The sequence below is a fragment of the Hemiscyllium ocellatum genome, chromosome 15 (assembly GCF_020745735.1).
Source record: "Hemiscyllium ocellatum isolate sHemOce1 chromosome 15, sHemOce1.pat.X.cur, whole genome shotgun sequence".
In the NCBI taxonomy this organism is placed as follows: Eukaryota; Metazoa; Chordata; class Chondrichthyes; order Orectolobiformes; family Hemiscylliidae; genus Hemiscyllium; species Hemiscyllium ocellatum.
In genome coordinates, this window is record NC_083415.1 from 46,539,813 (window position 1) to 46,683,991 (window position 144,179).

Sequence of the window (144,179 nt, forward strand, 5' to 3'; positions counted from 1 at the left end):
CAGTGGGCACAGCACATTCTGAACAGGGAGGGTGATTAGGAAGAAGTGGTGGTCCGTATTGGTACCAACACCATAGGCAGAAAGAGAGATGAGGTACTGCAAAGGGAATTTAGTGAGTTATGTAGGAAGTTGAAAAGTAGGACATCTTAGGTTATAATCTTGCAATTACTCCCTGTGCCATGTGCTAGTGAGGCCAGATATAGGAAGATGTTTGAATGTCTGGTTAAAGAGCTGGTGAAAGAGGGAGGGATTCAGATGCCTGGGTCATTGAGATCTTTTCCAGGGAAAGCGGGGCCTGTACAAGAAGGATGGGTTCCACCTAAACTGAAAGGGCACCAGTATCCTTGTAGGGAGCTTTGCTAGTGCCAGTCAGGAGAGCAGTTCGGGAATGCAGGGCTGGCAGTTCAACTTTCCAGAGTTTAGATGTTTCATGTGTGACAGAGAGAGATATAAAAAGGATGGTTGTGCTGCAATACCAATGAAGGAGAATGTCACACCTATACTAAGAGAGGACATCTTGGAGGGGTCATCCAGTGAAGCAATTTGGGTAGAAGTTAGGAGTAAGAAAGGTACAACCACTATGGTGGAGTTATACTATAGGCCTCTCAATAGCCAGGGCAAATAGAAGAACAGGTATGGAAGCAGATCATAGAAAGATGTAAAAGCAACAGGGTTGTTGTAGTAGGTGATTTAAATTCTACAATATTCACTGGAACTCCCTTAGTGCCAGAGCATGGATGGATTAGAATTTGTTCGGTGCATCCAAGTGAGATTCTTGAAACAATACATAGATAGTCCAGCAAGGGAAAGTCTGGCCAGATAATTGATGTTTCATTGGGGGAGCAGTTTGAGAACAGTAATTACAATTCTGTAAGCTTTAAGATAGTCATGGAAAAGTATAAGACTTCGGGTGAAAGTACTAAACTGGGGGAAGTCTAATTATACAGTATTGGGTAGAAACTGGAAAAATTGGACTGAGGGTAGCATTTGACAGTAAATCCAAATCAGACATGTGGGAGTCTCTTGAAAGCCAGTTGACCAGAATTCAGGACCAGCATGTTCCTGTGAGGTTAAAAGATGAAGTTGGCAAAAGATGTTGTAAATTTAATTGAAAAGCAAGCATGTGTAAGGTTTACAAAAGAGAAATCAAACAAAGCCCTTGAGGAAAATGAATGAAGCAGAAAAGAACTTAAGTAAGAAATTAGGAGGACTAGAAGGGGCCATGAAATGCCCTTGGCAAATGTGATTGAGGAGAATCCCAAGGAATTTTATGTGTATATTAGGAGCAGGAGCCTAATTAGGGAAAGGGTGGGACCACTTGAGGACAAAGGAGGGAACTTGTGTATGGAGCCTGAGGAAGTGAATGACATCCTTAATAAGTACTTCGCATCAGTATTTACCAAGGAGAAAGACATGGATGATGCTTAGTTTAGAGAGATGTATTTTGATACTCTGGGGCATGTTGCTATTAAGAAGGTGTAGGTATTTGGAAAAACATTAAGGGCTGAATGGGATCTAACCCAGGTTACTGAAGGAGGCAGGGAGGAGATTGGTGGGCTCTTGACAGAGATTTTTATATCCTCTTTAGCCACAGGCAAGGTCACAGGAGACTGAAGAATAACCAATGCTTTCCTTTTCTTTAAAGTTGAATTGAATTAGCTTTATTGTCAGGTGCATGCGAATAAGTGCAGTGAAAAGTTTGCATGTTGTCACTTACGGCGCCATCTTAGGTACAAGGTACCCAGGTTAAGATACTTAATTATTTGGCATAAATAGATTAAAAATAAAATGTTCAACATTAGAAAGGAAAAATAAAATAATACCTCAAGTTATGATTTTTCCACCTCAGTCTGTGCTTGCACCTAACCCCAAGACCGTACCGGCTAAGTCTCCAGATCATGCCTGGCTTCAAAATTCGAGGCCTCGCCTTCTTGTGATGGCCTCCAGTCTGGTGAGTCCCAGACAGAAAGGCAATAGGGATAATCAGGAAATTATAAGCTGGTGAGCCTTATATCCGTGGTTGGGAAATAATTGGAGGAGATTCTTAGGGACAGGGAGGAAACCCACACAAATTCCACATAGACAATGACCCAAGGCTGGAATCAAACCCGGGTCCCTGGCGCTGTGAGGCAGCAGTGCTAACCACTGAGCCACCGTGCCACCTCAAAAAAATTATTGTAGCAGCTCAGGAGGTCTGGCAGATTCTGATTAGATTAGATTTCCTACAGTGTAGAACAGGCCCTTCGGCTGAACAAGTCCACACTTACCCTCCGAAGAGTAACCCATCCAGACCCATTTCCCTCTGCCTAGTGCACCTAACACAGACCTGAGAGAGGTATATAAAATGATGACAGGCATGGATAAGATGGATAGTTGGAGTCTCTCGCCCAAGGTGGAAATGCCGTGTACGAGGGGCATAAGTTTAAAGTGAAAGAGGTAACGTTTAAAGGAGATGTGAGAGAAAAGCTAGGTGCCTGGATTGCACTGTCAGGGAAGGTGTCAGAAGCCGAAACTTAGCAGAAGTTAGCAAGGGTTAAGAAGCATCTAGACAGACAAAACAGCCAGATAATAGAGGGATACAGACCATCTGGAAGCAGATAGGATTAGTTTAGAATAGCATCATGGTTGGCATTGATTTGGTGGGCTGAAGGGCCTGTTCCCTGTGCTGTACTGTTCTATGTTATATGATCATTGCTCATACAGCAAGATCTGTTTTTATTTTTGAATAATTGATAGAGATGTAAAGTTTATTCTTAATCTAAAATATTCTCTATACTGTTGGAAAGTAAATGCACCAATCATGATTCTGTCTTTCCTACAGCAGTGAAATGTGTAATTTCTTTTCTGAAGTACCCAATAAAGATTCAAGCATCTACTACTCTCGAGAAATCTATCCATATTCAGATGGTGAATGGTCTTCTGTTGAGAGGTATGGTTACTGAAGTTTGTCTTTATAGTTTATCTTTATTGTAATAATGTTAAGAAACTTACGGAACAAAATGTATTGTTTTAGCTATTCTTACGATCGAATTTCATCACCAAAAAGTGACTCAGAATTGGTTGTAAAATCACATGAAGGATCCTTTATGGGAACAGAATCTCGGATGCAGTGGACTTGGGGAGGTTTTCCACAGGTACAGTATCAACTGATAACTTTATCAAATATTTGCATTACTTCAGTTTGTGCAGTTAGTAATTTTTTTCTGAAGCTGTACAAACAAAAATTCAGCCAGTGTTCCCTGTTAAATCTTGCTATTTTTCATCATTCCTGATGAAGGGCTCCGCCCCAAAAACGTCAATTCCCCTGCTCCTCGGTTGCTGTCTGACTGCTATGCTTTTCTAGCAACACACTCTCAACTCTCATCTCCAGCATCTGCAGACATCACTTTCTCCTCATGAAAATGATACAGATTGAAGACTATAAATGAGCAACACAAATGAATTGTGTTTTTTTAACTGTTCATTATTTTGGGTAGCAATGCAAGTATGTTATTTAGCAGTGAACCAGGTTGCACAGTACCTTCAGGCGAACCACCAATGTGATGAAGTGAGAATATTGAACCCTGAACAAGGAACCTGAATTCCGATTAATCTCTTCATTTTATGAAGACTACTTAGAACAAATTTTTGAAACTAAGCCTCAGAAATTTTGGAGAACATCTCCAGGACACCCGCACCAATTAATCCTACCGCCCCATGGCTGAACATTTCACTCCCCCTCCCACTCTGCCAAGGACATGCAAGTCCTGGGCCTCATCCATCGCCATTCCCTCACCACACGATGGCTGGAGGAAGAACGCCTTTTCTTCCACCTCTGGACCCTTCAACCCCAGGGCATCAAAGTGGACTTCACCAGTTTCCTCATTTCCCCCCCACCCCCCCCCCCCCCTGCCAAGTTCCAACCTTCCATCTCAGCCCTGCCCTCATGACCTGTCCCATCTGTCACTCTTCCTTCCCACTTATCCACTCCACCCCCCTCTCTGACTTATCATCTTTATCACCACCTCCGTTGCACCCTTAGCTACCTTCTCCCCAGCCCCACCTCCCCTCCCATTTATCTCTCCACCCCCAGGGTTCCCAGCTTCATTCTTGATGAAGGGCTCTGTCCCAAAACGTCAATTCCCCTGCTGTTCGGATGTTGCCTGACTGCTGTGCTTTTCTAGCAACACGCTCTCAACTCTGATCTCCAGCATTTGCAGCCCTCACTTTCTCCTCATAAAAATGATGCAGATTGAAGATTATAAATAGCAATACAGACGAATTGTGTTTTTTTTTAACTGTTCACTTTTGTTAAGTATTTGAGTTTGTGAGCAAAAATATTTTCAAATCTTGTTTGATGAAGTAACTGCATCCTTAGTTTTAGGTTCCAAAGTGTCTTAATGTGATTATTTATAGCACAATTGCAATAAAAGGTAGTCAAAGAAAACTCTTATTTTTATTGATTATATACCACATTGAAAATATTCTCTACTAAATCTTTACAATATTTGTAAAGCATTTTTCTTGCACAAGTGTTAAAAGCTGTTAACTTGTATTTCACTGCATTTATGATGAACTATGTTCCAATCATAACCTAATGACTGCATAAAGAAATGGCATTCCTCTTGTAGGTCAGTAAAATGGAGAAGAGTGAGCAGCCAAGAATAGCCACCATTACACCTTCTGAACATACACATTTCCGAGTCATCACGGACAGTAGTGCAGCAGATGGAACTGCTTGTGATTCCTCTGAAATCGACAATATCATAACTGTTTTCAAGCCTCAGCCTCGAACCCAAAGAAGTCCTGCATTGCATGAAACATCCATGGTGCAGACAGTACTACCCAAAACAGAGACAGCATTCCTAGAAGACACTTCTTGGACAATGGAACAAACAGACATTGTGACAGAGACTTTAGTGTCAAATGTTGCAGGCCAAACATTGCTGTCAGAAACTACTGAAACATGTACATCAGAATCTCAAGGCATTGAGGTCTTTCAGCCAACTCCTCGTCAAGAACCTGAAAGCCCACATGCTTTAGAAAGTAGTAATAATCCAGCCCAACAGACATTATGCCTCGATACCAATGTAAAACCAGAAGAAGTAGATAAAAAGAAAGGTAAAAATAATTGTAACATTTTTTTCTGTGGCTTTTTCAAAAAGTTAGCTTTTCTAGAAATGCATTTTTTTGCCAGTTCACTGAACAGTAATAATACAAAAAAAATATAATCCATATTTATTTTCAGAAATATATTACACTTAGAGCTATTTTATCTTTAGTTATGATATTGATATTTTGTAAAGTACCACCGTAAATGAAAATCAAAAGATTTTTGTTTGGCTGAAATCTATGGAAGTTCAAGACTGGTGTGGGGGTATCTGCAGGGTCTTCAAGATAAAGGAAAGTCTCAAGAGAATTAAAAAATCGCTGAAAAACCAAAGTAGGACATAATTGGAGGGTTACTAAACGCTTGCTTAAAGACTCTGTGGAAAGAGTGCCAGTGAAGTTTAGGTAGTGAATTCTAGAATGTAAAGCCAGGTTTGAGAGGATTCTGAAATGGCTGGAATCAAGGGAACATAAAGTTTTAAGATCTTTTGAAAATTGGGTTTCTAATCTTGTAGTCAAAAAAATCTGTTTGATTTCAGCTTTAAACTATTTTGAGTCAAATTGGAAAGATGCCTTTCTTGTAAGCCTGATAATAAATATTGGAATTTAATTGTTGGTGAGATATTGGGGAGGTTTTTGTGCTGTTGGCTGGGTGTTAAACAAATTTGGCAGGGAGATGGGACGCAGAGCAGATGGAACGTGGGATACGAGAATCAGATATAGAAGGAATGTTCGGACAGTCCAGTCGATAGAGAAGACAGTGTCAGGATAAGGCCCTTGGGAGATCTAGAAAGCTAAATTGCATCAATTTTAATGCAAGGAGCTTTACTGGTAAGGCAGATGAACTTAGAGCATTGATCAGCTTGTAAGAATGTGATACTGTTACAATTACTAAGTCATGGTCAAAGGAAAGACAGAACTGTCAGCTGAACATTCCAGGATATAGAAGTTTCTGCGATGGGGGAGGGAATGTGAGAGAGATAAAGGCATTGCATCATTAATCAAGGAAACTATCACTGCAGTAATGAGTGATATGTCCTAGAAGGGTTTTCATTTGAGTAGAACTTTGAAATGTAAAAAAGAGGGGTGATTACCTTGCTGGGATTATAATATAGGCCTCCTAACAGCTAGAGGAGCAGATTTAGAAGCAAACTGCAGAGAGGTGTGAGAAGACGCTGGGTTAGAGTTAGATTAGATTAGATTAGATTTCCTACAGTGTGGTTACAGGCCCTTCGTCCCAACAAGTCCACACCGACCCTCTGAAGAGTCCCCCCCCCCCCCCCCCCCCCCACCCCTCCCCGCCCCCCGACTAATTCACCTAACACTATGGGCAATTTAGCATAGCTTTGAAATGTGGGAGGAAACCGGTGCACCCGTAGGAAACCCACACAGACACTGGGAGAATGTGCAAACTCCACATAGACAGTCGCCCAAGGCTGGAATTGAACCTGGGACCCTGTGCTGTAAGGCAGCAGTGCTTACCACTGAGCCACCGTGCTGCTATTGGGGGCTTCAGCTTTGCTTACATTAACTGGGACTGCCTTTGGTGTAAAAGGATTAGACAGGATGGATTTTTTCAAGTATGTACACGGTCCTTCTTGAGTAGGGACAGTGCTGGACCTAATCCTAGGGAATGAAGCCAGTCAAGCAGTTAAAGATCAATGGGTGAACATTTTGAGAATTGTGACCACAACTTTGTAAGTTTCAAAGTCCTTATGGAAAGGGATAAGAATAGTGCAAACGTTAAGTGTCTAAATTGAGGAAAATGTATTTCAATATTATTAGTCAGGATTTGGCAAACATAGACTGGGTGCAGCTATGTGCAGGTGAGTCTACCTTTAGCAAGTGGGAATCTTTTAGTTAGTGAGTGATTGCCATTACCAGCGACTTGTTGCTTATTCTTTATTACGGTTGAGAAGGTTGTAGTAATCAGCCCTTTAGAATTGCTTCAGTTTATTTGGTGCAGGTTCGAGCACAGTCCTGTTATGTAGAAAGTTCCAGGGGTTTGATGCAGTGGCAGTTAAGAAAAGGTGACAATTGCGAGCTTGGATGGTGTGGGCTTGAAGGTGAACTTCTGTTACTGTCCTCTCCAGACAGATTGAAATGTGCATTTTAAGAATTTTTTTTTGTCCTATTAATTAGAAGTGTGTTTTCCAAATAGTTTCTGCCAATATTGGATTAATTATTGGCATTGTAGTGTAGCTTGATAGGTTGTCTTCACTCATTTTACTTTTGGACTTGTAGTGACCAGACTTGATTATTTATTCAAAAAGATTTTCAAGTTAAGCTGTTGCAGAGTGAGAAATTGGGAAAGATGGCAAACTATTATTGTTGGTAAATAGTGAAATAAAGTACATAGTGCATTATGCCCTGATTTATTTTAATGAGAGGCATAGAAAGTAGGAGAAGCATAAAAGTTTGACGTTGCTTTCACTCTGTATATCTTCACCCCTGTATGTGCCATCTCAAAGGCATATTCTTCTGTCCTTTTGTTTTAGGCATTTCTTTTAAATTCTGTAGTCAACTAGTGACCCAAAACCAAGGGTGGATATTGGAGACACTTGCGTAATTGTTACCACCAATGTGCTTCTCAGCCTTTCTGTTGACTCCATTCTCTGCCTTTGTCTCTAGTTTACCTCCCCATGCCCCACCCTTGCATATCTCACTACACAAATGCTTCTAAGATCCCAGCAGACCCTATTAATTTTCCTGGCCTCAGACAAAAAAAATGTGGAAGGAATGCTGCAGCAAGCAGATTTGATTTTCACCAGAAGCTTCATTTTGTTTTTGTTTGGAGTCTTGTTTGTTGACTTATCATTTTCTTTCCTGAATTCTACCTTTAGTGGCAACTCAGTTTCTGGAAATTGGTAGCAGATATGGATTGAAGTCTTGGGCATTATGTTTACAGTTGAGATAGTGGCTTCAACTGGCACCCTGTCAATCACAAACAAGTGAAGTAATGAGGTATCGTAAACCAGGATCCTAAAAGAGTAAAATGTTGAAGCTATACCTGCACTCAAATTGTTCAGAGCTCTTGGTTGGAATGAAAGAAGTATACTGACTCTCAAATGCAAAGAAGTATTTGGTAGATCCTTTTCCATATGACTTTAAAACTGGGATTTTGGGCAAAGTAATGCATTATCGAATTGATGTAATCTATTCATCCACGATTAAATTAATACTTGAAGGTTTACTTATGTATATGTAAGCAGATAAACAGACAGTCATTATATTTCAAACTTCTGTGTGATATTATACAATTTCAGTACAAATGCCTTATTCTAAATAACATGCATCACTTTTTCAAGCTAATATGTGGTAGATACTGGATTGTAATCATTATATTTGACTTCTAACCTTGTATGTTTATATATTTTTTTAGATGGCAAATGTAAATATGTACGTTTGTGCATTTTTTTGTGTTCTGGGATAGGTGGACCTAAAAGAAGCCAACATCTGGGTCCCTGTGATATTTATTTAGATGACCTACAAAAGTTGGATCCTAATATTGCAGCTCTGTATTTCCCAAAGAGGTAGGTGATTAAATGTATTGTTAAGACATTTTGTGAAAAGTTGGTTGATAGATTTGACTGACATCCCACCTTGTGTTTTCTGTTCTGGGATAGAAAGTAAAATTATAGATAGTCTACAAAATTGTGTGAAAGAACCAGGCTAAACAGTATAGATTTAATACCATAAAAAAATCGTTGGAACAACTCAGCAAGTCTGGTAGATTCTGATTTGATTAGATTTTCTACAGTGTGGAAACAGGTCCTTTGGCCCAACCAGTCCACACCGACCCTCTGAAGAGTAACCCACCCAGACCCATTTCTCTCTGACTAGTGCACCTAACACTATGGGCAATTTAGCATGGCCAATTCACCTGACCTGCACATCTTTGGTCTGTAGAAAGAAACCGGAACATCCAGAGGAAACTCATGCAGACACGGGGAGAATGTGCAAACTCCACACAGTCAGTCATCCGAGGCTGAAATCAAGCCTGGGATCCTGGTGCTGTGAGGCAGCACTGCTAACCACTGAGCCACCGTTCTATCAAACTCTGATGAAAGGAATGGATTAGTGGTGCTGGAAGAGCACAGCAGTTCAGGCAGCATCCAAGGAGCAGCGAAGTCGACGTTTCAGGCAAAAGCCCTTCATCAGGAATAAAGGCAGAGAGCCTGAAGGGTTTCTGCCTTTATTCCTGATGAAGGGCTTTTGCCTGAAACGTCGATTTCGCTGCTCCTTGGATGCTGCCTGAACTGCTGTGCTCTTCCAGCACCACTAATTCAGAATCTGGTTTCCAGCATCTGCAGTCATTGTTTTTACCTCTGAGGAGAGGAAGCAGAGTTAACTGTTTGGGTGCAGTTACTGAACTTCAGAACTGATTGTAGCCATGTAAAGATTGGCAAATATGTTGAAGATGGGATGGGGGAGTAGGGAGGATTAAATGATAGGTGGAGATAGAGCCCAGAGAGAAGTCGACAGTTGTGCTGACAAAGGAATGAGTAAAGGTCAGCCAGGGAGAATCAATAGCTGCTAATGGAGCCTATTAGTAACTCATAATGGGTTGTTTGTGGTAGTAGCCCGTGTGATAAGGTGCTTTTTTTCCCCTAAAATTATTGAACTCTATGTAGAGTCCTGAAGGCTGCAGGATCCCCAAATGGAAAATGAAATGCTATTTTTTCAATTTATGCTGAACTTTGCTGGAGCACTGCAGCAATCCCAAGACAGATGTTGGCAAGGAACAGGGTGGTGTGTTAAAGTGGCAGGCAACAGTAAGTTCAGGGTCATTTTCACAGACAGAGCGGAGGTGGTTTACAAAGTGATCACCCAATTTGTGTTTTGTCTCTCTAGCTGAGCAGCCCCTGGAATATGGTAGTCTAGATGGAGTGGTGTGTTGGTAAATTGCTGCTTCACTTGGAATGTGTTTCCAGAGCCTTGCATATTGAGGAAGGAGGCAATAAACAGACAGATGTTGCACCTGCTGCAATTGCAAAGGAAGGTAGGGGATGTAGGGTGGTGTTGGGAATGGAGAAAGAGTAGACCAAGGTGCCCTGTAGGGAACAGTCCCTACGGAAGAGGCTGACAAGGGATATGTCTGTGTTGGCATCTTGCTGGTGGTGGTGGAAATGGTAGCTAATGATCATTTGTATGTGGATACTGGTGGGGTGATAAGTGAGGAGCAGGGGGACTCTAATGCTTTTTTGGGAGGGGAGAGAATAGGTAAGAGCTGAAGTGTGGGACTTGGATCGGACCCGGCTAGGGGCCTGTCAACCATGATGGTGAGGGATCCTCAGTTGAGGAAGAAAGTAGACATTTCCAAGGTCCCTTGCAGAAGCTGCCATCATTGGAACAGATGTGACAGAGTAACCGAGAAGATGGAATAGAGAATTACCGGAAGCAGGCTATGAGTATGTCTAGTCAAGGTAACTGTGGGATTCAGTAGTGTTGAAGTGGATATTGGTGGCCAGCCTATCCTCAGAAATGGAAACAGAAGGGAAAAGAGGAGTCAGAGATGAACCAGTTGAAGGTGGGAGCATGGTGGACATTGGAATTGAAATTGATTCCTGATGAGAGAGAAAAGCAGACCTGATGTCCTCTGTACTGGAGAAAGAGTTATGAGTGGGGGCCTGAGTAGGACTGGAACAAGAAATGTTCCATGTACCCCACAGCGAGACTGATATAACTCAGGCCTGTGTGACTCCCATGGCCGCACCTTTGACTTGAAGAAAGGGAGTTAATGTTTCACGTGATAGGTGGGGTGTTATTCACATGCACTTTGTCTTTTTGGAAAGGTAGTCAAGAATATGCTATTAGTACTTAGCAGTAAAAAATACACATCATTTGTAACATGGTGGCTGTCTTCTGGATTTTTAAAATGTTAAAACCATTAGTGCATGATGTATGAAATCAAATTGCCATATTCCCAAATATTGTCATGATAAAGGTCCGATTCCAGCCTTGGGGGACTGTCTGTGTGGAGTTTGCACATTCTCCCTGTGTCTGTGTGAGTTTCCTCCAGTGCTCCAGTTTCCTCCCACAGTCCAAAGATGTGCAGGTCAGGTGAATTGGCCATGCTAAATTGCCCATAGTGTTACGTGCATCATTCAGAGGGAAATGGATCTGGGTGGATTACGCTTCGGAGGGTCGGTGTGGACTTGCTGGGCCAATGGGCCTGTTTCTACACTGTAGGGAATCTAATCTAATATATCTTATAGTTGAGCTTGCTGATGGATGTGTAATTTCTCCTATCATCAAAGTTACGTTTTAGAACATAGAACATAGAAGGATACAGCGCAGTACAGGCCCTTCGGCCCTCGATGTTGCGCCGACCGAATCCTACCTAACCTATACTAGCCCAATAACTTCCAAATGCCTATCCAATGCCCGCTTAAATGACCATAAAGAAGGAGAGTTCACCACTGATACGGGCAGGGCATTCCATGAACTCACAACCCGCTGTGTGAAGAATCTACCCCTAACATCTGTCCTATACCTACCACCCCTTAATTTAAAGCTATGTCCCCTAGTAACACCTGCCTCCATTAGCGGTAAAAGGTTCTTAGTATCTACCCTATCTAAACCCCTAATCATCTTATACACTTCTATCAGATCTCCCCTAAACCTTCTCTTCTCCAATGAGAACAGCCCCAAGTGCCTCAGCCTTTCCTCATAAGATTTTCCTACCATTCCAGGCAACATCCTGGTAAACCTCCTCTGCACTCGTTCTAAAGCTTCCACATCCTTCCTATAGTATGGCGACCAAAACTGCACACAATACTCCAGATGAGGCCACACCAGAGTCTTATACAGTTGCAACATGACCTCAGGACTCCGGAACTCAATTCCTCTGCCAATAAAGCCCAGTACACCATATGCCTTCCTCACAGCACTATTTACCTGGGTGGCAACTTTCAGAGATCTGTGTACATGGACACCAAGATCCCTCTGCTCATCCACACTACCAAGTAGCCTACCATTAGCCCAGTAATCCATCATCTTGTTATTCCTACCAAAGTGAACGACTTCGCACTTAGCTACATTGAATTCCATTTGCCACATTTCCGCCCAGCTCTGCAACTTATCTATATCCCGCTGTAACCTACCACTTCCTTCCTCACTATCCACAACTCCACCGACTTTTGTGTCATCCGCAAACTTGCTTACCCAGCTTTCAAGTCCTTCCTCTAGATCATTTATAAAGATAACAAAAAGCAATGGTCCCAAAACAGATCCTTGTGGTACACCGCTAGTAACTGCACTCCAAGATGAACATAATCCATCAACTACTACCCTCTGTCTCCTTCCAGCCAGCCAATTCCTAATCCAAACCTCTAATGTATCCTCAATGCCATACCTCCGAAGTTTTAGCATTAGCCTACCATGGGGAACCTTATCGAACGCTTTACTAAAATCCATATACACAACATCTACTGCTTTACCCTCATCCACTTCCTTAGTCACCTTCTCGAAGAACTCAATAAGGTTTGTGAGGCACGACCTGCCCTTCACAAAACCATGCTGGCTATCCCTGATCACGTTATTCCTACCCAGATGTTCATAAATCTTATCCCTTACCATTCTCTCTAAGACTTTGCCCACCACTGAAGTCAGACTCACTGGCCTATAGTTGCTAGGGCTATCCCTACTCCCTTTCTTGAACAATGGGACCACATTCGCTATCCTCCAGTCCTCTGGTACTATTCCTGTTGACAACGACGACATAAAAATCCAGGCCAATGGCTCTGCTATCTCCTCCCTAGCTTCCCATAGGATCCTGGGGTAAATGCCATCAGGCCCAGGAGACTTATCTATATTCATCCTTTCCAATATTCCCAAAACCTCTTCCCTGCATATTTCCAGGGCATCCATTCTAATTATTTGTGATTCCATATTCACATCAGCAACAGTGTCCTGTTCCTGAGTGAATACTGATGAAAAGTACTGATTTAATGTCTCTCCAATCTCCTCCGCCTCCACACACAACTTCCCACTACTATCCTTGACTGGACCGATACCTACCCTAGTCATCCTTTTATTCTTGACGTACCTATAGAAAGCCTTTGGGTTTTCCCTAATCCTACCAGCTAAAGACTTTTCATGTCCCCTTCTCGCTTCTCTTAGCTCCCTCTTTAGCTCCTTCCTGGCTACCTTATAACTCTCAATCGCCCCTACTGAACCTTCACGCCTCATCTTTACATATGCCGCCTTCTTCCCTTTCACAAGGGACTCCAATTCCTTACTAAACCACGGCTGCCTCACAAGGCCCTTTACACCATGCCTGACTGGTACATACCTATCGAGGACACGCAGTAGCTGCTCCTTGAACACTCCCCACATCTCATTAGTGTTCTTCTCTTGAAGCCTGTTTTTCCAATCCACACATCCTAAGTCATGCCTCACTGCATCATAATTTCCCTGCCCCCAGCTATAGCTCTTGCCCTGCGGCACACGATTATCCCTCTCCATCACTAAAGTAAAAGTCACCGAGTTGTGGTCACTGTCCCCGAAGTGCTCACCTACCTCCAAGTCTAACACCTGGCCTGGTTCATTACCTAGAACCAAATCCAATATAGCCTCCCCTCTTGTTGGCCTGTCGACATATTGTGTCAGGAAACCCTCCTGCACACATTGTACAAACACCGACCCATCTAATGAACTCGAGCTATATCTCTCCCAGTCAATATCTGGGAAGTTAAAGTCTCCCATAACAACCACCCTGCTACCTTCACTCTTTTCCTGAATCATCCTCGCAATATTATCCTCTACTTCTCTAGGACTATTAGGAGGCCTGTAGAAAACACCTAACAGGGTGACCTCACCTTTCCTATTTCTAACCTCAGCCCAAACTACCTCAGATGGCAAGTCCTCTTCCATTGTCCATTCCACTGCTGTGATAATTTTAATAATTTTGTCTACTGGATTTAACTGTTGCTTTTTCCTTTTCAGTGAACAGGATTCAAGTTCTAAGCAGTTGAGCGAATTTGGTACACATTCAGAATCACAATCTCCACAATCAGTAGGAAGTGCAGGTGCAGATAGTGGCACGGAATATCTGTCTGATTCAGCTAGTGAGCTCCCAGATGTACATCTCTCTCTGTGTGGTGGCCTCAGTGATAACAATGAGATTTCTCAAGGTAAAGTCTTAAGATGGCTATTTTTTGTCATCTTTATTGGAGAATTCTAATATTTTGAATTATGTTCAACATGTTAACTGTTCCACTTCGCTGCTGTTCAATCAAAAACTTCTTTCATTTCTATTTTAAACATGATGTGCTGTGTCTTCTGCATATCAGTGTTCTCTTTCTTGTGTTTAACCAACCCATGTGAAAATTCTTCCAAGCCTACTTAAATCTTTTGATTTATTTATTAAAATGCCTACACATGTTTTTAAATACAGATGCAAATGTGTTTTGCACTGGCACAATCCTCTTCATTTGCAACTCACACAAGTCTTCAAAACTGCCATGTGTGAAATCTTTTAACTGACAAGTTTAGACCAGCAGTGAGAACTACATCAGTGCGAACTACATCAGTGCTTCATTAGTATCGATGATTTGGTGCATGTTTATTGTTAGGGAACAAACTGTAAAGATTTTGCCATGGACGGTACGGAGGAACCTTGATTATCCGGTATTCAATTATCCAGCAAGATTGCATGGTCCCAAAGCTTGGCTAAACAATGTTTTCAGGGATTCAATTATCCGAAATTCAATTAACTGAATGAAATACTCCTTGCCCGTGCCCTTCGGATAATCGAGGTTCCTCTGTATTGACTTGAGTTCTTTCATATTATTCATCACTATAGTTTATTTAAGAAAACTAAATGGAGTATGCACTCCGTGTTGTCAGTCTACAAACTAATTTAATAAATCTGTAATTAAACGCTGGTTTTAATAATGCTTACCATGAAATTACCATATTGTCCTTAAAAACCCATCTGGTTCACTCAAATCCGTTAGGTGATTGTTAGGAGCAAGTGAGGTGGGTCCCCGTGTTGCAACCATCCTGGTTGTCTGCAGCAAAAGTTTAATTTTTTAAATTAACTCATGCCTGTTCCGTTTTCCAATTAAAATGTAGTCAACTAATTTTTACTGTTGCAGTATGAGACAATCACAAAATTTTCTTGAGTTTAGGAAGAGCAAATTTATAATCTGCTAACCCTGAGAAAAATAATAAAAATGTGACACTTGTTCATATACAAAGTTAAAAGGGAATAGTGTCCAGTCCAAATGAGAGATAAATGAACATTATAGTTTAAAGTCCTTTGGGTGTCTTTGAATCTGAGATCATGGTTGGTTAGTTGGATTTTTATACTGTCAGCAGTAGCAAACCGGTCAGTGTTTTCATTGGTGTTTCTTTTTCTGAGAGATAGAGAGAATCTTTTAGCTTTTTTCAGTTCTGCTGAATGACATATAAGACATAGCCATTCAGCCTATCTATTCTACTCCTCCATTCAGTGAGATGAAGGCTGATGTAATAATGCTCAACTCCACTTAATCAAAAATCCATTCTTGTCTGCTTCTGCCATAGAGAAAGCCCATTGAAAAAGCAACTTGTATGTATATTCCGACTGCAGGTGATATTTTGTCTTCAACATGTGAGGATTCTCATGGTTGTGAAAATTGGATAGGTGATGAGGACACTTTCACTGTTCCCAGGGATGATTTCTGATGAGATTTATTACCCTTGGGGAAAAATGTAGACTTTAGTGCAGGATGTCTTTTATTTAACACATGTTGGTTTTCATGGAAATTCTTTGAACTGTGTGGTCAGGTAGTGTCTACAGTCATTTTTTAGTTAGTGGTTTTGGTTTCTTTTTCAAAACTTCCAACCCATCAAAATCCAAGGTATTAAATCGGATGATGGGTTTCAAAGTCAGTAATTTATACCTAATGAATGTGACAGCTGTATTCCTGATGAAGGGCTTTTGCCCGAAACGTCGATTTTACTGCTCCTCGGATGCTGCCTGAACTGCTGTGCTTTTCCAGCACCACTAATCCAAATTTAGAACAGCTCTTGTAGCCTAAATCTGGACATCTATAATGCACTGTGGGCTATCAGCAACAGTAACAGAACTCTATTCAATCACAGTGTGTAATCTTACAGTCCAGCACAACCCTCACTTGGCCATCACCATCAAGCCTAGGAATCGAGTGTATATGTGAAGCAGCAGCAGCAAACTGAGGTGCCGACATAGTGAAACTGTATTATAGCTACATGCATGCTGAACAACATAGTGCATGTTAATCAGAGATAATTTATCATACTACCAACACATTAGGTCAAAACTCTGCAGTTCTCTGGTGGACAACCAAGCAACTAAACATTCTCATCTTCCAAGTTGGGGGAGCCTACTACATCAGTTCAGATGACAAAACAGAAGCATTTGCATTCATATTTAACTTCTTGAAATGTTCACTTTCCTCACTCTGGGCAAACAATATCAATGCCCTCCACAACTTGCCCAATACTTCTTTGATAGCACTTCTCAAATTTGTAACTGAGCACTTTCCAAATCCGTGACCTCTTCTATCAAGGAGGAGAACAGTAGATGGATGGAAACATCAACACCTTCAAGTTCCCCCCTCCTGACTTGGAGCTCTTTTGATCATTTTGACATGAGAGAATTGAAGGTTTTGTTATCAATATTATTATAAAAATATGTTTGTATCAAAATTACTATTTGTGTGGATTGAAACACAGGATACGTTTAAACATTTGTATAGCTTTTTAATTTATGAAGTGAAGATGTCAGAAATTAATTACATTGTCTGCAAGTAGCTTACCAGGGCAAGTGAAAGTATTCCATCATACGAATTTCAGGGAGACAATTAGATGTGACCTGTTTATTCAGGTGTGTGCAGATCAAGCCATCACTGGAATAATTTGGAAATGGAACCTTGGCTGCGATGAGTGATCCAGTTAATTTGATTACGGCACACAGTGGATCTGGAATGAGGGTTTCTCAGCGTGCTTTGTTGCCATTTTCGTAAATGAATAGCGAGCTAACCTTTTGTTTAAAAAAAATGTTGCTTTTTTTGAGTCAGACACACTATCAATGGCTAGGAGGAAACTTGTGGATCTCTCTCTACCTTCAACAGCCAGGTACTCTCTCTGTATCTAACAAGCCAAACAATGAAGGCAGTGTCTTCAACTTAAAACATAGAATTGGTGCCTTCAGAGGAAGGCCAAGATCATGTGCCCAGATTTTAAATTATCTTTACGTAGGGTCAGCAAAAACAAGTCACTGAGGTTTGAAACCATCCAACGCATCAACTTAGAAGATTTGTATTGGATTGCTTTTTTTATGGAAACTCTTAAAACAATTTAAATTACCCTCCATGTAGCCTACTACTTTGTGGAACAGAGTCTTTTGGGAGCATTTGTGAGCCAATTGAAGCTCTTCCTTTTAAATCTAACAGCTGTTAAGGGCAATAAACACTTTTTTTAGAACTTAAAATAAAACCTGCCTCTGTGTCATTTACAGTTACAAGACCTGAGTTAAAAATCTTAAGATGATAAGCAATTTATTTAAAATACATGACATTGCCAGCTGCGAAGTGGAAAAAGGCATTTCACCATTTCCCACCTAGAGACATAGAGATGTACCGCACGGAAACAGGCCCTCCGATCCAACTTGTCCATGCTGACCAGATATTCAGAAACAATCCAGTCCCATTTGTTAACAATTGGCTCATATCCCTCTAAACCCTTTCTATTCATATATCCATCCACCCATATATCATTTTACATGTTGTAATTGTACCGGCCCCCACCACTTCCTTTGGCAGCTCATCCCATACACACACCACCCTCTCTTTGAAAAAGTTGCCCCTTAGGTCCCGGTTAAATCTTTTCCCTCTCACCTTAAACCTATGCCCTCTAGTTCTGGACTCCCCCACCTCTGGGGAAAATAGCTTGTCTATTTACCCACTTGACTGTAACAATAGGTCGACCATCAGGAGAACAATGTTAAACGAAACATCACCAAAATAATAAATCACAATGATTTATTTTTCTTTTGCTGAAACTACATTGAGTGATTTTGTTACATGTTTATATATTTGCTGATCAGTTGAAGTTCTGTTTGTTCAATGTGAAATTTTTTGCATGTGTGGTAAAGTCGTTCTCAGCTGAGACTCTTAAAATGCTTGTTTATTGTTCATGCTACAGGGAAATTTGAGCAACACATGGTCACGTACCAGGATCTCGTTGAAAATCCTGGAATTATTGATGATCCAAATTTGGTTATTGGAATTAATAAAAAGTAAGTTCATAAGCTTGTAGCAATATATGCTATTATACAGGGTACTGAGTGCTTAAGTACTTTTCATTCTACATCTTTGTCTTCTCAAAGTTTGTAAATTGGTTAAAATAGTTAAACTTATTAATGCAAATGCATTGTGTCTGTCCTAATTTTAATATAGGTTTAAACAAAAAATTCTTTGTAAAGTCTGCAAATCAGAAAGAAACCAAACAATGCTTAAATAAAAATCACAACATTCACAAGTTCTAAAACATAGCGGACAAAGTTAACAAACACAGCAAATCAGTAAGCGGTTGGGAACAGAGAAGGATTACATTCAAACCTGCTTTTGTTCTTTGCAGATGTATTTCTTGATTGTTGTCTTTTTTATAAAAGTACTGCTATTGGGATCATTTGCAGATCTACTTTTTGATTTTTTTTTTTGTTTTTCCCTTATTTTGTTCTGATTTAAGTTTCTTGAATAGTTTTTTTTAGTATTGTGGCTTTTCAGTTTTAGTTAGTTCCGCTTATTTAATTGTATCACTTTATGTGCATGTTGGGCTAATTCTGGGCGACAGTAAATGGAAGGCAGCAACTTCATCCATCCTTATGAATCTGAACAGATGAGATCAAGTGCTTGTTACTTAATTTTATTTTCACAGTTGCCCTCACAAAAAGTCACGAATTCATGGAACAACTATTTAATAATATAAAGAATTCAAAGTAGTCAACTGAGTTTCCTGTTGGAGTTATTGTTATGCCCACAGCACATGTTCTGTATTCCAACTCTTGATGAGAGAGAGCGAGAGAGAGACCTGGTACTGACAAAAAAAACTGCATTAATTGTGAAATGTGTGAACTAGCAGATAGGATCCTCATTCAGTATGGAACAGAGAAGCTGTGTTTGGCAGGAAGGAAAAACATTCTTTATAATGGTCCTTACAAAATTAAAATATATTTAAGTGGTACATAATCCAAGTTAATTTTGAAGTAGAAAAAATGCAAAATTCATAGATAAAATGAACCATTATTTCAAATTGAATGATATCTTGCAAATTATTTTTAAATGTTGATTTCTTTGCACTGGTGTGAAAACCCTGGATATTTTGTTTTTCATAGATATTATAACTGGGCAGTCGCTGCACCCATGATTCTCTGCATTCAAGTTTTTCAGAAGAATTTACCTAAGGTAGTTATTGTACAATTGATGAGATGTATTGATTTACCAAAGGGTTAGAACATACAAAATGATTTAGACAAGATTTTAGGAAATAGGAGCAGGAGTTGGCCATTCTGTCCCTTAAACCTGCCCCATCATACTATAAGATCATGGCTGATGTGCTCCAAGCCTCAATTCCTCTTTTGTATTGGTTCCTTGTAGCTGTTAACTCATTAATCTCTTAAAAATCTGTTGACCTCTTTTAATACTTTCAGTAATCTAGCCTATGCCACACTTTGTGTGGGGAATTCCAGCCATTCAGCACTCTCTGAGAGCAGAAATTCCTCTGATTCTCAGCGTTAAATGAGTGTGCTCTTATTCTGTAACTGTCTGTACTTTGAAATTATCTCACTAGTGGAAATATCTTCTCAATGTCTACCCTGTCAAGCCTCCTCAAAATCTTGTATTTTTCAATTTCTTATTCTTCTGAATTCTGATGAATGAAAATCTAACTTGCTTAGCTGTTCTCAATAAGTCAGCCGCTTTATCCTAGAAATCAACCAAGTGAATCTTTGTTGAACTGCCTCCAATGTCAATATATCCTTACTTAAATATGGAGATTGAAACTATACACTATATTTCAGGTGTGATTTCATCGACACCCTGTACAGTTGCATCAAGACTTCCTGTCTATAAACTTCAACCTTTAACAATAAAGACAAAAGTAGCATTTGCTGGTGTGCGTGCTAACTTTTAGTGTTTCATGCACAAGAGCATCCATATTTTGCTGTTTTGCAGTATCACACCACTTAAATAATAGACTGCCTTTTGATTCTTTCTATGAAAATGCATGGCCTCTCCCTTTCCAACATTATACTCCAATTGCCAAATTTTTGCCCTTTGTCCTAATCTATCAATATTCCCTTGCGGGTTTCATATGTCCTCACCTGACATGCCCTTCTAGCTATTTTCGTGCCATCAGCAAATATGGATCCATTACATGTGCTCCATCTTCCAAGTAATTAATATAAATCATGAACTAATTGAGGCCTTCGTGCTAATCAATGTGACCCTCCTCTAGTCACATCTTTTGAACCTGAAAATGCCCCATTAATTCCGACTCTGTTTTCTGTGTGCTAACCAATCCTCCATTCGTGCTAATACATGATCCCTGATACCATGACCTCCTACTGTTATGTGTTACAGTTGGTAAATATTTGGCAGGGACAATGTCAATTTAAGAATCAAGTCACTTGACCATTGGTGAGTCATTCGTCATGTTCGTTGGCTTGCTTAGACTTGTCTTCTGCTTGTTCAGAGTGCACATTTATGGAATAAAACTTCCCTGTTACATTGCAATAATTGATGAGTTTGTGCATTCTTTAATCCTGTTCTGGAGCCAAGTAATGCTTAATCTACAATACCTATCTCATGCAAAAGCCTTTATGTAGTGCCTTATTGAATGCTGTCTGGAAATCTCAATGCTGTCTACCAGTTCCCCTTCATTATTGTGCTTGTAATACCTTTGATGATCTCTAGCAAACTGGTCAAGGATTATTTCTGTTTCACAAAACTATGTTGATTTTGTTTGATTGCATTAAGAAATATCTTGCTATTTCTTCCTTAAAATAAACTCCGTTGTTTTCCCAATGACAGATGTTGGGCTAATTGACGTATACTTTCCTGCTTTCTGTCTCCTACCCTTCTTGAGCAGGAACATCACATTAACTGCTTTCCAATCTGCTGGAACTCTCCAGAATCCAGTGAGTTCTGTAAAGCTTCCACCAATGCCTCAACTATTTATGTAGCCTCTTCCTTTAAAACCCTTGAATGCAGCCCTGGCGACTTATCTGTCTTCGATCCCATTAGTTTTTCAAATACTTTGTCCTCTGTAATAGCGAGTGTTACAAGTTCTTTTCTCCCATTAGACTTGCTTATCTAATCTTTGGGATGTTTATCGCATCCTCTACTGTGAACACCGATACTACGTATTCGTTTAAATTATCTGCCATTTCATTATTTCCCCGTTATCAGTTCTCCAGTTTCATCCTGTAAGGGCCCCACACTCATTTTAGCTCCTATTTGTTTATGTTTGTAGAAGCTGTTGCTGTTTGTTAATCAATTTTCTCCCTATTTATTAGCTCTTACAGTCATTCACTGCTGGTGCTTAAACAAATTCACAATCTTCTGGTCTACTACTACTTTTCACTGTGTTTTTGCTTTCGTTTGTGATTGGATATTTTCCTTGATCACTTTTGTTAACCATGGATGGTTCATCTTTCTCATTGAGTCCTCCTTTTGACTGGAAGTGTGCTAGGCATTATGAAATATGTGCTTAAGTATCTGCTACTGACCTCCTCCTTAGTCTATCTTCTCATGATGTGGAGGTGCCAGTGTTAGACTGGGAGGACAGGATCAAAAGTCACACAACGCCAGGTTATGGTCCAACAGGTTTATTTGAAATCACAAACTTTCAGAGTGATGCCCCTTCGTCATTTCACCTGACGAAGGACAGCGCTCCAAAAACTTGTGATTTCCAATAAATTTGTTTGACTATAACTTGTTGTCATGTGACTTTTGACTCTCTTTTCCCAGTTCACTTTAGACAACACTTACTTCACGCCATTGTAGTTATCCTTATTTAAGGTGATGATATTGGTTTGAGACCTGAATTGCTTGCCCTCTAACTAAATATAAAATTCTGCCATGTTGTGATTGCTGCCTCCCAGAAGATCCTTAACTGTGAGATCTATTAATCCTGTCTCGTTACGAATTACTAGATCTTCAGCTTATTCCCCGTAAGTTTTGCAATGTACTGCTCTGTGAAATAATCCCTGATGCATATTCTATGTCACCTTTGTCCATCTGATTTATCTAGAGTCATTATTCAGGTTAATATCATCCATACCAGTTGTAGTATCCTACTTGGACAATCCAATTATTTGCTGATTTATACTTTGTCCAACAGTAAGGCAACTCCCATGAGTGACTTCTTTCCCTTGCTATTCCTTATTTTCAACAAACTGATTCTACATCACAATCTATTCTACCTACATCATTACTCTCTACTGCACTGACGCTGTCCTTTATTAATAGTGTTACCTCATCTCCTTTTGCTTTTGCTGATTTTACTGGAATGTTAAATTGCCTTGAATATTGATTCTTAGTCTTTGTTATCCTGCTACTACGTCTCTGTTATAGCTGTCAAGTCATATTCACTTATTTCTATATTCATACTTATTTCAAAACTGCCACCCAGTAAAATAATTATTTCTTGCCCTTCTAGTCCTGAGACAGCACCAAATGTAAAATAGATTTCGTCTGGCTCTCAAAGAACTAACAGCTCTTCTGTCTTTTCTTTCTATAACTATCTGCAGTGACAACAGCAGCTACTGGTTATGGATCAAGTAGCTATGCTGATTTTGTTTGTTCCTGTCTCGATTTTCTTTATGTTGGCTGAGACGAGCTATTTCGGCATAATCTGAGACCAATCCTGGGTTTTATTCAACTCAGTATAACTCAGCAGTGGAACACTTCTTTCGTCTTTCACAGAATGTGGGCGTCACTGGCAAGGCCAGCATTTATTGCCCATTCCTAATTCCCTTCAGTGGTTTGCTAGGTAGTTTGAGGGCACTTCAAAGTCAACCACCTTGCTCTGGGCTTGGAGTCACAAGTATTCTGGAGTCAAAGTCCTTCCCTGAAAGGCATTCGTGAGCCAATGGCCTCCAAAGGTCAGTGATAGTTCAACAGTCACCAATACTGAGATCAGCTTTTTATTCTCGACTTATTAATTGAATTCAAATTCCACCAGTTGTTATGAAGGGCTTTTGCCCGAAACGTCGATTTTCCTGCTCCTCTGCTGCCTGACGTGCTGTGCTTTTCCAGCACCACTCTAATCTAGACTCTGGTTTCCAGCATCTGCAGTCCTTGTTTTTACCTACTGGAATCACTCAGCCAATCAGGGAGTATCTATGGCAAAAATAAATTGGCATTTCGGGTTGAACTGGTCATCCAGTATTTTTAAAACAATTTTTAAACCAGCAGTGCTGTTTGGTATTGTGTTTGCTCACTTCATAAACTATTGAGTATTTCTATAATGTGACTTCAGATACAGTTCTCAAGCCAACTTATATGATGTGCTTCACTTTTCCCTGAGAAGTTTTAAGTAAATTGTATACAAGTGGATATAATAAACATTGTAGATTTCAGATTTAAATTTAAAATGCGAATAGTCATTACTGTAGTACAATAAAACCCTGATGTTGTCCTAATTTTATGATACATGTTTCTGGGGAGAAGAAGTATCCAAGCTTAATGTGGCTTGACTTTGAAGATGCATAACCACCTTCTTGCAAGTTGATCTTAAATCATTGTTCCTATTCATCTTAGGCTACTGTAGATAAGTTGGTAAAGGAAAAGATGCCAAAGAAGACTGGTGGCTGGTGGTTCTCCTGGCGCAGAAAGAACTCTACAGTAAAGGAGGTATGCTTTCTTCTTTCTGGGTCTTTGTTTTATCACTTCTTTAAAAAATAATAATGAAGCAACAACAAACCAGCCTGAAGTAACATTTAATGATTAGGGTAGTAGTATTCTGTGGGTATTTGTTTGTAGTCATATCATAGTTATGTCTGATTTATACTTACTCTGAAATCATGCAGTTCCTGTGGGCAACTAATAATGACAACTGGATGCTAGATTTCAGTTCATTAGAGAATGAATCTCTCCACAACGATTGTAAATGAACTATAAGAAAGATATGCATAATAAAGAGATCTTTCCTATGAAATGTTGTATATGATGTGGGATTGCATCTTATAAGATAAATTCATGTTAAAGACTAAATTTTAGCAGACATGGCCTTTGTAGTGGTTTTGATGTTGCCGTCTTAGCTTTGGGCTTGTACAGAGTCTTGATACCGTGTCTTTGTTTTTAGCCAGAATCCAGTATCAAAAAAGGTCAAGGACAGAATGAAAGAAGTGAAAATAAACAAGCTAGCTTACTTGAAGGTTGCAGGTAATATTCAAACATTAACCATATTTTTTTTACATCTATTCCAAAAGCTCTGTTAAAATAAGCTTCTTACCTAACTCTTACTGAATCATTTGTTTCTAAGTGCCAATGATTACACACTATATGTGGAGTAGAAATCAATATCTAAATGTTACTGGTTAGTTATGTTATCAGGAAAATGAAAACATCTTGTGTTGAAATGTAACACCAGCAATTAAAACAAACTTATTCTGTGGTCTGTGGTCTATTCCTAATGAAAAAAACCATGCTGAGTTTATCTGTTCCATTACTTATCTTGATCGCGCTTCCATCATGGGCTTCAGCTTTAACCTTATGTCAGTGGAAGGATGACTGTTAATGTTCATTTTAAGACAATAGATGAATTTGAGAGAAATAGAGTACCCATGATGCTGCTGTACTTGTCCTTGCTGTTAAAGAACATTGGACTGAGGTGCTATTCAGATACGTTGTGATACTCTGTATATTGTACATGCTATAGCCACAATGAGCCTGTGGTGAAAGATGTGGATATTGTGCTCTGATTTGAGTGGTAATCTTAAGTGTTCTTGAATTTCTTGATCATTAATGCAGCTACATCTATGCAGGTGATGTATTGAGTATTGTAGGTGGTGAAAAAGCCTTGAGGAGTCAGGAGATGAACCACAATTTGCAGACATATTGCACAAGAGGACTAACAGTTGGAAACCAGTTTATGTCAGTAAATAAATTACATCCCAAAATTGCACCAGGTATCTGGGTAGGTTAAACGCTAATGATTATGAGCAGTCAATTCGAAGCATGAAGCCGAGTCAAAATGGAAATGATTTGTAGCCATATTTTGATTGCGAAATCTTTGTTCTTTTGGGACATCTGAAAGGACCAGGGATCTATCTTGGGTTCTTGGATTTTTGGTATGTTTATTCTTGCTCTTGACGAGGAATTGGATGTCCTATAACCAAGTTTGCAGGTTACCAAACCTTAGCTTGCAATCTTTGAGTTCAGGTGCTTGAACTAGTTGGTATTTAAAGACAGAAAAGGATTTCATAGACTAGATAGAAACTTGTTCCTCTAATGGGGAAGCCCAGAACAATAAATTCTAAACTTAAAATTAAATAGAGGCTGTTTAAAATTCAAGCCATAACAGCTTTTATTTTTTTGAATATTTTTATTGCTTTATCATTGATCTATGAACAGATCTAAGGAAGAGTTGACTTCTAGTGATGATGACTTCAATACCATCAAGGACCGTCCAAAGCCAGGTTCTAAATGTCGAGATTCACCTTGTCAGAGCAATACAGCTACCTACAAAAAGTCCCTGAGGCTGTCCTCAGAAAAACTGGTAAGTAAATAGTTCTTCAAAATCTGTTTCAACTGTGTTATAACTTGAAACTGAAATAGGTTATGGATCAGTTTCCATATTTAATACTTATTCATAACCTCGGATGTCACAGATTTGGGTGTCAGAGAATTTATATGATACCTTTCCTGATTTCAGGACATCACAAAATACTTCACAGCCAAATAAATAGTTTTCACGTGTTGTCAATGATGTAATTGAAGCAGCATCCAGTCTTATGCAACAATGAGATAAGTATCCAGGAAAAAAATGTCTAATGTTATAGGTTGAGAGTTAAATGCTCACAAACCCTTGGGAGATATCTTCTGTTCTCTAAAATTGGAACAAGGAATCTTGATTCAACTTTGATAATATACTCAAATTCTGGAATAATTCCTTGTAGGTTGTTTCATTGGTGTAGTTGGGGAGAATTCAAAATAACTTGGCAGGAATGTGGAAACCAAAAGACAATATCAAGGATACTGGGTGAGATTGATCATCCTAGGACAGGTGATTAAAAAGTTAATAAGTGGGGTCAGAGTAAAGGGGAATGTAATAAATTTTAATCAGTATTAGTGTGCATTGAAGTGAATGCACAGAGTATGGAAAAAAGGATTAGTGAATTTCAGGAATAAATTGCCATTTGGATATGCTCTTGTGGCTTCTACAGATACCTGGCTCAAAGAAGGGCTGGACTGAGTGTGAATATTCCTGAACATGGTTTGGATACATTCTGTTGAAAGAGAAAGGTGGGACAAGCAAATCCAGAGCTCACTGGATGATGAAGGAGACAGAATTTAAGATAAGCAAGAAAAGGTGTGCTTGTGAGTATTGTCACGTAGAAAATACAACTGAGAAACAGTTTGAACACAGAAGATTCAGAAGGCAGGCGAGAAAGCAAATGAGAAGCCGAGAGTCATTTTGTAAAGAGACTGGCAGCTAACTTAAAACAAATCCCAAAGTCATAGAGTCATAGAGATGTACAGCATGGAAACAAATCCTTCAGTCCATGCCGACCAGATATCCCAACCCGATCTAGTCCCACCTGCCAGCACCCGGTCCATATCCCTCCAAACCCTTCCTATTCATATACCCATCCAAATGCCTCTTAAACATTGCAATTGTACCAGCATCCACCACTTCCTCTGGCAGCTCATTCCATACACGTATCACCCTCTGCGTGAAAAAGTTGCCCCTTAGGTGTCTTTTATATCTTTCCCCTCTCACCCTAAACCCATGCCCTCTCGTTCTGGACTCCCCGACCCCAGGGTAAAGACTTTGCCTATTTACCCTATCCATCCCCTCATAATTTTGTAAACCTCTATAAGGTCACCCCTCAGCCTCCGACGCTCCACGGAAAACAGCCCCAACCTGTTCAGCCTCTCCCTATAGCTCAAATCCTCCAACCCTGGCAACATCCATGTAAATCTTTTCTGAACCCTTTCAAGTTTCACAACATCTTTCCGATAGGAAGGAGACCAGAATTGCACGCAATATTCCAACAGTGGCTTAACCAATGTCCTGTACAGCCGAAACATGACTTCCCGACTCCTGTACTCAATACTCTGAAAGCATTCCAAACGCCTTCTTCACTATTCTATCTACCTGCGACTCCACTTTCAAGGAACTATGAATCTGCACTCCATGGTCTCTTTGTTCAGCAACACTCCCTTGGACCTTACCATTAGGTGTATAAGTCCTGCTAAGATTTGCTTTCCCAAAATGTAGCACCTCTCATTTATCTGAATTAAACTCCATTTGCCATTTCTCAGCCCATTTGCCCATCTGATTGCAACAGGTCAAGGTCCTGTTGTAATCTGAGGTAACCCTCTTTGCTGACCACTACACCTTCAATTTTGGTGTCATCTGCAAACTTACTAACTATACCTCTTATGCTCACATCCAAATCATTTATGTAAATGACAAAATGTAGAGGACCCAGCACGGATCCTTGTGGCACACTTCTGGTCACAGGCCTCCAGTCTGAAAAACAACCCTCCACCACCACCCTTTGCCTTCTACCTTTGAGCCAGTTCTGTATCCAAATAGCTAGTTCTCCCTGTATTCCATGAGATCTAACCTTGCTAATCAGTCTCCCATGGGGAACCTTGTCGAACACCTTACTGAAGTCCATATAAATCACATCTTTGTTACTTCTTCAAAAAACTCAATCAACTTTGTGAGACATGATTTCCCACGCACATTAGTCAAGTTGACTATCCCTAATCAGTTCTTGCCGTTCCAATTACACGTACATCCTTTCCGTCAGGATTCCCTCCAACAGCTTGCCCTCCACTGAGGTCAGGCTCATTGGTGTATAGTTCCCTGGCTTGTCCTTACCACCCTTCTTAAACAGTGGCACCACGTTTACCTACCCCCAGTCTTCCGGCACCTCACCTGTGACTATTAATGATACAAATATCTCAGCAAGAGGCCCAGCAATCACTTCTCTAGCTTCCCAGAGAGTTCTTGGGTACACCTGATCAGGCCCTGGAGATTTATCCACCTTTACCCATTTCAAGACATCCAGCACTTCCTCCTCTGTAACCTGGACATTTTGCATGATGTCACCATCTATTTCCCTCCAGTCTATATCTTCCATATCCTTTTCCACAGTAAATACTGATGCAAAATACTCATTTAGTATCTCCCCCATTTTCTGTGGCTCCACACAAAGGCCGCCTTACTGATCTTTGAGGGGCCCTATTCTCTCCCTAGTTACCTGTTTATCCTTAATGTATTTGTAAAAACCCTTTCTCCTTAATTCTGTTTGCCAAAGCTATCTCATGTCCCCTTTTTGCCCTCCTGATTTCCCTCTTAAGTATACTCCAAATGCCTTTATATTCTTCTAAGGATTCACTCGATCTATCCTGTCTATATCTTACATATGCTTCCTTCTTTTTCTTAACCAAACGCTCAATTTCTTTACTTATCCAGCATTCCCTGTACCTACCAGCCTTTCCTTTCACCCTGACAGGAATATACTTTTTCTGGATTCTCGTTATCTAATTTCTGAAGGCTTCCCATTTTCCAGCTGTCCCTTTGCCTGCGAATGTCTGCCTCCAATCAGCTTTCGAAAATTCTTGCCTAATACCGTCAAAATTGGCCTTTTTCCAATTTAAAATTTCAACTTTTAGATCTGGTCTATCCTTTTCCATCACTATTTTAAAACTAATAGAATTATGGTCACTGTGGTAATAGGAAAATGGTCATAAAAAGAAAAGTCTGCACAATTTGGGATCAGAAAGGAGATTTCCCATGGAGGGAGAAGACCATAGCTGAGATGTTAAATTATTACTTTGCATCCATCTTTGTCATGGACGATGCTGCTGCACAGGCTATGGAAAAAGCTGTTATGGACTAGGCCAGATCACTCATAACATTCTTAAACAGGTAGCCCGGACCATAACTTTGCTATTTGTTTTGGTAAGTGTACAGTGAAAATTACCTGGAGTAAGTTTGCTAGGTTGACTGCCAGGTTCTAATACAGACAAAAATTATTCAAAAAATTATTGAATGAAACACAAAGAACAGAAAGTCGAATACCCACAGAACTCGGACTATCCCAAACTAGACTTAATAATGCTGTTCCGAATATAAACAAGAGTCCCAATAAGCAAACCCCTTAAACATAGAGCAAAAAATGAAGTTGAAGTTAGAAGGGCAGAAGGAGAGACAGTGTCTAGCAGCCCATTTCCACACAGCTCCACTGCTGCACTGACTCAAACAAGATTTCAGTTTTCAGGATTGACCACTCCCATTTCATAATACAGGTCACTTCTGAACATAAAAGCTTTGACCTAAAGTCTCATCTGCTTACGTGTAAGCAAAAGGCATTTTAACCCCTTTTATCTCTGTACCAAACCAGTCAATTTGGAGCCTGAGTAGTTTACGACCCCTCTGAAAAAAAAACAAGCACACAGTATCCTTGAGAAAAGGAACAGCTTTTAGAAAAAAGGACCAGCTTTGTAACAAAGCAAAATTAATATAGTCAGTACAATTGATAAGGAAGAGGAAACCTTTCTACTTAAATTTGGTCATACACCAAGACCAAGTGAGATGCACCCAATGATGGATTTGAGAGGAAATGCATCCAAGGAATATGAGGAATGTGAAAGTAGAAACTGCAGAGGCATTGCTGTAACACTTCAGGCTTTCTTAGACTCATGAATGGAGGCAGAGGACTGGGGAATTGCAAGAGTTACATCCTTGTTCAAATAAGGTGCTGCAAGGCAGTCAGCTTAACTTCACTTGAGGAAAGGGAAACTTCTAGAAAGAATATTTCAAGACAAAATTAATAGCTACATGAACAAGTGCGGGTTAACTAAGGAAATCTAACATAGATATTTGAGAGGAAAACTCATTTATCTGGCGTGCTTGAGTTTTCTGAAGAGATAAGAGTATTGATGAAGACAATGCTGTTAATGTGCTGTCCATGGACTTCCAAAAGACATTTGATACAGTGCTGAACAACAGACTTGAGGACAAAGCTACGGCTTATGGAATGAAAAGGAGAGCAGCAGTGAAAAATTGACCGAGTGACAGGAAACATAGAGTAGTGGCTCACGGATGTTCTTTGGGCTGGAAGAAGATTTGTATTGGAGATTCCAGGGATTGGTGTTGGGATCTTTGTTTTTCCTTAAATGTTAATGACCAAAACCACTGTTGTACAGGGTAAAATTTGTGTATGACATGAAGCTTAGACACATTGCAAACTCAATGTTATGGTAGCATAGAACATGAAAATGATATTGACAAGTTGATAGAGTGGATGCTTGACAGAAGTTCAATGCAGAGAGAAGTGAGGTGATTTATTTTTTGGTGGGAGGAAGGAGAAGCAATGCAAATTAAAGGCACAACTCCAAAGAAGGTCTAGGAGCAGAGAGTTCTGAGTATATATGTAAGCATTAAGTGTTGAGATAAATTGAGAAAGTAGTTTTAAAATATACATGTCTTTTGCTTTATTAAAGCTGGTGTAGAGTTCATGAGCAGGGATGTTATGTTGCGCTTCTGTAAGACACTAGTTTGGCCTCAGCGGGGGTTTTGCTTCTGGATCCAGGCAGTACACCTTGGGAAGGATGTTAAGGCATTGCAGATGATGCAGAAGAGAATGGTTTCAGGAATGAGGGATTTCAGTTATGAACATAGATTCAGAATTTATAACTTTTTTTTGGAGAAGGGAAGAATGAGAGGAGATCTCATAGAGGTATTCAAGATCATGAGGAGTCTGGATAGGGTAGTTAGAAACTGTTCACACTTGGGAAAGGACTAAGAACAAAGTAACAGATTTTAGAGTATTAAGCGTAAAGCGTAAAGATGATGCTTTTTCTTGCCGAGAATGGTTAAGGTCTGGACTGCCTCAAACAGTTGGAGAGGCAGGTTCAGTCAAGACATTTAGAAGGGAATTATAATTGCCTTTGAAAAGAAAATGTGCAGAGCAATGGAGAGAAAGCAGGAGAGTGGCATTAAGTGAAATGCTCATTTAGAAAGCTGGTGCTGACATGATGGGCTGAATTGCCTCCTTGTGCTGCAATAATTTTGTGATGATGGTTTGCTTGGGTGTTGGATTTTATATCGAGAATATGGTGGGGTTACCAATTAAAACTTATGTTGTATAGTAAATCAAGGACCATGTCAATATGCTGTTAAACATTAAGTGATTGTCATTATGGAGTTTGCACATTCTCCCCGACTCTGTCTCAGAATAATATTTATTGTCCATCCCTAACTGTCTTCAAGAAAGTGGTGGTGAGCTGCTTTTTTGAACTCCTGTGATTCATGTGGTATAGGTAGTATTGTAAGGAAGGCTGTTCCCAGCCAGTGAAGGAATAAATGTATAATTTCATGTGCCATTGGAAAAAGTGAGGTTGTCACAGAGTTGAACCTGTATGGGCAGCTTTCTCTCTCGGTAGCAGTGATGCTAGTGCTTCACTCCTGACTTCAAAGTCCTACTTGGAGTGAACCAACAGTATTTAATTTTAGCGTTGAATTATTCTCCATATATTTGTTTGCCTCCTTTTTAGAAAAGTTTAAATCTGAAGGATGGCCCAAATAATGCAGTGTTCAGTGTGACAACTCAATATCAGGGAACCTGTCGATGTGAAGGAACCATTTACCTCTGGAACTGGGATGATAAAGTTATTATATCTGACATTGATGGCACAATTACAAAGTAAGTTTGTCTGTACCCCAATTATTTTTTTTCTGAAATCTCTTTTATACTAAAAGAATGCAGAACTTAATTGGAGGCCAGGGCTAAAAAAGACTAATGTCTTTTTTTCTTCACTTTTCATGGTAATGTGAATTAAATTTGCCCCTTTCTGTACTGAGAAAAATGTTCCTGAACAGTATTCAGAGATTTGCAAAATATAATGATCACTTGCTTGTAGCAATGGAGAAGTATAGTGATACGTACATAACTGTACATTTTGGTTTATTGTACACTTATGAATCCTGATTCTTTTGTCTCCTACTGCATGGTCAACGCTGGTTTAAAACGTGTAAAGTAAATGCATAGATTTTCATAGCTATAAACTGACTGTGCACTCATCTAAACATATGGATTCTTGTTCTGTCAGCCCAGTGTCTCATGAAGAAAAAGAAAACGTATCTCCGATACTTCGTACTAAATCATGAGCATATGTGGGATGTTGATATTTCTAATTATATGAAAATAAAGGAGAGAGTTAAAAGAGACAAAGACGAAGTGATATTTTGAAAATCTCTAATACTGAGGTCTGAAGGGATGAAAATTTTCGAGTACCTTTTCATTGCCAAGAATGTTGTTTAACAGAACTCAAGACAATATGGTTAAAGGTGTGTTAATAAGGTGATTAAAAATCCAATCGGTTGCTTGAAGTTAGAAATAAGAGGCATAGAATATCAAAACCATTAGATCATCTTAGAATTTTATAAACCGTTGGTTATGCCTGAGCTGAAGAACTATGGGCAATGACCTACACTTAAGATGTAAAAGGCTTAGAAAAGGGGCCCTAAAGCCTGCTGTCAGAGCTAAGGGACTTCAGTTATGAAGAGAGATTGAAGAGATTGCGAATGGCCTCCTTGGATCAGATAGCTTAGGTAACCCAGTAAAGCTTTAATCAGATAATCAGAGGTTTTGATAGATTAAGTAGGGAACATATAAAATCTCCTGGCTAGTGAGTCAATAACTGGAGTTCACAGATTCAAAATCCTTAGAAAAAGATTTAAAGGAGAGTAGAGGGGAAATTCCTCGAGACTGCTTGTATTCAGGATCTGCTAAAAGGTGGTGGAAGCTAATTCTGTACTTCCTTTAAAAAGGAGATAGGCAGGAAGTTATAATGTGAACAGAAGGTGAAGGTTTTGGAACAAGTAGGACTGTTGTCTCAAAGAACCAGCAAATGAACTACTAATCAAATGGCTCCTTTGTTTGTGACTCTATGGAAGTCATTCGTTAGCTTTGGACATAACAGTAAAATACACAATTTTCCTTTAAACAGTAGTTCGGAGTGATACTGCTGCTGGACATTCTATTATGGAATAGAAATTAATCTAGGATGATGTCAGGTCAATTGCCAGTTTTATACAGTGCCTGATAGAACTGAATTTCAAACACTGTGTATAATGGGCAGCTGATCCAATATCAACAGTTACTGAACAGCCCAAGGCATTTTTTGTCCCATATTTTTTCAACTCAAGTATAAATTAACTCTAAATTCCCAATTGTCCACTTTGGAGAACATTCCGCCTTGGGCCTTATCAACATGTATACTTGTATTTTGAGCCACATGTTTTGAATTTGGATGCTATTGAGCCATTCTTTAGTGAACTATGGACTTTGTATGTTTAATACCAATTATTATTTGTGTATTTCCAGATCTGATGCTTTAGGGCATATTTTGCCACAGCTGGGAAAAGATTGGACCCACCAGGGCATTGCAAAACTCTACCATAAGATACATCAGTATGTACTTTCATTTGTTTTAAATTATAAAAAGGTGCTTCTTGTTGACCCATTTTGTTTTGTCTCATTGAACAGCAGTTCTTCTTGAAGTATAGCTTCATAGATATTGTTGGTTCACCTGTGTTTTGAGCTTTCAAATGCATGTTGTATTCACCAGGACTGCCTATTTGCACATCTACAACATTTCCCATTACCTTTGCCATGGCTGTTTGCTGCTCAAACACTCGTATATTCCTTTCTTTTTGTTTAAATTTCAACTATTTCAAGAATTTCCTGATTGGTCTGTAATTTTCCATCCTTTATGACTTTGAATGAATCCAAATATCTTTGATTTCTATTCTGACTTTCACTAAATCCCATTATTCTGGTGTTTACTGACCTGCAGGTAAAAAATGAGGTCTGCAGATGCTGGAGATCACAGCTGAAAATGTGTTGCTGGTTAAAGCACAGCAGGTTAGGCAGCATCCAAGGAACAGGAAATTCGACGTTTCGGGCATAAGCCCTTCATCAGGAATGAGGAGAGTGTGCCAGGCAGGCTAAGATAAAAGGTAGGGAGGAGGGACTTGGGGGAGGGGCGATGGAGATGTGATAGGTGGAAGGAGGTCAAGGTGAGGGTGATAGGCCGGAGTGGGGTGGGGGCGGAGAGGCCAGGAAGAAGATTGCAGGTTAGGAGGGCGGTGCTGAGTTGAGGGAACCGACTGAGACAAGGTGGGGGGAGGGGAAATGAGGAAACTGGAGAAATCTGAGTTCATTCCTTGTGGTTGGAGGGTTCCCAGGTGGAAGATGAGGCGCTCCTCCTCCAGCCGTCGTGTTATGTTCTGCCGGTGGAGGAGTCCAAGGACCTGCATGTCCTCGGTGGAGTGGGAGGGAGAGTTAAAGTGTTGAGCCACGGGGTGGTTGGATTGGTTGGTCCGGGCGTCCTAGAGGTGTTCTCTGAAGCGTTCTGCAAGTAAGCGGCCCGTCTCCCCAATATAGAGGAGGCCACATCGGGTGCAGCGGATGCAGTAGATGATGTGTGTGGAGGTACAGGTGAACTTGTGGCGGATATGGAAGGATCCCTTGGGGCCTTGGAGGGAAGTGAGGGAGGAGGTGTGGGCGCAAGTTTTACATTTCCTGCGGTTGCAGGGGAAGGTGCCGGGAGTGGAGGTTGGGTTGGTGGGGGGTGTGGACCTGATGAGGGAGTCACGAAGGGAGTGGTCTTTGCGGAACGCTGATAGGGGAGGGGAGTGAAATATATCCCTGGTGGTGGGGTCCGTTTGGAGGTGGCGGAAATGACGGCGGATGATACGTTGTATACGGAGGTTGGTGGGGTGGTAGGTGAGAACCAGTGGGGTTCTGTCTTGGTGGCGATTGGAGGAGCGGGGCTCAAGGGCGGAGGAGCGGGAAGTGGAGGAGATGCGGTGGAGGGCATCGTCGATCACGTCTGGGGGGAATCTGCGGTCCTTGAAGAAGGAGGCCATCTGGGCTGTGCGGTGTTAGAACTGGTCCTCCTGGGAGCAGATGCGGCGGAGACGAAGGAATTGGGAATATGGGATGGAGTTTTTACAGGGGGCAGGGTGGGAGGTGGTGTAGTCCAGGTAGCTGTGGGAGTCAGTCGGTTTATAGTAGATGTCTGTGTTGAGTCGGTCGCCCGAGATAGAAATGGAAAGGTCTAGGAAGGGGAGGGAGGAGTCTGAGACAGTCCAGGTGAATTTGAGGTCGGGATGGAAGGTGTTAGTAAAGTTGATGAACTGTTCAACCTCCTTGTGGGAGCACGAGGCAGTGCCGATACAGTCATCGATGTAGCGGAGGAAAAGGTGGGGGGTGGTGCCAGTGTAATTGCGGAAGATGGACTGTTCCACATATCCTACGAAGAGACAGGCATAGCTGGGGCCCAAGCGGGTGCCCATGGCAACTCCTTTAGTTTGGAGGAAGTGGGAGGATTGAAAAGAGAAGTTATTCAGGGTGAGGACCAGTTCAGTCAGTCGAAGGAGTGTGTCAGTGGAAGGGTACTAGTTGGTGCGGTGGGAAAGGAAGAAGCGGAGGGCTTTGAGTCCTTCGTGATGGGGGATGGAGGTGTACAGGGACTGGATGTCCATCGTGAAAATAAGGCGTTGGGGACCGGGGAAGCGAAAATCCTGGAGGAGGTGGAGGGCGTGGGTGGTGTCCCGAACGTAGGTGGGGAGTTCTTGGACTAAAGGGGACAGAACCGTGTCGAAGTACGCGGAGATGAGTTCGGTGGGGCAGGAGCAGGCTGAGACAATGGGTCGGCCGGGGCAGTCAGGTTTGTGGATTTTGGGCAGGAGGTAGAAACGGGCGGTGCGGGGTTGTGGGACTATGAGGTTGGAGGTGGTGGATGGGAGATCCCCTGAGGTGATGAGGTTATGGATGGTCTGGGAGATGATGGTTTGGTGGTGGGAGGTGGGGTCGTGGTCAAGGGGGCGATAAGAGGAGGCATCCGCGAGCTGGCGTTTGGCCTCAACGGTATAAAGGTCGGTGCGCCAAACTACTACCGCGCCTCCCTTGTCTGCCGATTTGATGGTGAGGTTGGGGTTGGAGCGGAGGGAGTGGAGGGCTGCACGTTCTGAGGGTGAGAGGTTGGAGTGGGTGAGAGGGGTGGACAGGTTGAGTCGGTTAATGTCGCGGCGGCAGTTGGCTATAAATAGATCGAGGGCAGGTAAGAGGCCAGCACGGGGTGTCCAGGTGGATGGGGTGTGTTGGAGGTGGGAGAAGGGGTCGTCAGAGAGTGGGCGGGAGTCTTGGTTGTGAAAGTAGGCACGGAGGCGAAGGCGGTGGAAGAATTGTTCAATATCTCACCGCGTGTTGAACTCATTGATCCAAGGGTGTAGGGGAATGAAGGTGAGGCCTCTGCTGAGGACTGATCTTTCATCCTCAGAGAGGGGGAGGTCTGGAGGGATGGTGAAGATCCGGCATGGCTGGGAGCTAGGACCTGGTGTGGGACTGGAGCTGGGGGTGGGCATCCAGGTTAAAATCAAGGCTTCCAGGTTAAAATCCTCATCTTTATTTTTGCATCTCTCTCTCTCTCTCTCTCTGAACTCCTCTAGCTCTACAACCTCTGAGATATCTGTTTTTCCTATTCTGGTTTAATGAGCATTTACTGTTTTCTTGGTTGCACGATGGTTGAATTATTTTCTTAGTTGCATCACTTGTGCTGTTAACCACCTTGCTCCTAAGCTCTGCAATTCCCTCTTCTACTTTAGGTCACTCCTAAAAATGTGCCTCTTTTCTCAAGCTTTTGGTCGTATGAGTTGGGGCGGCACGGTGGCTCAGTGGTTAACACTGTTTCCTCACAGCACCAGGGGCACTGGTTTGATTCCAGCCTCAGGCGACTGTGGGATGTTTTCACATTCTCCCTGTGTCTGTGTGGGGTTCCTCCCAAAGTTCAAAGATGTGCAGGTTAGGTGGATTGGCCATGGAACATGCAGGATTGCAGGCATAGCTTGGGGCAGTGGGTTGCTGTTTGGAAGGGTGGTATACACTGGATGGGCTAAATGGTCTGCCTCCACACTGTAGAGATTCTATGATTTCTGTATGTCTAATTTTTCCTTATCCTTGACTTGTCTTTTTTTCAACAAAATAGTGACTTGTCCAACCCTTTCCGACCCAATTTGGTTGTCTTCAGTTTGAAGTTGTGGGTATCAGGGATCGTTTTCAAAAGTTGAATATGCAGATTTGTTTTAGCAACTTCTATTATTTTTAAAATGTATTATTTTGGAGGCTGTCTATTATTTCATCTTGAGACTGGAGAGAGGGCGAAGTAGTGTATTCCTCACCAGGCAAGTCTTCTGAGACAGCAGCCAGAACAATAAACGAGCTGGTATCAGTGTAAAAACATTATTTTCAAGTTGTGTAATTTGAATCATAAAGGGTACAATTTAATTAGGAACTCATCAGTGCACAGGGACAAAATTTGTTGTAAACTCAGACTTTGGCTTAAAAATTGTTGGATTGTTAATTGTGCAGATGTTAATTTAATTCATTGATAATGTGCTGACATTTAAATACAGAGGAACCTTGATTATCCGAACGAGATGGGTGGGCACCATTTTGTTCGGATAATCGATTATTCGATTCAATGCCTCTCTCTGGGGCTCTGAGTTTTCTGAAGTTTCCTTTTTCCTCGCTGTGCCTGCCTTGCTCCCACTCTCTGTCTGAGTTTGTTTCTGAGCAGACACACACTTGTTCAGCACTGCTGAAACTCCACCCCACCCTGCCCCAATCAGTTCAATGAGATTGACAAAGCGAGCACTTATAGAGTCATAGAGATGTACAGCATGGAAGCAGACCCTTTGGTCCAACCCATCCATGCTGATCAGATATCCCAACCCAATTCCCTGTTCAGGAGACTAGGCAGCAGCACACGGCTTGCGAGCCTCCATCCTCACCCCGTCCAACACCATCCCCTCAACCCCAACCCTGACCCCCCAATCCCACCTCAAACTGGCACCCCCCAACCCATCCAACCCTGCCCCCGTTTGACCCCCCCATCCCGCCTCCCATCTGGGTCCCCCCCAACCCCATACACGCCCCCAACACTCCTCCTAACTCATCCGCTCCCTACCGTCCCCCCAACCCTGCCCCGTCCGGCCCCTCCCAACCGCGCCCCCATTGTCCGGCCCACTACCTGTCTGCACAGGACAATGTTGGAGAGATTATCTGGGGAAGCGAGGTACAGGGTGCACCCCTGTGTAGAACTCCAGGGAAAGTGTGGGTTGAGAGAGAGTGAGGGGGCCAGAGGTCAGTCATTTCAAGACGATGCCTGGGCTCCCATCTATACCCAGGACTGCATTTCAGTAAGCCGAGTTCGTTTTTAATCACTGTTAACAAAAGGCGCGATCAATATTTGGATAATTGATATCCTGATAATCGATGTTCCTCTGTATAGCTGTATTTTCTAAGTTAGTTGACCGTGAGCTTCAAGAAATTTTGTTTGCCGTGTATATTTTTAGATTCACCACCAGGTGGTGTGAAATATTTTACATGATCATATTACAATTTTGTTTTTCTATAGTTTCAACTATTTTCTATAGAGGTTTAAGAATAATTTGAGTACAGGATGTCTTATTCTGAAAGTATTTTGATTTCTTGTCTAAAAATAAAGCAGCAACAAAATGGCTTGCTTTGTAAGCTAAAAGACTCTATTTTCAGCCAATCAGTAGGAAATTTTCAGGTCGTTCTGTTGTAACGCGCATTTTGACAACACGAATTTGCTATAATGCGATTGATGACTTGATGGTTGTTTGGCTAATGCGAACATTCTGCTGAATGGGCATAGTGATTTTCCCTTCGTGATCATCTTCATCGCAATTTTCTGTAGTGATTCTCTATAGTGTAAGCTTGCAGAGGAACTTAACTGTCATGTTGTAGCACAATGACCTATAGTTTGGAGTTTTTACAAATGTATTTAAGTAACATCAGTAAATGATCAAGCAACAGTAAATCAACAGTTGTGATTGGACATGGATGTTAATTCTGTTTCTATATCTATTTATAAATATGCATCATCTGGCAAATAGATGTTTAAAAAAAAAGAAACTGAAAAGATGGGAAATCTGAATTCAAACTGCCCAATTTAAATTAACCAGAAAGCTGTGTTCACTTCACTTTGGGATAGTTTCTCATTTAAACTTCTTTGTTGCATTACAGTGTGACAATGTGTGTAATTATCTTTTGTTTTCATGAGATATGGGCGTCCCTGGGAAAGCTAGCATCTATTCCTAGTTGCCCTCGAAGAGATGGTGATGTGCTGCTTTCTTGAATCACTGTAGGTATGAGTTGTAGGATTACCTGCCAACAGAGCGGTTAGAGATGGAATTTCAGGATTTTGACCTTGTGGCATTGAAATGACAGTAAGTATGTTGTATGGCCTGAAGAGGTGCTTGGATATGGTAGTATTCCCATCTTCCACTCATGCTCCTCTTCTCACTAGTAGAGGTCACACATCTATAAGGTCCTGTTGATGGAGTCTTGGTGGGTTACTGCATTGCTTTTTGTAGATAATAATCAGTGGTCATTGTGCACCAATGATGGAAGGAGAAAATATTTAAGATGGTGAATGAGATGTCAATCCAGCTTTATATTAAGTGTTTTTTTTCTGTTTATTTTAATATTACAATGTCTATTAATATGTATTTTAATATTATGATGACTGTTACCATGAGTATCTGGTGAGGTTGAAATAGCTTAATGATAATTTTAATAGTTAATACTTGATTTTGAAATGATCAAGCTTGAACAATAGTTGGGTTCTGAGTGACTTGTATCCCACGGTTGTGGGTATGTTCGCCGAGCTGGCAAGTTGATTTATAGACGTTTCGTTCCCTGTCTAGGTGACATTTTCAGTGCTTTGGAGTCTCCTGTGAAGCGCTGCTGTATTGTGTCTTCTGGAATTTATTTGGTTTCATTTCTTCTGCTTCTGGTTGCAGGTTCCAATTGTTCGCTGTATTGGCTATTATATTGAGTCCAGGTCAATGTACTTGTTGATAGTCTGTGGATGAGTGCCATGCTTCTAGGAATTCTCTGGCTGTCTTCTGTTTAGCTTGTCCTATGATCGTTGTGTTGTCCCAGTTGAATTTGTGGTCCCTGTCATCTGTGTATATGGCTACTAGGGACAGTTGACTTGTGTACCATCTGTACCTGTCAAGGTCATGCTGAAATTTAGGCAGAACAGCAACTATAATAGACATTTTTTTTGTAAATCTACTGTAGCCAACTTAGTGATTTAGGTATTAGTGGTACCCTGTTACCATTTGTCTTTTTTTGCTCTGGTCCTTTCAGGGAAAGATCATGTTGAGCATCATCTCTCTTTTTAGCCCATGGATGAACTTTTATCTCTAAATTTCTTGTGCTCATGGAAGACTAAGATTTCTGCCATTTGATGTGCAGAAGTGATTTGCAATTATATAAAATCTTTCTTGTCCTCAAGATATTCCAATGTGCTTTAAAGGCAAATAAATATTGAATTGTGGTCACTGTTATAAGGAGCATGGCATTAATTTGCACAAAAGTAAACTGTCTCAGTGGCAATCTAATAATAACCTAATTGTCTGTATTGTTAGATCTTGTTTTGAGAAATAATATTGGCCAAGATTAACTCCCCCGTTATTCTTTGAGGATTTGATCTTTTCCATCTAAAATAGAGTAGATGGGCCTTTGATGTCTCATGAAAAGTTGGTATCTCCAATGCGATGTCGCTGTCTCCTTACTGTACTAGAGAGTAAAGATTAGATTTTTGTCTTTATGTTTCAGGAGTAGGATTTTAACCTATAATCTTTTAACTCAGTGAGCCACGGCTGACTTTGAGCAAGTTATAAGTGGACCGTAGTGAACCGTGCCTTTCTGCAAGTTGAAAGCTTATGACTTGTGATATTCAGCTATTTTAATGAAAAAGAATTGAGAGAAGTAAATTAAATTAGTATAAGCTGAAAACATTGAAGCACTGAACAATGCCAAGTTATGTTGTGTGTTGATTCTAAATATCATCTTTTTCGTCTTTTTATAATCTGAGAAATTATTTTCAAAATTGTTATGAAGTTTTGTCTCAAATAGTTTTGCTCATGTTGGGGACTGAGACAGACTTAAAAGCAATGTCAACATTGCTCAACTTTAGGTCAGACCAGCAAATTTGTAATACTGGATAAGTTATTATCATTTTTCTGTTGTGAGTTTCACCTAAGAAAATAATTCCCAAGCTAAGTTTCCTTCTGATAGAGAGAACTTTGATTCCATCACTCAAGATGGAGCTGACCTTCATTTCTAAGTGCAAAGGGTATGTGCTTTTGGGAATTCAGTTCATTCTTGAAATTTAATGAAATATGTATTGAATAGGGTAAGGCAGAAACAGGCTGTTATATCAGTCAAGCATGCAAAGATGTGTTTCATTGTAAACCTAGTCAAATTCCTTTCTTGTTAACATTACTACCAAATAGAAACTGCAGTGGGCTGTTTCTTAAAAAAAAACAGCAAGCATTTGTTATCAAATTACTTTCCTCCTACAATTCTCTCTGTCTTTTTAAGGTAACTTGAGTTAGTTGTTTGACAGTAGTATTGCATAGAACTCTCATTGTCAAAAACGTGAAGTTCTTTTTGAAACTGATGTTTTCTTTATATTAATTAATGTCCATATCTTGCAGCTGAATATACAAGCACTAGGCAAGGGAAATAAATTGTAGTAATTTTTACTTGACACAAGTGAAGAATACTATTTTCATTAATTATTTTATTTGACGTTTTGTACAGGAATGGATACAAATTTCTATACTGCTCAGCCCGTGCCATTGGAATGGCAGATATAACCAGGGGATACTTACACTGGGTTAATGATAGAGGTACTGTGCTTCCCAGAGGACCACTCCTGCTAGCTCCGAGTAGTTTGATTTCAGCATTACACAGGTAGTGATTATTTTCAGTATTTATATATTTTTATCAGTAATGAAGTTGCCATCATAAATTTATCATTTAAATTTAATTGTACTTCAATCATCATTTAAAGGTATAGTCACATTTAAGGTGGATAATTTCTCCATTTGATTAGATTCCCTACAGTGTGGAAGCAAGCCCTTCTGCCTAACAAGTCCACACCGACCCTGCTAAGAATAACCCACCTAGGCCCATTCCCATACCCTGTATTTACCCATGACTAATGCACCTAACGTTATGGGCAATTTACCTAACCTGCGCATCTTTGGACTGTGGAAGGAAACTGGAGCACCGGGAGGAACCCATGCAGACACTGGGAGAACGTGCAAACTCCATACAGACAGTCACCCGAGGCTGGAATTGAACTCAGGTCCCTGGCACTATGAGGCAGCTGTGCTAACCATTGAGCCACCGTGCCGCTCTTGTTTGCACTCTGTGAAAAAACATAAGTTTTTGCTTACGGTTACAAGAGACTTTACAACAGCAAAATTGCCTATAAGACCATAAGACATAGGAGTGGAAGTAAGGCCATTCGGCCCATCGAGTCCACTCCGCCATTCAATCATGGCTGATGGGCATTTCAACTCCACTTACCCGCATTCTCCCCGTAGCCCTTAATTCCTCGAGACAACAAGAATCTATCAATCTCTGCCTTGAAGACATCTAGCGTCCCGGCCTCCACTGCATTCTGTGCAATGAATTCCACAGGCCCACCACTCTCTGGCTGAAGAAGTGTCTCTGCATTTCTGTTCTGAATTGACCCACTCTAATTTTAAGGCTATGTCCACGGGTCCTAGTCTCCTCGCCTAACGGAAACAATTTCCTAGCGTCCAACCTTTCCAAGCCATGTATTATCGTGTACGTCTCTATTAAGTCTCCCCTTAATCTTCTAAACTCCAATGAATACAATCCCAAGATCCTCAGCCGTTCCTCAAATGTTAGACCAACCATTCCAGGGATCATCCGTGTGAATCTCCGCTGGACACATTCCAGTGCCAGTATGTCCTTCCTGAGGTGTGGGGACCAAAACTGGACACAGTATTCCAAATGGGCCTAACCGGAGCTTTATAAAGTCTCAGTAGCACAACGGTGCTTTTATATTCCAACCCTCTTGAGATAAGTGACAACATTGCATTCGCTTTCTTAATCACGGACTCAACCTGCATGATTACCTTTAGAGAATCTTCGACTAGCACTCCCAGATTCCTTTGTACTTTGGCTTTACGAATTTTCTCACCGTTTAGAAAGTAGTCTATGCTTTTATTCTTTTTGCCAAAGTGCAAGACCTAGCATTTGCTCGCGTTGAATTCCATCAGCCATTTCATGGACCACTCTCCCAAACTGTCTAGATCCTTCTGTAGCCTCCCCACTTCCTCAGTACTACCTGCCTGTCCACCTAACTTCGTATGATCTGCAAACTTCGCTAGAATGCCCCCAGTCCCTTCATCCAGATCATTAATATATAATGCGAACAGCTGTGGCCCCAACACTGAACCCTGCGGGACACCGCTCGTCACCGGCTGCCATTCCGAAAAAGAACCTTTTATCCCAACTCTCTGCCTTCTGTCAGACAGCCAATCCTCAATCCATCCCAGTAGCTCACCTCGAACACCATGGGCCCTCTCCTTGCTCAGCAGCCTGTTTGAGAATTCTGGATTACTTGATGGGCTGTGGTATGGAGTCACTGAAATTTTCGAAAGCATAGTTAATAACATATAACATATTCATGTCAAATATCAAGTATATGGAACTATTGCAATTTAAGTGACTTTGCTATTCATCTTTTTATAAATTGCAGATTGTATTGCTGAAAGGTTAAAAAAAGAAATAAAAACTTTGCTACCTTTTAAGTAAAAATGACCAACATCCTGTTGTACTCAGGCGAGGTACCATTCAAGAACATTGTTAGCCAGTGAAGTCTGTACGGGAAAATTAGCTAAGCCTTCATTGAGTCACTAGGAGTGTTTGCTGGTGGTCTATAATTGACATCAATTAATCCAAATAGAAAAATCAGTTTTAATAATATCACACTTTTGAGAATGCATGCTATCCATGACTCTATCAAATAATGGGGAAAATCTTGATGAATTTGAATGACTCTCTGTTTACAATGTTTTTAAATACTAAACAATAATGTATTACATGACTCCAGATCATCTCACATATATTGTAATTATATCTTAATTTTTTAGAATTATGAATTCTGAGAGGTCCAAAAACAGTAGATAGGCTGCTTATTTGCAAATGCATCTGATTGGAAAAGAGAGGCTGGGGGAATGCACTATATCCCTTTATAGGCTTACTGCTCCACTGACTAACATTAAATATTTTAGCCAGTTGCTAATGTAGTGAATTAGATATTATCTATATTGGGTTAAAACAAAAAGATCAATCAACTAGGTTTCTTTAATAAATGACAATATTATTGACCTATCAGTAAATCAAGACTTCACTTCAGAAAGATGTGAAGTGAATTAAGAGAGTTTTAAATATGAAAATCTAATTATCTACCTGCTGTAAAATTTTCCTTACTCCTGATCCTACTCAAAACAGGTAGGATGTCCTGCTCATTTGACATGCATCAATCTTAGCACAGCATATTAAAGAGTGTTTCTTATTTGATGAATTTCCTTTTGAATAATGCCTTTGAAGATGCAGTATTGATGGATCATTTTGATTATCAGAGTATGTATTTTATTGCGTTTATTAAGAGTAATAAACATTTTTGGTAGTAATATATTTTGATATAATGCCAAAGATTTGTTTCTTCTGTTTTCAGGGAAGTTATTGAGAAGAAACCAGAAGTGTTCAAAATTCATTGCTTGAATGACATCAGGAATCTATTTAATCCACATAGGTGTCCATTTTATGCTGCATTTGGAAACAGGAGTAATGTAAGTGAAGTGTCTTTTAACGTAAGAGAGGAATGTGCAAGCACACAATCTTGCAACTAAGTACTATTTTAATCCTATTTCTACCATTTTCTAAGCTCAACTGCCTCTTATATGTACCGTTCAGCAGAGTAAAACTTCTGGAGGCAGGCAGGGCAGGTGTTATCCTTGTGGATTTCTCAGAGGACATTGGTGTCCTTTGATCAGCCAACAGAAAATCTTTCAGCCATTGGAAGTGGACTGTGTTGGTTGTACCATTTCTTCAGGGTGGAATGTTCATACCGTGCTTGCAAAAAATTGATAAACCATCACAATTGAAGCCAGCAAATCCCATGTGTCAGGCAAGTCTGGGGCTTGGATTTGCATGATTTTAACAGTGAAATCAGCACTGTTTTTGCTAACTTGCCTGGCCAGTATGATCCAGTGGCTGATTTATGAAAGCTTGTCTTCGTGAATGAAGCTTTATTCATAAGCTTAAGTCATTTCTTACTGTTTGCTAATTTCAATTCAATTGCAGGATGCTTATGCATACAAACAAGTCAGTGTCCAAGAAAGCAGAATTTTCATAGTAAATCCCAAAGGAGAATTAATTCAGGAACAAACCAAGAGCAACAAGTCATCGTGAGTAGCCAGTAACACTAATCAGAATACAATCAATTTATTAGCAGTATATTTGGATATTTTTAAAATAATTTTTTTGATAATCATTGTAGACATTTAAAAGTAAATAATGACTGCAGTAGAATGCACATCTGGCATTACACCTGAATGAGTGAGACTGTTGATTACCCTTCAGGAAAATTGTGTTTCTGATCCCTAATCTGATCCCTAATTCTCAGGCTTTTCGTGACTGATGGGCACAACAGTTCCTTTCCTTTATTCCCTCCGCCCACGCATCAATGAATGTAATACATGCCGTGATGTCGAACACTTCTTCCTCCACCTCTGCCTCCGAGCTTACTTTTACAATCAGGACTCCTGCCCACCTTCCAAGGACCCCTTCACCCGCCTCCAACACACTCCATCCACCTGGACAGCCCTTGCTGGCCTATTACCCGCCCTCGATCTCTTCATTTCCAACTGCCGCCGAGTCATTAACCACCTCAACCTGTCTACTCACCTCTCCCCCACTTCAACATCTCACCCTCACAACGCGCAGTCCTCTACTCCCTCTGCTGTAATCCCAACCTCACCATCAAGCCAGCGGATAAAGGGGGTGCAGTGGTAGTTTGGCGCACTGACCTCTACACCGCTGAAGCCAGACTCCAACTCGAAGACACCTCCTACCGTCCCTTCGACCATGACCCCATCCCCCCATCACAAAATCATTATCTCCCAGACCATACAGAACTTCATCTCCTCAGGACATCTCCCACCCAGAGCTTCCAATCTCATTGTCTGGGAACCCCGCACTGTCCGGTTCTATCTCCTTCCCAAGATCCACAAGCCTGACCACCCTGGCCGACCCATTGTCTCAGCATGCTCCTGCCCCACCAAACTCCTCTCTACCTACCTCGATACTGTCCTATCCTCCCTAGTCCAGGAACTCCCCACATATGTTCGAGACACCACCCACACCCTCCACTGCCTCCAAGACTTCCATTTCCCCAGCCCCCGAAGCCTCATTTTCACCATGGATATCTAATCCCTCTACACCTCCATCTGCCATGACCAGGGCCTCCAAGCCCTCCGTTTCTTCCTCTCCCGATGTCCCCAACAGTACCCTTCCACTGACACTCTCATTCGTTTGGCTGAACTGGTCCTCACCCTTAACAATTTTTCCTTCGAATCCTCCCACTTCCTCCAGACCAAAGTGGCCATGGGCACCCGTATGGGCCCAGCTATGCCTGTCTCTTTGTTGGCTACATAGAACAGTCCATCTTTCATAGTTACACCGGCACCACTCCCCACCTCTTCCTCTGCTACATTGATGACTGCATTGGCGCCACCTTGTGCTCCCGCGAGGAGGTTGAGCAATTCATCAACTTCACCAACACATTCCACCTCGACCTTAAATTCACCTGGACCATCTCTGACACCTCCCTCCCCCCCCCTCTCCATCTCCATTAATGAGGACCGACTTGACACTGGCATTTTTTACAAACCCACCGACTCCCACAGCTATCTGGATTACACCTCTTCCCACCCTACCTCCTGCAAAAATGACATCCCGTATTCCCAATTCCTCCACCTCCGCCGTATCTGCTCCCAGGAGGACCAGTTCCACCACAGAACACACCAGATGGCCTCCTTCTTTAGAGACCGCAATTTCCCTTCCCATGTGGTTAAAGATGCCCTCCAATGCATCTCATCCACATCCCGCACCTCTGCCCTCCAACCGTAACAAGGACAGAACCCCCCCAGTGCTCACCTTCCACCTTACCAACTTTCGCATAAACCGCATCGTCCGCTGACATTTCCGCCACCTCCAAACAGACCCCACTTCCAGAGATATATTTCCCTCCCCACCCTTTTCTACTTTCTGCAAAGACTGTTCCCTCCGTGATCACCTGCTCAGGTCCATGCCCCCAACAACCCACCCTCCCATCTGGCACCTTCCCCTGCCACCGCAGGAATTACAAAACCTGCGCCCACACCTCTTCCCTCACCTCCATCCAAGGTCCCAAAGCAGCCTTCCACATCCATCAATGTTTTACCTGCACATCCACCAATGTCATTTATCCGTTGCTCCCGATGCGGTCTCCTCTAGATTGGGGAGACTGGACGTCTCCTCGCAGAGTGCTTTATGGAACATCTCGGGAGCCCCCGCACCAATCAACCCCACCGCCCTGTGGCTCAACATTTCAACTCCCCCTCCCACTCATCTGAGGATATGCAGGTCCTGGGTCACCTCCTCCACCGCTCCCTCACCACCCAACACCTAGAGGAAGAATGCCTCATCTTCCGCCTCAGAACACTTTAACCCCAGGGCATCAATGTGGACTTCACCAGTTTCCTCATTTCCCCTCCCCCCACCTTACTCCAGTTCCAGCATTCCAGCTCAGCACCATCCCCATGACCCTGTCCTACCTGTCTATCTTCCTTTCCACCTATCCACTCCACCCTCCTCTCTGACCTGTCAACTTCATCCCCACCCCCATTCACCCATTGTACTCAATGCTACTTTCTCCCCTCCCCCACTCCCTCTCATTTATCTCTCCACCCTGCCTCTATTCCTGATGAAGAGCTGTTGCCTAAAATGTCGATTTTCCCTGCTCCTTGGATGCTGCCTAACCTGCTATGTTTTTCCAGCACCACTGTAATCCAGACTCTGGTTTCCAGCATCTGCAGTCCTCATTTTTACCACAACAGTTCCTCTATCAGTTGCACCCCTAAAAGGAGAAATGTGTAGTTTTTTTTCTCTCTGTTATGGAACTGATACAAATCAATTAAGAGTGTAGAAGTGCTGATGAACTCTACTGGTGCAAAATTTGTTTGTTTGGATTTCTTCTCCCAATCTTCGGGTCAGCACGGTGGCTCAGTGGTTAGCACTGCTGCCTCACAGCGCCAGCGACCCAGCTTCGATTCCAGCCTGAGGCGACTGTCTGTGGGGAGTTTGCAGTTCTCCCTGTGTCAGCGTGGGTTTCCTCCAGGTGCTCTGTTTTCCTCCCACAATCCAAAGATGTGCAGGTCGGGTGAATTGGCCATACGAAATTGCCCATAATCTTAGGTGCATTAGTTAGGGGAATGGTTCTGGGGAATTTTGGGAAAATTATGATTTTTGTATTGTGTAGATTTTCTCGAATTTTGAAGAATTAACATAAAAACAAAATTATTGGATTAGCCCCCTCCAGTCTGTTCTGCTATTCATTTCAATTCAGTTCGGTTATAATCAATCAATACCACAGCCTAATTAATCCACCTTTATTCTACACCTATTGCAAGTTTTACCCAATAGAAAGATATTGATCTCGGTCTTGAAAATCTGAAAAGCAGCTTTTCCACTTGCCTCATGTGGAAGAAGTGAAATGTTTTCTTGCTTCAGGAATGAGTTTAAGATTATACTGCCCTCTTGGTTCGCCAGTAGAAGACATTCTTTATCCATTTCTGTCTTATTAAATCTGTTTTTTATTTGAAGTATGTCGAGAAAGTCATGCCTACCTGCTAAATTCAGGTACCAGTGATGAATGAGTATGTGAATGATGTGCTTAGTAGTACTGATGATGCTAGTTTAATGCTACAAAGTGCTTTTGTAAACCACATATTGCAGAGCTATTTGTAATCTAATGTGAAAATTACAGTGGTGTGTTCCTAATTCTGGGTGTCCTCCATGGTTGCGATGAATGTGTAATTATGGAAAGTAACTCGAATAAATTGTTCAAATGTCATTGCCAAAATGACATCCATTACTTCAACCTTTTGACTTGATACAACTATTTATGATGAACGTTTGTCAGCTCAGTTGGCTGGATGGCTGGTTTGCAATGCAGAGTAAAACTGATAGCATGGGTTCAATTCCTGCTTTGGCTGAGGTTACCAAGAAGTTCCTGCCTTTTCACCCTCTTCACTTGCCTGAGGCATGATGACCCTCAGGTTAAACCACCACTGGTTGTCTCTCTCTAATGATTTGTCCCTTTTATTCACTTTTACATGTGCTCTTTGAGGTGATCTGGTGGCATAGTGGTAAAGTCATTGGACTTGTAATCCAGAAAACCATTGCTAACGTTTTGAGGGCATGAGTTTGAATCCAGATGAAATGATAATATTTGAATTCAGTTTAAATAAAAAGTCTGGACTTAAAAACTAAACCTAATGGCAGTCATTCGACTGTTACTGATTGTCACAAAAAAAAGTCTGGTTCTTTGCCTTTTCGAGAAGGAAATGTCTTGCACTTACCCAGTCAGGCCTAACTGTGACTTTAAATTGCCCTCTGAAATTATCCCAGCAAGCCATTTGATTCAAGGAGCAGCTAGCATGCTCACATCATGTAGATGAGTAGAAAAGAAATGTTTCATGTGTCTTAAGGGTGATATTGTCATCTATTTTGTATGCCAATGAAATATGGTTTAGAAGAATGTTTTGCAGCTATTTCTCAAAATTTTTGTTTTTCCTTCAGGTATCCAAGGTTGGGTGAGTTAGTGGAACATGTATTTCCACTAATAGCACAAGAAAGAAGCTCAGCTTTTATTTACCCTGAATACAGCCATTTTGCATTTTGGCGGGAACCACTTTGTGAACTTGATTCAGATGAGCTCAATGAACTTAAAATCACTAAAGAGTAATAAGTCATTGCAAGAACTATAAACTATCAGCAACGTTGAGGCACGTCAGTGCCTTCAATTCTAATGTGATCTGCAACTTCTGATTTTTCGCAACTTCTGATTTTTATTCCAATGAAGTGGAAAATCTGTAATTTATTTAATTAAGTAGCAATTATTATCTGAGTAAAATCAAGTAATGTTTCAATAGGTACCACTTGTGACAAGTCTTACATTACTCTTTCCCCATCAAGCTGCAATTATGCAGTTTTGAATTGTGCACTGAAAATTTGAAATGCAAATGAAGGTGTATTTCAGACTACAAATCCCTTGAAAAGCCATTGTGCTTATGGCACAGCACTTTCATCTCTGTGGGTCAATTCCCATATTTTCTTGTATTCCTGTGACGATGCAGATGACAATCTATTTTCTATTTTCTGCTCCTGATCAAAACTAGATATTTGTTGTAATCCCAACACACAATATTGTTTCTGGCATTACTGCAGTGGCTGCCCTAATAAAGTGGAGACTTATTGTGATGCTTGGATATCTGACAAAGCTGGTCTACATGTAGCATCAAGCAAGTTGCTTTATATAGTTGGAAAGGCTGACATAGCAATCAAGCACTGAGAAGCTGGGGAGGTATTTTGATTGTTTGGGTTGGACTGAGCCAAAGCCTGGAAAAGGGGTGAGGTAGCCTGTTTAATCAGAGGTCTTATCAGAGCGTGGTAACAGGACTAAAGATGATAGAGACCAGGCCATGGAAAAGAAGAGAAACATGGAGTGAGGTAGTTAGACACTTAAACACCAGGCACTTAGATGTAAGACAGGTGAAAATGAAAATGCGTACAAGCATTGTGATGCCTGACTGCTGACTAGAACTAATTCTATGGTGCAGAAGTTTAGAAGAAGGTAAAGAAGAAAATCTACAGCAGGGGGAGCCTGCTGATTAGTTGGTTCCTCTTTGCATGCTGTTCTAAAAGGAATAGAGTAGTTGTGGAGTTTTAAATGAAAAACATAATTGCACATGGTAAAATCCCTTCTTCACTCCTTTAAACACTGTGGAGGTAAAGCAAAATATGAAATATTTCATGTAAATTGCATGGAGTAGAGGGACTTTGAAACTCTTGCCCTTGTGCTGTACAATTTTAGATGTGGCATAAACAAAGATCTCTGTTCAATTTGATGTTCTTCCTTGATTCAACATTTATAAGATTCAAATTCAATCAGCTGTTTTTTTTTCTTTCGTTGGTTTAATGTTTGCTGTTATAAATAAACTACTGCATTGACCTGTCTGGAGTTGTTTCAGCAGGGAACAACTTGCATAATAAATTTGACCCAAGTGCATTTATTATAACATTTATACTGGATGTAACAGTGAAATTACGTGCAAGCAAATCAGTAGTACAATTTAGCAGAATAAGTTGTAAGAGCTGTTTAAGGAAGAAATTTTCAATATTTTAGCTGAACTTTTTTAATGATCTTACTAATCCATAGGTTGTATGGTATAAGTTTGATTATACTGCAATGCCAGTCCAAGAGCTTGTTTGACAGAAATGCTATTAAATTGTATAAGGCATGGTACTGAGCACAGAATTGCAAAACAAAAACTTGTGAACTTAAATTCTTCAACTAACTAACCTCAGTTGCAGCTTTGTACGAACTATGAGATGAAGTGACATGAAAGGCAATTTCATTTTTAAGACAAGAAAAAGTCCTGTTTCTCCTGCTCAAACAGTGTTGGCTTAGTTTGCAGCTAGTGAGTGTGCAGCCAGATAACTATTCTTCATCTCCTTATGAGGGCTAGGTTTATAATATTGAGACGTCTCCCTGGGGGAGGGGGTAGAGAGAAGAGGGGAATGCAGAAAAATCTTAGAGCTGTGCAATTGTATTATGGAACAGTTATTATATGGTAGATGTTTGAATTTTTCTGTTATTCCACTTTCTCTAGATTTGAAATACTATGGGTTGCATTTTAATCTAAATGTAGGAGTTATGCTGTTCCTATTCAGCAAGTACTGATTGGACGTTAATAGACCATTTGAAATGTATGTTCTTTCTGTGAAAGATCAGACATTTGTAAAACATTTTTAGCTCATTTATGTATTTTAACTGTGCTGCACGTATTCCCTGTATGAACTAAGTTTTGTAACTTATCTAAGTTATGTGATAATTTACTTAAATGATATATTACATAGCAGATATTCACCTGATGTAATACAACTGCTCTGGATCAGGGCAAAGCACAGTACAGCACAGAAAGCAAATGCTTGCAAGCAATAGTTTGCTTAATTTGCCTGGAAAATATTTGACGATTTAAACAGTAATTCAAAATAATTTATTAAACTAACAATTCTATATGAGCTTTTTAATGCAGTTATGAATGTTGAACAAAATAGACCCAACTTTAAATAATAAGCATCCTACATGCTCAATATTGGTATTTATGATCCAAATGAAGTTTGTTGTTGTATGGTATGTTAAAGTAAGAAGTATACAGTTCTGGAAAATCACTCCATAATCAACCAGTAATATGGTGAAGTAAATGTAACTGAACTTCCAACTTAGATTTGCTACATTGAAGTTATTATAATCTATATAATTATTAAAGTGAATACGTTTCCAAATTTGATTTGCTACATTGAAGTTACTATAATTCATATAATTATTAAAGTGAATATGTTTCAAATATTGCTGTTGAAAATTTCTTGATATACATAGCATAATTAATGAACTTAATGAGTGGTACTGACGTGATTTGTTGTTTTTTATAGTAAGATGTCAGTGTTTGCATCTCATTCTAACAATATGAGTTAACATTACAAATTTTAATTATGTTTGCTAAATATTCTGCACTCAGCATTTTACTATCAGAGTAAAGATCAAATTCATGTGAAGGTTCACATTAAAACTGGGCCAAATCCAGAGCAAAAATCTATTCAATGTCTCTTGAAATTTCTTAATGTCTTCCTTAGGAATAATGAATGCATCAAATTCCAATGAAATATAACAAAACTGAGCTTAAAAGGAATTCAGGATAACCAAAAATTCAATTAATTTTTTTTGTACATATCTTTCCTTCATTTGAGACATTCTTAGATGCAATTTGTCTGTTGTGATCTGTTGCAAAGCAAATCCATCTCATGCATAACTCTGACCATATATTTGATTGGTTTGCATCCAATAGTTTTAATTCTATTTGCGGATGAAATGACAGACTCATCTTTGTGCTTTTAGTTTAACTTTTCTGATTAGTGATCTCCCAGTTATTCCCTGATTTCTTCAATTGTAGATATCAACATTTTTTTTATTTTTATGGTGATTTTGATCACTTTGGGTTTAATTTATAGCTTTACCTCATAGCTGAGTGTTGCTTCCTTTGTAGATTGGCAACTCCCCAAGTATTTTTGACTCTGGGTAGTTGAAACCAGTCAGTGAATATCTGGCATGTAAAGCAACTGGATATTTGAACTGTGAGGCTGACAGTTCAGTGTTTTTCAGATGTTGTGGTGTAAGTCAATGGAAAGGAAATCTGCTGGCAACAAGATATATACAACAGGCCAGAACTTAACCTGTTCTGTTTGGACATGTGCCAGGTATGTTAATACTAGATTACTGTTTTGGCACAGCATGTAACAGAAAAACAGTGTGTCCATGAATGCCCTAGGCAAGAACAATATACACTTTTACAGTGGACCTTTCAGTACTAGTCAGCAGATGCGATTGTACATTTGATAGCCATCTTTTAATACAAGGAGCTGGATGTATTTTGTTGCCACCTTTTGAGAAAAGGAAATGGAATTGGTTTTTTGGTATTGGTTTTGCTTGCTAGACTCAGTACTGTCCCGCATTATTGTTCAAAGGAGCCGTTCTTTTCTAACTAGATAATGTTTCAAAATTCATTCCTGACCCCGCTCAAGTTTAGTTATAGGGTTAGTGTTGCATATTTTCTGTTACTACTACAACAAATTACTTTGCAGCAATGTAATATGTGGAACTGCCCCATTAGCATTGGAGTTATCATCTTTAGTTAAATGCAGAAACACAAAAGCTGCACCTGAAAGAATACCACTTATTTTCATAATCTAATAACAAAAGACTTCTAACTTTGTTTTTAATCCATTATTCTTCCATCATCTACATTTACATTTTCCCCTAATACCGTTATTCCAAATGTTAGAATTATGAGGTTTATAAAATTATGCTTTGGACTGTCATTAAACTTCAGTTAAAACAAAAGAATATAAATTCTGCCTGGCAACAAGCCTGACTTTAGTCAAGGGTTGAGAGTATAGTGCTGGAAAAGCACAGCAGCTCAGGCAGCATCCAAGGAGGAGGGGAGTCAACGTTTCGGGCAAAAGCCCTTCATCAACTCTCCTGCTCCTCAGATGTTGCCTGACCTGTTGTGCTTTTCCAGCACCACACCACCGACTCTAATCTCCAGCATCTGCAGTCCTCACTTTCACCTGACTTTGTCAAGGGACTGACTGAACAAGGTGCAAAGCTACGAACAATAGGCAAGGGCAGCTGTGCTTGTCGACTCAAAGCTTTCCTGCAGAATTGAGTAAAGAACAGCATTTGGGATGGTCAGCAGAGTTATTGCACGCTCTTCAGAAGGTACCAAAGGCAGTTGCGAGCGGCAGATGATTCAAGTTGAAGAGATGTCTTTTGTAGTCATCCTAGGAATCTGGGAGATCAGTGCTGGTTTTGTCATGGGGAAGAAGAAATATTAGATCAGGCTTTTCTGCAAACTGATGGAAACACCTGAAGACGATCACTCGAAGATACTACTCAGTGAAACAGGGAAACATGAACTCATTAGAATGTGGAAGTGACTGCATTCTTGCTGTAAGGACTGCAAATCTGTAGAGGGTGTGTATTGAGTGTAAAAAGGAACTTTCCTCTGAATTTTAAAGTTCAAGTTACCTAATAAAAGAAACTAGCATGTAGTCAATAATGCTTTTAGTAAATTGTTACAATAAAACTAACAATTAAAAATGTAAATCTTACCAAGTCATCTTTTTCAGCCATTAATTGGACATTTGAATTGCTTTGCAATGGTGAGCAATGTTAAAAATTTACACCCTTGAGAAGCACACAGCCTTTTAAGATTAAAATCAATCATATGAATCATGATGAAGCTGTGACCTTATGTATTGCACTGACATGTTATCATCTACAAAACTAGCAAGTGCACTCATGCATGCAGGAAATTTAAATGCTAAAATAATTTGATTCCATTAGAACATATACATGTATAATTTCAAACCATATGTTTATTGCAAACATTAAATTAAACAGTAGAAAATGTGTATTTAATTTACAGAAAATAGCACCATTACTTGCTTGTTCACAAAGTTTAGTTCCATATGTTCAAAGATGTACACTAATATACAAAACAAAAAGATTTCAAGTTCATACATTGAACAGTTCTTCAATATCAGCTACAAAATAAGAATTGCAATGTAATGCTAGTATTTATTACTAAAAATGATAAACAACTATACTTTTGTCATTTTAATGCATTTTGCAACAAAATGTTTTAAATTACTACAAATATAACAAGTTTTGATGCTTTATCTTGGACAAGTGATCAAAGATTCGTCTATTCAAAATTTGCGTTTGGAAGTATTTCTTGTACAAAGCTAATTTCAATTAAATACACTCATCCAAAACCACGCTTGACCTTTCACAACTATTCATTTAAATGACATCTTCTGTATTGATTTAAATTTTTAATCTCTGGCACAATGCTGTGATTGAATTTTATAGATCCACTAGAATGTTCAAATCTTGGACTTGGCAACTTGTAAAAGATAATGTAAAGACTATACATATTTATCAAATGTTCAGTATTATTTCATTGTTGAAGTCAACTAAACCAGAGGACAAAGGTTAGTAAACTAAGTTTGTAATTCTTGTGCACACAAATGTACAAATGCACATACACCCATACACACAATGTCATGGTCTCATTTCTGAATTTGATGAATGTACTGAACCTAGGTAATGCTTTTCATTTCTGTACATTTTCTGTCTGAATCATTGTATATTTAGGATGAAAAATACAATGATAAAGACAAGATTTCATGCATTGTTTTATGAGAAAATGAATGTCATAGGTTATGTAATATTGGCCAACATTTATGAAGGTCAGTTAACAGATTTTCAAAAGAAAAATTAATTTAAAGTTTACATTTACAAAATAACACTGGCATCTATATGGATGTTTTATGCTACCTGAGTCAATACTTTTGCTATTGTGCATAAAAAGCACTCTGGTTTTATTAGCTAATGTAATGGCTATCTGGCTAATGGTAGCTTACATCCTGATAAACAGACTAATAAGCAGTGATGGTGCTAGTGCAGTACAGATCATCTAATTAATGCTCAATATTTGAGCACGAAGTGTTGAGTGATTCCCCAACCCCTCCAGTGCTCATCTTACATCAGATTGCACTTGATGTTATTCATTATGGTGCATTTTATTATTTAATGAGGCACTTGCTTCGAGAGAAGAGAAAAAAATCACGAGGTTTAAATGGGTACTGTCTGGAGCATTTCTTTGAAGATGCTACATAAAACCCTTAACCTGTTAACCCTTTGAGCACAGACTTTAAGCTTTCAAAATACAAGTGGATTTTTGCTTTAACTATATAAAGTTGTATATTTCTGAAAATGTATTACAAAATAGAATTATATATACACAAGCAACAAACGTTTCTTAAATCTGTTCCTAAATTTTAAAAATTGTACTGTCAATATTTTTCAATATTTAATTCCCTGTTCTCAAAGGGTTAATACAAGCATAATCAAAGGCAATGATCTAAAGTCTTGTTTTCTGAAGATGTAACCATAGTTAATTGAAAAGGCAGCAAACCAAATTTATGTTTTGCTTAGTGGTGCTTGATTTAAAAATATGGACTATCCACAGACCATTTTGGCTCTAGTGTGGTTCAGCTGCTAAATGTTTAGATTTGAAATGAATATTTCCAGTTAGTTCACTGTTTGCTCTACAAGAAGCATTTTAGAATCAGATGTTGGCCAGTTCCTTCAGTTCTAGCTGCTCTCATAATTTACCTGGGCTTTGTCAACTGTCTATTTGTGAATCATTTAGCAGAACACCACTGAATGTACAGTGTAGCTCATCTGTTCCCGTGTAAGCTAATTTTCCTGACATAACGACAATACTCACTTCGTCACCAGCTTTCAGATTGAGAATTAGGCTGAACACAGCAAGACCACCTCCAGAATGATTCTCTATTTTATCCACGGCAATTTCTAATACTTCAGTCCTGTACCCTGCTGTGTCCACTTGAGCAACACTTACATTGGATACAGTCAGCACAGCCTCAATGCGTTCATTTCTCTGTGGAGTAAGTATAGCGCTAATGAAGTACTGCCCACTGTAGGGAACAGTAAATATACCTGCAACAAAAATAAGATATAAACTTCTCGTGTAATTTTGGAAGAAAGAAATCGATAATATAATAACATATTACAGCAACATACAGAATGCCTTAAATGCCTAAAGTGTTTCACATTAATTGGATACCATGCCACATATTACAGCAGGTGACCAAACATTGAGCAAAGAGGTGTGTTTAAGGAGCACTTTAAAAGAGGAAGTAATTTGGAGGTGCGGTGGTGGAGGCAGGGAAATTCCATAACTTGGTGCCAAGGCAGTTTAAGACACAGCTGGTAATACTGGGAAATTAGGAACGCACAACACATTTTTATTTCTAGTTCTAAAGTGGAAGAACTTAGCCTGTGGACAGAAAAATAAAATTAATATTTTGAGTAAAGTAAGACACTTTTTGGGAATGCAATTCTGAAGAAGAGTAATACTGGATTGGAGATGTTAACTTCTTTTTTCTCATCGTGCTTTTGGATCTGAGTTTCTCCAGCACTTTATTTATTTTTGATCGCCAGCATCTCCAATACTTTGCTTTTACATTCGAATCAGAGTTACAGGGCAAAGCCATGGAATGTCTTGAATACAAGCATGATAATTTTAAAGTTGTGGCAATGCTGGATCAATTCTCAATAAATAGGACAGCTCATTACTCAAAAATAGCGCAGTAATCATTCTCGATTTCTTGTTTTTCCTTTGTAAAAAGGCATTTGTTTGGAATCAGTTAAGGTCATTAGATGAGTTGTTGAAAACAAGTTGTTTGGGTGGTGAAGAACTTCTTGGTACTAAGCATGAAATTACTGATTTAGAAACCCAACTCTTACCCAAATATATATGCTAAACCTAAACATTTAGTCGTTATAGAGTTCATTTTTACAAGAACAACATTTTTTGTTTGGAGAAGTTGAAATCCACCCTTTCCCATTGCCTCACAATCACAATTACTATTTTGGAATCTGTTTCGACCAGCTGTTACCACAAAAACTGAGTTTGAAATTGTTTTTATCTCAAAAGTTTGTCAATAAATATTAGCCACTATGGAGTCAGTTAGTTAATTTCTGTCATCTAAAGTTATTACATTTATCAATCCATGAAAAACAAAACCATTTACAAATTACACGGTTCAGAAAAAAAACTGAGCAGCTTTTTGCATGTCACCATCACGGATCATTAACATCATACACTTCAGTACCAATGATTTCCTCAGCAATATATTCCACAAATAGTCACTGTATATTATATGGTCTATTGGATATTTCATTATTCTTATGATTTAACATCAATTTCCATTCTGATTCCATGTCAGGCCTCCACAACCCATTCAGATAGGTTTGCAAATGTCAGAGCACATTTGCAGTCTTGGCATAAATAAAACTTAGTGATTTTTATCAAAGACAAACAACATTTTATTGAATGCCTTCTCTGAACATTCAGTTATTCCACTTTTTTCTGATGCTATCCAAAAGCTTATTTAAAGAGACATTTGATGGTTGTATAAGGCTAGTTGAAACACTACGGAATCAGAATACAATATAACTTGCAGCAACACCATCATCAACAAGGCATGATTTGATCATGTCTGACATGAGAATATGGTTTTATGTAATTCTTTTGATTGGAAGTTCCAAATTTTCCTTAGTCATATTTTCAACTATTTACATTCATCCAATTTTATTTTGAATGCAGACAACTACTACTTTTGTGCTTTGCTGTTTTGAGATGGTTCACTCTTGAATATCATCATTAGTTTAAACACCACCTGTCAGACATACAGTCAGAGAATGGTGAATTTACTTTCCATGGCCTGTTTTCATCGCTATTTCTCTCAAACTCTGCCCATTGATTGGCAGAGTTAATGGGAGTCTTGTCCATGTTCCCAATACAAGCCATTCTGTGTTCATTTTTTTGTCCATGTTTGATTTATAAACTGCTGAAATGCTAAATTAGATTAGATTCCCTACAGTGTGAAAACAGGCCATTCGGCCTAACATGTCCACACCAACTCTCCAAAGAGCAACCCACCCAGTCCCATTCCCCTACATTTACCCCTGATTGATGCACCTAACACTACGGGCAATTTAGCATGGCCAATTCACCTAACTTGCACATCTTTGGACTGTGGGAGGAAACTGGAGCACCCGGAGGGAACCGGAGCAGCCGGAGGAAATCCACTCAGACAGTCGTCCGAGGCTGGAGACGAACCTGGGACCCTGGTGCTGTGAGGCAGCAGTGCTAACCACTGAGCCACCATGCCACCCTTTTGTTAAGGACTTTTAACTTCTCCCACGTAGAATTTCATCAAGTTCTGCTGGGAGGCACTGAAATCTTCTGTCACAGTACAAAATCATTTCTCATAATAAATCTGGTACCCCATTCAAGACAACTTTGAAATCTGTAATGTCTAATTTGCTTGTTTCAGAGCGAAGATTTGATGAAATCCTTGAGCAATTGACAGCCCATTCTGGAAATTTATATATTTGGCTTTATGCAACCATATGCTAGGCTTTTCTATGTTTGCACTTTTATTCTTGAGTATTTATCCATATAAATTATGTAAAAAAAAACTTCCTTAAATGCTTACTAGCTAGGGCAAATTACTAGTCTGCTGTATAATCTTATTGATTTTTATGTGCCATTCCTCCTTGAAACCATGTTGTTACATTTTTAGATTAGATTAGAATAGATTCCCTAAAGTATGGAAACCGGCCCTTCGGCCCAACAAGTCCACATCGACCCTCCGAAGAGTAGGATCACAGTGCACACTGATGAGGTGGTAGTCTCGACATTTTGTGTTGACAAGTGCAGACCTGAGGAACTAACCGCCTTCAGTGTGTGCTAAGCTGTGATTCCATCGGCGAGTTTGCACCAGGGTGAGTTTGACTTCAGCAGCAAGCAGCTGGTATGTACAATTTTGGGGTTTTTGGTAAATCCCTAGCAACTGTCCTATACGTATGATATGAAAAATGAATTTTATTTTGACCAATATTCCAATTGGAGGCAATTTTTACACAAGATCAACCATTATTTCTATAAAGGCAACAAGATATTTTGTCAATGCATACTTAATCAATCACTTGTTAGGCAATAGAAGTGACTGAAGCACAATTAAGTTGCATTGTATGATTTTGGCAAAGGAAATTAAGAGAATATTTTCAACTAAACGCTGTACTATAAATAGGAAGACTTGAAGGGAAATGAAGCAATATAGGAATGGTTTTCGGTTACAACAAGATGAAATTAAAATTATTTGAGCAGATAAGGGATGTAATAGTATGATGAACTGCAATTACCTGGAACTCTTGAAGATAGAGACCATCCAGGAAGAGGGGGTAAATTCACAGAGCTAATGCACAGCAGATGGTTCCCCATTCTCTGCTTCAGGCAATGATTTGAAATTAAATCAAACTCCCCTCTGCACACAGACTAAAGTGGTTCAGTATTATTCACCTGCATGGAGTGTCCCCAGTGATTTTAGAAGTTAATGGAGCCAATGTAATTTTAAAAAAAACTTGTAAAACTGCATATGTATAATTTACTGTTTGTATTCCATAATATGGGCAGTTTCAGAATTACTCTTCAAAAGAACCATGAACTTGGCTTCCATGAGCTTCCCAAAAGGATTAAAAAAAGGTACATGATATTGGCATTTCTCCATCTCCTGTACTGAGGACAGCTTATTGAGCTTTTGCCATTTAGTTGGGCAACAACCATGGCTCTTGCTATTTTCTCTGCATGATCAGTTAATCTAAGTACTATCATACATAAATTGTGGTTTTATTGCTGCAAATCTGCAAGTTGAATTAATACATTTACGCACTTCAAAATAAGTGGAGGTATCACTGACCTATTTGTAATTTGACCAAATATGTAATTGGACCAGGTTACCAGATCTCATTTAGTAGGCAAAAGTGATGAAGGGCTTTTGCCCGAAACGTCGATTTTCCTGCTCCTCGGATGCTACCTGACCTGCTGTGCTTTTCCAGCATCACTCTAATCTAAACCCCTAAACTCGTTTAGTGTTCAGTTATGAGTCAGAGAAGGAGGAGCATTTTTCTCATTGACTGCTGTTCAACTATACTAGGCTACAGACTGATATGACACACAAAGGGCTAAGTTTTCAAACTTTAAAAGTGTAAATGAAAGAATTGGATTAAAGAAAAATGAGTATTTCAGTTGTAATTTGCTAGACTGGAATAAGAGTATATTGCACTTCTTCCACCAGCGGATAGCAAGGAGGAAAAACAAGTTATCTGCAAATATAGCATATTATGCTCAGAAATGGGTCATGTATGTAATATCTCCAAACAGTAAGTTTCTAAACCCATCTGTGCTCACGTGGAGGGTTGGATGATGGGAGGTGTGCTGTCTTGGTCCCTATTTCTAATTGCCTGTTGAGAACCAACAAATGGCAAAAAAGTGGGAACATATGATAATGTTGCTGTGGATTGATGTATAGCATGCACAACCTCAGAAAAGACCAGTTTTATGAGTTTTACCAATTTGCAGGACAGAATTGATTTTGGTTCTGCAGCCTGCAAAGGATCTTAGGCCAAAGACCACGTGTCAATTAAAAAAAAAGCTGTAATTGTATCAAAAAATATCATACCTGTGCGAGGCTCATAGTGACCTCCATCATTGATGAGAATTTTGTTGAATCTTACAACACCGTTATCAGCAGGGAAAGGCTTTTCAGTAAGACCCACAGAAAATGTAATATGTTTTGCAAAGGATGGAAATCCTGCAAATAAAACTTATAATCAATGGACACAAAAAATGCATTGCAAAGAGAAAAACTTCGAATTGGCTGATTTTACTATTTTAATTGAAAGTCCACATAAAAATCTATGACGTAATTTGTGACTAAACATTGACAGCAGTGTTCAATAATGGAAAACATTCATGCATATTGAATCTATTTAGTGAAAGCAGTCTTGGGATAAATAAATCTTGCTGATTTTTATCAAGGAAAAATAAAACCTGGCCAGCTGCTTACTGCCAGTACAGGAAATGTTTGTGATGGAAAGAATCTGTTCAAAGCACTTTCTTTGTTGGGAATGTTAAACCAAATGTTTAAATGATTTTAACTTTGAAATTGTGCTTCTCTTAATCGTAGGTAAATCAATTCTATTAAGATGAAGTGACCTTGAGGGTTTCTGTATTGAGAATTAATGTGCAATACTATCTACATTTTGACTTGATATGTTCCAAAGTTCTAAAATCAAAATGGGTGTGGGATTCAAGCAAAATTAACTCAAAGAAAGGTATGAGAAGTGGCTGGCATAAAGAATTTAAACATTGTCCTTTGAAGTGGACTTGAACCTGGCATAGACAAATGGAATGTCTATCTTCTGACCATTCTCAATTTCAGATGGACACAAACATATAGCAGAAATCTGAAGTGAAACTTGGCACAATTAGCAAGGAAAATATTTTCTGGCTCTCTCATTATTCACGCTTAACTTAAATATGTGCACCAAATTCAAAAATTAGAACAAAGTTCAAAAAGGAAATTCCTCTGCATTCAATATAGTTCGTATAGAAATGTTGCTGTTGCTTTCTTATGCACAGACGCTCTTGTACAACTATGTTGATATGACTACAGCATGTGAGTAAAGTGTGGCTGTACTGCTTCTGCTTCTGCACTTGCCAACCCAAACATCTTCCTCCCATTCATTAATTGGGATAATATTTTGGTCTGATGATTGCAGAAGCAGAAACCCACGGCTAGGTGCCATTTTTTAACTAAGGAAACCGGACACTGTGGTAAACTATTGAATCTAAAATCTCACCAACTGAAGGGATGCTTTCATTTTGAGGATTTTAGTTGTCTTGTCTTCAGCAAACACACAAACCTCCTGCTTGAACAGATATTTATTTTTGATCTGAAAGCCACCCTCTTTACGGTGCCTCGAATGAGTGAACATCCCTTTTGTTTATTCTTGCCGGATGATATACTTTTAAAAATGGTGTAAAATATACACCGGACATTTAGGACTAAAGTAATCAATTATTTACACATAGCTAGCTGAAGCACAATGACTGTCATATTAATTTTAGAATTAATTATCATTGATAAAAAAAGGTTGTGCTATTTCATGGTTTTTGTGAATATATGAACAAGTTTCCTGCTTTATACTCTTCTATTTCACTGGTTTTAACTCAATTCAAAGTAATCAGAATGAAAACCTTTGAGTGTGACGCTTTGGTCTCGGTCATTGCTGCTGCCTGAAAGGTTTTACTGACCTGATGATACTGCCCATTTGTTTCAGATTCTTCTGATCCCAGCTAAACACAAACTGGGCAGTGCAGAGTCTTCAGTAACAATAGCATAGGATTTGTTTATGGCACTAGCAATCATATTCAGTTGGGGTGCGGGAGGTGGTTGGACGTGTGGTTGGAGTCATTCATTGTGAAGTTACTCAGCAGTTAAATAAAGTGTTAAATGCTTTAACCTTTTCTGGGTCAATACCTAGATACCTCCCATGGTTTCATCCAATTGACCATTTGGAATTCAGAGTCAGAAATATTTATGACAGGTCCCAGGCAGTAAGGAGTCTGCTCATCATAAAGTTAAACTTACCAGGCAATTCCCCACATAGATCTGTGTGCCACACATGTAGAGTCATATGGGCTGTTTCAGTATGCAGTATTCTTTAGCCATCATATTTATGCTGGGCATCTAGCACCTTGAAATCTCTCATTTGTCAGCACTTGGCCTGTAATGTTACATGTGCTGGCCTTTCAAGTATTCTGGACACAGTCCCAACCCCAACAGTCTGGAGACAAGATGATTTGAGCCCACAAAAAACAGCAGGACTAAGTTATTTGAATTATCAAGCATGAGCTGTCACTTAATAGCAGCACAATAATTGTTTGGAGCCTTCACTTCCCTACAACACTCTGACACCCATCCTCCCAGTAACCCTTCATTCGCTTGTCGATCAAAATTCCATTTAGCTCAGCTTTGAATTATATTCAAAACCCATTAAAGAAATTCCTCTATACATCTACCTTAAATTGCTCTCTATTTCTAGATTCCCTTATGAAGGACAGGAGAGTACACAAAGGTGTTTAATTAAAAATAGGTGTGACTTTAAAACTGTAAAGAGAGAATATCAAACAATTCTCTCATGCATGATGCTTTGAAGTGGAAATCACATCAGAACACTGTATGTAACCATATGCAAATAGATGGAAAGCCAGAGAATAGATATAAGGAAGGGCTTAACCAAAGCAAGGACCTGAAGAAAGTCAATCAAGATATTTCAGCGATCAACTGTTGTGAATGAGCAATGCACAAGTCTGATTGGTGAACCTTATGGAACAAAGTGTTAATTTAAATCTAAGTAATCATTTTGTAATTAGATCAACAAGCCAATTTGATCCTTAACTCAAATAAAGAAGGAATAGGTTTGTCCCTGGCTCTGCTCAAGTGTAGTAACATGAGAGTTCAAATATTGTGTAGAATTTTATAAAAACAAAATTATATTTAGCTATATATATGGCATACGCATGCAGATATGCTGTTGCTTTATGGAAGTGGCTTTCACCTCTCCCTTAGATTTTTTTTTCCTGTCATTAACAAATAATTCACAACAGAGATATTCAGAAAGAAAGGGCAAGAGCCCCCTATTTAGTTAGTGATCTGTTGTGACATTGTTAACTGTGTCCAGTTAACATACTTTCAAATTCAACGTAAGCATGAATATAAATGCTTTAAGTTCTACTAGCTATTGATTATTCCTGACTGGCACATTGAAAATATTCAGAGATAATAATTCAATACTGGCAATTGACTGAAATACATAGTTTTTTTGAAAATCAGTCAAGAATCTAAAGAAGCACATCTTAAATGCAACCGTACCTTACATTTATATAGTGGCTTTAACATAGCAAAATGTCCCAAGACGTTTTACAAAGCACTGTAAAAAAAATGGGTCACTCGGTGATGCAAGGAGATATCAGATGGTAAACAAAAACCTGGTTGCCATAGTAAATATTAAAGGAATGCCTTGATGGGAAAGACATATAGGAAATAGCTACAGCTTCGGACTCTGAGCAGTTGAGGTAGTAACTGCAAATAGTAAGAGTGATTGGAAATTGGGATCGTACCAATATTAGAAAAATACCAAAATTTTGGCCTGGGGAGAAAGGTGGGCAAGGTCATGCTATAGCAGAAGAAGGGAAGCAGCAAAGGCAGTTAAATGGGTAGTCTCAATCTTTGAAACAAAAAGTTCATGAACTCCTTCAAACTGTGTGTGGAAAGGAGTTTGGGAGAGGCAGCTAAGACAGCATTCTTAGTGAGGAGAAGCCAAGAGATATCTCTATATTCTAGGATGATCTTGGAATACGTAGAATTTGGAAGAATAAAGCTGACCCTGAAAGTGACTTACATGGTCAAGCTAGATCTGTTTGTGAATCGTATGTTTGCCATGACCATTCAAGTCTTTTTGATCTTAAAGATATTTAAAGTTTGAGGTGGGGGGAGGGAGTAAAAGGAAGATGGGGTGGTTAATGGAGAGGCCACCAGGATGAGAGAAAGTAAGGTTTTAACCAAGAGTAAGGGGATTAAAGGAACAGGCAAGAGATTAACACAACAGACCAGCAGCTGCAGGAATATTGTGGTAAATGGCATTGATGGTAGCCCAAGAATGAATAGTTTTGAAAGTCACATGGAAATTTTAAACTTCTAAAAATGTCAACAGAAATGGTTGGGGAATGTGGAATTTTATCTGTAAAATTGGGACCTTAATCTTTGGTAATATTGCGCACGACCTATGTTTAAATATCAAAATACTGACAAGAAAATAATTAGTAGTGGAGCAGGTAGTTTAAAAAACATTTTTGTAATTTTACCTGATAATCCAGGAGGGCCAATGGGTCCGTGTAGACCTGCAATTCAGAATGACACAATTAGGGTTTTGGAAATTTGCCGCTGTAGTATGCTATTTGATTCCATACATTTCTGTATTGGCACTTTCAATTTAACAAGGAGTTTTGCCTAAATATGAAAGTAATTTCTTTCGATAAAATATAAAACAGATATTAAGGATACCCTTGTTTTTTTTATTCTACATCAAAACATTATACCACTAACACTATCACCTCCGCTACACTGAAATGAGAATTGGATGCTGCTGTCATCATCATTGTATGCCTGTGATTGCTGCCCCCTGGCAGCAGCTTTTGCTGTTCTTTCACTCTCCTTCTGCTGATGAGGGCTCAAAGGTTGCGAATGGGGTGGTGAGACAGTTAACTGAAGTAGCAATAAGTGGGAGGTAATTGAGGTGATAAGTGAGGCAGGAAGGGGCTATGAGTAGAGCAAAAAATCAGTAGGCATCCTAAATGTTGATCATTGCTAGAGGCAATTACCTGCGGTGTTGCTGGCAGTGAAGTCGCAGGGCACTACACACCCTGCAGTTGTGTTGTCAAACCTCAATCAGCACATGCTTCTGTTTAATTATTAACCAGATCATGCAAAGTAGATCACTAATAGGTGACCTATCTAATCCAGGAATACCAGACAATCTTGGGGAAGCTGGTAATTAGAAGTGAGATAATTTTCTTCCTGTTAGTAAGAGAAAATACAAACATGATACAACAATCTAGAAGGTGGAATTAACTTTGCTTACTATCTGGGATTTAAATAAAACCAGACCTTTAACCTAATATGCATAACTTTTTTTTTAATCACTGAGCCCGTGGGCAGAATGTGTTTGTTCTGCAACAATGTACTGTTAATATTCCAGTGTTCTGTCTTTGCTAGTGCGTAGTGTTGCTTCATATGTTAGAGATTGTGTATGCTGTGGGAGTCTCTGGCATCTAATTAATCTATATGTGACCACAGATTTACTGATGATTCAATATAATTTGGATTTTTTTCCTATCTGAATTACTTTAAAAATCACTGCCAATGTATAGAATTGGATTAAATAATTGAACTAATGTGGAATATAATAGGATCTGAAAACCACCAGCTGATTCCCTCGTTACCCATTTTGAACAGGCTAAATCTAAAAATGAGTCTTCTAATTCTTTCCATTATTTTAATAATTTGTTCGTCTTTCAAAAATATTATATAATTAGCTCAAAGAACTCGCACAGAAAAGGGGAAGAAAGATCTCTTTTGCTCCACCATACTGTGAAATTTCACAGCTTTATCAAATTTGACTTGACAAGCTTTCTGTATAGAAAACAAAACCGTTTTAATGCATTGAACTGTGTGAAATACCTCTTTCTAGCTTTAAGTCTACACAGTAATCTAGTAGCAGTTTACTGCAGAATTGTGTTTTTAAAAGTAAATATTAATGGAAATTCTAGTTATATATTCCCCACTAACACTTAAAATCATCCAGATGAACAAATATTTCCATTTGTTACCACCATCTCTGCATTAATTTTCTCATAATAAGCGTGATATACTGTTATCAGCAAATTACAAGACAAATTAAATCCAGTATTTCTGATATGATCATAAATAGGTTTGACCTGTAAGAATTAAAAGTATCCCTAAAATTAGGTAATTACATTGGCAAGATCTGATCTTCATAATGGCTTTGTGGAAAAAAAACATTGTTAGTGTGCGTCACCTTTTGTAGAAGATGCATGATGAACTGCAAAATGTAATGAAGATACAGAACAAATTACTGTAGACTATAATTCAATTATAAAGTATGCAGATGTTAAATTGTAAAATCTAATGATTTGTGAACTAGTTCTCAAAGTGTATATGTCCACTATAACATGGCAGACATGTTTAAAAGAACATCATATTACAAATATGCTGTTGCCACATGAAAGCACCATGATCTTACTTGTGGTTTTGATCCTTTCAATCTTGGAATAAGCAGCATATAATGAAAGGACCTGTAAATTATACAATAGTTGTAGCATGAAGAAGCTATTCAGCCCCTCATGTTATTGCCAGCTCTCCAACTCAGCAGTCCCACTATCTCAACCTTTGCCCCATAGCTTTGCAAATCTTTTCTCTTTAAATGGTGCTAGAATTTCCTTCTGAAAGTAATGCTTTAAGTTGCTTCCACCGTACCCTCAAACCATGTATTAGAGATTCTAACCACTGATGAGTCAATGTTTTTCCTAGGTTCATGACCTTCAAATTGGTGTCCTCTGATTCTTAATCTTTCTGTTAATGGAAACAGTTTCTTGCCATTTACTCTGTGGAGACTCCTCACTTATATAATCTCTTTTTGGTCTTCTTTGGGAGTTCCAAATTACCAAATGAGTTATGCAATTGAATTCCCTCACACTTGGAAAGTTCTCCAACTTCTCTCTTGTCTTCACCAACATGCTATCACATTCTTCATAAAGTGTGTATTCAGAGTTTGACACATATGCTAGCTGAGGCAGATGGATGTTTTATTAAAGTTCACATAACTTCCCTGCTTTTGTATTTCACATCTCTTTATAAAGCCTGGGACCTCCTAGGCATTAATGACTTTCTCAACCTATCCTGCTACTGTCAATGATTTCTGCTTACTTTGCTCCTGCATCCCATCTATTTGCCTTTCCTCATTGTTCTTGCCAACATGCATGACTTCATATTTCTTTCCATTAAGGTTCAACCGTCACATGCTCACTTATTCCACTAAAGTATGTCCTCTTGAAGTCAATCATTATCCACCACTCAAAACATTTCCAAATTTCTCATCTACAAATTTTGAAATTGTACCCTCCACGCCCAAGGTTAGGTCATTAATACAGATCAACAAAAGCAGTACTGAGGGAACCCTAACATTATAGACTGTTTTCCAGCCTGAAAAACAACCATTCATCATTGACTTTGTCAAGTATCAGAGTCAAAAAAGTATGCTGCTGGAAAAGCACAGCCGGTGAGGCAGCATCCAAGGAGCAGGAGAGTCGACGTTTCAACCATAAGTTCTTCATCAGGACTTGACACTTAACCAACTTGATATCCCCACTGTGCTGACACTGCCCTTTTCATTCAATGAGTTCAAAATTTACTGACCAGTTTGTTATATGCAACTGTATTCAGCATCTTTTGGGAGGCCACATCAAGCCTTTGATACCTTATCAAACAATTCAATCAAATTAGTTAAACATGATTTGCCATGTGCTGGATTTTCTTAATTAATACACATTTTTTCAACTAACAGTGGATGTATGTCAAAATTACTGTTTGTGAGTTTTGAGAAGATTTGTAGCTCAGGTTAAGGTTCGGGATGTAGGTTTGCCCACTAAGTTGGAAGATTTGTTTTCAGACATTTCGTCACCATACTAGGTACCATCATCAGTGAACCTCCGGATGAAGCACTGGTGACATGGCCCGCTTTCTATTTTTGTGTTTAGGTTTCCTTCGGTTGGTGATGTCGTTCCTGTGGTGACATCATTTCCTGTTCTTTTTTCAAGGGGTGGTAAATGGGATCCAAGTCAGTGTATTTGTTGATAGAGTTCTGGTTGGAATGCCAGGCTTTGAGGAATTATCATGTGTGTCTTTGTTTGGCTTGTCCTAGGATCAAAGTGTTATCTCAGTCAAAATGGTGTCCTTCCTCATCTGTATGTAAGGATACTAGTGAGAGAGGGTCATGTCTTTTTGTGGCTAGTTAATGTTCACATATCCTGGTGGCTAGTTTTCTGGCTATTTGTCCAATGTAGTGTTTGTTCCAGTTCTTGCATGATATTTTGTAAATGACATTACTTTTGCTTGTTGTCTGTCTAGGGTCTTTCAAGTTCATTAGCTGTTGTTTTAATGCATTGGTGGGTTTGTGGGCTACCATGATGCCAAGAGGTCTGAGTAATCTCCTTTGACATAATTTCCAGTTGATTTTTCCCAATATCGACTGGAACCTCATACGTGCAGATGGTTTGGATGGAGCAGTTTTGTCAGGTGTGTTCAGGAGAGTTTCCTTACTCAGTATGTACACAGACTGACGAGGGGAGAGGCCATTTTGGATTTAGTGCTCAGGATCAGATCTCAGTGGGAGAACACTTTGGTGACAGTGATCACAGCTGCCTCACATTTGGAGAGGGAAAGGAGCAGTTACCAAGGGAAGATATTTAATTGGGGAAAAGGAAATTATGACGCTATCAGACAGGAGCAGGGGAAGTACAGACTGGGAGCAATTGGTCCACAGAAAGGACACAGCAGACATGTGGAGACTATTTAAGGAGCAGTTGTTGTGAGTGATGCACAAATTTGTTCCTCTAAGACAAGTAAGAAGGGGTAGGATTAAGGAACCTTGGATGACGAGAAATGAGGATCTTCTCATGAAAAAGAAGAAGGCAGCTTACGTAAGGTGGTGGTAGCAAGGAGCTAGCACAGCTTTTTAAGGATTACAGGCTTGCTAGAAAGGAGCTCAGAAATGGACTGAGGAGAGCTAGGAAGGGGCACGAAAAAGGCTTGGCAAGAAGGATTAGGGAGAACCCAAAGGCATTTTACTCATACATAAGGAATAAAAGAATGATCAGGGAAAAGGTAGGGCCGATCAGGGATAGCGTAGGGAACTTGTGCGTGGAGTCTGAACAGATAGGAGAAGCCCTAAATGAGTTTTTTGCTTCAGTTTTCACTAAGGTAAGGGACCTTGTTGTGAATGAGAACTTTGAGGAGCTGGGATACAGGCTTGATCAGATCAAGACTGATGACGTTGATGTGCTGGAAATTTTGGAAAACATTCAGATTGATAAGTCCCCAGGGCCAGACCAGATTTATCGTAGGTTGCTCCGGGAAGCAAGAAAGAAGGTTGCTCAGCCACTGGTGAAGATCTTTCATGGGAGTCGTACCGGAGGAGGAAAATGTTGTTCCTCTTTTCAAGAAGGGTAATAGGCAAATCCCTGACAATAACAGACCAGTCAGTCTTCCATCTGTTGTCAGCAAAGTTTTGGAAAGAATTCTGAGGGATAGGTTTTATGACTATTTGGCAAAGCATAGCGTTATTAAAGGCAGTCAGCATGGCTTTGTGAGGAGCAGGTCATGCCACACAAATCTTATTGAGTTCTTTGAGGAGGTGACAAGACAGGCCGACAAAGGTCGAGCAGTGAATGTGGTGTATATGGACTTCAGCAAGGCACTTAATAAGGTTCCCCATGGTGAGCTCATTGATAGAGTCAGGAAGTATGGGATCCAGGGAGATTTGGCCATCTGGATTCAGAATTGCGTGGTTGACAGAAGGCAGAGAGTGGTTGTGGATGGAAAGTATTCTGCATGGAGGTCAGTGTTGAGTGGGTCCCGCAGGGCTCTCTGTTTGGGCCTCTGCTCTTTGTAGTTTTTATAAATGACTTGGATGAGGAGGTTGAGGGGTGGGTTAGTAAATTTGCAGATGACACAAAGGTTGGAGGTGTCATCGATAGTATAGAGGGCTATTGCAGGCTGCAGCGTGACATAGACAGGATGCAGAACTGGGCTGGGAAATGGCAGATGGAGTTCAACCTGGACAAATGTGAAGTGATGCATTTTGGAAGGTCGAACTCGAATGCTGAATATAGGATTAAAGACGGAATTCCTGGCAGTGTGGAGGAACAGAGGGATCTGGGTGTGCAAGTACATAGATCCCTCAAAGTTGCCACCCAAGTGGATAGGGTTGTTAAGAAAGCATATGGTGTTTTGACTTTCGTTAACAGGGGGATTGAGTTTAGGAGCCCTGAGGTTTTGCTGCAGCTCTACAAATCCCTGGTGAGACCACACTTGGAATATTGTCTCCAGTTCTGGTTGCCCTACTATAGGAAAGATAGAGGCTTTGGAGAGGGTGCACAGCAGGTTTACCAGGATGCTGCCTGGACTGGAGGGCTTGCCTTATAAAGAAAGGTTGAATAAGCTTGGACTGTTCTCTCTGGGAAGAAGGAGGAAGAGAGGAGACCTGATCGAGGTATACAAGATGATGAGAGGAATAGATAGAGTCAATGGCCAGAGACTTTTCCCCAGGGCAGGATTGACTGGTACGAGGGGTCATAGTTTTAAGGTATTAGGAGAAAGGTATAGAGGAGACATCAGAGGTAGGTTCTTTACGCAGAGAGTTGTGAATGTGTTGGCAGCAATGGTGGTGGAAGCAGAGTCATTAGCGATATTTAAGAGATTGCTGGACATGCACATGGATAGCAGTGAGTTGAGGGGTGCGGATGTTAAGTTATTATATTTTATACTAGGATTAAACCTTGGCACAACATCATGGGCCAAAGTGCCTGTTTTGTGCTGTACTTTTCTATATTCTATGTTCTATAACAGCCCTGTTCACATCCTTCAATGTCAAGGTGACCAAGGAAACACTGACTACATTATTAGAAGAACCAAAGGCACATACACCAAACTCCACCAACTTCATCAGCAAGGACAACGTCATCAAGCTAGTGGACCAATGCCTTACCACCCACTTCACTTTCCACAACAAATCCTAGAGACAAACCAGTGGAACACCCATGGGATCTCCGATATCAGAGACTCGAACAAACAGCTCCGCCAACCATCCAACTCAAACTTTGGGTCCACCACGTGGATGACACCTTTGTCATCACTAAATGAAACAAATTGGAGGAAACCTTCAAGACCATCAATGATACCCTTATTGGCATAAAATTCACTAAAGAGGAGGAAAACAACAACAAACTGCCATTCCTAGATGTCGCAGTAGAGTGAAAAGCCAATGGAGAAGTTCAAGCCACCGTCTATAAGAAAACAACATATTCTTGCTAAATACTGCACTACAGAAGCAATCATTCCAACATCCACAAACGAAGCTGCATGAAAACATTATTTCAACAACGCAGCACACACTGCAGCACAGATGAACTACGCAGAGCAGAGGAAAACCACCTACACATTGTATTCATAAAGAACAGGTACCCAATGACCATATCCACTGATTTCTCAGCAACAAACCCTAACAAGCAGACAAAACACATCCAGAAACCTTAGCCACTCTCCCCTCCATCAAAGACATCTCAGAAACGACTGCCAGACTACTCAGACCTCTTGGCATCATGGTAGCTCACAAACCCACCAACAGACTAAAACAGCAGCTAATGAACTTGAAAGACCCTATACAGACAAAATGCAAAATTAATGTCATTTACAAAATACCTTGCAAGAACGGTAACAAACACTACATTGGATGAACTAGAAGAAAACTAGCCACCAGGAGACATGAACATTAACTAGCCACAAAAAGACATGATCCAATCTCACTAGTATCCTCACATACAGATGAGGAAGGACACTACTTCGCCTGCTACCAAAGGATGTTGTGAAACTTGAAAAGGTTCAGAAAAGATTTACAAGGATGTTGCCAAGGTTGGAGGATTTGAGTGCAGGCTGAATAGGCTAGGGCTGTTTTCCCTGGAGTATCGGAGGCTGAGGGGTGAACTTATAGAGGTTTATAAAATCTTGAGGGGCAGGAATAGATAAATAGACAAAGTATCTTCTCTGGGGTGGAGGAGTCCAATAATAGAGGGCATAGGTTTAGGGTGAGAGGGGAAAGATATAAAAGAGATCTAAGGGGCAACTTTTTCACGCAAAGGGTGGTATGTGTATGGAATGAGCTGACGGAGGAAGTGGTGGAGGCTGGTACAATTGCAACATTTAAAAGGCATCTGGATGGTTATATGAATAGGAAGGGTTTGGAGCAATATGGGCTGGGTGCTGGCAGGTGGGACGAAATTGGGTTGGGATATCTGGTCGGCATGGGCGAGTTGGACCGAAGGGTCTATTTCTGTGCTGTACATCTCTATGACTACATGACTGCAGCAACATATCCATTCTAGGACAAACCAAACAGAGGCATGCACGAGAATTCCTAGAAGCATGGCATTCCAACCGCAATTCTATCAACAAACACATTGACTTGGATCCCATTTACTACCCCTTGAGAACAAGAATGGGAAATGACGTCACCACATGAACTGATGTCATCACAGGAAATGGTGTTATCATAGGATATGACATCAACCAACCAAAGGAAACCTAAACACATAAACAGAAAGTGGCTATGCCACCAGTGCTTCATCGGAGGCTAACTGATTTACCCAGTATGGTGACAAAACATCTGAACATGAACCTTCCAGCTCAGTGAGCAAACCTACATCCAAAATTACTGTTTCCAAAAGCTTTCCCACCACTAGGATTAAAAAATTAGTCTGTTCCTAGGTTTAGCCTTGCATTTTTTTTTGAGCAAAGGTATCAGGCTCTGGCCCTCTGGCACAGCCCCTGTAAGGAGGATTAGAAGGTAATGTCTAATGCCACCTCAATTTCCATCCCTATTTCTCTCAGTAATGTCAGATGTATCCCAATTGTTCTGCTAACTTAGCAGTTTAAAGTTCAGCCTTTACTCCCCCCTAATTCCTCCTCTGTAGCCTTTTCTACATCTCAATCATGTTCTTTTTCATTATAAATTAGCTGAAGGATACCTGAACATCAGTGGTAGGTGGGTGATTTAGGCTTACTAAATTCCCATTGGGAACATTTGTTAGAGCTGTTGGAATTGCTGTGTCAGTAAGTAGGGTCCTTCTGATGGTGGGCTTCTTATTCCTCACTGGTGGAGGGCCTTCTAATAGATTTCTTTAACTGGACAGAGCTCCCAGAGGTGGCATATTGACTGGATGCCTCCTCAAACATTGCCGCCAGCGCTGGCACTTGTAGAATCCCAATCCAACCCACATTTTCTCCCAGTGGCGGGATGGAGTTGAGAATGAAAATTCAGTCCCACATAACTCATTTTTTCCCTTTCCTTTAGCCCACCATTCAAAATGAGATGTTTCATAAATTTTGAATAGCAAATTTAATGTAATTGTTTCTTAGATCAAATCATAGTGGTTTTGTGAAGGTCCTAAATTAGTGGATTGTTTTTGTGTGACCGACAACAGACTTCATAAGCAGAAGCAGTTAATAGAATGCAAATATGTGGGTTTTGTTCACTTGAATTGATTTATAGTTTTTTTTATTTATCAAAAATATTTCAGCAATTTAGTCTGTAGGTTTCTTTTTGGTTATCATTGTTTCTATAATTAGAATTACACGTTAATATTCAGACTGACCTCAGGAAGTCCCCAACATTAGGATTTAGCTTTTGTTCCAGGTATAGAAATGTAAGTGCATGAATAGGCATTGACTGCTCAGTATAATAGAAGCTCTGAGGTGATATACAAGATGTTAAAAATCTCAAGTGCTCCAACATTAGTGTAATAAAGCTTCTATTGTTAGGGAGGAGAGAAATTTGAGCACATGTTCATGAGCAGGGTTTGCTGAATCTAAATTCTAAACATTTGTTTTCAAAGTGATGAATCACCCTTTTGAATTCAAATCACATTGTATTGTCCTTGTCACGAAACCTGAGAGCTGCAGTTTCTGTACCTAAAATTTGAAACTGTAGGAGTCAGAGGCTGTGGATTCAAAGAATTCTGCAGGACAAGCGCACAATATGGGCTGAAAACAGGAATGGCTTTGAGTGCGTAATTGCATTTTTCCAGTCACTAACTTTTGGACAAGATTTAAGCTAAGGTCCTACCTCACATTAATGATCCTCTATTACTATTAAACAGTGTGTCCCAAAACTCCCCCCTTCAACCAAGGAAATGAAAAATACTGAACATCTTTCTGATTGTTTATTCAGCTTATTGTTTGAATACCTTACTATGTGGAAATGGACTGTTTTGTTTAACCACAAAGCATCAGTGACTACAGTTCAAAAGTAATTAACTGGCTGTAAATCAATTTGGGTATCCTGAGGACACTAGAAGGCGCTATAATAATCCAAGTTCTTTTCGTTGGATCATGATATACAGTTGAAATGGAGCAGGTTTCAAAACAAATAAACACAAAGTAGCTCTGTTCAGAAAAAAGCTTTGGAACCCGTCCCAGAGACTGTGCCATATATTTCTACTGATCAGTACAGTTGGACACACTGTAAATAGTGAAAAGTTCTTTTAATATTTACAAGCTAAACAGTGATACTATTCACTGCTTTTAATGGAGACTCAGCTCGTACAGTTCAAGAGCCAAATTTTTAAATCACACTAACAGACCTCAATCTTTTCATTGCAACTACATGAATTTGGTGAGATTGTGACACAGCAGATGTACTGAAAATACAGACCAATTTGCTTCCAGGAAAGACCTATTAATGGACTTAATTGTAATTTTTTAATAATAAAGTACGTGTATCAGAAAACAGTAAACAGCCTGTTTCAGGAGTCAGTTCAGTAGTGTCCTGCGTAATAATTTACTTTCAGATTACAAATATATTTTGTTATAATCAGATATATTAGATTACTTACAGTGTGGAAACAGGCCCTTCGGCCCAACAAGTCCACACCGACCCGCCGAAGCGCAACCCACCCCCACCCTACATTTACCCCTTACCTAACACTACGGGCAATTTAGCATGGCCAATTCACCTGACCCGCACATCTTTGGACTGTGGGAGGAAACCGGAGCACCCGGAGGAAACCCATGCAGACACGGGGAGAACGTGCAAACTCCACACAGTCAGTCGCCTGAGTCGGGAATTGAACCCGGGTCTCTAGCGCTGTGAGGCAGCAGTGCTAACCACCGTGCCGCCCACAAAGAAGACGCTGAAAATTTTTATAAGAAGCACATAGCAATTAAGCCAAGTCTGCTCATCTGCAAAATTGGCTGATTTTTTTTCCGGTCTTCCAAGAGCAAGAGGTCCTATTTGTTGGGCCACTATGATCACCTTTGTTGAAGCTTTGGGAACATTTCAGCTTCCTGACCTGTACAGTTCACACCTGGCTGTACTTTGAAAAATCTGAGCCACATGAACTAATACGGAAGAAAACAGGGGGGAAAAAAAATCTACATCTCCTCCTTTCCCTGATCATCAAATTGTTAAGTTCCCATATCAAGTGCTACCTCTTACTCAATAATGCATTTTCTGGCTATCTTTGTAAAAAAAAATAGTTTTTACTGAACTACAAGGAGTGTTTTAAAAATCACACAAAGATTAATTACTTATATTGTATGCTGTCATCTGAGAGGGAAGCTGAGGTATATTAAAAGTGGGCAAGCAGCCACACCTATTTAGATGGGATCTAAGGTCCTGTATTCATTTTAAATGAAAATGAAAGACTGACTCTTCAGTTTGGTAGTCAAAGGAAATTTCTAAATCTCAGCCTCACAGAAATATTGTGTTACACTACTGTTTCTTGGAGACTGAATGACAGTTCTGGAAATTAGTATAATTGGGTAAAATAAAAAGGAGAATCAAGTTTAGAAAGTAGTTTGATAAATGTGTGAAGCAGGAGGAGCCATAAACAGCAGCTTATTTTACACACTCAACAGCAGTGAATAATCTAGAGTTTTCATCAATAAGTGGTGCTGATATACTGAATATTCCTTCCCATTTAAAGTCCTACCATTTGAATGTGAATAAGCAGATTGAAAAATTTCAGCACATTACTGTAATGATGTCTTTGAACAGTGAATATTAGAGAAAAGCAATTTTTCTGCCAACAGTTGACAGATAGTGGCACAATGTCACAAGGACTGCTCAATATCACAAAGATCATCAAGGGGATGCACAGTGGCTCAGTGGTTAGCGCTGTGGCCTCACAGCGCCAGGGTCCCAGGTTAGATTCTAGCCTTGGGCGAATGTCTGTGTGGAGTTTGCACATTCTCCCAATGTCTGCGTGGGTTTCCCTCTGGGTTCTCCAGTTTCCTTCCACAGTCCAGAGATGTGCAGGTCAGGTGAACTGGCCATGCTAAATTGCCCATAGTGTTAGGTGCATTAGTCAGAGGGAAATAGGTTTGGGTGGGTTATTCTTCGGAGGGTCGGTATGGACTGGTTGGGCCAAAGAGCCTGTTTCCACACTGTAGGGAATCTAATCATAAGGGATCCCTCAAGATATAGCCCCTTATACTGAAGTGATCTAAAATAAAGTGCAGTCACCTAAAAAGAAAACTTGAATGTCAGATGTTTGAATGGATTTGCATTTGTTATAACTGTAAAATCTTTTCCTTTTGTTATCTGCTATGCATGTCATATACTTAACATCTTTAGATACCAACGTTAGGTCTTACGTCTTATCTTCACAACAGCCTGTGTAGAAGTATGTAAACAAACATCTTAAAGTCTAACTAAGGCGAATATTTGCGAATGTTAATTACTATCTGGCCCGTTTGTTTCTTTTATTTCAACATGAAGGAAAATCTTTTTAGCTTGAGTATTTACTGCTCTAGGAGTGTCTGAAGCTTCTCTAAGCCTAATTTAAACTGGTTCCTACCATGTAGCCTCAGGTTATCGTGTACAGGGTATAAAGTTTAAACCCAAATCCTTTTAATTTTCATACACTTTAAGTTGCTGATACAGCTGATTTTAGCCCAATGGCATCCTTGAAACTGCTGTTTGAAACAAGGTAGATGAGTTAACCACACAAATCATTGCAAGTAAGTATGATTTAGAAGCCACTACAGAGTCATGGTTGCAGGATGGTCTTGACTGGGAGCTCCAGGAGTATCAGACTATTTGGAAGGACAGACAGGAAGGTAAGGGAGGTGGTATAGCTCTGATATTTAGGAATGACACCAAGGCGGTAGTGAGAGATAATTATAGGTTCAATGGAGAATAAGGTTGAATCCATTTGGGTGAAAATTAGAAATTCTAAGAAGAAAAAGTCACTGACAGGCATGGTCTATAGACCACTAAATAATAACATCAATTGGGATGGGCAAGAAACAAAGAAATAACAAATGCCTGTAAAAATGTTACAGCAATTATCATGGGGATTTTAATCTGGATGTCAATTGGTCGAACCAGGTTGGTCAAGGCAGCCTTGAGGAGTTCATTGAATGTATCTGTGACAGTTTTCTTAAACAGTATGTAATGGAACTGACAAGGGACCAAGCTATCCCAGATCTAGTCCTGTGCAATAAGACAGAAATAATTAATGATCTTATTGGAAGGAGCGATCACAGAATAGTTGAATTTAGAATACAGATGAAAAGTGAGAAAATAGAACCTGATACCAGGGTCCTCTGCTTAAACAAAAGAGACTGCAATTGGGTGAGGGAGGAGTTGGCTTAAGTAGGCTGGAGGCAAAGACTTTATGGTGGGACAGTTAAGGAACAGTGGAGGACATTCAAAGCAATTTTTCAAAGAGGTCAGCAAACGTGTATACCAGTGAAAAGGAAGGAAATAAGGGAGGCTGTCAAATTGAAACATAGGGCATACCAAGTGGCAAAGACTAGTGGGAAACTAGAAGATTGGGAAAATTTTAAAGATCAATGAAAAGCCGCAAAACAAAAAGCTACAAAGAAAAGTAAGGTAGATTATGTGAGTAAACTAGCTCAGAATATAAAGACGAATAGCAAAGTTTTCTACAAATATATAAAACAAAAAAAAGAGTGGCTAAGGTAAATATTGATCCTTTAGAGGATGAGAAGGGAGATTTAGTAATGGGATATGAGGAAATAGCTGAAGCATTGAACAAGTATTTTGTGTCGATCTTCACAGTGAAGGACACAAATCACATGACAGTAATTGACAAGGAGACAAAGATCGGAGAAGACTTGGAAATGATCATTATCATGAAAGAAGCACAATAGGGCAAGCTAATGGAGCTAAACATAGACAGGTCTCCTGGCTCTGATGGAATGCATTCCAGAGTACTACAAGAGATGGCGGAAGAAATAGCAAATGCATTCATCGTAATTTTCCAAAATTCAATGGACTCTGCTGTCTTCCAATCTGCTAGAACTACCCCAAATATGATACCACTGTTTAAAAAAGGAGGTGGACTAAAGATGGGGAATTACAGGCCTGTTAGCTTAACTTCTGGAGTTGGGAAAATGCTTAAGTCCATTAAGAAAGAAATAGCAAGACATCTAGATAGAAATTGTCCCACTGGACAGAGACAGCACGGGTTCATGAAAGGCAGGTCATGTTTAACTAATTTACCGAAATTCAATGAAGACATTATGGCCACAGTGGATAATGGGCACCCTGTAAATGTGGTATATCTAGATTTCCAAAAGGCATTTGACAAGGTGCCACACAAAAGGCTGCTACATATGATAAAGGTGCATGGCGTTACGAGCAATGTATTAGCATGGATAGAGGACAGATTAACAGAAAGCAAAGGGTGGTGATAAATGAGTGCTTTTCTGCTTGGTGATCAGTGACTAGTGGTGTGCCTCAGGGATCAGTGTTGGAACTGCAATTGTTTACAATTTACAGAGATGATTTCGAGTTGGGGACTATGTGTAGTGTATCAAAGTTTGTGGATAACACTAAGATAAGTGGTAGAGCAAAGTGTGCAGAGGACTCAAAGTTTGCACAGGGATATAGATAGTTTAAGTGAGTGGGCAAGGGTCTGGCAGGTGGAGTACAATGGTAATAAATGTGAAGTTATCAATTTTGATAGGAATAAAATTAAAAATTGCAGCATGCTGCTGTGCAGAGGGACATGGGTGTCCTTGTGCATGAATCGCAGAAGGTTGGTCTACGGGTACAACAAGTAATTAGGAAGCCAAATGGAATTTTTTCCTTCATTGCTGAAGGGATTGAGTTTAAAAGCAGGGAGGTTATGTCACAGCTGTATAGGGTGCTAATGAGGCCACACCAGGAGTACTGCATCAAGTTTTGGTCACCTTACTTGAGAGAGAATGTACAAGCACTGGAGTGGGTGCAGAGGAGGTTCACTAGATTGATTCCAAAGTTGAGAGGGTTGGTTTATGAGAAGAGACTGAATAGATTGGGATTATATTCATTGGAATTTAAAAGAATGAGAAAGGATCTTATAGAAACATATAAAATTATGAAGGGCATAGATAAGATAGAAGCATGGAGATTGTTTCCTCTGACAGGTGAAGCTAGAACAAGAGGGCATAGCCTCAAGATTAGAGGGAGCAGTTTTAGGACTGAATTGAGGAGGAACTTCTTGACCCAAAGGGTTGTGAATCTGTGGAATTCCCTGCCCCGCGAAGTAGTTGAGCCTTCCTCACTGAATATTTTTAAAGTGAAGAGAGATTTTTTGATCATTAAAGGGATTAAGGGTTATGGGAAGAGGGTGGATGAGTGTAGCTGGGGACCATGAAAAGAACAGCCATGATCTTATTAAATGGCTCAAAAGGCCAGATGGCCTACTCCTCCTCCTCCTGGTTCTTATGTTTTTATTGACATTTTTTAGGGGAATCAGGGGTCTGTTCATAGAAATTGTATAACACTGAAAGTAATGCCATAGGGTCAATATAAAGCATTTCTGCTCCCCCAACTGTACATCTAAAATCATCATTTGGCTTCAAGTGTTGGAGCAATATTATCTTCTACAGGTCAATTCATAACAGATTTCAATAATCCTTTTCTTTTTCCCCTTTTTTCCAGCATGCTATACAGAAATACAGAGAGTAATATGTAGTTTATTTTAACTTATTACAGCATAATAAAGTTATGTGCCTATGCTCTTCAAGTATTATTTTCTATGAAAAAGCATTCAGGCAGTAAGAACTGAGCTGGTGTAGTGTAAATGAACCCAGCCTCTAAGCAGCTAGGCATCATTAATAATCTACAGAGTGCTCCATGTGTGGGCAACAAATAGGCATCGTTGGGATGTTTCAACTCTCCTTTGTTTTGTGTGTTAGTGAGTTGACTATTTGAATTTTGTGATTTTTGCAATTGCTTGAATTTTAACATTTGACGTAAATGATATGTGAGGTGGAGGTAGCAATTCTTTGTTCATGATCCTTTAATTTTGCATCATTGTGTCTATAACAGAAATGAGAAATGTTCTTTTTTCTGTGAAGTAAGTCACAATCCGCAATTACTAAGTGATTGAGATCTCCCACTGGTGATGCTTAAACAGTTCAAATAAATAAAATTAAATTTTACCTCAATGTGAAGCACAAAATGTAATCAGTGTTTAATTTTACAGTAACCCAGGATTACTGTACAATGAAATAATTAATTATAATCTAGCATTCAGTAATGGGATGTTGATGGCTTGTGCACTATCTAGATAATTTCAATACTTTTCTGAAAGTAACAAAGATAGTTTTGATAATTTCAAATGAGCTAGAATATTTGGATTTCTATTCTTGAGTACAGAAGCTTTATAAATACAAAAGATTTGTTTTCTTCATGAATATTGATGGTTTGACTGAACTCAAGTTACAGAGACCATTTCCATGAGTAAAGGCCAGAAGAAACTTTCAGAGATGTTTAAGATTATGAAAGGTTTTGATGAGGGAGTAAGATTACAGGAAAGACTATTTCCTTTGGTTAGTGAGTTAATGACCTGGAGTGAGTAATTTACAATGCTGACAGGGAATGAGAAGTCGGAACAATTTGTTTACACAGTTTTGAGGATGCACCCCAGGAAGTAGTTGACCATATGTATCCTTTAAGAGGAAAGTGCATTAATAACTGAATCAGAAAAAGATACAGGGAGAGCTGTAGAATTTGTTCAGAACTGATCAAGCAAAATGCTGACATAGACCACATTGGCTGAACATGCAATTCTGCTGGAAACTTTCACTTATCCAGCTTGTATATGTAGGCTGTGAATTTGGCAGTCTAAAGTTATCATGATCATTATGTTTGCTTGCATAACACCATGTACAATGATACACAGTGAATTCCTTTCCTTTCAGTGTTGCTTTGTTTTTAAAATCAAAATTTCAGTCTGTAGCTTTGAGCATGCATTTAAAAAAAAGGAACAAAAGTTGGTAAAATGGCCTAAAGTCTGCTCTGCCATCCAATAAAATCATTGGCTCAGTACCTGTTGCAACTCCACTTTGTGGCTGTATTCAGATATTCTTGGGAAACCTAAAGTTATACTCAAAAGACAAAATATCCCTGGTCCTCTGAGATACACAATTCCAAAGGTTAAGGATCATCTGAATAAAGAAATGTTCCAACTTAGTCCAAATTGGCTGACCTATCTCCTGAAACTATTAATTATCTTACACTAGACTATTTTATAGAGAAAGTAAATCTCTTCCACTAGTATCAAGTCCCAGTGTCAGCTAAGTTTAAAGGAAGTAATGATTTTGTTTCAGAAACAGATTGTTGTAAGTTGATGTAAAGGTAGTCATCCAATTACAAGACTCAGCTGATGATCAAACAAACTGAATTTCATCTTTGCAGTTCATGAAGCTGTCTAAACTCCTTTCTTTGGATTACTGTTCCATAATAGATATGTAGAGTAAATTATGTGTGTAATAGATAATTGTCTCTGCTTTTTGACTATTGTACAGACTTAATTCCTTAAGTTAGTATGAATATTGGGTTATGATTAGGAATTTGGAAGAAATCCTAAAAGTTTGACCTCGCTATTTTATATCCTATTTGTAAAATTGTAGTGGAGGTACACCATTGTTGATGCTTACCATCTAGTGCCCGATTTCCAATGTCTGTTATTCTTGTATGGCACTCATTGACTGAGTCTCTTAGAGCAGTGATGTCTTGATTGTGTACCACAAGGGTTCCATTCATACGGTCTAAATAATTCCACAGATCACCAGCGTGATTATCCAAACCATCCTTAATATAATCCAGACTGTTTAATACTGCAGTTAGTTTGTTGCACACGCTCTCCATCTCAGCCACTCGTCTATCAACCTGTGACACTTCCTTCTGGATATCTTGAGCGCTGTGTTTGCAGTTATGGAGATCTGACATTATCCTGTGGTTAATTCGTTCCAGGTCACCTTTGAGATCATGGACACGCTTGTCATTAAAAAGGAGCTGAGAACCTTGGCTGTTAACTATCTGTTGGATCAGATGGACTTCATCTGTCATTTTGCGCTCGTGTTCATCCCACGTTGAATTGGCAAATGCAAAGTCATCAGCATACTTGCTGACGGAGTCTTTGATCCCTTTTAAGGTCTTGTTCACAGAGTTGATGTTGATCTTCAGTAAAGTAATTTCTCCCCGAACGGCATTGGATTCTTCTTCTTCTTTAATTTTTTGATTTATTTCGAACATAGAGTAGTTAAGTTTGTTGAGTAGACCAGAGTTCTTATCCAGTTTTGTCACAATATCTTGGCAGTTTCTGTGGCAATCATCAATTTCTGTTCTGAGAGTTTCAATGTCAGTTATAATTGAGGTACAGCCAACAGTACACAGATTCTCCAAAGCTACCAGTCTTCCTTCCAAATCATCCAGGCCTTCATTAGTTTTCTTCTTAATCGTTGAAATCTCTGTTTCCAGCCTTGGGATTACTTCTCCCTCTAGGTTGGCAGGAATAGATACATTGCTCAACTCCTCAACAATAACTGTAACACGGCCTTCAATATCCTTTAGCTTATCATGCAGGAAAGTCTTCATCCCATCCAGCTCAGTTCCAAGATGTCCCTTCATATTGTTCTCTATGAATAGACAATTTTCTTCCAAGTTCCTCTCTGTAGCATTGATTTTGGCCTCAATGTTGTCCAGCCTACTATCATAAACATTTTGGACATGAATACTAGAGAATTGCGGCAACTCACTCTCAAACCGAGTTGTTAGTGATCTTTGATAGTCTGAGACTTTCAACAGGTCCTGTTCAAGGGCATCAATTTTATCTGACAAGTACTTAACTGTGTCACAGCAATTTTCAGTTACAGCCAATCCACCAATCTGAGTTTGTAAGTTATTAATCTCCTTTTTTAGGTCAGATTCTTTTCCATCTATCATTCCTTCAAGTCGATCACTTATGTTCTTCTGTTCCTCACACTGTTGTTGGATTAACTTGACTTTGTAATCACAGACAGTTTGCAAATCATTGAATCGGTTTTCAAATCCATCAAGTAAGTCGGCTCGAAACTTGGTGAGCTTGTCATCTATAAGGCTGTCGAAAAAATCCACAGTTGCCAAAGGTGTAGGTGGTCTACTAGCCTCCAGAAGTTGCCTGATTTGGCCATCATGGCCAATCACCATTCCATGAACTTCATCCAGCAAGTCACTCTTTGTTTTCAAGACATTCTTAACCTCTGTCACCTTAGCTTCCAAGTCTCCCATCACTGGTGGGTATGCTTTACTCAGATTTTCCAGGCCAGGTATGTATTCAATGTCTACCATTGGACCAGGATATTTTAAATTATTCAGCAATGATACTATCATTTTATTGGTGTCTTCCTGAATGGATAGCCTGAGACTGTCACTGATCCCACTCACCATAGATTGGAGTCTCTCAAATGATTGTGAAAAACGTCGCATTTCATCTTCCAAACGATCAATTCGTTCTCCGTAGACATCCGGAGCCTTCGGGCCTAGAAGGCACAAATATTCTCCGATTAATGAATTTTACGATTTCAATCTAAATTAAATAACTAATTAAATCAAATAATTTTACCACTATTTGATATTCATTCTTAGTGAAGCCATTAACATAAGGACCTGTTTATATGCCATGTTCTATACAGGTTAGGACTCTAAACGAAGCTGAACAAAATAGTTAAAGCATAATATTGCACATATCGTTCTGATTTCTCATCTCATTTCAGAAGTGATCTGGACAACAGTTCAGATGAATTGCTAACTTGGCATCTTGCTTTAAGGCCTCTTAACTCAAGAAGCTACCCTGGATTCCCCTGAAGTGAATCAATCACTGAATTATGTAAAGGGTTTTGGATTGCTGGGTGCTTAGCATTTATCTCAAAGTCAGAAACAAAAGTCCTTTCCACCCTGCTGCTGTCCATTAAGTAATCTAATCTAATCTTAAGTATTATTTCAGTGTGGAAACAGGCCCTTCGGCCCAACAAGTCCACACTGACCCGCCGAAGTACAACCCACCCCTACATTTACCCCTTACCTAACACGATGGGCAATTTAGCATGGCCAATTCACCTGACCCACACATCTTTGGACTGTGGGAGGAAACCGGAGCACCCAGAGGAAACCCATGCAGACACGGGGAGAACGTGCAAACTCCACACAGTCAGTCGCCTGAGGCGGGAATTAAACCCGGGTCTCTGGCGCTGTGAGGCAGCAGTGCTAACCACTGTACCACTGTGCCGTCCACAGTGCTGGCATAGTGGTTAGCACTGCTGCCTCACAGCGCCAGAGACCCGGGTTCAATTCCCGCGTCAGGCCACTGACTGTGTGGAGTTTGCACATTCTTCCCGTGTCTGCTTGGGTTTCCTTCGGGTGCTCCAGTTTCCTCCCACTGTCCAAAAACATGCAGGTTAGGTCAATTGGCCACGCTAAATTGCCCGTAGTGTTAGGGGCAGGGGTAAATGTAGGGGAATGGGTCTGGGTGGGTTGCACTTCAGTGAGTCAGCATGGACTTGTTGGGCCGAAGGGCCTGTTTCCACACTGGAAGCCTTTGAAGGGCCACTTATCAACTTAAGTTATTTTTAGAAAAGTGTTGTCTACTTTGAAAAGCATGGCATGTGTATTTGATGAATGGAGGTTTTATGAGGTTCTAAGTCAACTTCAATTCTCGGTCTTGATGAGCATGGAAGAAGTGTTCATAGTATGGCCAAAAAGTTGACAATCGTTCGACTATTGCTAATAATACACCTGACTGCACATGGAAGAAAGGAGAAAGCCTCCTGGTCAGGCATCCTGTAGAAGGCAACTGCAAGTCACATCCATACTGGGCAAGCATAATCATAGACCAACCCAATGGAAGTCCATAGTCACCAGCTACCATGTAGGTATGCTGCCTGAACAGAGTTACATTTTGTACTCCAGGATAGGGCAGAAAATGAGTTGAGACCCTTTCAGATAATGTGGAAATAAATCTGTTTTACATAACTGCTTTAGGAACAAACCAAGTGCTGGTACTAACATCTTAGCCTCGTGACAGAGAACATCCTCCATACTCTAAATTTCTAAGTAGGTACTGGAGCTTTTAGTTCTCATTATTCATTTGGACATGGAAATTAAACCATGGAGTCAGGTAACCTGACAATGCAATCAATATACAACGAGCAGTACAACATAGAAGCAGGCCCTTCGGCCTACCATGTCTGTGCTGACCATAATGCCTTCTAAATTAATCCCATCCACTTGCATATAGTCCATATCTCTCTATTTCCTGCCTGTTCATGTGATTGTATAAATATCTCTTCAACGTTGCTGCAGTATCTGCTTCCACCACATCCTTTGGCAGTGCATTCCAGGCACCTACCACTCTATGTAAATAGTGTGCCTCACACATCTCCTTTACACCTTGCCCTCTTTCACCTTAAACCTATCTCCTTTAGCATTTGACATTTCCCCCACCCTGAGAAAAAGATCCCAACTATCCACTCTATTCGTTTCTCGTAATTTTATATACTACCAATACACCTGATAGCACATTATCAGGTCACTCCACAGCCTCCCATACTCCAGTAATAACATTTTACGTTTGTCCAACTTCTCCAATGCAGCTGACGCATGCCAATCCAGGCCTAATCCTGTAAAAACCTATTCTGTACTCTCTCCAAAGCCTCCCCATTACTTCGGACAGTGTGGTAACCAGAACTGCACAATTATAAAAAATCATGTTACTACAGGGCAGATCGTACTACAAATGAATTTATACAAATTACCTTTAACGGTAATTCATATATTAAGATTTGAACTTTTTAGATCATTTGTGAGAATTGCTCAATATAGTATAATCATGAGTACCCACATCACCCTATCAAATTAAGAATATTTTCCTATTAAACAATGTGGCACTTAAAAGTTTATCCTGGAAAAAACTCAAGCTGGTGAAATTACTCAGGAGATGGTGTGAAATTTGAAAGTGCACTGGCAGTTTGTTTTAGATGCTACCTGTTTATTTTTCCAAATCAATGGCAATTAGATGTGGGAAATGGCCCATTCTATGACACTGCCCAAAGATCAGGTTTATCCTTCAAATCTTTATTATTACTTCCTAAATGCACTTAAGTTGCACATCAATGACCAAATACAATGAGATTGTTTCTTCTTCTACTACTATTTGTTTATGGGACGATACCAAAATGTACAAAACATTGGATTGTACATCTATTCTTTACAATATTAATGTTTCATCCAATGAAGGCAGAATTGCCTATGTTTATATAAAGCAACATTTCCACATCATAGCTTGAAATTTACTTAAAAGTTGCACAAAAACAACAGCTACGTCTTGCATAAACCGGAACAAATTAGCTAAACCCCATTGCTCATGAATGCTGTTCCCAATTATCAGGCTGTAAATGTACACTGAAGATTTTAAGAGCTGTAGGATTTAAAATCATCCTTATTTTACTTACACTTTTAAAATTCAATTTGGATGTTTCTCATAATAGAAACCTAACAGCTATGAGAAGTAGTTACATGAAAACTGAAACATAGTCATTTATATACTCTTGAAATGTTAATTAATGCTCATAATCTTTTTAAAGGGTGGTTTGATGAGTATGAGCTTTAATTTTCAATCATAAGGAAGGAGATAGAGAATGCAGTATTATACATTGGGTCTTCAACTCAAAACCCAATTAATGCTGATTTGTGTACTTTTAAGTCTTTTTAAAGACAAAATCCAATGTATTCTAAATGAGAATCATGGAGCATTTCACAAGTATGTTTTAACATAGCTACACCATTGTAAGAAATTCCAGACCAATATTTAAATGTTTCCCTTTCATTTGAACTGTCCTCATGCCATGGACACTAGATTTACAGAGCCTGAGGTTCTAATTCAGAATTTATCTCTCATAGTAACACAGAAGATAGGAGCAGGAGGTGGTCATTTAGCCCTTCAAGCCCGCTCCACCATTCATCACGATCATAGCTGACCGTCCAACTCAATAGCCTAATCCTGCTTTGTCCTCATAACCTTTGATTCCATTCACCCTCCAGTGCTATATCTAGCTGCCCCTTAAATACATTCAATGTATCAACTACTTCCTGTAGCAATGAATTCCACAGGCTCACACTCTTTGGGTGAAGAAGTGTCTCCTCATCTCCTTCCTAAATGTTCTACCTTAAATCCTCAGACTGTGAACCCTGGTTCTGGATCCACCCACTATCGGGAACATCCTCACTGTATCTAATCTGTCTCTGCCTTTTAGACTTTTACAATTCTCATAAGGTCCCCTTTCATTCATTTGAACTCCTGCGAAAACGATCCTAACCCAGTCAGTCAACCTCTCCTCACACGTCAGACCCAACACCCATCCTCATTGAGTAAACAGCACCAAAGGGAGCATTTTTCAAATGACTCGGATACATAAACAGAAAGAATGTAGCCAGAAATATCTTGGCTGGATTATCAGTGGTTGGGTTTGGCCATTCCTGAATTAAATCTCAGTCAGTTGCCTTGTTTTATGTTTATTCCAAATTAACAAAAATGTATCATTTTACAGTCAAAGAAGATAAGAATACTCAAGGTTTGGGAGAAGATTTGTAGCTCGGGTGCTCGTTGTTGTGGTTCTGTTCACAACACAAATTCCCAGCTCGGCGAACAGAACCACAACAGATAAGATCACTTTGCACCTTAAAATGTAACTAGCCTCAGGGCCCAAAGACCTGTAAAACAACATTACGTACCTCCACAAAATACAGACAAAAGTTCCTGAATGAAATTCAAACTCACCATAATAACCTTTTCTGGGTCCAGGGTGTGGTGGCACAAGTTCAGGCAGTCCTGTAGAACCTTCCTGGCAATTATCACCAGAATATCCTGGACAACATCTCCATTCTAATTCTGTAACAGTCTTGTATCCTATTTTGTATTTGGGTTTGTAGAATGTTCGATACCTGTGTGGAGAAAGGATTATTTTTGATCAATAAACAGTTATTTACAATCTGAAGATTTAAAATGTTAATCATTTAAATATAACAGTAATTTATAATTGTGTATAACTAATCTGAAAATGGTGTGAAAACATAAATTTGTCCTAGTTTTCCAATTTAGTCAGCCATTGTTTACTTTGAATTTTTACTCCAAAACAAATTGGCTCAGGAAAGGCTGTGGATATAAAAACTGTCGCAGTATTTTAATTTTAATCTAGAATCTGGTTAGTGGTAGTGTAGATTAAGACAACCACGACAAGCAGACCAAACACAGCCAGAAACACTAACCACCTTACCATACATCAAAGAAGTTTCAGAAATGACAGCCAGACTACTAATACCCCTCGGAATCCTAGTAGCACACAAACCCACCAACACTCTCAAACAAAAACTAACAAACTTAAAAGATCCAGTACAACCTATGGACAAAACCAGCGTCATCTACAAAATTCCATGCAAGGACTGCCACAAACAGTACGTAGGACAAACAGGAAGAAAGTTAGCCACCAGGATACACGAACACCAGCTAGCCACAAAAAGGCATGACCCTCTCTCCCTCATAGCCCTACACACGGATGAAAAAAAACACCATTTTGACTGGGACAACACATCTATCCGGGACAGGCTAAGCAAAGACATGCCAGAGAATTCCTAGAGGCCTGGCACTCCAACCACAACGCCACAAACAAACACATAGATCTAGATGCCATCTATCAACCCCTCAGAAAACAAACAGGAAATGACATCACCGCAAACCTCAGGAACCCCACTCAGGAGAAAGATATAAATAGAAAGCAGGAGACAACAGCTTTGCTTCACTTGGAGATCGCCACTGTTGATGTTACCTATCCAGCTAATGAAACGTTTGGATATCAAACCTACAGCTCAGCGAGCAAACCTACACCCCTAAAGATTAAGACAGTGAAGAGTTAGACTTTTTGATGTATTTTTCATGAGAGTTTGGAATGAAAGTTTGATCTCTGTGCTGAAAGATATTCCTGACTGCAAATTCACTGAATGAAAAATGCAATCTATCAGTCCACTATCCTGAATAACCCACAGAATTTATTATAAGAATGAATCACCTTTTCTGCTACTCTTCAAGCTGCTATCTTGATGCTTTTGCATTTTCTTTTTACCGTTTACAAAACTTGCCACCTTGATCCATATTGTAACAATATACTTCTGTTGCTGATATTGGAGGGAGTGACTGGCTGATCCCTTACACGTGCAAAATTATCTCAGATCCAAGTGTCCTTAATCAACTTTGAATGTAGTTCCGTGTTTTCAAGTATCCTTACTATAACTCAAATAAATGACAGTTGGCAAGTAGATCTCAGCATTTTATTGAGGTTCAAAGTCAGACTGGTTATTCAGCTGTCTCAAACAACTAAAAATAGCCCAATGAATGAAACAATATGTTTTTCATTAACTATAGTAGCAAGAGAACACACAAAGAGAACAAATGTGAGCCAGGTTATGTTGCATAAGAGGCTTACACCTGACTTTCTAATTCTCTTCTAATTAAATATCTTCAATTCATGTTTATTCAAATTAATGAGTTTTAACCTTCACAATCTAGTGTGTAGATGAATATTTACATTTTGTTATATTTACACTTGCACATCAAAGCATTGTTCATAATACTATTGAACTGTCATTTCTATTGGCAATCATTTCAAATCAATCATAATTGACAAAGGTACTGAGTTATTTTTTTCCAACAGTGAAGAATTTACCAACTAACTGTTGTACTGAGACCATTACAAGATATGTTAATATAGTACTCTGTATAATGACAGTTTCTGATATTGAAACTTTGAATTGAATAATAGCGGTTGGATTTACTGGCGCTTTAAAGCTATAGCAGTCTCACGTTCTGTATAGAAAAATAGTTTTCATGTTACTAAACATACCACCCATCCTCAAGCAGTTTTAGAATCTAAATTTCACATTTTGATTTCCAATCGCAGTAATATGGAAGATTGACAAGCACTACTTGTCAATGCTAATTCTTATTCCCACCATGTTGCAATGTACAACTACTTAATAAATTAATTTTGAAGTGCAATCTCACTCAATTCAGCTGGCACAGTCACTAAACTTATTTCACCATGCTGCTCGTCATCAAATAGCATCCTGAGACCATTTGAATCTGAACATACAGACTGAACTATCCTTTAATTCAGCATCTGCTTCACACTGCAGTGAATAAATAGTTTAACATCAAATGCAGCTGATAATTTAGAGAAGAAAAATCAAGTTTGGAAAGTGAATTGACCCATGGATCAATAGGTACTTTGGGGTAAAATCTTTGGGAAGATTTGTTCACTATAATATTGGGTGATATGGTGGTTCAGTAGTTAGCACTGCTGCCTCACAGAGCCAGGGATCTGGGTTTGATTCCAGCCTTTGGTGACTGTCTGTGTGGAGTCTGCACGTTCTCTGTGTCTGCATGGGTTTCCACCAGATGCTCCAGTTTCCTCCTGCAGTCCAAAGATATGCAGGCTAGGTGGATCAACCATGCTAAATTGCCCAGTAGCGTTCAGATTTGTGCAGACTAGGTGAATTAGCCATGGTAAAAGTGGGATCCGATAGGGATTAGGTCGGGGGTGGGGGAAGAAATACTCTTTAAAGGGTCAGTGTAGACTTAATAGACTGAATGGCCTCTATCTACACAATAGGGATTCTATTCTATAATTCTTACTTATGGAAAGAAGTCAATGATTACTTTGAATGCCCTGAGTTTGATGTTGAAGTTCAAAGCGAGATTACTTGGAAAGTTACCAACAATTCTAATGGTGTGATCACTATTCTGCTTAGATTGTTATTTCTTTGAAGACAAACTTTAATCCTAATGCAGTCTCATCGCTACGATAATCCAAAGTTCCAAGTCAACTAGTAGTTTTAATAAGAGTCAGACTTAGCCAATTAAACTCCTTTCCAATAAGCAGTCTATGCTTAACTGATATGGTGAAGAACTTTATTGTCGTAATACTGCATGGCTGGTTTTCAGTCAGAGAAGCCTGCTATTTGTGACATTCTAACTTTATACTTTATTTCTCAGCTAGCTTCTGTTTACAGGTAGTTTGCTAACCAACTATCAGTACCATGCCAAGGAAGAAATGACCAAATGTGACTAGCTGATGATCTGTTCAGAGATCTTCCCTTGTCTTTATCTAGAGATCAAAGACTTCTCACTAGTCAAGGCATGAAAATATTCCATCCCTTCTTTAAATCAGACTTAAAAATGATTAACTTCATGGAATATATAAATGTCGACAGCAAACAGTAATGCAAAGAGCACACTCAGCCCTTCTTTTAGCTACTAGTTGCAGTGTTTATTGGAACATGAGGTGAAAAGTGGCCATTAGAATAATTGTAGTAAGTGTGTATGACTGATTTTCATTTCTGCTACATAAAAAAACTGTAAATAATAAATTTGTAACCAATATCATAAGGAATAGTTACACAATATGGAAACTTCTCTGGTTGCTATCAATACAGGAAACCATAAACCACTATAATTTTGATTTAAGCTACTGCTAAGGTAGACACTATTGTTTACACACTCTGGGATATGAAATTACTCCTATTAAGATATATGTTACTACACTGCTGATAGCATCTGACATAACTAATTATTTGTTTTCTTTAAAGCTTAAATATTTTTTAAAAAGGCTTTGAACTAGAAAACACATTGTGTAAGTTTCTGCTACAGCAGATGTAACATCTGCAGTACAACTTGCACGAGTAGCCAACCTGCATTTCAACAGCAGCTGCCCTTCATTCTTTAGGGTGTGTGGTAGCGTCTGCTCAGTTTTTGGAAGCTGTGCTAGTAATAGAACCTGGCCAAAATAATGACTTAATATGCAACACTTCTCAAACACAGGTTTGCTTCTAATATTCTGCATCTTGTTCACTGGTTGCATTGATACCCAGCAAATCATCAACTGCTGTGCTCCTGGTGCTAGTCAATGTTTGTCCTATCGTTGCTTTCCAGTTGAAAGTGGTCTCATTCAAAAATTGGAATGACATCCTTATGACTTATGCCACTATAGTGGTATCCTTACTACTTCACAGACATGCCAACTGAGATAACAACACCTTCTTGTACTAGACAAGCAAATCATAGCATACTGCAATATGGAACCAGGTCAAGCAGTTGACATAATGAGGGTCAACTACTAAGGGGGGTTTGAATGAGTGGTATGTGCACAAGGGTTGTGGCTTCGATTTTCACCCAAATATCATCAGCTCAACTGCAATACCTTACCATCTCTCCTCCACCCCCAACTGTTCCTCCCTGCCCAGATAGATTTAGCATGGATTTTGTGCTTAATTGGCAATAATTATGTCAACACTTTGACTTAGCAATAAAGGTGCTCCCCATACCGACATAAATAGGAAGGGTTTAGAAGGATATGGGTCAAATGCTGGCAAATGGGACTCGCTTTACTTAGGATATCTAGTCAGCATGGACACGTTGGACGAAGAGTCTGTTTTGCATATCAACAACTTTATGTCTAGCCAGTTGTTTAAAGGTTATCAAAGTCATCCCACTCTTATCCCTGTTGCTCCCTACAACTTTGATTTATTTTCTCTTCTCAAGTATAATATCCAATTCCCTCATAAAATGTATACCATTTACAGCACCCTTTCAGGCTCTGCATTCCAGATGTAACATAAAAGCTGTATTTTTTTTCATAATTATCCCTCTAATTCTTGCCAATGAGCTTAAGTCTGTGTGCTCTGGTTACTGGTCTATCTACCAGTTGAAACAGTTTCTCTTGATTTCATGAAAATCCCTCACAATTTTTGATTTAAAAAAAAATGTCCTTTTAATCTCCTATGCTATCAGGCGAACAAGTCAGCTTTTCCAATCTCTCCTCGACGTATCCAACAAAGCTACACAATGAGAAAACTTCATCTTCCTCCATCAAAAGATTGTTTTGACTGTAATGCAGTGGATTAAATGTGCCAAGCAGCGCTATTTACTCTTTCAAGTTGAGTCTTAAGTGGGAGTCTTTGTTCAATGCGACCTCTATCACGAAATGAATGTAATGACATTTAAATGGGTAATTGTGGCGGTAAATCATATCGATGTCATTAAAGCCGTCAAAAGGTATTTTCCGGTGAAAAATACCTGGCATTTTTTTGAGAGTGGATTTTGGACAGGAGGACACACCATGGTCATTTACTGACCACCAGATGGCAGAACTGCGCCGTCGCTCAGAAAGTTTCCCTGACTCATACAGCAGTCACCCTAAGCAGTGCAGTTTCTCAGAGCCTTATTTCATTTTGGGTTTTTTCCTTCTTGTCAATTTGCAGCAACAGTCTCAAATTGTTATATCAAGGTAGGTAAAGAACCCAGCTTTTTTAAAAAAAAACACAGTCGAACGTATTAATTTTCACAGGATGGGAAAACACAGTAAATATTAAGCCAGGAACATTCAACCATCAAGTTTTAATCAGCTCAAAGCATTCGGCGCAATCCTCCATTGAATGCTACACAAAAGCAGTCATTTAAAGCTGGTGTTCTTTTGTGCACGTGAAGCGACCCTAGGTTTATTTTGAAACCATGAAAAATCAGTTGTGGTTTTGAATTTAAAGGCGACTCGCAACTGGAAAAGTTAACCCCCCTCCAACTGAAGATGATTTGTCCCAGATTAAAACGTGCTTTTTTCCCCCCCTAATGGATGGAGAGTCCCGTCCGAAAAAAAACTCCATAAATCAGGACAGTGCATTCTACTGCGACAAGGTCTTTAAAAAAAAATGCCTACAGCGTTCGCAGGCACCGCTAGACTGGAAACAAATATACAGAGACTATGAGCTGTAATTGCAAATTATTAGCCCATTTCCTCTCGGACGCCTCCTGTGTTATTGATGTGGTGTTGGCGCAGGGTTTAGAGATTTGAAGACTTACATGACCATTCCTGGACACTTCAGTTGGCCCCAAGTACACTGGCGGTACTCCGCTTTCACATAGGTATCTGTCCCATCCTGCAGTGTGCAAGTGACATTTTTCTTCACAATGTAAGCACAATAGTTCCTGCAGGGAAAAAGAAAGCACTTATTTTTGTTCTGTCTCAGCAACTTACAGCAGCAACTTCACGCCTCCTCCCCATCTCGCAGAATTGAAACTTTGAACAAAGACACGGATTGATACCCCAGCGAGGTTTTTCTTGTGAAAAATAAAGCACGTGCAATTTTCAATCGAGCATAAAATGTGTTCTTCCTACATCGATCAGGAGATAGAACTTGGAAAGCTTTACGATGTGAGGTGGGAAACAAATCAGAAGTGCGTACTGTTTCCCGTCGCGTTTAGCATGCAAATAAAGAAAAGCAACAGTATGCACAAAAAAATACATCAAATATGTAGAAGCTTCGCATTGCAGACGCTTCGAGGAATTGTTGACTTCTTGAGCAAAAAAAAACGATTTTAAAAAAAGGGACTCACTTGTGCCGGCCGGTGACTCGTCCCGCTCCTTTCAGACTGGGGCTGGACCCAGAGGTGAAAAGGTTATATCGGTAAGGGGCGTAGAAGCTGCCTTTGGCGTCAGTCAGGACCAGGAGGATGGTGGTCAGCAGGAGGCAAGGGAGGATAACAGGACCGGAGCCCGGCGTGTTCTCCAGCATGCTGAGAGCTTTCACTGAGGCGAGCTGGAACCTGCTACTGCTTCTCTCACAGCCACACACACACGGGGCTGGGGAATGGTGCGTGTCTCTGTGTGTGTGTGAGGGGGAGCGTGGAGGTGATGAAGAAGATGTGAGATTGCGGAATTCACGACCAACGTTGGTCCGGCTTGAGAGTTTACAAGTGTCAGTGGAGTCAGCGCTGAGGAGGGGAGTGCAGAGGGTGGGCTGGGGATGGATGGAGGGAGGCTGCGTGTGTGTGTGGCTGGCTGGGTGGGTGTGTGCAGGGAGAGAGTCCTGGCTTTCAGAGACGAGAGGTCAGCAGCTCAGAGCTGAGGCGAGCGATGAGCCACACGCTTCCAGCTCGATATTGTCAGCGCTGGCCGCCTCTACCTCCAAGAAGGAGCGGACCCGTGCAGAAGTGGGCGTTTCGTTAATATTTAGTGCAATCGCAACCCCCCCTCCCCTCCCAGCGCTGCCAATGAGGGAGCAGTCACTCTGCCCCCTCCTCCAAGGTACACCGAGCCCCTCAGCTTTGACTAACCCTCACTCCCGCGACGGGGCAGGAGCAAACTTTCTGATCTCTTCGGAATGACAGATTTATTTCAGGCATAGATTCCCCCCCCTCCCCTCCCCGTTTTAAAGGCGAGCATGTTCTCCCCGCCCCTTGTACACTGCTGTTGCAAGCTCATAGCGCCCTCCTCTCCACCTTCCTGTTTAATTGCAGATTATTAAAGGGAGTGAAACCGCAGGCGAACAAGTTTGCAGGAATATTATCCAATTCGAAGGGGGGGGGGTATAAAGATTTTGATTAAAAAAAGCAATGACGTCTGAGTAGGCATGTTTTTATTTGCTGCTGGAAATTGGGTTACTTGGCGGCAGATATTTCTCGGCGACAGTGAGAAAGAAAATGGAAGATGATTTTGTTTTTTTTTAAACACCACCTGACACAATTGGATTGTCTAATAATGTGCCAGACATGAGGAGAGAGTGAAACGACATGAATGACTTCAGTGTGGGTCAGGTTAGACTGAGGCTGTGCCATAGTGAACAACTCTCTGGTCCCAGTCTAGTTAAGTCAAGCGGACAGGGTTAGTTAGACTTTTCTTTTTTTTTCTTTTAACTGCGGATGCTGGAAATGAGAAACAAAAAGAGAAATTGTTGAAAAAGCTCTGCAGGTCTGGCAGCAATTGTGGAGAGGAGTCAGAGTTACTGTTTCAGGTGTGGTGACAATTCCCCAGTTAGACAGGGTCACTCACTGTAGGCGCAGTTTGACCCCCGAGGGGGTTGAAAGACGAAATAATTACCTGGGCTAAAATTTGGAAGGAATTTCTGTGAACCAGTTGGCGCACCAGAAATGGTCACATTATGAGATCTCTCCTTACTGTAACCAGAAAGCCCGGATAATCACTGCCCTGATGGTTGGTTACAATTCATTAGGAAGTACGTAGGAATCAGACAGGGAGAGGGTTTCCAGGCATTAATAATACCACATCACCACTCGAAGGTGTTGCGTTCTCTGATACTGGGGGGAACAGAAATCTGAGCACCTGACCCCGAGCAATAATTCGACCGGGAGCTGTTTGGGACACAGTTTCGGGGTTGTGTGGTCATCACTGACAAATATTTGAGTATGGCGCTCGGTGATGAATCAATCGGAGCCAAACTTTGTAAATTACAGAGGCGGACCTCTGAGTATTAGACCCGGAAATGTGCTATTGAATGAGAAATCAAACACACGCTGTACAGTGTTCAGAAGAAGGGTCACTGGACCCGAAACGCTAACTTTGCTTTCTCTGTACAGATGCTGCCGGACCTGCTGAGTTTCGCCAATCATTTCTCTTTTTTCCTCTGTCACACACCCTGACCAGACTGATGGAAATCCTTTGTCAGGTCGGCTCATCTCTACCGATTTTAAAGAACCCTTAACGCACTGCAATCTCATCGCAGACAAACAGGCCATTTTTTTTGTTTTCTTCAGTAACAATCATCACCCACTTTCTAGAATGTACCATCACAAAGACGTTCTGCAGAGAGCTGCACTTTGTTCCTGGTTGAGGTTGATCCCCAGGGGTTTGGGGAATGCAGGGTTCTGCTGTATGGGCCATTCTGATACAACACTGAGACAAGCAGTGATTTAATTTGATTCTCATGTGAATTCAAGTACGCAATTACAGTACAGTGAAGGATATAATGTCACCACACAAGGCGCCGTTGTAGATATAAATGCCCAGGCACAGAATCTTAAGAACAAGGTAAAAAGAAGGAACAAAGTTAGAAGTTAAACATTGTAGTAATTATAATGTAAAACATACAATATAAGGCTAAAATTTACACATTGGAGATCTTCTTAGTTTTAAGTATCACCAGGACATTGGTGAGGCAACTGTTGGAATATTGTGTGCAGTTCTGGTCTCCTTCCTATCGGAAAGATGTTGTGAAACTTGAAAGGGTTCAGAAAAGATTTACAAGGATGTTGCCAGGGATGGAGGATTTGAACTATAGGGAGATGTTGAACAGGCTGGGGTTGTTTTCCCTGGAGCGCGGAGTCTAAGGGGTGACCTTATAGAGGTTTACAAAATTATGAGGGGCATGGATAGGGTAAATAGGCAAAGTCTTTTCCATAGGGTTGGGAAGTCCAGAACTAGAGGGCATAGGTTTAGGGTGAGAGGGTAAAGATATAAAAGAGACCTAAGTGGCAACTTTTTCATCCAGGGGGTGGCACGTGAATGGAATGAGCTGCCAGAGGAAGTGGTGAAGGCTGGTACAGTTGCAACATTTAAGAGGCATTTGGATGGGTATATGAACAGGAAGGGTTTGGAGGGATATGGGCTGGGTGCTGGCAGGTGGGACTAGATTGGGTTGAGATATCTGGTCGGCATGGATGGGTTGGACCGAAGGGTCTCTTTGTGTGCTGTACATCTCTATGACTTTATGACTCTACTGCTGGAAGACATTCAGCTCTGTGATGGGTGGTCCTGCACTATCCATGACCAAATGTTGCAGACTGGCACATTGCAAAGTCAGGATCATGTGCTAAGAGATGCAGCCACCAGAGAAGTTCAACAGCAAGGTCCCAGGACACTCATGGGCAAAACTCATGCAACACCACTCAAGCTTTACATTTGGTATGAAATGTATAGAATTAATATATCTTCAACTGTAAGTGTGATGAGGCCTCTCAGATCACCACATGCTACATTCAAAGAAATTGAACCAAATTTTAACCAATGCAATGTCAAATCTGAAATTTTGTCAATTCTTTTACAAATTTTATTAATACCGTTTTTTGGGCAAAAACGATTTCTGTATTAAAGATTCAATTTTCAAAGAGATGTTGATTTATTCTTCAGATGAAATTAAATCTTTGTGGGAATGATGGCAAGGACAGCATTTTTAGTCGATCCTTGAATATTCTGCATGAAGGTGGTGGTGATTTGTCTTCTCACCACTGAAGTCCTGCATGACGTTGATAGTTCCAGGAAATCAACCAGATTATGGAAGGAATGTTGATACATATCTCAAGCAGGAAGGTGCGGGCATTTGAGAGAATCCTGAAGATGATGGTGTTCCCATGACCTTTGAGCTCATAGAGATTAGATTCCCTACAGCGTGGAAACAGGCCCTTCAGCCCCACAAGACCACACCAAATCTCCAAAGAGTAACCCACCTGGACCCATTTCCCTCTGACTAATGGGCAGTTTAGCATGGCCAATTCACTTGACCTGCACACCTTTGGACTGTGGGAGGAAACCTACGCAGACACAGAGAGAATGTGCAAACTCCACAGTCACTTTTTAGATTAGAATCAATCTAAATATCATGGCATAGACAGAGAACACAGGAGGGCTAACACCTTCAACATATTGTATAGCTATCACCCATTGTTAACGGCTAACCTGAGAATGCAACTTTTAAAAAAGGTTTTGTGATTTACACATGAAAGAAGTAAAACTATCATGGTATTCAAACAGATGAAAGACTTAACAATCAATTTTTCAATGTATAATTTCAGTTACATCACACTGTAAATTTTTGCGATAAATTCTGTGTGTTAGGATTGAGCCCCCTACTGTCACCTGATGAAGGAGCAATATTCCAAAAGCTATTGTGCTTCCAATTAAACCTGTTTGACTATAACCTGGTATTGTGTGATTTTTAACTTTGTCCATACAGAGAGTCTACCCAAGGCTGGAATTGAACCTGGGTCTGTGAGGCAGCAGTGCTGACCACTGTGCTATCATGCCACCCAGGTTTGGGCAGTGCTGTCAAAGAAATAAAACCATGATACCATTTAGATGAGGGAATGTTTGGGCAAAAGATACATTCAATGAAATCTTTTATTAAACACTGGTGTAACTCAACGTTTGAAATTTGCATTCTTTTGGTGATCATGTGACTAAGCATTAACGATATTGTTTTCTTGGAAATTTGTAATAAAATGAAAGTTAATTAAACAAACCTTGAGCTTCTAAGGAAGGAAGAAGTTTCAGGGTTATTTAGTAGATAGCATTCTATTCAGAAGGCCAGTCATGTAAACAAGGCACTTTAGGTTTCACTACTCACACTTGTGAAACTGATTGCAATGTGCCAGCTTTGTCTCTGTAATTATCAACGGCAACACTTCTTTTTGATTATCAACACTTTGTGATCAAATCTCAATCTATCCATGTGCATGCCATATGCAAACTTTTAATGAGGGGGTTGTCAGCATGGTGTGACACCTGAAATTTCCCAAGGTGGAAAGGACAGATGAGCATCGACTAGACTATCCCAAAATTGAAAAAGGGCTTTAGGGCAGTGGACATGTTCTGAAATGAAAAATAATCAATAACTCATGGGAGTCATGTTTCATGGTTGGTGTTTAAGGCTGTGGTTATACTCTAGCTACTGAGCTTACAGCTGGCAGCTGTGAATTTATATTGTCTGGCTGTGAATCTAACTCCTCTGGCCAAGAGGGAGCTCAGTGTTTGTGGTTCTACATATACATGCAGAGCTCTGCTGCTAGTTGACACATTAAAAAAAAGTTGGAAATGTGAGAATATGAGATAATTTTCCTGACGGGGTGTTGCACTGCCCAATTTGTAGCCAGCTTAAGGTTAGCTCTTTAACTTTTCTGACTTCTGCATTACAATGAAACTGCACTCTGACAGTGTTAAACATTATTGCTGAGTTTGTCTTCTCTAAAAATCAATGTCCAGAATTGAGTTGTATTCAGAAGGTCAACGTGCATTCCTCTGAGAAAGTGCCAAATGCAGTTACTACAGATGTGCAATAAAGGTTCATCAAATGCTTTACAACTGCTAGACTTTACATAGCCAAAAACAGATGTCCAATTTGTGACTTAAATTAATGTACATCAAACTGACAGCAGCATAACTCCTGCAATCACTGAGAATGCAAGAGCCAAAGAATACACTTACACAGGAATTTGCTGTTTCTGATGTACCTTGAGACTGAACTGCTGTATGAAGGTTGATGTGTGATTAAAATTTTGCGGTCACATAATTTTATTTGCACATCCACAGATACAAGGATGAGAAGCTCTGGAAATTAATTGTGATGAAGCAATACATGCAATCCAAACAATTATTCCCACTAGTGATTATTAGCCCCTGGGTGGGCCAAGTTAAAATCAACCGTCATTTTCTCAAATTTCTTCCGATAAACAAAGCTTCTCATTCTTGTTATCATTTCTGTGATTGTATTCTATCCTCTTCTCCATAAACTCAGTCCACATCCCTCTGCCCTAAAAGAATTGGCTCCGGTCCATAAGTAAAACAAGGTTGTGTTTTTTTTCCTTCCTTGTTAGTTTTCTTACTTTGCTAAGTATTGACAAATACTGATTCACAGGTGACTTCTGGTACCTGTCCATAGTGTGAGCACAGATATTGTGTGTTTTCAGGCCATTCATAAAGTTATTCAATTTGTTTTTTGCCATACAGTGTTCCAGTGGGACATTACTGGATAGTAATCATGTTTGCAAATCCTATTGATTTTTGCCTCTTTAAGTTGGGCTGCTGTGATCAGTTATAACGCCCAGGTGAGATCAAATAACTCTTTGGACATACTTTGTCAATATAGCTTACTTACTCATTGACTAAGCCATCAGGAAGCATTTGTTTAACTGCTTTGAAACTTTACACTTTTGACTTCTTCCCCTACTTTATAATTGCAATTATTTTGGGAATTTAAACAATATTGTTTACCAGAGAACTGAACAAGCTTGCTAGTTACAAAGTGTTGCTTGTTTCCTACATACTGTTTCATCAAGCCAGGTCTTCATGCAACCTCACAGTTCCGTCTTTGATCACCATGCATACCAGACTCCAGTCGGGTGCACAAGCTGCAAAAGGCTTCCACTTACACCTAACAGTCATATATGCAGAAAAAAAACCATCAGCTTAGGTTCAAGTGCATTGACAGCATCGGAATTAAATACATTTGGCTAATACACTCATCTTTGTTAAGGCTTTAAACATGACCTTACTTTAATAAGGTCTGGAGGTTGCTGCTGATAGTTTAGAACAACTCATTAGCACATCAAAGATGGGTATCCAAGGTAGTTGAATTGTTGCAGAGTTAATCCTACGAAAGCTGTATTAGATCACTACATTGTACATATTGGAGTAGAATTGTCAGTACAATGGACATTGTCGGTATTTAAGTGATAGGTTTAAGCAATAGATGCATTTATTTCTTCAATTCTGTTTTGGTTCCTTTTAGTATTCAATGTCTAATGCAGTTGATCCTTCACTTTCTATATCCAGCGAGTGCTATCACTTGCTCTGACTTCTCAATGCATTTGTCGGGCACTTAAACCCTTTTTGTTTTGTAATAGTTGCTAGCTTCTCATGGAAGTTCACAAAGCTTTCCAATACTTTTTCTGAAGCTTATACAGGAACAGGAATGTACCATTCAGTCCCTGGAGCCTGTTCCACCATTCAGCTTGATTATGACTGAACTGTCCCTCAATGTCACTTTTACATCATATCCCTTTGGTGATAAAAGATTATCAGTCTTGTGGATTATGCTGGAGGAAATGTCTTATCAACTTGCTTTATTATTGTTCTAACCAATTTGATTAAATCGCCCCTCAACTTAAACCTGCCCCATCAGCTAACCCCTTCAAGGCAAATACGTTCTTTTGAGGTTTGGTGTCAAAAGCTGAACATAGTTTCTAGATGGGCTCTGATCAAGAACCATGTCCACACGTCTAAATTCAATCCCTTTGACATCAAGGTCAATATCTCACTCATTTCTTTCTTATGATGTTTTGACAGTTGTGTGCTAATTTCACTTATCAGTTTTCTCAGACACTTAAATACTTTTGCTTCGCTCCATTCTTATTGGAAGCAGTTCAAAGAGATCTGAAAGAATCCATGGGGTGGCATGGTGGCTCAATAGTTAGCACTGTTGCCTCACAGTTTCAGGGACCCAGGTACAATTCCAGCTTTGGGTAACTGTGTGGAGTTTGCATGTTCTCCCCATGTTTGTATGAGTTTCTTCTGGGTGGTCTGGTTTCTTTCCATGGTTCAAAGCTGTGCAGGTTAGGTGGATTGGCCATTCTAAACTGCCTGTAGTATCCATAGATGTGCAGACTAGGTGAGTTAGCCATGAGAAATGTGGGGTTAAAGAGGTAGGGTGGGTATCTGTGTGGGATGCTCTTTGCAATGTCAGTGCAGATTTGATGGGCTAAATGGCCATCATAGATATTCTATGATGGCTTTGCAGTCAGGTTTTGTAGAGAAGATCATATCAGTTGTCAACTTGCGGATCGCACCAACCAACTCCACCGCCCAGTGGCTGAACACATTAAATCCCCCTCCCACTCCACCAAGGAAGTGCAGGTCCTGGGCCTCCTCTATTGTCAAACCCTAACCACCTGATGCCTAGAGGAACAACGTCTCATCTTCTGTCATCTCACCCTGCAATCACATGTGATCAATATGGATTTCACCAGTTTCCTCATTCTCCCTCTCTCCACTTCATCCCAGTCCCAATCCTTCAACTAGGCGACACCCTCTTGACCCGTCCATCTTCCTTCCCACCAATCTACTCCACCCTTCTCTCCAAACTATCACCTTTCTCCCCCACCTACATCTACCTATCACATTCTCAGCTACCTTCCCACCCAGCCCTAACACCTCCCATTTATCTTTCAGCCCACGAGCCCACAAACCTCATTCCTGATGAAGGGCTTATGCCTGTATGTCGACTCTCTTGCTTCTCAGATGCTGCTTGACTTTCTGTGCTTTTCCAGCATCACACTCTTGACAAGAATTCTATGATGCTTGATTCAGTGAAATTAACTTGATTGTTTCTTGGATGAAGCGATTGGTTTGACAAGAATGATTAGAGAATGGCTTAACGTATCAGGGCTTTATTTTCCAAGTCAATTTGGGATGGGTAATACATGCTGGACAGCCAGCGATGCCCATGTCTCACAAGAGAATTAAAAAACAGTAATGGTGGTGAGAAGATGTTTCCAATTATGGATGAATATTGAACTAGAAGACATTGTTACTGAATAAAGGGACAGTCTTTTAAAACGGAGATGTGAAGGAATTTCTTCTCTCAGATGTTTGTGAGTGTCTGTAATTCTCTGTCCCAGAGAGATGTGCTAGATCATTGAAAGTATGTAAAGAGGAAGTAGATGTATTTTTGCAATATCAAGGAGCTGAGGGCTATGAGGGGCTGGAACAAATTAGGAGTTGAGGTCTGGGGCAGATCAGCTATGATCTCAGAGAATGGCAGGGAAAGCTTGGCGGGCTGAATGGCCTCCTCCAGCTCCCATTTCTTATGTTTTGCTCACGTTCACTGTTCATGACTTTTTATTCATGCTTGAAGCTCAGTGGAGCTACTTATAACTTAATCTGTCCTTTGTGAAGCTGATTGGATGAGGTGTAACTCTGAATTTATAATCTGTCAGTTTTACTATCCCATGAAGTCAAAGGAGAGGATATTAAGTGAAGGATAAAAGCAGTATTTCACTTGACTCTTTGTGTATCCGTCCTTGGTGAGTTGGGTCAAAATCGTCAACAATGAAATTGATTTTCATCTTTGGTATACAACGTGCAAGCATTTTCATTGGATGTCAATTTACTTGATTCTGGCAGGTTCCCTGGCCATCTAAATCAAGATTCATTTGATAATGACAGTGAGCAAGTCTCAGGTGAGAAGTTGGAATTGAACTTAATTTTGTCACTTTAGTCTTAGTTGGTCACCATTCTTATTTATAAAAGGAAGATCAAAATTAGTCCAGCTTCTCCAAAGGCATTACATTGATCTCCCTACTTTGGTTCTTCACAGCAAGGAAGTTTAAGCCCCAATTTCCTATCATCCCTGCCTTTGTCAGTCTTCTGTGTTCTTTCTCTCATCAATTTATCAATTTCAAAACATTTGGCATCCTTAGTGATAATTTCGATGATAATTTCCCTTCCCATGTTTTGGTTCTGTTGTCCTTAGTCTCCCTTGTATTCTCCCACACTCCGTCTCTTGCTTCCTTGACAACAAGCACTGACTTAGCCCTTCCCTTTGGAATGGTCTCCCTAACTCTCTGCTTCTAAATCTAAAATTTTATTTACCACAAACAAACAACCCTGTTCTCACCAATGTTTACTTATTGTTGCTGATGGTAGGATAGTGTAAATTATTGTTTGTGATGGGAACTCAGCATAAGATGTGTTTAATCCTCATTCATATTTTAACCTTAAAATAGAAGCTAAATATAATAAATATATACTCAGATGCCTGCAGCCAAATCCAGACAGGCTTTTGCTTTCAAGAAGAAAACTGTAAGTGTACTCAAGACACCCTCCTGTCGATTCCTTGTTGGATGTTTCTGGATGATAAATTTAAGATGCACACAAGTGACAACAGTAATGACAGAGTAATGACAGAGGCACAGTAGGATTGGGCTATGATGCTTACTCGCCCCAGATCCTTGCAAGGATCTGAACTGCTGCAAAAACTGTATGCTCAGTACTGAACCTGTTGATGACTACCTTTGGTTAGTTGCTGTCCTTGAATATTGAAATGATCTGTGGCTGCTCTCCCATATTTTACCCTATGTACATTTAAAGTTTTTCCAAACTCTGCTGCTTGTATCGTGACTTGGCAGCAAGTTCCATTTCCCTAACATCCACATACTTTCTAACCTGCATTGGCTCCTAGTCTCACAATTTGTTGCTGTTTTGTCATAGAAAAGCGATGAGAGAGTTTGTGCTGGTGAAGCTTGTCAGAGATTTGCTTGAATCTTCTTTGCTGACTAATTGATGTGGTTCCTGTCACAGTTCAGAATGACCCTGACGCCAACTGTTCAATGCTTTGGTGATCTTGATTCACATTTGATTCCATCCAACGTGGTGAAACCTGTCTGTAATGCACATTCCAGCAGATGGCACAATTCACTGATGAGGCCATTTTCCTCAGACCTTCTCCAATAGGTATCACTCCTTATGTAGACATAACTGTATTGGAAAGGATGGGTGCAATGCTCCTCCCCTGGTGCAACTGAACCTGCAGTTTAACCCCTTCTTTCATTGTCCTCTTTCCCTATTTAAGAAAAAAGGAAGGAATTAAATAACCACTTAGACAATATTAGTCATAGCAACCAAATATCTGGCTGTCAGAAATATTGTCAAACAAAATAAAAGCAAAACCTCAACCAGAAATGTATGAACCATAAAGGATTCAATGCGTTACAGTAGAAAGCCGTTTGGTAAGTCTTCACTTAAACTTGGTGAAGCAAGTTTTGCCTTTCATGTTACTGCATTTCTTTAAGTGGGAGGGAAGAACAGTATAAAATGAGTACTGCTAAATGTCAATAAAGTATGAATGCAAGAAAGATTATGGGAAGGGTCAGTTTGAAAAAAGAGTCAAGATTAGCTTTAAGTGGAATGGAGTATAAAAGTAGAGTATTGCTACAGTTGCACAAGACCTTAATGTGACTCCATCTTGAGTATTGTATAGAGTTTTGGTCTCCTTACTTAAGGAGGGATATGATTGCACTGGAAGCGGTTCAGAGAAGGTTCACTTGGCTGATTCCTGGAATGAAGAGGTTGCCTTAAGATGAAAGGTTAAACAGTATAGAAGCAGTGATCATATTTGAGACATATAAGCTTCTGAGGGAGCTTCACACAGTGGATACTGGAAAGCTGTTTTCATTTGTAGAGGAGTTCAGAATTATGGGGCACTCAAGATCAAAATGAGGAGCAGTTTACATTCAGAGTTTCTCACTTTTGGAATTCTCTGCCACTGAGAGCAGCAGAGGCCAGGTCATTCCTTATAGTAGTCAAGGAAAACTTTTAGTTGTCAAAGGAGACAAGGATTGTGGAGTTAAGGCCACAATCAGATTATTGAATGGTAGCGCAGACTCCTGGGAATAAATGGTCTACTTTTACACTTACTTCTTATGATCTAATGATTAAATGGGATGCTTATCAAAGACACGTACTTTCTTAAATCCTGACAGGGAATGTAAAAATGTGCTGAAATTACATTGACTACATGTGAGTCTTGCATTGACTTGAATTTTAAGGTGAGTAGCATACCTTTAGTCTAGGCATATTGCCTCTGGGTTAATAATGTAAGCAATGCATTGCTGCTAATCCTTGATGCCAATACGTTTGTATTAATGTGCAGAGAAAGGATTGTTTTCACATTTTGTCAGGAACATAACTTACCTCTATTATCACAACTTAACTGGGAAGAGTGTGCCTGATAATCATACCCCAGTGTTTCACAAGCCATGACAAAGTGTACAAATTCCCCATGAAACCAGCAAAAATGATCAATTTGCCTGACTGACAGCTACCCAGGGCAAAAACAATTCACACCAGGTTTCACTAATAACAGAAATATAATTGTATTTATTATAACACATTTACTTTGCACAAAAAATAAAGACTTTCTGATCTATACCATTATGTAACTTAAACTATACCCTGCAAACCCACCAAACACACACATATCCAATCACAATTAAGACAGACAAAATACAAATAGGTTTAACGCAGATACAGTGGATGAGAAAAGAATATAGACGGGAAACAAAATTCCAAAGAGCAAAGGTCCAGACCAAAACATGGAAAATAATTTTCCTCATAGTCCTTTAATATTGAAAAATAATGACTTTGTTTTCTCAGGTAGACCTGGACTTTTCATATTTTAGAATTCTTTCTTGCAATCGTTCTTGTTTTATCTATCACTGTCCACATAGAGCAAGAGAGAATGAGAGATGCTTTTCTTCTGCAACCTTTTCTGCTGCTGATCTGCCCCTTAAACTATTTCAGCACTTTGCAGTTCAACCAATCAGAAGATTGTCGTCAGGGAGAATATTTTTAGTTGCAAGTTTCTCAGCGCTGCTCAGTGTCAAAATTGTCCCTCTTACTGCTTTAAAAAGTAGTAACATATGGCACAGCTCAACAGTATGCAGCACTTGATTTTCAAGTTTGAAACCTTTCCTGGCACTCACAGTCATAATAATTCCAATTCCATTTTAGTCCTAAAAAAGTAGAAGTCTTTAAAAGGTCTTTTAAATTGTTAGTTTAAAGTATAATTATCATCCTATGTAGAGTTTTTGAGTTTTGGCTAGTTGGATTTTCTATTTTCTTGTTCTTTTTGTGTCATATGTTATTTGTGTGAGGGATTGTCATAGTGCACAGATTAACAACATTTTTGTAACCACTTGTGTCTTTTGATAGTTGCAATGCAAATACCTCAAACATCAAAGCATTCAAGATATAAATTATATTTGGCGAGGTCTTTCTACTTGTTGTTAAAGGTAATTATGACCCATGCATAGGACCTCAATTTCCTCCAGAGGTAGGAACAGAGGGCATGTCTGAATTCTTTTCAACTGGAATGTGGATTGAACCGCACAGTGGGATATAATAATAATTACAGGTTACCTACAGTAATCAGTATTCTCAATAATAATGAAAATATAATTGTGAATATATGTTTACAGTCAAGAATCTCTATTTTGAGTATACTATGTGACAAAATGGTGCAGGTATTCACATCCTTTAGGATCTCCATGCAAGTATGCAATAATGTCAATGAACATGTGACTTCAGAATTCAACCTTAGAGTTTGGAAAATCTACAATTTGGACAATTGAAGTCCAAAACCATATTTATTTTCAGTGTTGGACTAATAACAGAGAGATACTACTGAACTAAAGAGTGAGTATCAGCTGGTGCCTGGTGAAGAATAAGAAGGATAAAATGCCAATTTTATGCTCACTCAGATTTTCTCATAAATGTAAGATTAATATTTTGTTGCTGTAATATTTTGAGGTGTATTTATATTATTATAATACAAGGGTCTCGCCAAAGTGGTGCTTTGGTTGTGAGTAGAATTTCTGAATCACAATGTGATATCCTACAAGATAGATACAAAATATTGATGGGGCCAATTAAGTATAGATGGAGTCAACACTTTTGTGACAGTTGGGAACAAAACACAAATGAAAATTTAAAAAAACCCCTTTAGTTCAAATAGAAACTGCCAACAATTGATGCAAACTTTAAGTTACTATCAATTCACCATTTTAAGCATCAGGAATTCATCTGTCATCACTAAGGTTAAGCGATTATGGCATGGCACTCATTTTAATTAGTTCACCTACCTTTCAAATGAAAAATAACAGAGAAGCATTATTAATAATAGCATTTAAATAAACCAAAAGTCTGTCATTTTGTCATAATTCTGGAAGCAGTACAAGAATTCTTTGAAAAAATCTTGTGGACTTAAGTTTTAAATTAAACAGTAAATCTATCGTAGGTTCATTACATCAGTAATGATACAATAACCGAAACTCATGTGAAACGCAGATTAAATCGTATTCGTCATGATTCCAGAAAATTAACCTCCTGGGATTTCTTGATTAGTGATATATTATGAACATTTCGGTGAGATATTATTTTTACAAAGCATGATACAGAACTTTAAAAAAAAGTCCAGCAGGCACAGTATTGAATTGTATTATTCTATGCGATTAATACTGCAAAACTGTAAAGCATTTTTGTAATAGTAGGTGCTTCTGAGTAATTTTTAATCAATGTGTTTGGAATTTGTTATGACACACCTCCCTGGCAGTTATGATTTGAACTCAAACCTTCTAGCCCAGAGACAGTGACATTACCACCGCACCACAAAACCTTATTGAATCATTTTTGTTTTGGATATCTTATGACACACCTCCAGGATTTTTCTGACATGAATGCAGACTTTATGACCAAGTGATTGGGATGCAACCACTATGCCGTAAGAACTGATCCTAATCAGAAATGTTGACATAGCTCCATGGCAGATGGAACTTGAACCCAGATCTTCTGACCCTGTGTTAGGGCCACTACCTCTGCACTAACAACAGTCTTAGTTAAAGAGTTATTCCCTGATCGGGAATTAACCTCAGACTGAGGCAGTGAAAGTGCCAAATCCTGAGAACTTAACCAGCAAAGAGGCTGCTTAGCAGATAGTTACATATTAACAATAATAGCAGTGCCTCATTTGTTTTAAAATATATACAATCATTGTATATATTTTATAACAGATGATGCACTGTTATTTTTGTTATATACTAGTAAACTGAGTTAGAAAAATGTTAGACTAAAGATGGAAAGTTGTGTAAGAATCAAGCTGACACATCTGCTGGATTTTAAACTGGCTGTTTTACTGGAAATTCCTAGCTTTCAGACAGGTCAATTCTGTATTCTTTCTCCATTTGCCTTTTAACAAACGAGGGAAGAAAACTAGTTTTACAACAAGATCACGCTTTTCAGATTAGAACACCAAGAATAAAAAAGAGGAAAGTCAATACTTCAATCATTTTTAGTTTCACAATTTCAGCTTTAATGTAACAACTTCATTCCCACCTTCAATAGAACTTGTCTCACTTGAGACAGGCCATTTCAACAGTCCTCTCGATTATCACCAATTAGTTATAATTGGTAACTGAGGTTAATTTTGGAGGAGATGGTGTTTAGATTTCCACAGATTGATTTCTTAACAGGAACTGCTTGGGATGGGAGGTTTTTGAAAAATACATTTTCTGTGGATTTTCAGAAACTGATTAACGATGTAAGCTTTCAACCTTACCTTGTTGACAGGAAAATTGCCATATCATTATGCTGGTAAGATTTGTTTGTTTTCAGCTTGAACACACAGTAATACACATTGACATTAATGTTGCACATGTACACAAGCATTGGGAATAGTTCTATTACTGTACTGACATTAAAACATTGACTAGCTTTTAAAAGAACAAGCATTTTTGGATGTCCTGAGGTCGGGAAAGTCTCCACATAATCGAGGGCCGAAGAGCCTGTACTGCGCTGTAATGTTCTATGTTCTATCATAAATGAAAAATTATGGAGTGATTATTATGGTGATCTTCAGCACAAGAAAAGACCCTTCTGCTCATTAAGTTTGTGCAGTCAACAACAAACACCTAAGTATTCTAATCCCATTTTCGAGCCCTTGGCCCACAGCCTTGTATGTCGTAACATCAAAAGTATACATCTAAATCGTTAATAAATGTTATGAGGGTTTCCACTCCCATTATCGTCCAAGAGTTCCACATTCTTACCAGCCCCTGGATGAAAAAAGTTTTCTTCACATTGCATCTAAACCTCCTGCCTTTGTCTTAAATCTATGTCTCCTGGTCACCAAGGGGAAAAGAACCATATTTATGACACTCATAATTTTATGCCGATCAATCTGACAGCCCCAGACTATCCAATCTCTTGTCATACCTCAAACTCTTCAGCCAAACACATCTTTGTAAATCTCCTCTGCAACCTTGTTAATGGCATCACATCCTTCCTGTAGTGGCGATTCCAGAACTTACTTTCTTCTGAACAAGGGTTTCTGGGCCCAAAATCGTAATCCTGCTTTCTCTCCGCAGATGCTGTCAGACCTGTTGAGTTTTTCCAGCAATTCTTGTTTTTGTTTCTGATTTCCTGCATGCTCAGTTCTTTTTTTTGATCAGGATTCATGGGTCTTTTTCAAGTTGGAAAGACATAACTAGTGTAATTCCAGGGCCTTGATTATTTACTACCTTTATTAATGACTTGGAGGATGGAGCAGAGTAATGGAACCAAATTTGTTGATGATACAAAAATAAGTAGGAGTGCATGTTGTGAAAGGGACATAAGCAGTTTGCTAAGGGATATGAATAGGTTCAGTACATGGGCAAAAACTTGGCAGCTGTTGTTTAATGTATGAAAGTCTAAGGTCATGAACTAAAATCAAAAGGTGGACTAATATGTAAATGGAAACAGACTACAAAAAGTGCAACACAGAGAAAGTTGGTTGTTTTTGTACACACAGAGGTAGCAAGTAATTTTACTGTTTAATGCTGGAAGGCTTGAGTTTAAAAATAGGACAGTCTTGTTACAACTGTGCAGGAGAATTGTACCTTTTCCCCATATTTAAGTTTGGATATATTGTATTGGAGGCAGTTCAAAAGAGATGCACTAGATTGATTCCTAGAATGAAGGGATTGACCTACTCAGAAAGACTAACCAGTCCAGGCCTTCATTAATTATAGATTAGAAAAATGAGGGGTGATGTTATTGAAAAATTTAAGATTCTGAATAATTCTGACAGGTTAGATGTTGAGAAGATGTTTCCACATGTGGAGTAATCTTCAACAAGGAGACATATCACAGAATAATTTAAAACTGAGATGCGAAGCAATTTTTTTCTCTCAGAGAGTCATCTTTTGTGTTGAAGTCTGAGTACTGAGTACCCCAGAGTACTGTTGAGGTTAGATCACTGAAAGCATTTAAAAAAGAGGTAGGAGGGGGTCCAAGATGGCGGCGATCTAGGGAGATAGCATTGCAGAGCTCTGCACCACAGCGGGGCAAACCTTCAACCCACCCAATCTGGACCACTGTAATATCCTGGAACTCCAGAAAGATTGTGGAGTCCCAAGAAACTTTGAAAAGTTAACTTACCTATGTTCCCTGCGGACCAGAGATGCCGAAAAAGGAGGAGAAGCATCCGAGACTGGGCCCACGGCCCAGCCAGCAGGACCCTCCGACTTGATTATTTTCCACGCCCTGGTGAATGAGCTCATGGAATCTTGCTAGATGTTGGGAAATAAATAGAAGAGAAGCTGGCTCCAATCTCTATCATGCTGCAGAAACATGAGTAGCAGTTGGGAGACCTGGAAAAGAGGACGGATGAGGTTGAGCACAGGGTCACCATGGTGGAAGCTGATGCCAGTTCATCCAAGTATAGGACCCAAGCCCCGGTGACGCAAATCCATAATTTGTGTGACCCAAGTGGATGATCTTGAGAACAGGGGCAGGAGAAAAAATATTCGGATCATCGGTCTGCATGAGGGTAAGGAAGGTGAGGGGCCTGTGGAATTTATTGAGGACTGGCTGCTGAAACTCCTTAACTTGGAGGCTGGCATGAGAGGCTTGAAGGTCGAGAGGGCACACCAGTCATGGTATGGAGATCAGGCTTGGGTCAACTTCCTCCTCCTCTCCTGGTGCAGTTCCATCATTATAGGGATAAGGAGAGAATTATGGAAGCTTCCAGAATCCAGGGGAAAGATCCAAAGGCCCTAATTTATGAGGGCTCTAAGATCATGTTCTTCCAGGATTTCTCAGTGGCAGTGATCCAGAAGAGAAAATCTTTTGATGGTGTCAAGAGAAGACTGAGGGACCTTGGGATTCAGTATTCTCTGAGGTATCCTGCAGTGCTACAATTTGGCTTAGATGGATCCATACACCTCTTTGACACGTTGGAGAAGGCAAGAGACTTTGTGGACAAATTAACCTAATCTGAACTAATTAGTATGTATATATAGTAGTGCTGTTTGGCTGTGTCTTTGTCATTTTGTAAAAGAAACAGGGTAAGTCCGGTTGAAGCTTTCTTTTCCCATTTTTTCCTCTTGATAATAATTTGGTTTAAACTATGTTTGGCAGCAGTTGAGATGTGTATTTTCACTTTCTAAGTTAAGATATACTAAAGGATGGATGCGGTATTCACCCTTTCTTTTTTAAAAAATATTTTTTATTCATATTGCTGTTATATGGTGTATTTACTTTCTTTTCTGCTTGTGTTCACGATGCGGCTCTAGCTGGGAGAAGGGAAGATGGGTTGGGTGCTTAGATGCCTACTTATGGCAGTTTGGGATGGGCAGTCACCCCTTCCGGGTAGGGAGTGAGTTCCCCTAGTTTGCCTAAAGCTGGCGCTTTATATGTTGGTTTGTTGTTTTGGTTTTTGATGTTTTTAATTTTTAATAGTTTTGTAGGTTTGTTAAATGTAGTGGTTTTACTAATTGTAGTTTTTATGTTCGATGGATCATGTGACATTAAGGCTCAGTGATTTGTGGTTTGAGTTCATTCTCTCTGGAATTTAAATGTTTCTGCAGAAAGTTATGGCTGATGACTTGATTAAATGGTGTACCTGGAATATTAAGGGAAGTCACTCACCAATTAAGGGGAAGAAGGTACATTTGAGTCTTAGAACGGAAAAGGTGGATATTGCTTTGTTGCAGGAGACACACTTGGACGACAGGGAACATTTGAAATTACAGTTTATTTTTCATCATTTAATACCAGAAGTAGGGGAGTGGCTATATTGATTAGGAAGAATCTCCCATTTAGTTTACTAGATTGTGTTAAAGACATACACAGGAGGTTTGTAATTCTTAAAGCTTTGATAACTGGGGAAGAATATGGTGTTCTAAATGTTTATTGTCCTCCAGCTCATCCCCTCAAATTTTGGTAGATACGTTTTCTAAACTGATCAGGCTTGAGTCCCGGCATATCATTCATTATAGGGGGAGATTTTAACTGTCTCATGGATCTCACAGTAGACAGGTTACCCAAAGGTCCCTCGATACGCTCTGTAGAAATGAAACAATTAGTGGACCTTTATGTGGAGTTAGGATTGGTGGACGTATGGAGGTGTCTCCACCCTAAAGGCAGGGATTTTACATTTTTCTCTAATCTGCACAGATGTCACACCAGGATTGATTTTTCTCTGACCCCTGTGGCAACCCTGGTCTTGGTGGCATCTTGTACGATTGGTAATATTACCAACTCTGGTCACACTCCAGTGTACCTGTTGGTTAAGATTAAGGATGTTACAGTGGGTTAGAGGCACTGGCGAGTGGATCCCTTTATCCTCAATGATAATAAGTTTGTGGTGTATTTCTCCAGGGAATTTCGGGCATTACTAGACATTTACTCAGGCTCGGTTAGTAGTCCATCCGTCTTTGGGCCTCTGCCAGGGGATTAGTTATTTCCTACTCTGCCAGTATTAAGTGGCAGAAGGGTAAGCAGCAACATCTCCTTGAAGCACGTTTGAAGGCAGCCAAGAAGGCTTACTTTGACAGGCTCTCATTGATCAAGCTACAGAGAATTACAGCACTGTGGTCTGCATTGAATTCCATGCTCATGCAGACGGCAAAGAAGGAGCTTGCTTTTGCAAAGCAAAGGTTATATGAGCATGGTGACAGGCCAGGCAAATACTTACCATATCTTGCTAGGAAAAGGAGTGCCCCACAAGCTATTGTGGTGATCAGGGAAGTGTCTGGGAACCTGGCATGTGACTCTAAAAGGATTAATGTGGCATTTCAGAGACTTTACTCTAAGTTATATCAATCTGAGAGTTGTGAGGAGGGGTGGGCGAAAATGGAAACTTTTTTTAAGGATCTGAAGCTCCCGGGCATGACACCGAACAAGAATCCTTTCTCAATGCCCCCTTATCAGAGCAAGAAGTGCAGAAAGCTGTAAAGCAGCTTCAGAGTGGAAAGGCGCCCAGTCCTGACGGACTTCCCAGCAAATTCTATAAGGAATTCTATAAGGAATCAATATGTTTAATGATTCATACTGTCATGATTGTCTCCCACCATCTCTGAGAGAGGCCAGTATTTCACTTATTCTTAAAAAAAGGAAGGTCCCAGAGAACTGTGCTTCGTACAGGCCCATTTCACTCTTAAGTGTGGCTTTAAAATCCTGTCTAAGACTCTCACATTAAGCCTGGAGACTGTGTTACCTTCTTTTGTTAAAGAGGATCTGACGGGCTTCATATAGGGCCGCATATCCTCCAATAACATTAGGAGGCTGCTTAATGTAATTCAAGCATGTCAACAACAGTCAAAACAGGGATTGGTGATTTCTCTAGATGCAGAGAAGGCATTTGACCGAGTTGATTAGCCATACCTTTTCTATACTCTGGAGCAGTTTGGTTTGGGTGAAGTCTTTATAAGATGGGTAAAGGTTCTCTACAGTGGCCCTCTCATGGCGGTCATCACCAATGGGGTATGTCAAGCAATTTTAACATTTTTAGGGGCAGCCGGCAGGGCTGTCCCCTATTGCCACTGCTTTTTACGTTGGTGATTGAACCACTGGCGGAGGCTATTCGTGAGGATCATCATATATCAGCTCCAGAAGTGGGGTCAAATTTACATAAGATTTTGTTGTATGCGGACAATGTCCTAATTTTTTTGTCAAATCCAGCAGTGTCAGTGCCTCGCTGATACAATGCGTCTGCGAGTTTGGTGCCTTTTTGGGGTATAAGATTAATTTTGTGAAATTAGAGGCTATGCTTATGGGTGGTCTTACGAAGGAGCTAGGTCTTGAGGGTGAATATCGATTCCCAATTAAGTGGTCACAAGGGAGTTTTATGTATTTGGGCATATTCATTCCTCCAGTTCTGGATCGGCTGTTCAAAGCCAATTTTGTTCAATTATTTGACAAAATCAAACAAAACTGTCAAAGATGGGAGACAATTCACGTCTAATGGTTGGATCAGATAGCGCTTATTAAGATGAATATTCTCCTCTGTTTGCTCTACCCTATATGGATGCTCCCTTTGATTTTCAATAAGGAAACATTCAAGTGACTGAATGGCTGGTTCAGCTCCTTTATTTGGCATCGTAAGTGGCCCCTCATTAAATTAGCCAAACTGCAACTGCCTCACAGACTGGGGGGAGTGGACTTTCCAGACATTTTAATCCTACGTGAGTAATTGGACTTGTGGGGATCCTCTTTCAATATGGCTAGATATTGAAGCCTCCCAGGCAAGGTGCCCCCTTACCAGTTTGCTGTTTTTGGACAAAATGAGGACAGTTAGGGAATATTGCCCTAACCCAATAGTTATTAATACTGTTAAAGCATGGAGGACAATTCAGCAGAGGGAAGGCAATATTGGCAAAACATCTTCTTTTACACTTTTAGTGGGTATGCTGGGTTTTCAACCAGGGATGATAGATTCAGGATTTAAATGTTGGGCAGCTAGGGGTGTGTCTTCCATAGGCACTTTATTTGAGGGAGATGTAATGATGTTCTTCAATCAGTTTGTACGGAAATATGAGCTATCTAATAGGGATCTCTTTCACTCTTTTCAAGTTAAGGATTTTATTCAAAAAAAGGCTATGCTTTTGACTGATCCCTACAAATCTGACATGGGGGGTCGGGGCGGGGGGGGCTGCTCAGTGCTAAGATTACACTTTCTGTCAGTACTATACATCATCAATTGAGAAGTGTCACCTCAGATGAATTCGATTGAGTCTTCAGGGTGTGAGAGAGAGAGTTAGGTGTTGAAGTCTCCTTAGAGACATGGGAAAATATTTGGGAAAATGCAAGAAAGATATCAATTTCCCCTTGTCTCTGGTTTTACAATAGGCTTCTAGCATATTGGAGTGCTGTGGCAGGTGCAATGGAGAGGATTTTGGTGTAAGGATGGAGAAGGACCCTATCTCTCTTCTTCTGAGCCTGCCCTGTGTGTTCCCTGCAGACGTGCATAAGGAAAAGCTTTTCAATATCCTCACTTTCTGCGCAAGAAAGAATATTTTGCTAGGTTGGATATCTGAAAACCCTCCAGATCTGTCGGGTTGGCGGAAGACTGTTATGGAGCATATTCCCCTGGATTTTCTCACAAGTATGATACAGCATAAAACTGAGAATTTTTATAAGACATGACAGCCCTTCTTGGAATACTTGGACACAGATTTATCTGCCACACTAACAAGGGCTTTTATATAGCCTTAATGATTGTGTTTTATGAGTCCAATATCCGGGAAGGAGGAACTGTGAATGTATGAATGTCTTGTTTGGCTGATTTGAGTTATTACTATTTATTAGTTTGTTGTTGGTTATTATTTATTTAGTTAAATAGGTAGTTTGGTTTTTTAAAAATTCTATATTTTTCTGTATATGTTTATATATTTGTACATGAGGATGGGTTGGTTTTCTTTAAACTTGTGTTTTTTTTGTACTGTTTTGAATTGTATTGTTTTGTATTTGTTGTAATATTAAAAAGTTTATTTTGTCAATAAAAATACATAAAAAAGGTAGATTTTGAAATCCTAAGGAGAGGTGATGAGCAGTTGTCACAAAGAAGATCAAAACCTGGGGCAAATAAGCCATGATCTTAGCGATCCACATTGCTCAGGCCCTTGTAAGGCTCTGCCCCACTTACTGCTTAAGTCATGTTTACAGATTAAGAATTTTTTTGTTGGTCTCTAGCAATTCAAGTAAAGCTACAGGGGTTACTGTGAAAGTGACATGTTTTCTAATACAATGGAGACTTTTGTAATGGGGAATTCTGAAAGTCTAGGTGTAATACTTGTTCTGCACTTGACATTTAAATATTTATGGAGATGTCTATGGAATAGATGATCTTGCTGTCTTGGTAGAGGAGGTCAATGGTGAATACTCGAAGGAAATAAGGAAAAGATTAGAGATATGAAGTCAAAATTCTTGGGACTATCACTTTGAATTTTTCTAATATTAAGCTTTCAGTTTGATTTTATGAAGAATAGTAAATATTGACAAAATTTTGACTTTTCATCATCTGTTCTCAACAACTGGTCATGATACTTGGGAACGTCTGGGGACAATTCTAATGGAGAAATAATGGAATTGCCAGAGTCCATAAAAAAAACAAGTAATCGTTCAGACTGCCAATTTGGACCTAATCTCCACTGCAATTGGATCTGAGTTGGCTTGCTTGAAAGTGAGAGAATGTTTAGACAGGAGAGCAGCATTGCTTTCACAGTGTAGAAGTAAGCTGCTGACAGGGCAAGGTTCAGTACAAGGGAATTAAATTACTGTTGCCCATCATCATCCGCGCGTGCCAAAACATTATGAATTCACTTCCCTTCCCAGCACGCTCCATTACTGGCAATATAAATTCATTAGCTCAAACGTCACTAGATCAGTATCCAAAGGTAAAATTGAGTGGCTGCCTGAATGGATGTTGTCAAACAATCATCATAGTGGTTGTGATCTCTGGTAGGACTGTCAATTGGGACCAATGAAAATGCAGCAAATTTGCAATGCTAACATTGGAAGCTTTAAAAATAAGAAAATAAATAGTTCCTGAGAAATCGACTGAGGTGAAATGAGACTTTGTTTTTTTAAACAGATGGTCCTGACTCATGCTGTAACGCACACATATTACTTCATTCAACTTGGCAAGTTAAAGGCATAAAGATTGGCAAATATTCACACTGTGCAATGCTCATTTGAATGAATTCTGCCTAAATCTATTATTAAATAGGCAATTCTTACAATATACTCATAATGACTGATTCTAGAAAGCCTTGAAATTACATTTTGAATATGCCCTGCCCATATTAGTGAAAGTGACGACTGCACATGCTGGAGATCAGAATCGAGAGTGTGGTGCTGGAAAAGCACAGGAGGTCAGGTGCCATCTGAAGAGCTGAAAAGCCAACGTTTCGGGCAATATTCCTGATGAAGGACTTTGCCTGAAAAATTAACTCTCCTGCTCCTCGGATGCTGCCTGATGTGCTGTGCTTTTCCGGCACCATACTCCCACCCCATAATATGCCCACCTCTCCCATACTAGTTTATTTAGAAACATAGGAAATAGGAGCATGGATAGGCCATTTGACCCATCAAGCCTCCTCAGTCATCCAACATGAACATGGCTGAATACCCATACTCCTATGCTCTCTCCAAGCCTTTGAGGCCTGTAATGACTGGAAACCTATTTCTTTCTTAAATCTATTCAGTGACTTGGCCTCCACAGCCTTCTATGTGTGGAAAACTTCACAGATTTATCACTGTCTGAGTGAAGAAATGACCTAAATCATATCCTGAGATTGTGGGCTCTTGTTCTGGAGTTTCCAATCAGGCAAAACATCATTCTTGCATCCCGTCTATCCATTCCTGTTGGAATTGTAAATGTTTTAATGAGCTCTCACTCATTCTTCTCATCTGCAGTTAATACAGGCCCAGATGACCAATCTTTCTTTATGCAACAAACCTGCAAATCTAAGAATCAGTCTGTTGAACAGTCACTGCACTCCCTCAATGTCAAATAAATCTCTTCTTTGTTAACACATCAAAACTGCAAACAATACACCAGGTGTGGTCTCACTAAGATCCTATACCAAGCTGAGACATCCTTGCTCCTGTACTCAAACCCTGTTATGATAATTTGTCTTCTGAGTTGCTTGTTGCATGTGCATGCTTGCCTTCAATGACTGATGTATAAACATATCAGGTCCCTTTGTACATTTCTCCATCCATCACTATTTTCTATTTTTCTCTCAGATTCACACTTACCTACTGCACTAATATGCATTTGCTCACTTACACAACTTGTCTAGATCATCTTGAAGTATCTTTATTTCCTCTTTGCCATTCACAATTCCACTTAGTTTGTAGAAGCAACAAAAGTTTGAATTACTATGTAGAGCTCTAACCAAAACCACAACCTCTGAACATGATCACGATTCAGTTTTTCTCTTCCTATTCCTCTCATATCCAATGCTTTCAGGATGTTTAACTACATTCCTAAAAATCCATCATAGCCAAAGCTAATATTAGCTTCTTTCCCAAACCAGTCCATTTTGGATATCTTCCAAGGAATTGTGTTTTTACTTCCTTCTCATCTTTGTCTGACATCAAGGAGATAATCTTGTCCACTTAGTCCCTACTGGAATATCAGGACCATTTTAAGGTTGGAAACACAGTTTTAATTTACAGATTTTGCCAAGATTCTTTCCCAGAGCAAAGACATTATCATTTCACTTCCAGTTCCAATAGTGCAGACAAGTCAGAATGAACAGTCTGGCCTATTAATGGAAGAATTTTTGAATTAATGCGATGCAATGTCTGGACATGTGGTAAATGGTACAACTGAGACATTCAAGAGTCTTAGAATGATAATTTAGATACAAATTACATGCAAGAGTATGTGGAAAAAGCAGACACCAGGTAATGATACTCATTTCATGAGTCAGTGCAGGCACGATGGGCTGTATGCCTTTCTTCAGTGTCACAACGCTTCTGTGATTCTGGGAGAAGAACCACAACATTAGTTAGAATGGCTCTCTGGTAAGTGGAGCTGCAGCAACCACAGGAAGGGAGAGGAGATCCAGGAAGGCTGCTTCTGATTCTCTGTTCATTTCTTGATGTGGAGTTGTGAGTTCTGAGGAACTGCTATGAGATGGGATTTCCCAAGAGTGGGAGGAAGAGAACAATCCCTCTGAACAGGCAGCTGTAGATGGATCTGGTCAATGAGCATAACAGCAGATCTGTCTGCCCTAGAGATAGCGCACCAAGACAATCCAGAACATTAGAGAGGCATGACCATCCAACACATTCAGATGACAAACACCACACTCTGACTTTCTCACCATTTTTCTGCATGATGCTCCTCAAGATCAAATGATTTACAGTTCTTCCTGGCATTTATTCAACATTACAACTGATCAGCCAGCATCCATGTTTGGTCTAATCATATTGACCTCCTGCATCCCTGCCTCACAATCACCATCCACGAACGTTGGTCTTTCCCCCCTTTGCACACAAGACTTTATGAGCTCTCACTCACAGCTCTCTGCTCAGTCTCTTTACAGAAGAGAGCACACAACTTGATGAGAGGCAGAGACTGGAGTGAAGAGTTTGATAGCCTCCAGTGACAGCCATATTCTTGGCCATTGGCAAAGTGGATCCACTTTATGCATTGGGAAGGAGATCTTGTTCCAGGAGGGTGCAGATATCAACAGTGACATGCCCCACTGTTGTAACAGTTTGAGCCTCCTAAGGTACTAACACTCAAATGTATCCAGAGAGTTACTCCTCTGCTTATAGATTCTGTATTGGTGGGGTGGGGATTGCTGTGTGGCTTATCTCCTTCAAGGAAATCTACCATCTGTACAGAGTCTGGCCTACATCTGATTCCAGACCCACAGTAGTTGTGGTTGACTCTCAACTGCCCTTTGAAATGGCCTAGCAAGCCACTCAGTTGTATCAATTGCTATGAAGTCTTAATGAAGAAATGAAACCAAATGAACCACAGGGCATCAACTTAGGCACCAGAAACAACAATGGCAAAAAAAACCCAGCCCTGTCAACCTTGCAAAGCCCTCTTCACTAACATTTGGAAGCTAGTCCAAAAGTCTGACAGCTGTCTGACAGATTAGTCAAGCAACAACCTGACAATGTCGTACTCATGGAATCATACCTTACAGACAAGAGCCCAGATATCAGCATCCCTGGATATGTCCTGTCTTATTGGTAGGACAGACCCAGCAGAGGTGGTGGCACAGTGGCTATACAGTCAGAAGAGAGTTGCCCTGTGAATCCACAACATCAACTCTGGACCCCATGAAGTCTTATGGCTGCAGGTTAAATGTGGGCAAGGAAACCTCCTGCTGATTACCATGTACTGTCCTTCCTCAGCTGATGAATCAGTACACTTCCATGTTGAACAACACTTGGAGGAAGCACTGAGGGTGAAAAGAGTGCAAAATGTACTCTGGATGGGCGATTTCAATATCCACCAACAAGAGTGACTCTGCAGCAGCACTACTGATTGAGCTGGTCGTGTCCACAAAGACATAACTGGGTCTGCAGCAGGTGGTGAGGGAACTAACGAGAGAAAAACATACTTATCCTCATCCTTATTAATTTGCTGCTGCAGATACATCTATCCATGACAGTATCTGTAACAGTGACCACTGCACACTCCTTGTGGAGACAAAATCCTGTCTTCACATTGAGAATACCCTCTCCTCGCCTTGCTAAATGGGACAACTTTGAACAGATCTGGCAACTGAAGACTGGGCATCCATGTGGTCTGTGGGTCATCGACAGTAGCAGAATTGTACCCCAGCACAATCTGTAAACTGATGGTCCAGCATATTCCCCACTCAACCATTACTATCAGGCCAGGGGATCAACCCTGGTTCAATAGAGAGTTCATGAGGGCATGCCAGGAGTAGCACCATGCATACCTAAAAATGAAGTGTCAATCTGGTGAAGCTATCAAACAGGACTACCTATATGCTAAACAATATAAACAGCAAGTGATAAGAGTTAAGCGATCGAGCAACCAAGCGATCTGAGTTCTGCAGACCTGCCACAACCAGTCATGAATGGTGGTGGGCAATTAAACAACTCACTGGAGGAGGAGGCTCCACAAATATCCCCATCCTCAATGATGGAAGAGCCCAGTACATCAGTGCAAAAGATAAGGCTGAAGCATTCTCAGCAATCTTCTGCCAGAAATGCCAAATGGATGATCCATCTTGGCCTCTTCCAGTGGTCCCAGCATCACAGAATCCAGTTTATAGCCAATTCAATTCACTCCACGTGATATCAGGAAATGGTAGGAGACATTGGATACTGCAAAGGCTACGGGCCCTAACAACAGTCCGACAATAGTACTGAAGATGTGTGCTCCAGAATTTGCTGCTCCCCTAGCCAAGCTCTTCCAGTGCAGTTACAACACTGGCACCTACCCAGCAATGTGGAAAATTGCCCAGGTATGTCCTGTACATAAAAAGCACGACCAATTCAACCCAAACATTTGCCACACTGGCAGTCTACTCTATCATCATCAGTAAAGTGATGGAAGGTGCCATCATCCTGACTTGAAAATGTGTAAGTGTAGCTGGGCCAACTTTCTGGGAATCCTTCCCCAAGGGAATTGTGGGTCTACCTGCAGAAAATGGTTAACTGCTACCTTCTCACGGGGCAACTAGGGACAGGCAAGTGATACCCACATCCCATGAGTGAATGAAAATTAAACTGATCTTGCCTTCTGTTTCCTGTGCTCTGTGGATGGATATACAATTAAAGAAACGGGAGATGATAAGGGAATCCTTTCCTGAAGATACTTTTCCAAATTTACCAGTTTTCATACACCAAAGCCCACTTTCACCTGGTGGGAAGATTCTGCCTCAAAGCTTCTATGATTGCTATTTCCTCTGGCTAAGTATTGAGCCACATTAGTTCACCCTGTCTTAAGTACTATCCCCTCACAACTTACTCACTCTTTGTCAGTTTTTTAAAGCAGATCCAGGCTGTTTGTAATGTTGGAATCAGATTTAAATCCAACCTGAACTTCTGACTCCATATTATTTCTATCACAAAGATAGGCTATTTCCAGCTCTATAACAGTGTCTTTTTTGGCTTCCATCACAACCCATCTACCATTGGAATGCTTCTCAATGCCTTTGCCATTTATTGGCTTCACCATTATAACATTCTTCAAAATTGTCTTTCACTCTTCACTTCATACCATCCAAACACTTGTCATCAATTTTGGTGCTAAAATACTATTGAACTCTCAATGTACCCCTCTCTGGACCGTTGTGCATAATCATCCCTTTTTCCTACCCACCAGCAGCTTGTAAGTTCACACTCTTAAAATTCCCTAACCTTCACACTCTTGAAATTGACACACCTTTCACCTCCATTTTCCTCTTCAAGAACATGCTTTAAACACACAGCTTTAACCAAAAATTTCCACATGCCTCTTAATATGGCAGCTTTATTTTTACTCACCACTCTGTGAAACATTTGGGGAATTTTTCCATGTCAAGGTACTACATAAATGTGAGGTATTGTTGTTGAATGTTTAATGTCCACATGAGAACTCTCTACTTTACTGATTAAAATATTCGCTAAGCTACTTGACAAGGAGTATTGCTAAATTACATTAATATTTTCTAATTTGAGAAACTAGGTGTACAGATTACAGTTTGGTAAGTCTTTAAAATAATTATACAACATGCACTTTCAAAAGACCCTGCATAAATGCAGAAGTGCAGAAATGCTAAACAATCTTTTTTGTGTCTTTGATGGAGAAATTACAGTTTGATTTACATCTATTTGAATGTTATATTTGGAATATTTATTTTAAAATACTGACAGCAGATTGTCAAAAACATGGAAATATTATAACTTAGTGCTGAACTTTATTAAAATTTCCATCTCATCAGTGACACTTAATTATAAAGCATCAATTAAATAATGTACCAACTTATGAAGTATTTAATTGGGACATGCTGTGGTCATGAAAGGCACTTTAGAAATGTATGTTTTTCTTTTCTTTAACCTCTAAGTACATCCCATAATTAACTGAAAACAGAAAATGCATTTTCACCTCCATTTTCAGTACATTGTTAACTGAATAATATTTTAAAAAATTCCTGGATATAAGCAACTATGGGTCTATATCCTTGGAGGAATTGCCAGATAAATACATCATAAATGTTGATGATTTTCACTTGTTTAATGGATTCAAGTGCAATAAGGTGGATGTGACTCAGTGAACTCCAGGTGTCTTGGAGAAAGAGGCAAGTAAATTGCTTGACTGTTGCTTTGACTTATCATAATCTCACTTTCTTAACATTGGCAACTATTGCTCCTTTTACACATTGGGGAAACTCCAACTTCATGCTTCTTGCAGCAACACCATTTAAACTTATGGTCAGAAAATCCTGCAAAGTGCATATGTCCAATATCCAATATTTGTTGCTTCAGGGCAAACTCTTCAACAGAAGGTAAATTAATGTCATACATCCAAACTCAGGGTTAACATTTTCACTGTGATTTAAGTCTATGGATTATTACACAGGAGCTTAGAATTTGGATCCATTCACTTTATAAATGGGTCTCCTGTAGTTGGATATAAAGTATAATATTCAAGCTGACAGCATATCAAGACAAATAAATATTTCTACTTGTAAAATAACTATCTGAAAACCATAAGCTTTCAGAACACTTTTATATCAAAATCAAATTACTGCAGTTTGAAAAAATCCAGAAATTGCTAGAAGTATAATGGTAAGTTTACGTCACCTGTTGAATTGTTGGTTTTTTTTTATTTTTCCACTTAATACTGGGAAGGCCTGTAATGTCAGCTTTTAACTTTATTTCTTTATTTTCCTGCTTATACTAAGAACAACAGTAATGCAATACTTCTAACTCTCTTTCTTGATGTTACTGCTGGTACCCAGGTACTTTTGTACCTAAGATGGTGCCATGTGTGGTGACGTTGTACACTTTTCACTGTACTCCTGCACTTCTATACGTGACAGTAAAGCTTAAACCAAAACAAATGAAATCTAATTGTTAATGGTTGAAGCTTCCAGGTAATTGTGACAACAAGCACGTACCAGGTTTTGCAAATTGCTACAAGTTGCTTGAAGAATTATGTCCCTTCATCATTAGCCACAAATGAACAGGAACTCACCTCTGATTACCTCACCATGTCATAAGAATTTCTAAGTTTGTGCTGTAAGTGTGAATGATTCTGGATACAGCCTTTCATGCTGTAAGGTCCCTATTGATGATATGTGGCACTTGACCTTAAAATTAAAATTAAAATATTTGAAATGGTACAGCACCTTCCTACGGGTAGCAAATTGTCTCTGACGGCTTTTTAACAGAAGATTTTAATCATTAATTTTGTCTTTAACTTCCCTTTCTGTCTTTCTCGGAATCCAATTGTTTGTTAATTCAGTCTCAGCTCTAATTTGAATATAATTTGTCCTATTTCCTTTGGTTTCTTTCACTCAGTTTCTTTCTCTCTTCTTAACTTTAATTAGTTAAGAAGATAAGCCATTAGTCCCAACACTCAAGGAGGTCTCAGATGCTCCACTATCGACTTGTGTTTCCTCCTATTTAAATCACAAAGATAAAATGACCAAAAGGATGGTTAGAAACAAGCTTTAGACAAGCTGCACTGCTGCAATAATTTCTGTATAAGTGTAATACCTTTATGTTTATTCATAGTTCAGGTGATATTTGCTTATCTTACCTGTCATTATTTCTTCTTGGCCCTGTAGTTCTTGCCTTCTTGTTTGGAACTGCAGTCTAGTCAGGACCAGACTGGCGACAGTTGCACAAACATTACACAACATCACAAACTTCTTTGAAGTAAATGAGTGCAGAGTTGATACTTCTACTTAAAATGATAACAAGCTTCAAATTGTTGGTAGCAGTAAAGTCTGTCTGTTTCATAACTACCAAACGTAGCCTGCAATGCCAAGAGAACAAAGCGCCTTTTACATGAAAAACCAAAGCTAAAAATCGCATTGGTTCCAATTCTTTTGTATGATATCTCTTTACTTTGTGAGTTGCCCATACATCAACTTTGTAAGCTAGTGGAAGCTGGCTGAATAGTGACTGAGGAGTTCTGTTGCCGTATGGTCCAGTCTGGATAAGAAGTGATTGGAAAAAGTGCCTCCGGGTGTGATTCCTGCAGCAATAGAAATATTGTACTATTGACTGCAGGTACTAGATAAAAAGGACAAATGACTTCCAGATGGATGCTGGCTGTAGAATGTGCTCAAGTAGACCAAAAACAAATTAGAAATCTCCACGCTCTGGTTCAGCTCATGCTCTTTATTTATCAACTACCAGTGCCAATAATTTATCATAGATATACATTGGTACTTTATGACATAAAAAGATGTTAACTCACACATAATATCAATGAAGTAAGACATTCAGTGAAATCCAAGGCATGTCAATCTGTTAAATTGGGCAGCACACACCCCTGAAAATTCTCAAAACTAGAGTTCTGAAGAAGGGTCACTGGATTCAAAATGTTCACTCTGCTTTCTCTCTGTTAGGTGCTAACAGATCTTTGAGTTTTTCCAGCAATTTCTGTTTCTATTTCTGATTTCCAGCACTCACAGTTCTTTGCTTTCGTTTGTTTCCCTGAAAATTCTGCCAGATTTCTACAACTAGGGTGGCATGGTGGCACAATGGTTAGCACTGCTGTCTCATAGCGCCTGAGACCCACCTCAGGCGACTGACTGTGTGGAGTTTGCACGTTCTCCCCGTGTCTGCGTGGGTTTCCTCCGGGTGCTCCGGTTTCCTTCCACAGTCCAAAGATGTGCGGGTCAGGTGAATTGGCCACGCTAAATTGCCTGTAGTGTTAGGTAAGGGGTAAATGTAGGGGTATGGGTGGGTTGAGCTTCGGCGGGTCGGTGTGGACTTGTTGGGCCGAAGGGCCTGTTTCCACACTGTAAGTAATCTAATCTAATCTAATCTAATCTAAGGTATAAAGCAAACTGATGAGATTAAAGGCAGACAAGTCCCCGGGGCCTGATGGCCTGCTCGCTAGGGTATTAAAGGAGGTGGCAGCAGAGGTAGTGGATGTATTAGTTAGATATTCCAAAATTCCCTCAATTCTAGAAAGATATGAGTTGATTGAAAATATGCCAATATGACACCCTTATTCAAAAAAGGAGATAGACAAAAAGTGGGAAACTGTAGACTACTTAATTTGACCTCTGAAGTGGAGATGTTGCTGGAATCAAAGGAGGAGACAACTGGACACTTGTAAAAACAAAGCTCAATTCACCAGTGTCAGCACAGTTTCATGAAGTATAAGTTGTGCTTGAAACTCGCTGGAGTGTTTTGAGGATGTAACCAACAAAGTGGAGAATGGGGATCCAGTGGATGTGGTATATCTAGACTTCCAGAAGGCATTTGACAACGTGTCACATACAAGACACCCAGAAGGTGCGATCACAGCGGCTTAAGGGTAGAGTATTGGCTTGGAGAGAGAGTTGGCTGACTGACTCGAGGATGATATTAAAATAGGTGGGAACGCAGGCTGTGATGAGGAGTTAACAAGTTCACAGATGGATACTTAAAGTTTAGGAGAATGGGCCAGAATCTGGAAGATGGAGTTTAATCTGGATACATGTATGGTCCAGTTTAGCCAGAAAAATGGAAGTTCAAATTATTATTTAAATGGGAAGCAGATTCAAAGTGCATCAGTGCAGAGGGGTCTGGGCATATTTTTGCATGAATTGCGGAAAGTGGGTATGCAGGTATGGCATAAAATAAGACAACCAAATGGAATCCTCACATTCATTGCAAAAGGGCTGGATTATACAAGTAAAGAAGCATTGTCACAATTATATAAGGCGTTGGCGAGACCACACCCAGAGTATTGTGTCCTGTTTTGATCTCTTTACTTAAGGAAGGATGTGGGGATACTGGAGGCAGATCAGAGGAGGTTCACTAGATTGATTTCAGGAATTAAAAGGCTGTCATATGAGGAGCGGTTGAATAGCTTGGGCTTGTACTCACTGGAGTTCAGAATAATGAGGAGGGATATGATTGTGATGTATAAAATGCTAAAAGGGATTGATAAGGTGGAGGTTGAATGGGTGTTCCCCCTTATGGGGCAGTCTGGAACAAGAGGCCATAGACATTGAATGAGAGGAGATGGCTCAAAACTGAAATGAGGAGCAACTGCTTCCCTCAGAGGGTTATGAACCTGTGGAACTCACTGCCCCAGAGGTCAATGGAGGCAGAATCAATCAACAGATTCAAGAAAGAAATAAACATGTTTCTGATGTAAAGTTGGTTAAAGGGCTATGGACAGCAGGTAGGAGACTGGAGTTGAGATCAGGATAAGAACAGCCGGGATCATGTTAAATGGCTAAATGGACTGGAAGGGCTGAAATATCCAATCCCGCTACTTGTTCCTATGTTTCCCAACAAACTATTAGATACCACCTCCTCTGAATTAAAGAAAGAGCAAACTTTGCAATCATGTCCAACCAGTCAGAATTATATGCCATTGTCTCTAATAGAAATATAATGTCTTAAAGAATTGTCATGGAGGAACTCCTTGGTATGTAATGCCAGGCGATATATTTTCCTTTGATTAAAAACAACTGGAAAGTAGTGAAGGTGTTGGATGGAATTCTATGATCATCTTAGTCAAGCCGAGGAAATGTGAGCCAAAGATCTGGAAAATGGACAGAACATAATTGAACTTGGCAAGACAAAGGGGGAAACAACCTTTGCAAATTCCAGAAGTTACTGTTCACTTGTGTGTTTCTGGGTAAGTTGGAACCATGTACCTCTGGTGTTTCCTGACTACTATCAAATTCACTAGTTGTTTCTTTTCCAACTAATTTATGACTTCTATTCTGTATTTGACTTCCCATTAGCAATCTTGATGTGTGCTGATGAAAATATCAGAGGAGGTCTCTTGGCAAATGATATGAAGCCTAAAGCAAGGTAGTTAGCATCAAAAAGGACTTATGAAAGCCAAAAATATAGTTGCTATGCACTTTATATTTATTTTTATGCTTTATAACATACCAGGCAGCCATGAATACCCAATTTATCCATCTCCACTTTATGTGGCTGGCTTCACTAGATATGCCAGAAGATCTGAAGCCATTTGTAGTGTCATTACTACTCCTCTCCTAACATCAACTTAGCAAAGCCTGAAGATTGATCCCAGAAACTTCAGGTGAGCATAGCCCAGTTTTATGGAGAGCAATACAATCACTAATTCAATTTGTTACTGTTTGTATAAACTCACAGAACTGTATAGTAATTTTAAACAAATCCTACAAGATAAAAGGATAAAGATAACTGAGACAAGCAGTAAAATAAGACAAAAAGCAAACCATATGGTCCAAACTGCATATGATATGACATTATTCAGGTGAAGTTAATTTTTTGAGTTGTTTAATACCAGTAATGCAGAGCCATGTACTGCATCAAAGTAAATGAAAGATATACCCATAAAGATAAAAATCCATATAATTTATGGCAAGCTCCAAAGGCAATATGCAGAACATACCATAAAAATGGGGCCTACACCAATTTTGATGCAATCTGGTGCAAAATTATTTATGAGCATTATTTGACCCAAACTCTATATTCCAAGGGAGATGGCCTCCACCACGCACAGACAGAAATTCTGGATTGTCTCCATACTCTCTAGATTTGTAAATTACCTATAAATAAAACTAATAATTATAAGTTAAAAGGAGAGAAAGTACGTTTCAATATGCTAATACATAAACAACATAGCCATCTTGTTGATGAAGTCTTTCCTAACCCTTTGCTTCCTTCTTCTGTCATTGAAGTACCTTAGGACATTATTTATGCTAATAGCGCCTTATAAATGCAAGTTATTGTATTGTAATATAAGCAAAATACATGATATTAAAAAATGAACCCTTTCTACTCGAGGCCAGTTGATGTCACATGGGATTACACAGAGGGAGCCAAGAACAAATATAAAATTAATACAGATATAACAAATACCTGTGAAACTGGGGTTAGAGAGGGGTGATAAATTGATTTTGCATTTATATGGATTCTTTAACATTGGAAAGAAAACACTAAAGGTGCTTCACAAAAAAAGTTTAAGATCAAGGAAACTATCCACATTTTTTTTAAAACTCAAGAAAACCTGCTTGATTACAGAGTTAAAAATCACAGAACACCAGGTTATTATCCAATAGGTTTATTTGGAAGCACTAGCTTTCGAAGCACTGCTTCTTCTTTGGGTGGTTGAAGCAACACTCTGAAAGCTAGTGTTTCCAAATCAACCTGTCGGACTATAACCTGGTGTTGTGTGATTTTTAACTTTGTCCGCCCAGTCTAACACCGGCACCTCCAATCATCTTTGATTACAGGCAGCGTAAACCCTCACTGAATTGGCAAATATATCCTGTTCAAACAAAGTGTTGCAGTCAAATGAGGAGTGGGAAAAGAGGGGATCCATTTGAACCTTCTTCACCTCATCATAACTACATCACATTCAAGAACATGGACTTAGGATTTGCACTTTGTTGCTATGTTTGTTTCATTTTCAGCTTCCCATTGCAAATGACAAGTAAGCATATTCATAAGACCACAAGACATAGGAGCAGAAATTAAGCCATTCAGCCCATCGAGTCTGTTCCGCCATTCAATCATGACTGCTAAGTTTCTCAACCCCGTTCTCCCACTTTCTCCCCGTAACCCTATGTCAGTCTTAAATATGTTCAATGACCTGGCCTCCACAGCCTTCTGTGGCAATGAATTCCATAGATTCACCACTCTCTGGCTGAAGACATTTCTCTTTATCTCTGTTCTAAAAGGTCTTCCCTTTACTCTAAGGCTGTGCCCTTAGATCCTAGTCTCTCCTACCAATGGAAACATCTTCCCAACACCACAGTGGCTCAGTGGGTAGCAATGCTGCCTCAAAGCACCAGGGACCTGGATTCAATTCCAGCATCGGACATCTGTCTGTGTAGAGTTTGCACATTTCCTCTAGGTGCTCCAGTTTCCTCCTACAGTCCAAAGATGTGCAGTTAGGTGAATTGGCGATGCTAAATTGCTCAGACTAAGTGTAGACTAGGTGTCTTAGACAGGAAAAATGTGGAGTAATAGGTTAGGTGAATGGGTTTGGGTGGGATACTCTTGGGTGGGAGGGTCGGTGGAGACTTGTTGGGCCAAATGACTTATTTTCACACTATAAGGATTCTATGATCTATTCTGTCCAGGTCATTCAGTATTGTGTATGTTTCAATGAGATCCCCCCCTCATCCTTCTAAACTCCATCAAGTGTAGACCCAGAGTCCTCAAATATTCATCATATCTTAAGGTTTTGATTCCTGGGACCATTCTCACGAACCTCCATTGTACACGCTCCAGGATCACTATATCCTTCCTGAGATATACTGCACGCAATACTCCAAATGTAGTCTGTCAAGAGCCTTATAGAGCCTCAGAAGTACATCCCTGCTTTTATATTCAAGTCCTCTCAAAATAAATGCCATCATGCCATTTGTCTTCCTAACTACTGACTCAATCTGCAAGTTTACCTGGAGAGAATCCTGGATTAGAACTCACAAGTCTCTTTGCACTTCAGACTTCTGAATTTTGTCCCCATTTAGAAAATATTCCATGTCTCTACTCTTCCTACCAAAGTGCATGACCTCACACTTTCCCACATTGTACTTCAAAAAACTTACTGATATTGGAAACAAACACAGAACTAAGTGCGAGCACAGGAGTAAATTTAGTATCAGAAAGAGTAAGCTTAGTTTAGAATCACACCACACGATGTAATTTGCCCACTGGACCATGAGGAAGGATCACCCGCAAAGTGTGATTCTGAGGTCTGGAATATCTTAATTTTAAATCTGGAAGAATAATGGTTTACATTGTCTAGAAAGTTTCCCCGTGATTGCTGCTCAAGCATTAAATGGTAATTTGACAGCAACATTTTGGAATGAAATAAGTCTTACAAACAGTTAAGAAAGTTAATTGAATGCAAATAGAGTGAAACTATTTCACAAGTTTTTCTCCTGGTTCATGATGAAAAAAATCTGATTCTGGGTTTGCAATCCATCTTTAATGTTGTAAAACATAGGAAATCATATCATTAAAAACTAGAAGATCCTTTATTTTCTAAAATATTCTCACGTTAAATGGTTTTCTGAAAGCTGAATCATTTGATCATTTTCTGCTATAAATTACTTACAGTTATACAATTTTAAACATGTTTTAAGTCTTCATTCCACCATTTTATAAATGTTTGGTTGGAGGCTGCAAATTACTAGTTCTGCATTTTCTTTTCTAAAATTTTCTGTCAGATTTTATCCCTTTCACACATTTTTCTTCATATATGTGACTGATGCTGGACTTTGATTCCTCATGCAGGAATTTTCTAGGAGCTTACTTAGGAGTGCACTCTACACAATGAACAAGGACTGTAAATGCCAGCAAGCTAAAAAGCCAAAGATCTGCAGACACTGCAAATCAGAAACAATCACAGAAACTGCTGGGAAAGCTCAGTATGTCTGGCAACATTTGCGGAGAGAAAGCAGAGTTAACATTTCAGACCCTTTAATGTTTACGTTGCTTTCTCTCCAGAGATGCTGCCAGACATGCTGAATTTTCCCAGTAACTTCTGTGTTTGTTTCCAATGTCAGCAAGTTGTTTGGCCAGAGGTAGTGAATCACACACTAGTCTTCCTCAGCAGATTTAAATTTAAATTCTGCTAAGTCTGCTGAATAGAGACCAGGTTCAGGGATCGCTCTCTTTCCTCTTTATAGGCTCCAATGCTGAGCAGTTCCCTTTCTCATTACTGTCCCACAACTAAGTGCTAACTTAGAGGTAAATTTAATATCAGAAAGAGTAAGCTTACTAAAGGGTAAGTTTAGTACCACACCACATAGCGTAATTTACCCACTGGATCATTAGGAAGGAGCACCTGCAAAGTGTGATTCTGAGGTCTGGAATACCCGAATTTTAAGCCTTGAAAAATAATGTTTTGCATTGTCGAGAAAGCTTCCCATGATTGCCGCTCATTGGTGAGGACCATTTAATGGTAATTTGACAGCATCATTTTAGGAATGAAACAAGTCTTACAAGCATTTAAGAAAGTCAATAGAATATAATTAGAGTGAAGCTATTTCACAAGTTTTCCTCCTGGTTCATGATGAAAACATCTGAGTAACATTATAGCACTAGAGTGAAGTCAATATATTACATTTTAATGATAACTGCAATAAAACATATATATAAATTGCCATAGCATCAACATTTTCGTGAAACTTGTGCTGAATGCTGTTAAGATCGGTGATATTTTAGATGTAAAATTTTTGTTTTCAGTCAATGGTGTCAATGGTGACTAAAGTTTTACTATGCAATTACCTTTCGACATACCAATCATTACATTAGGGCATTAAAATGGCATGTTTTCTTTCAAATAACAATGATGAGGTCAATAGGTGATTTCTTTTTAATTATCTTCACTCAAATATGTGAATTACTATTTTCCCCAGAAATATGAATCTCTAACATTACTCTTGAGTATTGCAGTCTTTAACTGAATCCAGCAATTTTTATGAAACCTCGTGTTCCTGACTTATGCAATTTAGGTTAATATGGTTAATTTGCATGTGTGCAGCTTTTCTGACAACCTCAACCCTTTGCGTTTGATAAGCCCTCATGGGACTTCCCTGCATGTTTCTGTATGAAATGAATTGCTGGAATTATGTCATTTGGCAGTCAGACAATTCACTGTGTATATCAAACAAGGTGCAATTGTATACTGTACAAATATAGAATCAATTAAAGTATCTGAGAAGCTAAAGCCCCGTCCAGACAAGCATATTACAGGTACCATTAAATCACCCATAATTTTGTTGGTTAAGCAAAGCTGTGTTATGTAAGGAGTGTTAAAGTTTAATGCAGCTGTTTCTGTTCACTTTGGTACATTATGAAAATTGTGAAAAAGTAGACCATTATGAACAGCAGTGCGTGTATATATTAAACTTCACTGTAGTAGTCATTCTAGTAGTCATGAAACAAAACTCAATAACAAAAATCTCATTCATGGTGAAAGTCTATTGTATTTTTGTCTAGAAGCTCATTAAAGGGATTAAATCTCTGACGAATTTAAAGAATATTGCTCTTTTTTTAAAAAAAATGTATGATTTAAAACTATAAATGTCAGTTACACTAGCAGTGAAATAAAAGAGAGCAATTGAAATTCAAAACAAATGTCCTAAGTATTTAAACTTGGGATGATAATCATACAGGATTTATATTGGTTTATTAGTGAACCAATCTAATCCAATAATGGAGACCTTTTGTACCAACCTGCACACTTAAAACTGCGGAGGTATGTTACAGTGTGCAAAGTCCTGAGTTGATATAAACAATTTTTCACTTGAATGGCTATAAAAGTTGTGAAAATGTCAGCTCCAAGCCAGTAAAGAAACACTCAAAATGAAGTTTTTTCTTTATTACACTAGTAGGCTGTTTGTTATTTTGTGAATATAGTTTTGTTGATTAAAATAGCCTTGTTCTGAAACAAGTTCATGTTAAAATAAATGCATGCTTAATTCTGGCATTATAAGTTGCCATAAGGTGTACATGCTCCTATTTTGTCTTCCCTGTTGACTTTTGAAGAATAATAGGCAGCATGAAGTATATTGATGTTCGTGATGGATTATTTCAGGAAGTCTGCAATGCTAAAGCTTTAGGAATTAGGAATAAGAAAGAACTATAAATGTCATAAAACATAAAACAAATTTAAAATGGAAGTGAAGTGCACAGAAGTTTTTCATGTTAGTTGTTGGTATTTGCCTGTTCCCTGGGGTAGTGCTGCTTTGTGTTGATACGATCATTGTGCCACTAATGTACCAGACGTTTCCAAGGCTTAATTTCATAAGTAATGGAAATGAGGTTGTTATCTTGTCAGCAGTTTATAGACTGTATTGTGGAATAAGGAACACAAGAAGGTGGAGCAGGAGTGGGCTTTATGATCCTTTGAGCCTGCTCCCCATCATTCAAAATCCATCCATCTCAGTCTTTAACATACTCAGTGACTAAGTATCCGCAGCTCTTTGTGCCCAGACAATTCCAGCGTTTTGAGCGAAGAAAATTCTCCTTTCTTCAGTTCCAAATGGGCTATCACTTTTTCTGAAACTATGATCCCATCATCCCAGAATCTGTAGGTACTATCATGTTCTGCTTGTGGGAAAAGTGTTCTTTAAAATTAGATACATAACCCCCTCAATTTTTCAGAAGGTTGATAATGGAACAAGCTAAAATAATATCCTAGTAAATCTTTAAATGGTCTGATCAAATATCATTGATTTAAATCATCAACTTCATTCTTCTCTCCACAGATATTACTTGACCTGCTGTGTATTTTAAGCATTTTCCTGCTTTTATTTCAGATTTTCAATTTCTGGAGCATTTTGCTAACTTTTAAAAAACACACATCCTCACTACATTGAAGGAAATACAAAGGGTAGAGTTGATTCCACCAGCAGTGTCTCTCACACAATGGGCAGCTCATTGAAAAATGGCTTTGGCTTTGCTGAAGATTTATCATCCATGACATTAATGGGAGGAATAATGGAGGCAGTTCACCAGCAACTTTCCATTACATTACTGATTTTGTTCCAATCTATGCAAGATTTGCAGATTCTTGAAAAATTCTGATCAAACCTTTCCAGATTTGCAGTTCCTCGGAAAATTCTGATCAAACATCTCCATAGTTTTGGCTTCCAGAAGGCCTCTCCAATCCATGCTTCAAAACACCTATCCACACTTTTTCTTATAAGCTTTATACATTTCAAAAAGAAAAATCTGCCATAAATTTTCTGATGTATGTCTCTTTGAAAACTGATTCCTGTTTGGAATTAGATTAGATACAGTGTGGAAACAGGTCCTTCGGCCCAACAAGTCTGCAACCCACCCATACCCCTTACCTAACACTACGGGCGATTTAGCATGGTCAATTCACCTGACCTGCACATCTTTGGACTGTGGGAGGAAACCCACACAGACAGGGGGAGAATGTGCAAACTTCACACAGTCAGTCGCCTGAGGTGGGAATTGAACGCAGGTCTCTGGCGCTATGAGGCAGCAGTGCTAACCACTGTACCACCGTGCCACCCACAAACTGGTTAACTTTTATTTACCACCTGAACTGTGTCCTTGACTCAAACATCCTCATCTCTTTCTTCAATGACCTTTCCTCCATCATAAGGACAGAAGTGGGGATTTTCACTGACAAATACACAATATTCAGCACCATTTGTGACTCCAACACTGAAACAGTCCATGTCCAAATGCAGCAATACCTGAACAATATTCAGAGTTGGGTTAATAAGTGCTAAGCCAGACAATTATCATATCCCACAAGAGAGAACCTAACTACTGCCTTTGACATTCAATGACTTTACCCTCACTGACTTCCCACTATCTACATCCTGGTGGTTACCCTTGACCAGAAATTGAACTGGACTAACTACGTAAATACAGTGGCTACAAGAGCAGGTCAGAGGATAGGAGTCTTGCAATGAGTAACTCATCAACTGTCTCCCCAAAGTCAGTTCACCATTTAGAAAACAGAAGTCAGGAGTATGATTGGATTCTCCCCACTTGGCTGAATGACAGCAGCCCCAATAGCACTCAAGACATTTGACACCATGCAAGACTTGATGCAATAGCTCAATTGATGCCATATGCACAAACATTTACTGTCTCTCTACCTCTTCTGCTCAATAGTACCACTCTGCATCATCTCTGACCTGTAGTGCATAAATTCACCAAAGCTTCTTTGAAAGCACCTTCCAAACCCATGACCACTATCATCTGGAGGGAGATGGGTGGCAGATGCATGAGAACACCATCACCTACAATCTCCCCTCCAAGCCACTGACCATCCTGACTTAGGAATTTATTACCATTCCTTCCGTGTCGCTGGGTCAGAACTCTGGAACTCCCTTTCTAATGGTAAATGGCTCTAATTGCACCAAATGATCTGCAGTAGTTTAAGATTGTAGCTTACCACTATCTACTCAAGGGCAAGTAGGGCTGGGCGATAAATGCTGGCCCAACCATGACACCCACATTCCATGAATTAGTTAAAGATAAGAGCCTTGCAAGCCACTCAGTTGGATCAATTGCTGAAAGTCAAAAAGGAACAAAACTGAATGGACTACTTGGCATTAACTTAGGCACCTGAAATGATAATGGTATTCACAGCATTGTCAACTTTGCTAAGCCCTCCTTGCTAATACCTGGGGGTTTGTGTAAAAATTGAGAAAGCTGTTCCACAGACTAGTCAAGGAAAAACCTGAGATAGTCATACTCACCCAATCATGCCATACAGCCAATATCCCAGACACTATCATTGTCATTCTTGACTACATCCTGTCCCTCCAGGAGGGCTATCAGCAAAAGTGGCATTGCAGTGGAAAGTAGGTAAGTGCATCAGGAAGGAGTTACCCTGAGAGCCTTCCCAGCACTTTACTCTGGACCCAGTGAGGTCTCATGGCATCAGGTCAAATGTAGAGAAAGAAAACTCCTCCTGATTACCACCTACCAATTTCCCTCAGCTAATGAATTGGCATTCCTTTATATTGAATACCACTTCAAGGAAGCATTGAGAGTGCCAAGGGCTCAGAATGTAGTCAGAATAGGAAACATCAATGTCCATTATCAAGAGTGACAGTCTACTGAATGAACTGGCTACATCCTGAACAGCATATCTGCTTGGTGGATTTTAGTAAATAGTGAGGGAACCAACAAGAGGGAAAAAAAACCTACCAATCCTGATTCTCACCAATCTGCCTATTGCTGAAGCAATTGTGGAACTGTGTAGGCAAGTGTGACCACCTCACATGAAGACAAGTAAGTCTGGCAGCATGAAACTGAGCATCCACAAAGTACTGTGGAGTATCAGTGGCAGCAAAACTGTATTCAACCACAATCTGTAATCTCAGGGCCTGACATATCTCCCACCTTATTATTACCATTAAACTGAGGGATCAAACCTGGGTCAATGAAAATGGCAGAAGGATATGCCAAAAGTAGTACCATACATAAAAACAAGGAGTCAACCTTGTTAAGCTATAACTTGAATTCCAATACATGAAAAGATTATTGGAGAGCTAAACAATCCATAATCATCAGATTAGGTTTAAGCTTTACAGTCCTGACATATTTTATGATGGCAGACAATTAACTTACAAGAGAAAATGACTCCACAAATTTCCCTGTCCCCAATATCAGAGAATACCAGTCCAACAGTACAAAGAAAAGTAAGACTGAAGCATTTGCTGTCATCTTCAGGTATAAGAGTTGAGTGGATGCCTTCTTAGGCATCTCTTGAGGTCCTCAGCATCATAAAGGCCAATTTTCAGCCAAATCACTCTGTTTTGTATGATGTCATAAACAGTTGATATCAATTGCTAGCTCTTCTTCTTTCCTTCCAATTCTAGCTTTTGGCATTTTGACCATCAAACATCACTCTGCATGTCCTGATATTATACAAGTATCGAAGGGGTTATTACTTCTTTAATATTTTATGAAATGCACTGGTTACGTGCAGCCAGGAACATTCTACTTTCCAACATTGAGTTCAGAGTCATCCCAGGGTGCTGGGTTCAGGCGCAATTTCTCATCTTTGCCATTACTTTGTTGAGTGTAGTTCTACTTTGTGCAGGGTTGCAGAGTGCATTGTCCCATTTTTGGCAGTGAGGATGAATAGTTAAACAATAAAATGTTATTTTTTTCCAACTGCAAAGTATTGTTCAGGGAATAAGTATGACTTCAGAGACCAACACATCATATGGATTGCTTTTCCCAGTGTTAAACTGAGCCAATAAATTAATTAGGTGTTGTGATTGATGATCTCCTGTGAGAGTGGGACATCTCCCTTGCTTCCATAATGTTCCATTCATTTAAATCATTCCATCCTGATTTTCTTTCTACTGCATTGCTATTTTAAGAGAGGGTGATTTGTCACATAACCTAATGGTTGCCCAAACGATGTTTTCACTTTCTTCTGATCATGTTCTCTTGGTCGTCATTTGGAAATTTTGCTCCTGGGAAGTGCATTTACTTCCGAAGAAAGGCGGAATTTATAGACCACTTTCCACTTTCTCAGGACACCCAAAACACTTCACAGCCAATGAAGTATTTTAAAATTATACTTACCATCATCACTAAGACAAACACCATAGGCTGTGGCCAAACTCTGGGGAATGGGATAAGAGTAGATGGGTTCTCAATGACTGGTATGGGCACAATGTACTGAAGGGCCTCTTCCTGTGCTTTAGTACTTTATGACTCTGATCAATTAATTTTCACATAGTCCAAACAACAATCAAATAACTGATGAGTTAATTTATTTTTAATAATGTGTTGTATTCACATTATAGAATGACTAATGGCATAATGAGCCAGAATCTCATTAAGATCCGCACTAGGAACTGATGACCAAGGAAAGTGTATTCATAATGTAGCAAACAAGTTGAATATCAGTTTGCAAATTCTTCAAATTTACGTCAATGGCAAGGGGTAAATGTGTTCAGTAGTCTACCTGAAAGCTGCTTAGCTCAGTTGACTGCATAGCTAGTGTAGGATAGGTGAGGGTCTATAGTATAGGGTTCAATTCTTGTTCTGGTTAAGATGGACTCAACATCTGTCTATTTACCCAGAGCCTGGGAGGGTTATGGCATTGTAGGTTGAGCCTACGATTGTGAAGAAGGTTATGAAAATATCTGTTGACTTCTGGAATTTGTTTTTTATTGCTGTATTGAAAAAACTGAAAGTAAAGAAAACAGTGAAAGTCTGAGTTCTAAACCTAATTGCATTGAATATTTGTCAGCTACACAATGGGTGCATTATTGAAAATGAAAACGAAAACAAAAGAACTGTGGATGCTGGAAATCAGAAACAAAAACTGAAATTGCTGGAAAAACTCAGCAGGTCTGCCAGCAGATTTAATAAATGGGTTGTAAAGAAGACATGTTAGACTCAAAATGTTAATTCTGGTTCTTCTCCACAGATGCTGCCAGACCTGCTGAGTTTTTCCAACCATTTCTGTTTTTGTCTCTTATTTCAACCATTCTTTTGTTTTTTTGTTCAGTGTTCAACTCACCGTCACATCTCTTCCAGGTATGACCACCTTGAAGAAGTTCTGCTTTTCTCTCCGACAAGATTTCCATTCCAATCTTTTGTTCACTGTCATTAGTTTTGCTATTGTTCCTGGAGTTGACATCCTGAGGGTGACGAAGTATTTGCCAAATCTCCTTTCCACACGCACATCTCATTTCTCAGTGACTGCCTCCGTCAGGCTCAGACTCACCCCACGAAGTTTCATTCTTTGAGTTTTGAAATGTTCTGAAGAAGGATCATTGCACCTGAAATGTTAACTCTGATTCCTCGCCACAGATTCTGTCAGAACTTCTGGGCTTTTCCAGCACTTCCAGTTTTTATGGGCAAATTATTAATTATTATGAGTTTGCAGTGTCAACATTTATGTACACTTTATCTAGATAAGCAGAATTTAGAAGCTGATGTTTTGGAGAGGGTCCAGAGAGGGTTGACCAGGACGTTGCCTGTTCTGTAAGGTTTTATGAGGAGACGTTCGATGAAGTTGATTGATTTCATTGGAAAGACTGAGAGTGATAGGTGACCTGATAGAGGTCTACAAAACTATGAGAGGCGTAGATGTGGTGGATAGACAGAGGTCTTTTCTCAGGGTGTAATGATCAGCTACAAGAAAGCACAGGTTCAAAGTGAGAGGGGGAATATTTCGGGGAAAAGTGCATGGGGAATTTTTTCACACAGAGGGTGGTGGGTGCCTGGAATGCACTGCCAATGGAGGTGATGGAAGCTGACATGTTAACATTTAAGGCATACCTTGATGGAAGCATAAATGTGAGGTGAACGCACGGATCAATATCATGAATGGTCAGTAAGTAGTGAGTCTAAATAAGGATTAGGAATTGGCACAGGTTGGTGGGCCGAAGGATCTGTTCCTGTGCTGTATTTTATTGTATTGCATTGTTCTCCTAAAGTACACATGCATAATGTTCTTAGTTTCACAGTCAATGGTTCACTGCGCTAAAGTACAGTTGAAAGATACCTCTTCCTCCCACTAAAGGGATCCTTGAGAAGAAATAGACATTAGTAAGTTTTGATAAAATATGGATATCAATCCAGCATTTGGGCAGTTATAACCCAGTTGTCATAGGCTTAGTGTCACTGTTAAAAGGGGAGGTCCTTTTGTTAGGTGCATTGTCAATCCTTATATCAGAAATGGAGATACTTAATACTGTTGAAGGATACAGTTGAGAAATTAGTTTGTAATGCGTTGGGCTGCGGTTGGGCTTGCTGTACTCAGGATTCTTCACAGAATTCTTTAACTGTCAACTCTACTTAATTTTAAAAAAATCCTCTTCTGGAGCCAGGAGAAGCAAGACTGCTATCTCGAATCCATGGGAATTGAGCTCGGTCCACCCAACCGATATCTAATCTCATAAAACATGCATTCACATATTTGAATTAATAGCAGAAGTAGACCATTCAGCCCTTCCAACCTGACCCTTCATCAGGTAAAGTAAAGAAACATGTCCAGGCACAGAATTTAAAGACAGAGATCAATGGGCAGAGAGAACAAGAGATCATACAAATGGTGTGAGTGGAATATCGAATAATAAGTCCCTGCAGGTGATCAAAAGTGTCAGACGGTGTGAGTAAAGTGTCAACAGCTGACTAATAAGTGAAGGGCTGATCTATAAAAATAAAGGTATGGTGGTACTGGAGACAAACCAAATGGCAGGAATAACAT

The 144,179-nt window shown here is 39.7% G+C and overlaps 2 protein-coding genes across 4 annotated transcripts in view; one reads left to right on the forward strand and one right to left on the reverse strand.

The window, feature by feature from the left end:
* The window catches only part of LOC132822970 (phosphatidate phosphatase LPIN2-like), a 93,721-nt gene extending 40,821 nt beyond the window's left edge, over positions 1 to 52,900 (forward strand). For 2 of the 3 annotated variants that reach the window (XM_060836440.1, XM_060836442.1), the window contains 16 exons: positions 2,822 to 2,929; positions 3,014 to 3,134; positions 4,611 to 5,100; positions 8,522 to 8,621; positions 14,038 to 14,225; positions 18,265 to 18,358; positions 19,457 to 19,526; positions 23,886 to 23,978; positions 24,430 to 24,509; positions 25,701 to 25,845; positions 31,866 to 32,014; positions 33,698 to 33,784; positions 42,023 to 42,175; positions 44,982 to 45,096; positions 45,611 to 45,714; positions 50,150 to 52,900. In XM_060836440.1, coding sequence (XP_060692423.1) covers positions 2,822 to 2,929; positions 3,014 to 3,134; positions 4,611 to 5,100; positions 8,522 to 8,621; positions 14,038 to 14,225; positions 18,265 to 18,358; positions 19,457 to 19,526; positions 23,886 to 23,978; positions 24,430 to 24,509; positions 25,701 to 25,845; positions 31,866 to 32,014; positions 33,698 to 33,784; positions 42,023 to 42,175; positions 44,982 to 45,096; positions 45,611 to 45,714; positions 50,150 to 50,315 — 2,263 coding nt within the window. In that variant the 3' untranslated portion in view covers positions 50,316 to 52,900. The remainder of the gene's footprint in view (positions 1 to 2,821; positions 2,930 to 3,013; positions 3,135 to 4,610; positions 5,101 to 8,521; positions 8,622 to 14,037; positions 14,226 to 18,264; positions 18,359 to 19,456; positions 19,527 to 23,885; positions 23,979 to 24,429; positions 24,510 to 25,700; positions 25,846 to 31,865; positions 32,015 to 33,697; positions 33,785 to 42,022; positions 42,176 to 44,981; positions 45,097 to 45,610; positions 45,715 to 50,149) is intronic. The other variant, XM_060836441.1, reaches the window with a different exon arrangement.
* Positions 52,901 to 55,541: 2,641 nt separating this feature from the next.
* Positions 55,542 to 97,415, reverse strand: LOC132822973 (EMILIN-3). Its single transcript, XM_060836446.1, has 7 exons — positions 96,823 to 97,415; positions 96,289 to 96,414; positions 90,163 to 90,326; positions 84,008 to 85,870; positions 66,562 to 66,597; positions 62,312 to 62,443; positions 55,542 to 57,719 (listed from the first exon to the last, which is right to left on the reverse strand). Exons 1-7 carry the CDS (start codon positions 96,999 to 97,001, stop codon positions 57,382 to 57,384), a joined length of 2,838 nt encoding a protein of 945 aa, XP_060692429.1. The 5' UTR covers positions 97,002 to 97,415; the 3' UTR covers positions 55,542 to 57,381.
* Between the last annotated feature and the right edge of the window lie 46,764 nt (positions 97,416 to 144,179).

Excerpts from the sequence above, each read along its gene's own strand:
- LOC132822973 (XM_060836446.1), bottom strand. The coding sequence starts at position 97,001 with ATGCTGGAGAACACGCCGGGCTCCGGTCCTGTTATCCTCCCTTGCCTC. Across the intron at positions 90,327-96,288 it reads AAGTGTCCAGGAATGGTCAT|GTATCGAACATTCTACAAAC; the intron begins GTAAGTCTTCAA and ends TTCTCCACACAG. Across the intron at positions 66,598-84,007 it reads TGGAAATCGGGCACTAGATG|GTCTACACGGACCCATTGGC; the intron begins GTAAGCATCAAC and ends TCTGAATTGCAG.